This window comes from Panicum virgatum, chromosome 2K (assembly GCF_016808335.1).
Source record: "Panicum virgatum strain AP13 chromosome 2K, P.virgatum_v5, whole genome shotgun sequence".
Lineage (NCBI taxonomy): Eukaryota > Viridiplantae > Streptophyta > Magnoliopsida > Poales > Poaceae > Panicum > Panicum virgatum.
Window position 1 is genome coordinate 7,136,431 of NC_053137.1, and position 114,479 is coordinate 7,250,909.

Consider the following 114,479-nt stretch of genomic DNA (forward strand, 5'->3'; position numbering starts at 1 on the left):
GGAAGAGACGAGAAAGAGGAAGAAGACTCTCCGTGCTGCCGGTCAAGTTGGATGATTTTTTTAAAAAAAATTCAAGTTGGATGATTTTTCTGTACTTTATAATCGAGAGAAGAACTAGCGGTAACCAAAGGTGAGCGGAGGAATATACTGTCGAACCCGTCTTGTTGCTCTTTTTTTTTTTTGGCCTTGTCGTGGACTGGACTCGCGGCCAAAACTGAACAGCTGCAGCAAAGTGCAGCGCACCACGCCGGCCAGAACCCACCGGCCAAAAGGATGATGCCCTTCATCTGGACCCCGATCGAATCCCCATGCTGGGTCTGTTCACGGGGCACACCAGTAGTGCCCCTACACTACTGTGTTCCTTTCGCTCGGAAAGAAAGGTCAAGCAAATGCTCGTTATTCAAAAAAAAAAAGCAAATGCTCGTTGTTGTCTTCTTTTTTATTTTGAAGAAGAAGATGCTCGTTGTTGTTTCAGAACTAGGCACGGGAGTTGAAAGCATCCACCGCCGTCCGGCCACCCAGCAGGCGGCGGCAGATTCGGCGTCGCGGAAGAAGAACGCAGCCAGGGCAAGGCAAGGCGATGCGGGATCGCGGGCGCGTGGCCGCGGATGCTCGGATGGCGACGCGGCTCCTCCTGTTCCGCGATATTTGGGTGCGGAGAGGAGCCATAGGATGGGGACGTGCCTGCCTGCCTGCCTGCTTTTCGGAATTTTTAGGCGCCGGCCGCAGAGACCCGACGCGACCGGCTCAAGATACGCTCTTGTCTTGCGTGCGGTTCGCATCGCACCTGGGACTGGGCCTCTCCCTGCCTTCCCTTTGGCTTCGGTGAACAAAGAAGAAAGCAACACAGGGATCCGCAAGTGATTCGGCTCAAAGTGGTGATAGTGGCTGGTACGTGTTATAAAGAAATAATATTAGTGATCAATTTCTATAATTAACAATTAGTTAGTGATTTATAACATCACCAACTACGAAAAAGGCCAAACCGAAGGGGTGTATCCCTTCAGACTTTTGGCCCCTTAGGCATGTATGAAAGTTGTAATCTTCTCTGAGCAATCGATAGAATTATTCATTTCCTCAATTCTCTTGCTCTCTCAATTTTACTCTTCAACAGTATGGGTGTTTTTTTTTCTTTTTGTACATTCAAGAACTGGAATAACTATATCATATGGGTGTTTTTCCCCTTACTTGTTTCTTTCAACTAATTAGAACTAGAATTTGCATGCAAACAACATAAAGAAGCAGCATCTAGCTCCATTTGTTAGTAATTAACTTGCTAAAAAGATTATCGTGCGGCCCAGCAACAGAGGAGCACCGTCACGAACCGGTGCGATGCGACCACCCCGCACGCTGCCGCTGATCGCTCCGGCCTCCCTCTCTTTCCCTCGGTCCTCGCACGCGCGGCGCGGGGATTCTCCGCCGTCCAAGTTCACCCGCCCTAGAACAGTAGAACTAGAAATCTTTTCAAAAAAGAAAAAAAGTAGAACTAGAAGGAGGGGAGGAAAGGAAGGAAGCAACGTCGACAACGCCGGATGGGCTGCTGGGTGTCTCGGCGCCCGCGTGCCCTACACTCCGCTCGTCGTCAACGTCGAGTGGTGGAGCAGTGGTTTGGATTTCTTAGCACGACCCTTTTTTTTTTAAACCACGGTTCAATAATGTTACTGCTACCGAATCCCATAGTTGGGCCTTGTTAGATGCGTAAATTTTTAGGTATAAAATATTGTAAATTTTTAGGTATAAAATATTGTAGCATTTTCATTTGTATTTGGTAATTATTATTCCGTCATGGATTAATTAGGCTCAAAAAATTCGTCTCGCAAATTATAGACAAACTGTGTAATTAGTTATTTTATTTAGCTACATTTAATACTTCATGTATGCGTTGAAACATTCGATGTGATGAGAAATCTTATAAAGTTTTGAAATTTTAAAAGCAACTAAACAGAACCTCGGTGAAAATGAGAAGGAAAATGTCACGGGCGCCTGCCTGCCTGCCTGCCTGCCTAGTGTCTACGACGGCGGTCGTCGTCGGCAGCGAGCTTGCATCCATGGTCGATGGAGCTTGGGGCGTGGCCCCGACCGATGGGCGTTCAGCGACGGCTCCAACTCGTCTGCTTGGATGAGTGTCTATTGCGGTTCTCTTCAAAGCCTTCTGGCGATGGAGCTCCCTCTGACCTTGGGAGAGCGGTGACCGGAGGCGGCGGCGGTCTCCGGATGCGGCGGCCGGCGGCGGACTCTGGAGAGATCGGTTCACAGAGGTTCCAGGGCCTTCGTTGTAATTTCTTCTTTTCTTAGGGGCCTTTGTGAAAATAGGGTGGGACAGCTGTCCTCTGTATACTTTCCAGAATGTACATGTAGCTCTACGGGTCTTTGTACGGTTCCCTTAAGTTAAATACAGGTATGTTTGCTCAAAAAAAATTACTGTACAAAATACTACTCGTGTCCTTGTCCCTCACCCTGCCCCAGAAAATCAGGCCCGGCCGGCACCGGCGTCTGGCTCCACGGATATTTTCGTTCCCCCGTCCTAACACGCCGCACCGAGCCACCACGAGAAACGCGTTCGCTCCCAAACCAACAGGAGTCGAGGAGAGAGGTCTCTGTCTCCGTCAGTGCTCGCGCCGGCCGGGAGAAAACGTATGGCGGGACGGCGACGGCTCGCCGCCACTAGTTCCACGATCTCCGGGTGGGGACTGGGGCAGGCCACCACGCCGCCGACCCCCGACCCCGACCACGGTTTACAAAACCGGTGGGAAACGGTGCGATTTGATCGGTTATCGGTCAAACCGGTCTGGTCCGGTTCCGATTTGGGCCGGTATCAAACCAGTCTAAATTCAAAATTCAAATTTGAATTCAAAAAAATAAAAAATTTCTAAAAATATTTCAAGGTGGGACGTGTCAAATTTTCTCAAAAATTCATTCGTTTAACATATTTTTCGGACATTTAAAGTTAAACCAAAAAAGAAAGGGAAAAAAATGAGACGGTCCATTAAGGCTCACTTGGTAAACCAGTCAAACCGGCCGGTATACCGTTCCAAACCGGTTACACGCGATTTTAAATTTGGATTTGAATTCAAACCGCCGGCCAGTAAACCGGTACGAACCGATTAAACTGAGTTTTTTAAATTCAAATTTGAATTCCACCAATACCGACCGGTTTCCGGCCAAACCGGACCGGTACCGGACGCCGGCGGTTTGGCGGGTACTGTCGGTAAATGAAACCCTGCCCCCGACGCATCCTCGGCCTGCCTCTTGTTGCGCTTGCGCCCTTCCTTGTCTTCCTCCACCCGGGCGGCGCGACCTCGGAATCGGATCCAATCGCCCGCCGTTCATTCTGGGGCCGTTCCCAACCGGGGCAGAGCAGAGGGGGCTCTCTGGTTTCTCGAGCGACGCACAAACCCACCGAGCGACGCAACCTCGGATTCCGCTCGGCTCCGCGTCACGGCACGGGAGCAAGAGCAACCCCAGAAGCCACCTTTTTGAAATGAAATAGAATCAAATTCAGTTTCCTTTCTTGGAACAAATTCGAATTCGTTCCTGGCCTCTGCAAACGGGGGTCCGGCGATCTGGGAACACGGCTCGGACCTGGAATCGTTTGGAACCGGGACATCGCTGCCTCCCATTCTTTTCTTCTTGAAACAGAGAGAAGGGAGAAGAAAACGTTTGACGAATGTGTCACACAAGCAATTACTCCATTAGGACACCCCGAAAATGAACGAATAGAACTCATGGTGAATCAATCAATCAGTTGTCGGGCTTGCAGCTTTGCAAGTTTCTTCAGCTCATCGATCCAACACAAACGGAAAGGGGAAGAAAGAAAAAGAAAAAGAAAAGAGGATAGCATTACATCTCTCCGACTCTCCCTCTCATGATTCATGAAGCAACCACACGACCTCTTGTCGGGCCGGGGACAAATCTTGGCCTAGAAGACGGTGTAAAGGATGATCTCCGCGGGCTCGAGCCCCTGCTGCATCCTCGCAGCCGCCGCCGCCGCGGCCTCGCCCTTGCGGCCGCCGTCTCCGGCGCCGGCGGCGGGCGCGCCGGCGGGCGGGTGGTAGTAGAGGCGCGCGGTCTGCGGGCAGTGGGAGTGGAACCGCGCCGCGATGCGCACCCCCATGTCCAGCAGCTCCACGTACTTGCCCATCTCCTCCAAATCTCTCTCGACCCCTCCTGTCTCTTCTGTCTTCTCCTCCCTTCTTCTTGGAAAGAATCTCCGCGGCTCTCTAGCAAGAAGGTCGGGAGGGGAAGAAGCGCTTCAATGGCGGATTGGAGCCAGGTTAGGCGAGAGGCTAGAGCTGGTGGTGGTGCTTTTCGTGGAAGGAGGTGTCCCAGGAGCAGGGCGCGGCCATGGGAGGGCGGAGGACGGGGTTGCTCATGCCTGGGAGGAGGAACAAGGGGGGAGGAGCCTCTTTATACTACGTACCCTCCTAGTAGTACTAGGTGGGGGGGCGGAGGATTGACAGCTCGGGCTGGAGATTTGATTTGATTTGATTTTCCTTTTTTTTTTAAAAAGATATTTTTTTCCTTCTCCTACGCTGCTCGGCGCTGGGTGTGGGTTGGCGGCAGTTTGGTTTCTGCCTACGCGTGATGACGTGAACACCGCGTGGAGGTTCCACCGGGAGGAAGTCAGGCTTTGCTCGTTTTGTTTGGCATGTTTTCTTCTTCTTAATTTCTCCTTTTTTAAAAAAAACAAAAATAAATTATTGTATTTCTTCTTCTCTACTGGTTGGAGAACGTTTTCGTCAGGGGGATACGGTGCGGTTTGCCATGTTCTTGTAAGCATTTTCCTTTTATCGAATTATTTTGTCAAAGGAAAGAGCGAAAGGCAATGCTCGTTTATTTCGTTGTGTCCCGTGTACTACTTTTGTAACGTGGTGCAAGCCCTGGATGCAAAGAATGTGGCGGGCTTTGTGTCTCGAGATACTAGTACTATATATTTTTGTTGGCTTCTTGACTATGAGCCAAGCTTGCATGACATGGTTTATTGTCAGCTGTCTTGCCTCTCTTGACCGTAAGCCAACCAACCATGACATGGTATGGCTTTATTATTGAGCTTTGCTTGCCCTTTCTCCTCATGACCTACATCTCTTTTTACTCCTAGGTTTTAGTAGTACCCATGTTACAAATAAAAGCGAGGATAACCAACCCGTGTCACGGAGGCCGTGGAGTACCTGGAGTTACAGCGGACGCGCGCGCGAGCGGCGATCCGGTGGGAAACGATGACTTCTCTCCATGCCTCGCTCGTCGAGACTGTTTCTCTGGTCCAACGCTGCACATAGCACGCGGCGATCAGTCGCGAGAGCGACCGAGTGAGCAACGTACAGTACTTCTCGAGAGAGTTTTTTTAGGGGGCAAGCGACCAAGGCTGTGTTTAGTTACGAAATTCAAAATTCAAAAAAAAAAATTCGGCATCTGTATGGAGACTTAAATCTAGACGAAATAAAAAACGCATTGCGACTGCTGTCTGTAAATGGCGAGACGAATCTAATGAACCTAACTACACTGTAATTAGATGCTAAATTGCTACAGTAAATAACATCTAATGACGGATTAATTAGACTCATTAGATTCATCTCGCGATTTACATACGAGTTCTGTAATTATTTTTGTGAATAGTCTATATTTAGTATTTTAAATGTAAAAAAATGTCTTTTCAAAAACTTTACAGAGCGCAACCAAACACGACCCAAGCGTGTCCCTGCCCTCCCGTGCACCCCTCCCTTTTTGCCTGGAGGGTTCCTCCTGGCGGCTGGCGTGCAGCGTGGTCTCCTCTCCCGTACAAGGAAAGCCGCAGAACAGCAGGGTGCCCCGTCCTGTAGCCTCCTGGCCAGCTGCCGCCTCGCCCAGATGAAGCCTGCCTGCCTGCTGGGCCGGGCTCGCTGCTGGGTACAAGGCACTTTCGTGGCGCCCAGGACGACTGACTTGACCTTGCAATTTCTTTTTTTCTGAACGGAGCCCGGCCGCGTCCGCGTCCGCGTCGTTCCACCAGAAATACTAGTGGTGGTTGTACCACCAGAGATCGTATGCCAAATATCGCCGGGGTTCCGTTCACACCCGCGGCGCCGACGTGTCGCCCCCCGCGCCGTCCTCACCTGCCCCTGCGGCTGCGGCTGGTGGCGCCGGCGCCGGGCTTCGGGCTCCCCTCCTGGCCGCTCGCTGCCCCGCAAGTAGAGTAGGAGTAGTAGTGCAACCGGGGAGACGACCTGGCCGGCCCACCAGATTATACCACCACCAGGCAATAGGAAAAATAAAAAATATATCGCCGGGGTTCCGTGCGGCGCCGACGTGTCGCGCCGGGTTCCCTGCGGCCGCGATGCTGGATGGCCGCTCGCTCGTCTGGGGCGCTGTTGGCCGCTGCTTCTCCTCCGTCCAAGTCCAAGTCCAAGTCCACCCACCACGAATTGCCTGGTGCGCGGAAGCAGAATGCAGCGCACCGCCACTACTAGTACTCCTCTAGATCTTTTCCATCGTCAGCCCAGCCACTTGAGATTTTTTTTTTCCTTAAAACATCTTAAGTAAGAGCCGGCGACGAATTCTAACCGGTCGACGAGAGATTCTGGTGTTTTGGCGGTCGCCGGTGGAGACGCTGTCACGTCATTACCTAGAACGGACCGAAACAAGCTCGAGAAATACTCGAAGAGAAGGTTCCGGTTTTGCGGCTTTTGTTTACCCCTTCATTTCCGTCCCATTCCTCCTCCATCATCTGTCGGTTCCATCCGTCCGTCCATTATGTGAGTCATTGATTAGTTGATTACTCTCTCTCTCTCTCTCTCTCTCTCTCTCTCTCTCTCTCTCTCTCTCTCTCTCTCTCTCTCTCATCGGAATGCTAGGCTGCTAGCTACTTGTCCCGGCACATTTTCGGGTTTCCTAATTCTGAGTGCTATCCTTCCCCGTCTCCTGAAGAAGCCGAGAGGCAGTCCTTCCACGCGACGCTAGCTTTTTACAGGACAAGAATGCACAAGCAACCTGGTGCTGCCGTGCATACAGCTTCCATCCACCCACTGACCACTGGAGGCGTGGCGTGCCGCGTGCACCGACCCGACGGCCACACGCCACTCGCCAAGGATCCAATCCAATCGAACGAAACGCTCGCTCGCTGGTCTCGTTGCCGCCTGGCGCGTCACGCGGCCCGTTCGGTCCCGTTACGGGAACGTCCCCGTTCTGCCCATTAAGTTGATACGGTTCTGGGTCGGACTGGGCTCCCGACTCCTTCAGGCCCAGCTCAGCCTCCGACTCCTGTCCTCCCTTCCTTCCTCGATCCATCCATCATCCAGCGTTGCGGGGAGGGAGGAGGTGTTTGGTAACCACACAAGGATTTTTTTTATTTTTTCTTTGAAGAAACACACAAGGATTTTTTACATGGCCAACTTGTCAGTGATGCATCGTTTAACTTGCCAAAAAAAAATGGAAGCATTGAGACTCGACACAAAACTATAGGAGGAAATATATATAAATCACTGCTGACCATACAAAGGATCATGTGCATATGACCTGTAACCTGCTTATAATTTTCCTAAAATGAAATGGTTTTCTTATCATAAAAGAGTGGCAGGAAATAAATCCTTGCTACCTCCGGTCTGTTGTGGCTAGCCTGCCTTAGAAATAGCAACATATCATTTCGAATCCTGTAGTATACATATCTCCAAATTGATAATTATAGAAAAGTTTTACGCGTGAACAGCCTGTCAATAGTGTTTAAGTTTAGTATTTTGCTAAAAAAATGCAATAATTAAACACTGTCAAAAGTTTAGCAGGAAATAATAAATCACTACTAATTTTGGAGTGACCAGCCTGCTGCCTCAAAATAACCTGGATGCCATTGGGAATCTTGTCACATACATAGCTCAAAACTTAATAAGTACTAATATAACTATAGGACAGTTTTATATACCAGATTACCAGCCTGTCAGTGATGATATATAGATACACAAAATTTTGCTTAAAATGGAAGAATTGAAACGTGCCACAAAATTAGCAAGAAAGCAAATCACTACTAATTATGGAGCAGTATTTGTTTTATTTCTTCCACTAACAGAGATGCATGGAGCAGTATGCTGAGTTCTTTTCGCAAGTTGTTGCTGTTCAAAAGTATGAAATAATCTCTTATGAATGATTTGATGATTTTATTTGTTTAGATGAGTACCTGTTCATAATCTAGATATGCATGATTACAGTAAGCTTACAATCTGAAAATATTTCTTTCTTGACAAACTACCTTTGTTCGGATTCTTTAGATGAACCAATGGAGCATGCTTATATATTAGATTAATTGATAACTCGCCAGCATTAGGGGCTACTTTTTTTTGTGCTCTACCTGAACAATTTTTCTCATCTTAACAGTTGCAAAACATCCTAGAGAAATATCAGATCTAGTGACATCAGTCTTTACTGCTTGAAATTCTTTCACCCAAGACTCCGAGAGATACTGATCATGTTTGCGAATTCAAATTTGGTGCTAGATGCAGACCTGGTTTTGTTTTGTTGCGTCTTACTGCCTGATATTCATTCACCTGAAAGATACTGATCAGGTTTGCCAATAGAATTTTTATGCTAATTGCTGACCTAATTTGATTTGATTGCCTGATAAAAGTTAATGTACTTGGATCAATATACTTTGCATTCAAACTGTTCTGATTGCCTCGAGTACTGTCTACCATATAAATCTTTGATTACTGAAGTTGGGGATGATAGAATTGTATTATGTGGTGTAGAATTATAGCTACCACAGCTGGAGTTAGTCACACATCTCGGCATTGTTAATTCTTTTGGAGCGCTGCAGAGTAATCCTTAATCTTTGCCTATAAACGATCATCTTTGCAAGCTGTTCTATTCTTGTAATGTGTTTACAGTTTTAGTTTAGCAGATTACAGTCACTACGGGTTGGTTGTCTGCGTATTGTATACCAAGTTATTGTATTATTTGTTTTTCTAGGTAAGCCACCCTTTTTTCTCTTTGCAAAAATGCTTCATTATAGTGATCTAAAGTTGAGTACTTGGTTAATCACATGAACTCCGTGTGTTAGTACTCTATGATTCAATTTCATTTTCAGAATGTTGGTATGGTACATGCTTAACTAACAAAATGTTTTGTTACCATGGCAACAAGCATTTGTCCTTTGTGCCAAACAAGCAAAGAAAGTTTCATATTGCCCTTATTGAATTGTGTTGTTTCGGTCGATATTAATCTTTTGGTCGATTTATGAGTACTGGAAATAATCTTTTCATCTTAGACATGCATATAGCCCCTACAATACAATGGCGTGGACTCTTAGACACAACTTGAGATATAATTTCTAAATTTAAATGTAACTATCAAACATTCTGCACCTCTCTTGTTTTATTATCAAGGGATCAGGCAATGACTCCTATGTATCAAAGCCATTTGTCCATTTGTGTTTTGTTTCCTGAGAAGGATTCGTGTGTATAATGATTCTAAGCTTTGGTGTGCGCTTGGGAGTTCTATTGTACGCACACTACTATCCTAAGTATATCTGGGCTACATCTGCTATCTGGGCTGTTTCCTAATGATTCTAAGCTTTGGTGTGCGCTTGGGAGTTCTATTGTTCGCACACTACTACCCTAAGTATATCTGGGCTACATCTGCTATCTGGGCTGTTTCCACGGAATGAGGTCAGTTATGATCTTATTAGGTTACACTCAGAAAAAAATTAGAAATGTCTAAAACTTTAAGTCCGACCTTCTCTTTTTCCATTTGCTCATCAGATCTTATAAAATGTATATACTACTTTTAATTTCTCCCTGTACTTCAAAATATCTACTATACTATATCATGATAATTACCACTAAGATGACAAATGAATTATGCGCGCGCGCAACGCGCGCATGCGCGCAATCCACTAGTTCAAGTTAAAGCACACCTTCCATGCCCACCTGGAGGGTGCTGGTGCTGGTGCTGCTCCAAGCCCGGTACTGAGGAGAAATGTTTTGCGAATCAGGGTCTGTGCAGCAAGGCCTGCTTTCGCACAATGTAATAACATTGGGCAATGTCATCAAATGATGAGGGAACCGTGATCATCTGGACAAAACTTTTTTAGGAACGATATGAACAATTATATGTACCAAAGCCGAATAAGAAAAATTGGGCCATTGCAAATTGAAGGTGCACGCATATCCGGGGAAACCACATCGCAAATTGAACGGCCGCCGGATCGCTTGCAAGCATGGTTACCATGAACGCGACCTGTACCGGCCCAAATGTGGTTGGACTTGGGCCTTCGTTCATTTGGGCCTCGAGAAGGGCCTCTCTCTCTCTCTCCTTATTGGCTCCACCGGTGGCCCAAATAGTTTTTAGCTTTTTTGCGGATAACAAATATTTCTAAACTTGACCATTGATTGTATAATTGGATTTATAAAAAAGTTGTGTGGATCAACGTGAGGATTAGATTCATCTTGTTATTTTCGTCAGGCTAGAGAATTACGCTTTCTTGCAACAGGGTACACTGGCTACTGGGATGCTTATGCTTACGCTTTCTTGCAACAGGACTAGAGAACCAGATGCTTATGCTTTCCCAATGCTTTGCCTGAAGAGCAGATGGATGGAGCTACCTGCTGGTGACAGCAGGGATTGCGACCGACTGTAATCGGCACAAGGGGTTATCCAACTTTAGAATCACAGAATTGCCGGAGTTTGGTGCACGACCGCAGGAATATAGTCAGACAACCCATATTCAAACTTTCAGTCACAAAGCATCCATATCAACACAGGTATTCAGGACGATAACAGGTCCAGCACAGGAACCAAACATATCAGGACTCCAGATTTGAACATAGCTCACAATTCACCCAAACCAAACTGAAAATTACGACGCCTACTGCTACCACGCCGTGGGCTGGCCCTTATTGATAACTGGCGGCGCTATTGCCTTAGGCGGAGGCGGAAGCAGCAGTGGCGGAGGCGTGCTTCTCGATGCTGGTCTGGAGGTCCTCCTTCCTGGCACCAACAACAGTGTGGATCTTCTCACCGTTCTTGATGAAGAGGAAGGTCGGCATCGCCTGGATCTCGTACTCTGAGGCTACTTCCTGTTGAACAAGGAAACAGCATTAGCACACACACCACCCGAAGCCAAGTGGTTGTGATTTGATGAACTATAGGGGCACAATCCTCACCTTCAGCTCGTCAACATCGACCTTCAGGAAGAAAGCGTCAGTGAACTTCTTGGCTAATTCAGCAAACACCGGGGCGATGATGCGGCAAGGACCACACCAGGAGGCAGTGAAGTCAATGATCACCTGAGGAGTGAAAGTGTTAGAGGCAGTACAAATGACAAGAACAGGAATCCAATTATAGTTGAATAGGCAGCATCCATGTCTCATGTGAACAAGATCACATGCCTCGGAACAGAAGAAAACAAACCAGCTACATCAAGAAAGAAGTATAATGCCTGTCTATAGCCCTGAATTCTATCCAGTATCCACATGACTTCCCAGCAGATCTCATCTGAAATATTTGGATCCACACTGCGGATCGAAACGCATGTGCAGTAACTCGTTGCATCCAGCCGCAGCGTATTTCCCCCCAATTAACACGCGTTACCAATTTAGGCTCCACCAACAAAATCTGTGCGCGCCGTAGACATCAAACCGCCCCAGGCTACATCAATCAACGTCTTCCGGGTTCTACTCGCCGAAATCGGCAACGACCCACTACGAACCCCCAACACGGCAACAACATATTTTCCCCAATTAACGCGCGCCGCGCCCCAATCAGCCAAACCCGAGCGCCTCCGATGCAATTTAAAACGGATTGGATCACGGGGACCGACCGCGCGAGGCAACCCAGACGGATCCAGGAAGACCCAGCGCGATGAAGCCCGTTTCAACAGCTTCCCAAAATTACGCGGAAATCACGAGAGGGGGGGAGGGAGATGGGTGAGCAGGGGCGAGGAACGCGTACCAGCTTGCCGGCATCCTTGGCCTTGGTCATCTGGTTCTTGAACTCCTCCTTGGTGTGGCACGCGATCACGACTCCCTCCTCGGCCGCCATTGCTCGTCCTCCTCCCTCGGCGCGATCGAAAGCCTGGTGGCGGTTTTTAGGTCTCTTTCGGGGGCTGGATTGCAAGATTGCGTTGCGTGGCCTCATCCGCAGCGCGTGCGGGGGTATTTATAGTGGAGCGCGGCTAGGGGTGGCGAAATGACGGAAACGCCCTTGCGGGTCCAGCACGACCACGCGTTCCGGCCCCGGGGGGTCGACCGACCGAGGACGAACGGACGTCACCGCGCTCGTCGGCGGCGTCTCCCGCGGTTGGACCCACCGCGGTGCACTGGAGAAGGTTCGCGAAGGTGACCGTCGACGGGCCGCCGCCGGTGGCGAGCCTTGTAGGGCAAGTTTCAGTGTGAGTCAAAACAAAATACTCCTACTATTGTAGAGTAATAGCAAACTAAAAATTCGTTTATAAATACTCCTCCGTTCTAAAATATATGTGGTTTTGATTTTTTTAAATTTATATTATTTATTATGCATCTAGATATATGTCTTTATTCATAGTAAAAATATATGAATATAGAAAAGTCAAAACGATCTATATTTTGCAACGGAGGGAGTAGTATCTTGACGTAAGGGAGTATATTTAAGAAAAAAACTGAGGACAAATTATAGCGGTATAACTTGGTGGAGATAAAAATGGAGTGAAACATATTGTAAAGAGAAGTAAGTGGTGTAGCCAGAATTAATTAAATTCTACCTATGGCGTGTGGAACAGAGAGCTGAGCACGGATGGAGCTGCACCACACGGGCGCGCAGGGGGGAGAGTGTCCGCTAGCAACAAGTTCGCCGGCCACTATGGCTCGCCAGACTGCTGGCTACGCCACTGCGTGCGGTGGCATCTAAGGACTATTACCATTCAAAATTTGGTTCACCCATATTCCCTAGTCTCAACGTATACGTATACATTAGGTATACATATACGTATGCTAATGTAATAGGGTAGAAGCTTGTTGTTACATTTAATTGAACAAGTGTTCAACAACACACAATGTCGATCGAATTCTAAATTTGGAAGGAAAAGAAGAAAATACAAAAGGCAAAGGCACCGTGTATCAAAGTGCTAGGCAGAACAAGCCGCATTGGTCCGTTTACTTTTTTAGCGATTTTGTGTGGGCATATTTTTCATTAAGAGGAGAAGAGAGAAATTTGTTAGAACAAAAGGCGAAAGCAAACTGTTACATCGTTGCACGAAAAGACTTGTACACTAATTCATGCCATCATTTTTGCAACATCATATTCCGTTTTGAATCATGTATATATATGAAAAGGTGCTCCAGAAGTAGAAGAGTCAAGATGCTAATGTTTGGGTGGAAACCGGTTATAACGGTTTGGATTTGCATTGATTCTATTTCAATTTGGTGAAAAATGGTTGCTCTAACAATTAATCCGGTTTGGTTTGATTTCATAAGAGAAATGGTTTGACTTGGTTTCGGATACTAATAGTGCTGAGCGGCTGCTGTGCACGTCCTCCAACTTACTTGACTGATTTTGCTTATAGTCATAGCTATCAGTAGCGCGAAGAAATTAAAAGTACCACTACCAGCATGCTTCCACACTATCTGCGGGTTTCCACCTTTCTCTCTACTTCTCTATTAGTGTAGTTTAGTTTTACATGTTATAAGGTAGTCTAGAGTAATTTATGTGGGCGTGTTTAATAAAAACAGTTTGGTACGGGTTAGTCCCAGCGGTAGCTTGATAGAAGAGGGAATTTTCGATTGCAGCGGGTTACTCACGAGGGGATAGGCTCGAAACCGCAGAAGCATCTGTAACCGTTTAGTGCCATTTGTATCGTGCAATGGAAGGTTCAAGAAAAGCAAAAAAAGATTCTTTAGTGAACATGGGGCCATGTTTAGTTTGCACCATGAATTTTTTAAAAAAAAAGACAAATGCATGTATGGAGTACTAAATGAAGTTTATTTGCGAAATCTTTTTACGGATTGGTGTAACTTTTCGAGACGAATCTAATGAGTCAAGTTCCATCATAATTAGCTACAGTGATGCTACAGTAACCACGCTTAATCATCCCCTGACCGTACGGTCAAAGTCCTCATTAGCTAAAATAACTGCTACATTATCATAGTTGTGGAGATAATTTTGTAATTAAATTTTATTTAATATCTCCAATTAGTGGTCAAAACATCAAAAAAATTTCAGGACAAACCAAACAAGGCCATGGACACTTTTCAAGCCACGTCGGTAGACCGATAAGACGACACAGCCCAGTGTAGAGTAGATGGAATTTATTCACGTCTATCCAAGTTTGTCAAAAAGGTGTGCAAGGTTCTTTTTCCTCAAATATATGACGAAAAAACATGCGTATATTTCCCTACCCCCAAAAACTATACAAAGCTTCCTTCGCTTCTAAGAAAGGGAAATATGCATTTTCTTTCCTTTTGGAATAATAAAAAAAAGTGAAGTCAGCTTCGCACAAATTAAATTGAAGAATAAAAATCGAACATGATCCCACCTGTTCCCACCAGACGCATTTCTTTTTTTTTTCTGCAGCAAGTTGCCCCCAAAACTCTGTTGTTTTCTTGACCAGAAGCAGTTTCATGGCAATCTACACCGCAATACCGTACCACATTGGTGATGACGAAGACTCTGTTGTTTTCTTGACAAAAGACTTTGTTAGCCTCTATTATTGATGACTCGACTCAAACAGCTAGATCGGAATCTAGTTTGTTTTTCCATCTAACCTTGTATTAGTACATCCATTATTAGTTGGTCGTTTCTGAACGATGTACTCTAAATATTTTAATAAATTCTATTTTTATTTTTCCCTGTGATTATCCGTATTTTTCGCACGACATGTAACCTAATAGTACATCAGTTGACTCGAGTATAGAACTGCAATTAATATGCATCACTTTGTTGAAATATTTGCCGCGTACTGTATGAATTTATTTGGCGCCATTAATGTTTATCCAACGAGCACCGGCCGGGGCCATCACATGGGGCCAACCAGCACTCGGTGACGGTGCCGGCGGCTGGGCGGTGGAAGCAGGTCGCTGCGCCGTCCTTGTCGGCTCACGATGCCCGGTGAGTGCCAGCGGGCAGCGGCCGGGGCATTGGCGGCGAGGTGGGGGTAGAAAAAATCAAGAGAATTAAAACAGAGGAAGAATAATCAGCTTTTACCTCGATACACAGTAGATGGATGTGAAACTGAGAGGCTGCCGCTAACAGGGGAAAAAGCAGGGGAAGCAAAAGGACGAAGATGCGCTGGGACCGAGATAGAGAAATAGAGTAGGAGAATGAAACGGCCGTATAAATGAATAATCATTGTGTTCGGCAGCTCCACCAGCCTCCAGCTCAATAGTATTTTCCTCTCATATCGTTTTAGCACCAGCCACCAGCCAGCCAATAGTATTTTTTTTTCTCACACCACTCCAGCATCAGCCACCAGCTCTAGCCCAGCGAACAGAGTGAATGATTTCGCATGAACAAACTCTTGGGCTCCTGGTAGTTTCTTGCAGCAGTGGTATTAGAAGATGAATGGCCTTGTGTGAGTGAGTGAGATGGTAGATGTTGGATCATCGGACAAACGGGAACAGATAGGATGAAATCTAACCATTTAGTGTTAATTGATGATGTGGTTTTCATGTGGTTGCAGAAAAATCACAATTAATAATGTTTAGTGAGTTGTGTTTATCTAGAATATATAGATATAGACATCTGATTTTGTTGTTGGAGATAGAGGTTAAGTGCTCCGACTCTAATAGTCTAGAAATACCTGTTTTGCTACGTTCGAGACCTCATGTGGATGCAGTGACAGCGAAGAGGCACCTGCAGACGATCCCCATGGCATCGAGCTCCTGCACATAGCACTGCTAATGGATTGGAACCCGCACCATACCCAACTCCACCCAAAATTAATATATTTAGATATCCAACCCCACTCAACCTAATTAGTTAATTTCTCAACTCTAACCAACCCGCCCCATTATAAGCGGGTAACTCATAAAAACCCATGGGTTCTACTATGCAGAGGAATTTAGTAGTTCTACACTTAATGTGGGGATCACATATATGTCTAGCCACACTACTTTGCACAGAGTATCTGTCAGTCATATTGACTCATCTCTAAAAATTCAGTCAATTTCGATAAAATTTTATAGTGTGAACGCGAGGTTTTAATTCCAGGGTCCGAGTCTTGATGTGGAGCCCACGTGTAGTTCTAGCCACGCTACTTTGCACAGAGTAGCTGCCAGTCGTACTGAGTCATCTTCAACAAATTTCAGTCAATTTCGATAAAATTTTATAGTGTGAACGCGAGATTTTAATTCTAGGGTCCGGCTCTTGATGTGGAGTCCACGTGTAGTTCTAGCCACGCTGCTTTGCACAGAGTAGCTGCCAGTCGTACTGAGTCATCTCCAACAAATTTCAGTCAATTTCGATAAAATTTTATAGTGTGAACGCGAGGTTTTAATTCTAGGGTCCGGCTCTTGATGTGGAACCCACGTGTAGTTCTAGCCACGCTGCTTTGCACAGAGTAGCTGACAGTCGTACTGAGTCATCTACAACAAATTTCAGTCAATTTCGATAAAATTTTATAGTGTGAACGCGAGGTTTTAATTCCAGGGTCCGGCTCTTCATGTGGGGCCCATAGGTAGTTCTAGCCACACTGCTTTGCACAAAATAGCTGTCAGTCGTACTGAGTCATCTCCAACAAAATTCAGTCAATTTCGATAAAATTTTCTGATATAAACACGTGGTTTTAATTTCAGAGTCCAGCTCTCATGTGGGACCCACATTTATATATAGTTATACTATTTTGTAAAAAGTATACATTTCAACCCACCCCAACCCGCCTCAACCCGCATTTATATAGAACCCGCCCCGACCCACCCCATTAACTAATACAACCCATTTTAAATCATCCAAACACACTCCATTTCAAAACCCACCCCATAAAATTCATTTCAATCCAACCCATTAGCACGCCTACTGCACACGAGCTCCACCGGCTTGGTCCCGTACAATACTTCCACGACGAGCATAACTTCCGTACCCCAGCCATACCGGCTAGTAGGGATGTAAGTTTCATTTTTTTTGAGTTATTGGAATGATCCAAAACTTTAGAGCAACTCCAGCGGAGAGACTAAATTTGAGCCCCTATATTGGTTTTAGGAGCCAGCCTATAAAAATTTAGGGGCTTTAAACTCCAGCAGGGTGACTAAATTTAGAGGGCCTCCACTTCTAGGGACTCTGGACCAAAATTTAGTGGCCTCCCCAAAATGGGGGCTCGTATAGGGGCCCGGTTGGAGATGTTTTTTCTACTGGGAGACTAAAACAAGAGATAGAGTCCCATTTAAGGGCCCGGCTGGAGTTGCTCTTATAAATTGAACTTAGAATGGCATGCTACATAATTATTTTCGGAGAGAAAATAAACTAAAATAAAAAATCCAAAAACACCAATAAATACCCACATGCATCCCTACCGACTAGGCTTGTCACGCTCGAGGCTGAAAGCTGCAGCTGCCGGGTCGCGCCTGCGGCTGCTCGAAATGGCAACGGCGACCTTCTTCTCGCGTGGCCATATCCAAGCAAAGATTTGAATCGGCAGAGCTAGAGCTGGCTATCCATGAAATAAATTTGGGCGTCTGCATACATGAGCTCGATTCGAGGTCAGGGAATTCGATTTTGCTGCAGCTATGCCCATTCGATATCATTGGCCCTGTTTGTTTTACCTTTCTACTCGCACTAAAAAAAACTTGCATGCATGAAGTGATAAACAAAGTTTATTTACAAAAATTTTTCACAAACTAGTGCAATTTTACGCGATGAATCTAATGACGACAATTAATTTATAATTGGCTACAGTAATACTACAATAATCATCCTCTAATCGTACGATCAAAGACCTTATTAAATTCGTCTCGCGAAGTAGCGCAGGAGTTGTGGTGTTAGTTGTAAACTATCTTCGTTTAATATCCATAAGTAATGATTAAAGTTTACTACAGTAATTTGTGCTACTTAAACCAAACAGGACCATTTTTGCTACAGTTGGTTCAAATGCTACCTCGATTTCGCAGGAAGGGGAGGAGCAAAAAGCGCTTGTGCTTGCGTCGCGGCTTGGATTCAGAGACAATACTGCCAAAAGCAGGGGCTGTTCCTTGCTTGCGTTGCCTCGATTTCACAGGCAAGATGCTGATGTAATGCTTGGATTGGTGTTTTGGTTGCTGAATGTTTCAGGGGGTGTTTAGTTCCTCCCCTAATTTTTTTAAAGAAAATTATATTTTTTAGGAATATTAAATAAAATTTATTGCACAGATGGATTGTAAGTCGCTAGATGAATTTAATGAGTCTAATTAATTCATAATTAGCGGATGACTATTGCAACATCATTGTTGCAAATCATGGATTAAATAGACTCATTGGATTCATCTCACGATTTTACAACTTATATGTGTAAAAAAATTTGTGAACAGATTTTATTTAACACTTCTAAATAGCAAGATATTTTTGATGTGACAGGGTGTAAAATTTTTGAGGAGAAAATCGTCACATCGAATCTTTGAATGTCAATTCGTATATTTAGATGTCAATTTAATATAAAACTAATTGCATAAGTTGCAATTAGAGCTCTAAACGAATCTATTAAGTATAATTAATACACGATTAGTGAATGGTTACGGTAGCAATTAGTGGTCAAATTATGGACTAATTAAGATTAATAGATTCATCTCGTAATTAAGTCACGACTTATAAAATTAATTTTATAATAAATTTATATTTAGTACTTTTAATTGAGGTGTAAAGATACATATGATGGGATTTATAATTTGAAGTGAAAAAAACAAACGAGACCTAACGACCCCCGATGGAGGAATCAATGTAGGCATGAGGTGTCGTGGGGAATCGGCGACCACACACAGTCGGATCGGAGGTGACAGCTAAAACTCAACCTCATTCAGGGCCTGTTTAGTTGTTTTATCTGTGAACGCAAAAAAATTTTGCGTGAGAATCTTGCCAATTTGAAGTACTAAATGAAATCTATTTATAATTTTTTTTCACAGATGGGTTGTAAATCGCGGGACGAATCTAATGATGCTAATTAATCCATGATTAAGCAATAATTAGCGGATGGTTACTGTAGCGTCAATGTTGCAAATCAAGAATTAAGTAGGCTCATTAGATTCGTCTCGCGATTTACAGCCCAACCATGCAAAAAGTTTTGTAAATAGACATCATTTAGTACTTCAAATTAGTAAGATTCATTTTCACTTTAATTTGTTTACGGGGTGCGAACTAAACAGGGCCTCAGTACTAGGTGAACACAACTCAAATTCAGCCACCCAACCAAACAATATCAAACTAATGCATGATAGAGCTACTGCAGCATACCAAACAACTAGCAAAGCATTGCTACAACCAGGCTTAGGTTGGCCTGGCTTAGATCTTAGCCACGTTAGATATGAACCAAGCAACCAATTACTATCTATGCGTCTAAGTTCATAGGAAGCGTTAGAAGTAGAGACAGAGAAGGAGAACATATGAAAAGTTCATGGACACCATTTTGCTCTTCTGTTTGTAAGGCCAAACATCATGTGTTGATTCTTTTAAGAGTAAAATGCACTGGGGGTCCTTAAACTAATTGATCTGTTCTGTTTAGGTCCATAAACTTCGAAAATATATTTTTAGATCCACGATCTATTCAAGTGTGTCACTTGAGGTTCAAAACGCCTTTGACCAGTGTTGACCGCCTACGTGGACCGCCACGTCCAATCCAACGTGGCCGCTGGCCGCTGCTTGTGCCTCGCCGCCGACGCAGGAGCCGGCCACCACCGCCATGGCTCTACACGGATCCGGCCATCGCCGCCATGGCCACCGCGCACAGCAGCTCGCCGCCATGGCCCTTTGCACAGCAGCTCGCTGTTGACGCTCCTTAGCCCCAATTTGTATACCGCAAGCGCACGGATCGTGTAGCTTTTCTTTTAGAGTATTCCCCCAAAGTTTATCAATTCACGGAACCAAAAATACAAGAAACAATCTACTAACATTGAGAATCATTTGTGTTGAGATGGTGTAAAACGAATCTAATCTACTAAAAGCGGCAAACACCGAAGGTAGCAAGAGAAAATTAGAGATAACCAATCTAGATCACCTAGATCATGCACATGTTGTAGTTCAAAGCTAGATGTAGTGAAGCAAGATAGATGTGAATCTCAATGGAAAGCATCTTTAAACCAAAATCTCCAATCCAATCCTTCGATAACCCGTCTACTAAAGCAACGCCCTGTCACGACGCCCCCTTTTGGACTAAGCTACCCCGAAGCATGATAAACAAGTCGAACCCCCTTTGATAGTTCCGCCATGAACCTCTAGCCACCACGACTACAAGATCATGCTAAGCGATCTATCTCGATAATAGATCTAGGATGAAGCAAACCCAAAGAAAAGAACGAAATCGAAAAAGAGAATATGGTCCCTAAAGATTCGGAGTCACAAGTAACTTCACCATGAATGATTGTACATCACAAGATCACAACCGGGGCCCTACCTTGATCTTGATGATCCTAGCTCCAGAACTCCGACGTGGTCTTCCTTGCAAGGTTCCCACGTCGGCTAGGGAAGCCCCTAGACAACTAGCACAACCCTTGGCTCTCCAAAAAGTGTTTCTCTATCTTCTCTGCTCCTTGGCGTCGTCTCCCGAATGACTTGATGCATGAGCCTCGGGGAGGGGGCTTTAAATAGCCCCAAGAAACCCTAGGTCGAAGGGGAGGCCGAGGCGCCCTGGAAAGGCCCTAGGCCGGCCGGCTTAATGGGCCCAGGCCGGCCGGCCTGGCCCATTCCTTCGCCGCCTCGCGTTCTCCTTTCTCCCCAAGTCTTCTAGAGTCTTCTGGAGTTTATCCCTTTCACGATTGCACCCCATTGGACGTTGTTATCTTCGAGATATCTTCGAGGGAAAGGATAGGACGGAGAATCCTTCCTTAAATCTCTATTTGCTTTGCTTAGCCCCGAAGTATCTTGATCTCATCTCGTGGGCTTTGTCCTTTGGGCTTCATTGGAGGGTGGATGTGCATGAACGGACTTCTAGTCATCATGGCCTTTGGTCCTTTGTTTGGGCTTTGGCCTTCGTCTTTCTTCGTGTTACCGCGCGATCATGGGCCTCGTCATTTCATACTCCAAAATTGGCCAAAAACCTGTAAAAACAAAGTACCTCCAAAATATATGTGCAAATGTGAAAATGACCAATAATTGGGCCGAGGTTAGGATGGTTAGTGATTTTGATATTAAATTCATGCTATTATCAAAGTTAAACAGGGGATAAAATGGGTACTTAAGGAGTGTCAACACTCGCCGCCGCCGCTTGGCGCGACGCCACGGTCGCGCACGAGGGAAAGGGAAAAGGGGGAGGAAGCTGCCGCCCGACGAGTACTCCGTGCCGCCCAAGCATAGAGTCGCGGCCACCACCTGGGGTCTGCGCGGTGCCGCCAGACCTCTGGGAGCCACTCGGGTCCGCGTCGAGCCGCGCGCTGCCCATGCCGGGGCTGGAGCTCGCCCACTGCACCGACGATGCGGGCAGTGCGGGCCCGCGACGCGTGCGGCGGAGGGAGTAGGGGATGGCGGCGCAGCCCCGTGGCGCGCGTGGTCAGAGGAGGGTGCGCCGGAGAAGGGAGGGAGACGGAGGCCGGCGCAGCTCGCCGTCGCCGTCGCGGAGCTTGAGGGGCGCGGAGTCGAGGAGAGCTCATCCGGAGGCCCTGCTCCTCCGATACGCCGCCATCGGGGAGGGAGAAGGCGTGGGGAGGGAGGGCCGGTGCCGTCGGGGGGCCCTGCTCGTCCGCGACCACCTGTGCTCTCCCGGCGTGGCCACCTGTGCTGGGGCGTGGGAAATGTCGGCCGGCTCGGGCGAGCTCAGCCATGGCGCGGGACACCCGGAGCTTGAGCCCTCGCCGGCGCACAGAGGAGAGGGAGTGGCAGAGCTCGAGCCCTCCACCGTCGTCGCACGCTCCTCCGGCCGCCCCTGCTCTGCCGCCTCCGCGCCGCGCCGCACCGTGTGGCTCCTCCGCCTCCGCGCAGGCTGCCCCCGCCCTGGCCACCCGCAGCGCCGCGCCGGCCGGCCGCTGCCGCCCGCCCACCCCGCCGCGTGCGGATCCGGCCGGCGAGTTGGAGCATGAAGGGGAGATGAGGGTGAGCCAGCGGAGCACGCGGGGTGGCCAACGACCATGTTGGATCGAATGTGGCGGTCCACGTAGGTAGTCAACACTGGTCAGAGGCGTTTTGGACCTCAAGTGACACACTTGAATAGATCGTGGGCCTAAAAATGCATTTTCAAATTTCATGGACCGAAACAGAACATGTCAACTAGTTTAAGGACCCCCAGTGCATTTTACTCTTCTTTTAAATACAGGCTCTGCCTCCCACAGGGATTAGGGCGGTGTGTGTTTCGATCCTAGGCAAGCTTTCTTTGCATCAGATATATGTGGCAATCTTTTCAAAGTGACTCGACCTATCCGAAAAGTTATATGGTCTTTTTGCCTACAATGGGAAAAGGTGAAACAAGGCTTGCTTATGGATACTTGAATTCACAATTTGTTCAATTTAAGAGTTATTTTTTATAAATGGAGTACACATTTTGAAAGTCATAATGCATATTTTTAAATTTTAAAACAATTCATATTTTTGTACGCTTGTTTTTTTTGAATTACAAACTATCACACACAGAAGAGCATGTGCACTCTATTTCTATGAGCACTTCTGATAGACCGAGGTAACAACGTATTTGGAGATTGTGAAGTCACCATGAACGTGTTGTTGTCGACGACATGTCACCTATCATTGAAAGAACGGTTTAAAGAACATATAAATATGAACACTCACATATGTAAACGCGCACACCTCCTCCTACGATCACCTTGAGAAGTTGGACCGAAACATCTTGATATACAATACATGAAAAAAAGAGAATCCAAACTAAGTCGGTGTCTTAAACGTGAATGTACATAGTAGATCCCATCATGAGAACTAATGTAAAAATACGAGCATCCGTGTCACACTATATTTAATCTGCATAAATATTGCTAGTAATCCACCGATGCAGGGCATACTCCCTCCGTCCCAGTTTAACCGCATTTGTACCATTCAAAAAATATCCCATATTAACTGCACTCCTCCGTACTCAGCCTATGTTTGTTTTGGGCCGCGCGGCGGTGCATTTGTCAAATAAAAAATCTCGCGGCCGCAGCAGCAGGAGGGAGCCTCGCGGCCGATCTGGACCGTCCACTTCTCGGTCACCCCTCCGACCCTGCTGCCACGTCGCACGGGCCGCCGACTGCCTCCAGAGGTGGTAGAAAAAAACTATTGGGAAAAGGATACTCCGTAGATCGAGAGAGAGACTGGTTCTCACCAGGTCTGGCAGAGGCAGCAGAATACCTGCTGTACCCTAAGTTATACAGGGGTAGTAACGTCATTATCTATGAATACTAAGTTTTCTATTCAAATTCTACAATTGGGACAGATGGAGTACTCTGATTTGAAAAAGTAGCATCCTTAAATTCGCGTTCAAGGATTTTTTTTGACAAATTCAGAATACACGCACAAGATTTTTTTTTTGAAAAACACAGGCTCAAGATTTTATCATTAAAAAAAGATTCTATCATTAAAGCGCAATATTTGAACGTGCCAGGTGCCAACGTGCTGCCCACTCATTGAATGGCAGGCACTCGAGTGCCCAACTGTTCTATCGCTCCGCGCACCCACCGTTCCAGCCCCGTTCCGAACCATCCAGAAGCCCAATCGCCTCCCCGCCCAGCCGACGGCTGAGATCCACCACTTCCTCATGCCTCGTCACATCCGACGGCCCATCCGCCCCACGCCCTCCGCGGCCATTTCTCCGCCCTTCATTCACCGCGCCAGCTCGCCAACTTTTACTGCTCCCATCAAAGCCGCGCACACGAAAAGCGCGCGGCGGGGGTGGCGGTAAAAATAGAAAGAAAGAAAAAAAAACAGCACGCGAGCGAGCGCCTCCGCGTTTCGAGCGGAAAGGGGAAAGTAGAACAAGGAGAGATCGAGAGAAATTAAAAAAAAATCCACCGGCTTCTCGTGGTCTCCTTCCAAACCCTAGCGCCGCGCCGCACCGCCCCACCGCGCCGTCGCCGCCGCCGCCGCCGCCGCGCGCCCATGGCCAAGTCGCGGCCGCCCAAGCGGATCCTCGAGTCCTATACCATCAAGGGATCCGACAAAGTCATCAAGCGTGAGCCCCCTCTCTGCCCCTTCTGATCCGGAATTCGCGGGGGGTTTGGGGGGATTTTCCTGTGGAACAGCTTGTTTCGCGGGGTATGGGGATGGGGGGACTCGATTCCCGGGCCCTGGGATTCGCGGGGTGTTCGCTTCGGGGTGTGGATTGATGCCGCCGGAAATGGTCGCGTCCATTGGGCCATTTCGACCGCTGTGTGCTGGGTTGGGAATGGTATTTGGTTGTGCTTCTACCGTGGTTATTTCGGTTGTTTGGTGCTCTGCTCACTGCGCAGAACTCGATGCCTAATTGTGGTTTGAGATCAATTGGCACCGTGAAGGCGCAATCTTCGAGGGGGGTTAGCATCACAGTGCTAGTATAATAGAGCTCTGCTCTGATCGCTGCAAACTTCCATTTGCAATTCTTCTGTTAGCGGCGAATTCTGTTTGCGGGAAAGTTCAGACTTTCAGTATTTTTTTTAGAAGAAGACTTTCAGTATTTGTGGATGCGCTTGTTTCGGCTTGGCATGTATGCGTATAGAACAAGCTCTATTTTTTACTTAGGGTGGTTGATGAACAGTCTATTACGATTTAAGTGCTCTTAGATTAGATTATCCCCAGCTCACTAGTATATCCTCTTGCCTCAGCACTCGCATTGCAGCTTGAAAGCCGGCACGTGAACAGCGTATTTTGCTACAGTAGTTCCATCAAGCTGCCTTAGAACAGTAGGGGTGGTTTTGTTTATGTTAATATTTCTCAGTGCTTTGATGAACAATGCTCCTTTTGCATTTGATTGATTCTCTAATTTTGTTTCTTCCAGCTGGCGATTGTGTGCTAATGAGAGCATATGATGCACCAAAGCCACCCTATGTGGCAAGAGTTGAGGCAATTGAGGCAGCAGGATCTCGAGGCACAAATGTGAGAGTACGAGTCAGATGGTATTATAGGCCTGAGGAGTCCATTGGTGGGAGGCGTCCTTTTCACGGTTCCAAGGAGGTCTTCCTCTCTGACCACTATGATGTACAAAGCGCTGACACGATCGAAGGGAAGTGCAATGTCCACAGCTTCCGGACTTATACAAAGCTTGATTCTGTCAATGCTGAGGATTTCTTCTGCCGCTTTGAGTATAAATCAGCGACAGGCAGCTTCGTGCCCGACCGGATTGCTGTGTAAGAATTCAGCTTTTTTTTTTGCGATTACATCATTTTAAATTTGCAAGCTGTTGCAAGTTCCATATTATCAGGTCCATTGATTTGTGCAAGTGTTGATCTCTTACTACCGCTAGTCTGAAATAGATTATGCTTCAGATAGCTAGCTTTAGTTTTCCAAAGTAGCATTTCACCCTACACGCTCCTTTATGGGTTTGCTTATTGGTATTGGAGTTAGATCAATTACAAAATTACTAGGAGTAGAAACATTTATAAACCATATGTGTATTTCTTCCCTTATATTGTGTGGATAGGGGCACAAGGTCAAAATCATGAGTACCTTGAATTGCGGTATAGATGATACTTGCCCTTAGTTTAGTTCCATGTCCTTTGTCGATGATTTTCGCACGTTGCTCCAGCGATTCCACACATGCTTTTATTTTAGAAGTGGTAGTTGTTTTTTTAAGGCCATAATTTTGGTAAGTTCATATATGTTTGCATTGGCATGCACCTGTATGCCTTCAATACGATTTATTCATTTCTATGTTTTTCTTAAAGAGGTGCTATGAATATCAAATATGAAAATGACATGGAATGATGGAATCCAATCATCTCCTCCAATAGCTGGTATTGGTTACCATTACTATTGAGGAAAATAAAAGAGGCACTGAAAGGTTCATGCTGTCTAGAAATTTTTTTGTTTAGGCCTTCTATTGGGTATTGGTTCCTTCTTGACTATGGAAGCGATATTCCAAACAATGCCCCTGCAGTGTGTTGTTCCTTAAAATCGTACTCTTTGTTTGATTACAAAGGTGACCCATGGAGTTAGCTGCCGGCAATCATAGTCACAAAGTTCCTGGGTCGAGGAACGGGGTCGAGGGTCGTCCCTTTAAAAAATTATGGTACGAAGGGGTATACCTCTATGGAATGATAAATTATTATGTGGAACGTGACCCTAATTCATCTGGGTCGATATCTTCGGGTCGATGCGTCTTTAAAAAGACAAAAACTATATATATGTGCTACTAATGAAGAAACTAATCTGCACAAGCATATAAGAAATGTATAAAATAGTACATTTAGACCATACTACACATACTCAGCTCATTATCTAACAAAAACCACACCAATTCATTGTCCTTAATCTTCTTATCCCGATTAAATCTGCTAGCAATGGGACTGCGACCCCTCTCAAACCGGGACGCGATCCAACCTTGAATGGGACATTGAACCTCTTCGACCCCGACCCTCGAATCGGAACGGCGTTCCCGGGTCGTGGGACGAGGCATCGACCCCGAATTCTGTGACTATGCCAGCAATTAAAAAGGTGGTATTGGGGTAGATAGAGAAATTAGAGTTTGGGGATCACAGTTAGAAGCGAGGATATTTCTTGCTTGATTTTGAAATAGACACATGACCTCCTTGAATAGTGGATGCAGACCTCAACTTTTTGTAACAGGACCCAATTTCCTAATTGTCCTGTGACTCTATTTCCTAATTACCTACTATGAACCTAAGCTCATCAACTCCTGGACTCGCATGCGATCCTCCACCTCAAAGTTCTTAAGGTGTCGCCAGGCGGCAAATTCAGATACAACTTCAGCCCTATTACTAGTGCTAACCAAACTACATAATGACTCCAATCTTCCTCCTGTGCTACTCTGTACAGAATATGGACTGCTACTTGTCTGCCTTACCCTGTTATTCTTGGTGCTTCTTGGTTTTGAGCTGATGACACTACAGCTTATCTTATATTGGGTTGATTTTGACTTGAACTAACAACATTTATTTTACTCCCATTGTATTGTAAAACAAATCCCTGTTATTGCTAGTCTTAGGCTACCTTACCTATTTGCAGGTCTGATTTATGCATAGTTCTTGAATCTGAATGATCATTTTTGTTTGTTTCTCATCGCTTTTGAAATACATGTGCCAGGTTTTGCAAGTGTGAGATGCCATACAACCCTGATGATCTTATGATCCAATGTGAGGAATGTTCTGATTGGTGAGTATATTGATGAAGATCAAAGAGAAACTGATTTCTCAAAGTCTTGGCAAAATTTTTGTTGATACAAGATAATACTTATTTTCTTCTGGTGCATTTTTAAGTCAACAGATTGTTTTGTTGGCCTATGAATAGGTGGATTTGGTTTATATGTTTGCGATTAGGTAAAAGATACGAATTTGCTTGTTTATATGTTTGTGATTAGGTAAACGATACGAATTTGCTGGTAGGAAACCATTGCGTAATGCAAAAGTAACTAACCTGAACTGTACCAGATTGGCCAAAAATGAGTCACCTTTGTATGGTTTGTAATGCAGTATGATAATCGCTGCACTTCCTCCGCTGAGGATCAAGTATGACAAAACCAAATAAAAATAGGACATGTTCATTGCTAAGACGAAGTGTTTGTGATTAGGTAAACGGTACGAATTTGCTGGTAGGAAACCATTGCGTAATGCAAAAGTAACTAACCTGAACTGTACCAGATTGGCCAAAAATGAGTCACCTTTGTATGGTTTGTAATGCAGTATGATAATCGCTGCACTTCCTCCGCTGAGGATCAAGTATGACAAAACCAAATAAAAATAGGACATGTTCATTGCTAAGACGAAGTGTTTGTGATTAGGTAAACGGTACGAATTTGCTGGTAGGAAACCATTGCGTAATGCAAAAGTAACAAACCTGAACTGTACCAGATTGGCAAAAAATGAGTTACCTTTGTATGGTTTGTAATGCAGTATGATAATCGCTGCACTTCCTCCGCTGAGGATCAAGTATGACAAAACCAAATAAAAATAGGACATGTTCATTGCTAAGACGAAGTGCTATTCACCTACACTGAGTTCTGTTCTCAAATTCTTAGGCAGGTCGTCATTTTTGTTTTCATGCCTTTCACACACATATCTCAGTAGAAATTGTCCCCATTAAGACTTAAGGTCAACTTATAACTTTTTCTGGACACTGATCCATTCACATATCTGTCTGCGCGCCCGCGCTTGTGTGATTGACCAGCAATTTGTGATATGTAATTACACGTGCTGTAACTGTTGCTTCTGTTTTCCAGGTTTCACCCTGCTTGCATTGGGATGACTATCAAAGAAGCAAAGAAACTTGAACATTTTTTCTGCCAGACTTGTACAGCCGAAAATGGGAAGATGGCAGAGAATTCTCATGAAGCTACAGCACAATCAGAAGAAAAGGTAACTGTTGTGTGATGGGATTGCTGCTTATCATTGATGCAAATTTGTTTTTGTTATTTTAAAGTTACAATGCATATGGGAATTTTGTTGAATAATATAACTTGAAATGATCTCTTCAGCCAGTGGAGTCAAAAAGACGGAGAAGATGATGGCCCTGCTGATTAATCTATGAAAATTATGTGCGGTTGTACAAAAGCCATCTGAGGTCTGTAATGCTATTTGTTGTCGCAGTTTGTGGCTCTGGGACCCCCTAATGTCTGGCACACGCTGTACATAGTAGCTTGCAACCTGATCATATTGTTGTATTAGAGAGCATACTAGGATTTGCATGGTAGTGTTGGACTATCAGAGTATGTGTAGGTTATGGCAGCCCAATGCCAACATCAGGTGATCAAGCTTCTCTGGGCATTTTAGGACTCCTTCAGCATCCAGAAATAATACTGCCACACAGCTGGGCCTGGCCAGTCATCGTGTTCGTTCTTGGGAAAACTTTGTACTGTCATGTGAACTTTGAAATTGTCCATGTAATGCAAGCATCTCGGTGTGGTACCTGCAAAATTGTTGCTTGGAATAGGAAACTTGATTGTAAAAAGCCAGTAATAGAGAAGAAAATCTCCATCACTCTATCAAGTGTATTTATCTACACGTGTTTGCATTTTTATCTTTCAGAAAAAAAACAAAGATGCTTTTAGCATTTATCAGTTGTGAAACTGCCTGGATTGAAGGAAAAGCAATACCTGTTCAACCAGACATATAATTAATCCGAAGATACAGATTGTTTCAAGTGATTGCTCCAAATTAAAGTAAAAAAACATGAAACCACTTATCTAATCCAGTTGACCAGCAAAATCCCATCACCAAATAAGAAAGAGGATCACGAATCGAGAAGCATTTCAGCTAGCATTGGATAGCTGTAGGCAACAAATAAGTGTGTATTCAAAACATGGAGGTCTAGTCTCGATCAACTAAACTGAACAACTCAAGAGAGCAGCCGAAAAAGGCATTGTGGCCAGAAAGATTTTGTACCTTCTAGGGGCCACTTTTTTGGGACAAACCTTCACCCTTTTTTCCCAGATGCGGTAGCAGCCTGCTGCTGTCTTGTGGGATTCAGCATCACGTTTCTTCAAGATCAGAAAACTGCTTCTTAAATTGTTCAACAGCACTGTGTAACATAGCCAGCGAGTATTCCAATATCCCATGAGATAGTTGAAACGAAGGAATAAATGAGTAAATACATGCATGCAGAAAGCACCATAAATGTGCAAATACAGAAAAGCTAAAACCTTGGGTAGAGAAAGGTTGTCCTCTCTGTGCCGTTTATATAGCTATTCAGCAATTGCGGGTGATATTCCAGTTTCTCCGGAATATCAACTCCCTTATCTCTTCCTTTACATTCTTTTGTGCTCAAAGTCAAATTCCACTTTTTTGATTGACTGACAAGATGGCTCTCTTTCAACCCTGGCAAGACCTTTGAAGTATGGATCACGCAATGCCTGACACAAAAAAGTATTTAAAGAACCTCACAAACACTTAGGATTACCAAGTAAGGTTGCAAGCAACATCACACGCCCAATTTCATAGAGGAAAATGAACTGAGGCAGCAGAAAAAATTAATGTAGCAGAGCACCAAAGGATTACCTCTTCTGCAGTTGGACGTCCTTTGGGTCAAACACTAATAGCTTTTACAATAGTTTAAGTGCCAAAGGATCTGCATTTGGAATCTTGTGAGAAAATGGAACTGGGTCTTTCTTTCTCATGCTGCTCAAGTACTTTCTTGCTTTCTCATTCCGAACCTGAAAAGGAATTAAAAAAATGAAATATAGAACAACAAAGACAAGCATTTATATCTCCACCTAAATATATACAGAGTTTAACAAGACAATGGTGAAATGTAGTAACATGCCACGATAGAACTCATTGTCAAGAGGGGGGAGGGGGGGAGAATAATATGCTCAAAGAATCGTAATTACTAACTGAATTCCTTGTTGGAAATAAATTTCCGTTAAGATAATATGTGATCTTCACTGTTAAGGAAAGCGTTTAAACCGCCTAAATGTGATTAAGGAAATCTAATGAAAACCCTAATGGGCTGTGATCAGCAGGCCCATTAGGCCTGTTTCCAGAGGCTGGCCCCCAGCCCCACAGTGCCTATACAATAAAGTCGTGGTTAGCACCTTAAATCATTCAATCACGTCATTAGCTAAACCCTAGCCACCAAGACTGATCGCTAAGAGCACTGGAGGGGTTCAGAAGGCCAATCCCTCAAGGGCAGTGTCGCTGGCGTCCGGAAGGCCGCCGCTACCCCTGCGCACGGCGCATTAGGCAGCGGTGGTGGCCCGAGCTGCCAGCCCCTGCGCGGGCACGCGGCGCCCGCGGTGCGCAGCAGGCATTGCGGCGGCCAGGCCCGTGGCCCCGCGGGCACGCGGCACACGAGGCAGGCGCAAGGGGCATCAGGCGGCGGCCTCCTGGCCTGTGCTTGCGCAGCGCATGGTTAGGCATGGCCCGACGCGGCGCTGGCGAGCCATGCCCTAAGTGGCGGGGGCGCTGTCATGACGACGCGGCGCGGAGCAGAGGCTCCGGCCAGCGGCGGCGGCTGCTCACGGAGTGAGGAGAAAAAGAAAGAAAGAGGAGTGTGCTGAGTTTTAGGGTTCCGACCAGCCAATCTTTTTTTATACGGCACCAGATCATTTTGTGACCCTTGGATCGTAACGAACGACTGAGATTGCTCCGCATTAGGGTTTCGCGGGACAGGCCGAACTGGGCCGTTTGCGCGCTTTTGGGCCGCGCGCAAGGCAATATTTTGGGCCATCTTTGCGAGTTTGAGCCCAGTTTTAAGTTATAAAGCCTTTTTTAACCTTTTTTAATGTTTTAAGCTTAATTTAATTGCTGTTTCTATTTAAAGCTTTATTTAATTTCTGTTGCACTTATTAATTACCAGCATTATGTTTATTATTTTTCCATGAGTTACGTAAATGCCTTTATGATGTTTTAATTGCATTTATTCACTGAAAATTATGTTTATCCACCATGAGCAATTAAGATGCACTCTATTTAAATGGAACCATCGGGAAGTTTATTTAGAGCACTTATAATTAATTCTGACCATTATTGTTTTAATTACGAGTTTTAATGATAAATTTCATTTGTTTTCCCATCGGTGATGCAAATTGAAATTTATGTATGATTTTGATTAGACCATCGTAGGGTTAATTTCATACTTCTTATGAGCATCTTAATTGTGAATTTAATGATGTTATTGTTCTCATGATTTTCAGTGAACACTGTGACGGACTACCTAAAGTCCATTGAGCCCCTGAATGGCACCAACTACCCCAGCTGGTATAATGATATTCAGGTGGCCATTGCTGTGTGCGAGTATGATCTCGCCTTACGTGAGGATAAGCCAGCAGCGCCCACTGATCCCAATGGTGATCGGACTGCCAGTGAGAAGTGGAAGAGATGTAATAGGTTGGCAACCATGATCATTAAGCAAATGATCACGCCTGCCATCTGTGGTGCTATTCCTGATAAGGACCAGGATGGTAATGTTCTGACAGCCAAGGAATATCTCGCTAAGGTGGAAGAGAATTTCAAGAGCTCGTCCAAGACTTATGCTAGCACTCTCATTATGAAGATGCTGACTTCACAGTATGATGAGCTAAGTGGAATCAGGGAGCACATTATGAGCATGTATGACATGGACAATAAGCTGAAGACACTAGATATGTCTATCTCTGATGGGTTTCTGGTGCATCATTATGACTTCACTTCCTGCATAGTATAGTCCCTTCAAAATAAGTTACAACACTCAGAAGGTGACTTGGAGCATGGCTGAGCTTATTAGCTACTGTGTTGAGGAGGAAGAAAGGCAGAAAGCTGAAAGGATGAAGGATGCTATCAACATGGTCAGCGAGCGCTTTGGGCGTGTTAGCGTCAGCAACACTCCTAAGCATTAGGCTGAGTCTAGCAGCAGCAGGCAGCATAAGAAGAAGTTTAAGGGCCATAAGGGCAAGGATGTGCAGCATAAGAAGACTTCTGAGAAGAGGCTGTGCAAGTTCAGCAAGTCTCCTAACCATGAGCAGAAAGATTGCCATGGTTTTAAGGACTGGCTGAAGAGCAAAGGTACAATTATTGATTATGTATCTTTCATTGATGAATCATTCTTAGTAAATTTTTCTCCTAATACTTGGTGGATTGACTCAGGTGTCGCTGTGTATATTTCCAATTCATTACAGGTATTCAGTTCGATCCGAACTATAAGAGAGGTGGAGCGAAGCCTAAGAGTGGCTGATGGCAATGAGGTCAAGGTTGAAGGCATTGGGAGCTTCGACTTGGAGCTACCGGGCGGCTTCAACCTTCATTTAAATGTTCTTTATGTTCCCAGTTTGAAGAGAAATCTTATTTTAGTTTCACATTTAGATAAGTCGGGACATATTTGTGAGTTTGGCAACTCTAAGTGCAATATTAAGTTTCATAATATAAGTGTTGGCCTTGGTCATTTACAAGGCGATCTTTATTTGCTCTCTCTTGATGATTATTCTGTGATGAATGTGAATGATGTAATGCATAAGCGCAAGCGTGATGATGAGACTTCTTCGAAATTGTGGCACTGTCGTTTAGGCCACATTTCGAGGGGGGAGAATTGAGCGTCTCATTAGAGAAGAGATACTCCATTCGTTAGATCTTTCTGAGTTAGATCAACAATGCGTTGATTGTATTAAGGGGAAATTCACTAAGACGATTAAGAAAGGAGCTACTCGGAGTTTGGGCCTATTAGAAATAATTCATACTGATATTTGTGGCCCGTTCCCAGTAAAGTCTGTTGATGGTTTTGACTCGTTCATTACTTTCACAGATGACTTCTCTCGTTATGGCTATATTTACCCCATTCGTGATCGATCCGAGTCATTAGATAAATTTAAAATATTCAAGGCTGAAGTGGAAAATTAGCATAATGTCACTATTAAATTAGTGAGATCGGATCGAGGTGGTGAATATTATGGGAGACATGCTCCATTCGGCCAAGTACCTAGACCATTCGCTAAGTATCTTGAAGAGAATGGTATAAAGGCCCAGTACAATATGCCGGGCGAACCACAGCAAAATGGAGTAGCTGAGCGTCGCAATCGTACACTTATGGACATGGTACGTAGTATGCTTAGTTATTCTACCTTGCCTGTGGAACTGTGGATGGAAGCGCTAAAGACAGCCACGCACATACTTAATCGGGTTCCTTCCAAGTCTGTTCCTAAGACACCTTATGAATTGTGGTTTGGGAAGAAACCGATGCTTAATTATTTGCGTGTGTGGGGCTGCCTAGCCGAAGCTAAGTTATTTAATCCACAGCAAAAGAAATTAGATGATAAGACGGTAAGCTGCTATTTCATCGGATATCCTGATAAGTCGAAGGGATACCGATTCTACTGTCCTGATCGCTTCACTAAGTTTGTTGAGACCAGACAGGCTGTATTCCTTGAGGATTCAAGAATCAGTGGGAGCTTTCCGAGGAGGGAAATTAACCTTGAAGAAATACGAGCTGAGCTTCCCATCCTGATTATTCAAGAAACAGTAACACCTCAGTTAGTGCCGCTGTTTGTTCCTTCCGTTCAGAGTACACCATCTGTTCAGATTACGCCTCCTATTCAGAGTACTAGCACCGCTCCACCAGTTGTAGTACCTCCTGAGCCTGCGAGCGAATCACAAGCAGAGCAAGTGGCGCCTAATGCTGAAGTTGAAAACCCTGTCGAGGTGCCTCATGCTGCACCTCAACCAAAACCTCAGCCTATTCAGCCCTTAAGAAGATCACAGCGGGCTAGGAAACAGACAACTTTCCCTAATTATGAGACATACTTGAGTGAAGAAATGTATGACATTGGGAAAGTTGATGATCCTAACTCGTTCAGGGAGGCAGTATCATGTGAGAATTCTGCCAAATGGGTTGAGGCCATGGAAGAAGAGCTTAAGCCCATGAGTTCTAATGATGTTTGGGATCTGGTAGATATTCCTGATGGAGTCAAACTAGTAGGCTGTAAATGGGTCTACAAGACTAAACGTGACTCTAAAGGGAATGTCGAGCGATTCAAAGCAAAACTCGTAGCCAAGGGTTTTACACAAAAGGAAGGGGTTGATTATAATGAAACTTTCTCCCCTGTGTCTAAGAAAGATTCTTTCAGAATCGTCATGGCGCTAGTGGCTCATTATGATTTAGAGCTACATCAGGTGGATGTTAAAACTGCGTTCCTTAATGGTGACTTGGATGAGACTATCTTCATGGCACAGCCGGAAGGCTTTGTTGTGAAGGGCAAGGAACATATGGGATGCAAACTAAAGAAGTCCATCTATGGACTTAAGCAAGCGTCAAGACAATGGAACCTTAAATTCGATCAAGTGATTAAGAAATTCGGATTTAAGGAGAATGATGTGGATAATTGTATCTACACTAAGATTAAGGGTGGTAAATTCATAATTCTAGTGCTTTATGTGGATGATATCCTTTTAGCGAGTAGCGATAAGCGTATGCTGCATGAGACAAAGGAATTTCTTTCATCCAACTTTGATATGAAAGATCTTGGTGAGACCTCTTATGTTCTGGGCATTGAGATACACCGAGATAGGACCAAAGGAGTACTAGGATTATCTCAGAAAGCATATATTGAGAGAATGCTTAAGAGATTTAATATGGATAAGAGTAAGGCCACACCTATTCCATTAGCGAAGGGCGATAAATTTAGTGAAGCCCAATGTCCTAAGAACCAATTGGAATTAGATGAGATGAAGGACATACCTTATGCTTCAGCTGTCGGAAGCCTGATGTATGCACAAGTCTGTACGCGTCCTGACTTGGCATTTGCTACCGGAATGTTTGGAAGATATCAGAAAAATTCTGGAAAGGTCCACTGGGTAGGTGTCAAGAAGGCATTACGTTACTGCCAAGGCACTAAAGACTTCATGCTCACATATAGAAGATCAGATAACCTTGAAGTTGTTGGTTGTACTAATGCTGACTTTGCGGGCTGTGTGGATAGTAGGAAATCTACATCAGGATATATCTACACGTTAGCCGGTGGAGCAATATCATAGAAAAGCTCTAAGCAAAGTTTGGTTGCAGCGTCGACGATGCAAGCTGAATTTGTGGCATGCTATGAAGCAACAGGACAGGCTGTATGGCTTAAGAATTTTATTCCGGTCCTTAAGGTTATTGACAACATTACGGAACCTATAACGTTATACTGCAATAATCAGTCTGTAATATTCTTTTCGAGTAACAACAAGTCAAGTGGCGCTTCCAAACACATTGACCTTATATATCGTGTTGTGAAAGAAAGATGCCAGGATCGAACCATTAAGTTTGAGCACATAAGAACTAATGCTATGTTAGCGGATCCGCTCACTAAAGACTTACCACCGAACGTGTTTAAGCAGCACGTTACTAATATGGGTTTGGTGGATAGTCTTTAGGTCCTGGTTTAGGGCCATTATGATCTCCCTATTAATGAATAAGCATTCTACCGAGGTGTTTCAGTGAGACTGTGGGTAATGGGGTCCCAGTAGTGTATCAAGCTGCTGACGACGCATTGGTCCGGTACTTACTGTTATACTGAGGGTGAACTTTAAGTGTGATACGAACATTTAGCTTAACCGTTCGATCAAGTGGAAGAATGTTGGAAATAAATTTCTGTTAAGATAATATGTGATCTTCACTGTTAAGGAAAGCATTTAAACCATCTAAACGCGATTAAGGAAACCTAATGAAAACCCTAATGGGCTGTGATCAGCAGGCCCATTAGGCCTGTTTCCAGAGGCTGGCCTCCAGCCCCACAGTGCCTATAAATTAAGGTCGTGGTTAGCACCTTAAATCATTCAATCACGTCATTAGCTAAACCCTAGCCACCAAGACTGATCGCTAAGGGCACTGGAGGGGTTCGAAAGGCCAATCCCTCAAGGGCAGTGTCGCTGGCGTCCAGAAGGCCGCCGCTACCTTGCTCGCGCATCTACATCAATAAGAACGCCTACTTCCTCTACGGCTCGGGCATCATCAACTCAGGAGGCACACATGGCTGCTACTTCAACCGCTAATGCTGGTATAATGTCTACTATTTTCCGCATTAGATAGATCTGTCATGAACTAGGTTATGTTAAGATCTTGGGTTATTAGCCTCTAATGTTTAAGCCTGCCTAATTCTAACATTCCTCTGTCAATATAGTGAGCATTTGTATGATATAACTATAGGGCTCACCATGGAGGAGGAGGATCCAAAAAGCTCGGTATCTTTGTATCATCTTGTTGCAACATAATCCTACAGGGCATATGTATCAAATTTGATATCCATTATAATTCAATCCAATAAACAAAAGGACAGATTTCCCCCCCTTACATACCATCCCAGATACTGTTATTGGGGTATCTATGAATGCAACTCGTGCTAGTCCAAAGTCACATATTTTCAGTTTGTAGTTAGAGTTCGCTAAAATATTCTTGGGCTTCAGGTCACCATGATAAACATTAGCTGCAATTATTGAAGCTCAGTATCAGCTCAAATGATGGCTACGGATGTAAAATACAATATGCAGTCAACAGATATCCAAATCGACTAATCCAAAGCATAATAACAACATGAAACAGTTATTGATCTATGAAGCAACAGTAACAAAGAAATGCTCTGGATCGGAGATGATGCGGTGCAATGAACTATTGCCGGGGACTGTTGTGATTTTATACCATCTCCATCTGCGGGTGATCGGGTGATCGCCAGAGGCTCGCCGTCGATGCACAGGCGGTGAGGAACAGCTACAAGATGAGGGATCGTCTACGGGTTCGCCGCCTCAGGCTAGCTCCGACGGCTCGGCCGGAGAGTGACAAGACGGTGGAACCTTTGGCCATCTTAGAGGCGGACCATTTTCTGGCCATGGAGCAGCTGGAACGGGTCTCGGCGGTGGTGCAGGCGGCCACGACGAGACCTGGGCCGCACATCCATGGAAGGGAGGACCTCAAGGGATCCCGGTTCTGGGCATTGGAGACAGAATCGGAGTCCAGTGATGCTGAATCAGTGGTGTCGATTGATACGCCTGAATTTATTAGTCGAGCTCAAGAAGCGGGTTTCACACTTCCACAGATGCTGACTGCGGAGAAGGAGCTTGATGATTATCCAAGTGCTGAGCAACCAAAGGAAGGAACGATGGCCAAGAAGATCATCGATGCCATGGTTCGTCGCCAGACGGATCGACAGCCATGGCGAGGTCGGCTTCCGGCACCGAGAGTTTCTCCTCCAATTACTTTCGGGGATGTGTTAGCTTCAGCAAAGGTATGTCGCAATTCATCTTCTCCCTCTCTTCGTAACACAAGGAATAGTGTCTCTCCGTCCATGAGTTCTTCTCCGGCAAGGTCCTCACCGGCGCCGGGGAGGATGCAGCCGTCGAGATCTGCTTCGTGCGTTGATCTCGGGCGGGATACGGGGAGGGCGACAGTTTCCTTTTCTGAGCTCGTTTCAAAATCGAAACATGACACAACTTTGGGCCCCCGTCCATCGTTTGGCCCAAAACGAATGTGGCTCAGGCCGTCGGTGCCGTATCGGCCTACCGCTGGTCTTGCTGCATTTTTCTCACGTACAGGCACTTCGATTCACAACCCTAGAGCTCCTCATTCCGCCGCCCCACGCAAATACGCGACCTCGTACGCCGCAGTCGCACGTTTTGCCATGGAGAATAGCGGATCGTTCCCAGGAGCTCAGCGGGGAGGTGCTGTCAATCGGGGAAGGGGAAGGAGCTATGGCCAAGCCGGCATCATCGGCCGTGGTGGCTTTCAACACCCGACTTTCCACCCAGGTTATGGCGGCGATTCCGACGGTCGTGGAAGGGGTCGTTACAATAATGGTGGGCTTTGCAACTATGGCGGCCGGTCAGGTGGTCGAAGTTATGGAGGAAGGAATCGTGGTGCTTTTGCTGGCAGGAACGGTCGAGGTGGGTATGCTGGAAATGCTAGTGCCGAGATGGGGATGAACCAAGCAAGCGCTGGTGGCACGGCACCGGTGTCTGCCGAACAGACCGCACATGCGGCGGCCTTGTTGCAGCAGGCCTTCGTTGCGATGCAAGGTGTTGTGCCGACGCAAACACTTGGCCAACAGGCCACTGCTGCAGAGGTCAACACGTCCACACATCAAGCTGAGAAGGCTGATCCTTTGTCAAAGGCTACACCTATTGCAGATAAGCCTGAGTCTTCGGCACAGGGTGCTATGAAGGGTAGCGGCAAAGTTCCCTATTGTTATCGATGCTACACCACGGGCCACAAGATGGAGGATTGCACAGCAGAGCTTTACTGTGAAATTTGTGATTGCACTGAGCATGCCATGACTCGGTGTCCCATGCGGCTATGCAGTTGAAGGACTCGGCTTTTACTACATCAATTCGCCTAAAAATTTCAGGCATAAAGTGGAGTCCAAGATGGCGGTGATTAAAGTTACTGGAGGCCCACTCACTTCGGCCAATGTTCCTTCAGAGTTGGAGAGGCTGTTTCCAGGAGGTTGGCGCTGGAATGTGGAGGAGACTGCTGCAAATACTTTCAGAACTGTGTTTCCCTCAAGGGCTGAGCTGCAGCGCATGATGGAGTGGGGTATGTTACATACTAAATTCCCAGGTACAACATTGAGATTTGAAGAAGGCGGGGGTGGTGAGGAGATCAAGTACGCGATGCCCAAGGTTTGGGTGCAATTCACAGGGCTGCCAAAGGAGTTGCGGGAGTTTGTGATCATCTGGGTGGTAGGCTCAATCATTGGTGTGTCGAAGGCAGTAGATATGAAATTCACAAGAAAGCATGATATCTGTCGCCTCCAAGTGCTTGTTCTGGACCCTAACATTATACCCCAGTTCGTGGATGTGGTGATTGGGGATTATCTTTATGGACTCAAATTCAGAGTTGAGGAGAACATAGATGAAAATAATCCCGAGCCAATGGATATGGACTTTGGGTTCGACAACAACGGGAGAGAGACTGATGGAGGTAATGAGAATAATAAGGACAATGCACCGGCTGATGGTAACAAGGGCAAGGAGGTGAACAAGAACAGTGCGCAGCAAAGCAACACCAAAGGTATTGCACCGAAACAAAACTCGATTGGCCGTCAGACAACTGGTGGACTTGGTACAGCTGTTGAGTCGCTACCTGCGACGTCGGGCTGTGAGTCTCCTGAGCTGACCACGGTGTTGGACCTGGACGAGCACATGAGGGAAGATAGGATCGACAGTAACGATGCAGCCCTTGCAAGCCTGGCGGAGCTGGCGGCCATCCCGGAAGCGGCGGGTGCTGAGCTTCGCCGTAGCAAGCGCTTGGCGGACACCAGTGACGAGGTGGTGCTGCATCAGGCCTCAAAGTTGAGGGCTGGCAAGGACACTGAGTTTCAGTCTACCAGAGGTGACAATTGCAACTCCTCTTTGTTTTTACCTTTTCCTGTCGAGTATATTCATTCTAGCTTCAGTAGCATCGGTATTAATCTAGGCCCTGATGATACTAGAATTAGGAACTCGATTTCAAATATGAAACAGGTAGAGGAAAACAGGATGCATGAATCCCATGACATAGACTGGAAAACATCTATTTTAGATAAAGAGGAAAAACATTTGGCTGAGGAAGACGAAATAGACAGTTTTATTTTAAACCATCTGTGGGGAAATTATGGATGAGCTAATGGATGCTAGCAGTGATCTTAATGATTTTACTGTGCCACTATCCAAAACCAAACATCATAATTCTAAAGGCAAGAAAGTGCATGAGACAAATGTCTCTAAACAACCCAGGTTATCTAAATGAAGGGTGTGTTTTGGAACAGGGATGGGTTTCGAGACCCTAAGAAACATAGATTCATTTTTGAGTTAACAAAGGAACACAATTTAAGTTTTATTGCTATTTCAGAAACAGGAAGGAGAAGCTTTACTAATCCTTTCCTAAAAAATCTGTGTAGCGGTAAGAATTACCTATGGCATGTGAAAGAACCTAAAGGTCGGTCAGGTGGTATATTATTACTTGGTATTGATCTAGAGGTTTTTGACATTGGCACAATAGATGAAGGAGACTACTATGTGAAATTCCACTTGTGCAATAAAAATGATAGCTTCAAGTGGGCGCTGGTAGTAGTTTATCGTCCTGCGCAAACTGAATTTAAAGAGAATTTCTTAACTGAGTTAATTAATACACATGTGTAGCCATGAGAAACTTCCGCTTTTAATTGGTGGCGACTTTAATATTTTACGAAGTCCCACTGAAAAAAATAATGATAATTATGATCATCGTTGGCCTTTTCTTTTTAATGCTATAATTGATGGTCTTAATTTACGGGAGCTAGAGATGTCAGGTAGGCAATACACATGGGCTAATTCGTTACAAGCACAGACATATGAGAAGCTAGACCGAATTTTAATGGCAACGGAATGGGAAGAAAAATTTCCACTTTCGAATGTTATTGCACTCACTCGTGATATCTCAGACCATACCCCCTTATTGTTGAATACGGGAGACTCATCTTCGAATTTTAACCAACGCCAATTCAAGTTTGAATTGGGATGGTTGCTTCGTGATGGTTTCATGGACATGGTAAAGGAGGTTTGGGAGAGTGAGAATCTTGGTTCCACTCCATTGGAAAGATGGCAAGCTAAAATTAGGAAACTTCACCAACACTTACGAGGATGGGCTAAGAACACAAGTGGTGTACTAAAAAAGGAAAAGAAAAAAATTCTAGACATATTGGACAGTCTAGATAAAAAAGCAGAAACCTCTATTTTATCCCCACAAGAGGTTGATCAAAAACAGTACCTAAAAAACAGAGTAGCAGAGATGCTTAGAGAGGAAGAAATTAAGTGGTACCAGAGGGCAAAGGTTAAGGAGTTACTAGAAGGTGACTCAAACACCAAGTACTTCCAGCTGATTGCCAATGGAAAACATAGGAAAACAAGGATTTATCAGTTACAAGATGGGGAACATATGATAAGTGGCGATGAGGAATTAAAGAAATACATCACCACATATTATAAAGGTCTCTTCGGTCCACCAGATAATAATGATTTTAACCTGGATGAGACTCGCATAGATGATATTCCCTAAGTAACAGATATTGAAAATGAGATTCTAATTTCAGAGTTCACAGAAGCAGAGGTGAGAGAGGCTATTTTTCAAATGGAACATAATAAGATTAAGGGTGACCTTATGGCGATGTTCTCAGAATTCCATAAAGGAGAATTACCTCTCTACAGCCTAAACTTTGGAACAATTATCTTACTACCAAAGTGTAAAGAAGCTATCAAAATACAACAATACAGACAGATAGAATTCCATAAAGGAGAATTACCTCTCTACAGCCTAAACTTTGGAACAATTATCTTACTACCAAAGTGTAAAGAAGCTATCAAAATACAACAATACAGACCCATCTGTTTGCTTAATGTTAGCTTTAAAATCTTTACAAAAGTGGCTACTAATAGGATCTCAGTAGTGGCACAGAAGGTTATTAGTCCGACACAGACTGCATTTCTTCCTGGTAGGAATATCATGGAGGGGGTCGTCATTTTACACGAAACCATTCATGAACTACACAGGAAAAAACATAGTGGAGTCATTCTAAAAATTGATTTTACATAGTGGAGTCATTCTAAAAATTGATTTTGAGAAAGCTTATGACAAAGTAAAATGGAGTTTCGTCCAACAAACACTAAGAATGAAAGGTTTCTCACAAAAATGGTGTGAATGGATCGAAGCTTTCATTCAAGGGGGTCATGTGGGTATCAAAATCAATGATCGGATAGGACAAAACTTTCAAACTTTAAAAGGCCTAAGACAAGAGGACCCGCTATCACCCATTTTGTTTAATATTGTTGTCGATATGTTAGCTATCCTAATAAATAGAGCTAAGGATGAGAGTCAGGTAATGGGGATTGTTCCTCATCTTGTAGATGGCGGCTTGTCTATCTTGCAGTATGCTGATGACACCATTCTTTTCATGGGCCATGATATTGAAAAAGCTACTAACATGAAAATGTTATTATGCACTTTTGAGCAATTGTCAGGTCTTATGATCAACTTTCATAAGAGTGAAATATTTTATTTTGGACAAGCTAAAGAGATGGAACAACATTACTCACAATTATTTGGTTGTCAATCTGGGAAGTATCCTTTTAGATATCTTGGCATTCCAATGCACTTCAGAAAGCTTAGCAATGCAGACTGGAGGATCGTAGAGGAGAAGTTTGAGAAAAAACTAAGTAGTTGGAAAGGGAAGCACATGTCGATAGGAGGACGGTTGGTTCTAATAAACTCAGTCTTAACTAGCTTAGCTATGTTTATGTTATCTTTTTTTGAAGTCCCGAAAGGGGTACTTGAAAAATTGGACTACTATCGGTCAAGGTTTTTTTGGAAATCAGATGAACATAAGAAAAAGTATCGTTTAGCCAAATTGAGTATTCTATGCCAACCGCAAGGAATTGGGGGATTAGGCATTAAGAACCTTGACATACAAAATAGGTGCTTGTTAAGTAAATGGCTTTTTAAACTGATCAATGAAGAGGGTGTTTGGCAAAGTTTATTAAGGAACAAGTACTTGAAGAACCAAACTATTGCTCAAGTGGAAAAGAAAGCGGGGGATTCTCATTTTTGGGCGGGTCTCATGAAAGTTAAAGATACATTCCTGAGCTATGGCTCTTTTCATTTAAATGATGACAATCAGATAAGATTTTGGGAGGACAAGTGGTTGGGTAATAATACACTTAGAGAGCAATATCCAGCCCTGTTCAATATTGTACAGAAAAAGCATGCGACTGTAGCATCAGTATTTGATAGAGTACCTCTCAATGTGTCCTTTAGAAGAACTTTGACGGGTCATACACTTACTTTATGGCATGACTTGGTTGCTCGCATTAGTCATGTCCATTTAAACGATAATGCTGATGTCTTCCGATGCAATTTGAATCAATCTGGTATGTTTACCGTTAGCTCAATGTATAGTGCACTTATTAGCAATGGTAATGTACAGTTTGACAAACATTTGTGGAAACTAAAAATGCCCCTAAAGATTAAAATATTTATGTGGTACTTAAAGAGAGGTGTTATTCTTACTAAAGACAATCTAGCAAGACAGAATTGGAATGGTAACAAACAGTGTTGCTTTTGTTCTAATGATGAAACTATTCAACACCTCTTTATTGATTGTCATGTAGCCAAGTTCCTATGGAGAGCCGTACAGTTTGCCTTTGATTTAAATCTGCCTCGTAGCATTAGTCATCTGTTTAGTAATTGGCTTAGTGGGGTTGGTACTAAATTAAAAAGACAGCTGTTAGTAGGAGCATCTGCTTTGTGTTGGGCCATTTGGCTTAATAGGAATGATGTGGTTTTTGACAAATCTCCAACTAAAACTTATTTACAGGTACTATATCGAGGAACCCATTGGCTCAGATTCTGGGCATAGCTACAAAGGCGTGACGAAGACAAGAAGGCAGTACAGAAGGCATGCCAAACCATAGAGGTCTTGGTCATGCAGTTATTTGCCAATTATGGATGGAGGTTTAGTAATAGGATTGATCCTCAATAACCGTCTTCATCGAACTTTTGGGTTGGCTTTGTCGCCTTTTGCTTACTTCTGCCATTGTGTTCGTAGACGGATGAGCTGCAAGCTTTGTAATTAGTGGCCGTAGCCTCTTTTGAGGTCAAGGCCGGGTACTCTTTCCCATTATCTAAAAAAACAAAGAAATAATCAGCTTCAACAATCCATTTAGCGTCAGTAAGCTCATCGCAGGTGCTCCCAGCCTCGAAGCCCGAGCACCTCAGTTCCCCAGCAGGATCAATAGATTGACGAGAACCAGATCGAACCACCTGACAAATTAATAGATTGACGAGAACCCAGCACAGGTCGCAGGAGGCTAGAAGAGGCAGGGGCGGACAAACCGACGTAGTTGGTGTCAGGCGCGTCGCCGCCGATGCGGAGGAGCTCGATGAGGTCGTAGAACTAGCCGTGGATGTTACCTCAGACGGTGACATTGTGCCGGCGGTCGGGTTCGGCGGTCCTCCGACACAATGTGACGACGGGATGCCGGAACTGTGCGGCAGCGCGACGGCGCGACATGGCGGCGCGTCGTGGTGACGTCAGACAGTGGACAGAGCGCGCTCGACGGGAGGATGGGATGCCGGGAACTGCACGGCGGCGCGATGTGTTACGCGACGTCTGGATCGGAGGGCGGAGTAGGGTTCTAGCAATTCAAAAATCAAAACAGGTTAGCTGCAGCGCCCCCGCCGGGATTGATTTTGGCCGATGATCAGCAGATCAGGGTGTGGACGGGACAACGGTGCTTACAGACCGGAGTTCGATGAGCCGACTGGTGGTGCAGGCAGTCGGGTCCGGCGGCAGCGGTGGTCCAAGGAGGCGGACTCGACGTGGTGTTTGGGTTTCAGACAGTGACAGCGAGGGGGAAACGCGAATGGGCAAGGCCGCGCACAGGGGCGGGGAGGAGGACGCGCACGGTGGCGGGTGGAGGACGGCGCGCGCGGCGATGGCAGAGGTGGCGATGGACGGGATCGAGATCTTGTTTTTTTTTTTGAACGGAGGTCGCGGGATAGGTGGGTGGGGTGGGGCGGATGGATGAAAACCAAATGACGAAGGACGAAAGATCGAGGGCAGACCGACTGCTGAATTTTTTATCATCCTTAGCCTCTTTTTAGTAGTAGAGATATGTATGAAAAGAGCTATATGTCCTGAAGGTCTTTTTATAATCATAATGACTCTAGTAGCATTAATCATGTGTTGTCAATTATGTGGCGATCGAAATTGTAAAAATTTGACTTAGGATAAATAGCGATGTATAAATGCTATTCTGCACATTAGATGTAACCTAGCAGTAAACCAAACTGACCTAAAATTATTAAATTGAGTTATTGTATTACCAAATCACGTTTAGTAAAATAACATCAGTAATCGTGCGTTGTGGTTATTACTAAACTTCTGTCCAGTAATTAGCTAGATGTAGCTACGTCTAAGATGTAGAATAGCACGTGTGTGGAATGGTATTTTTTATTGTATTATATTAAAATGCGTTTAAATATGAATCTATTAACATAAAGGTATGATTCAATTCATATGAGATTTTAGGTGTTGATGATCAAAACCAAATTTGTCTTATGATATAAGGTAGTAGAGCATTAGAAGCTAGAATTAAAATTTTGTTTGTAAAGGTTATTAGGCACAAAATGTATCTCCTGTTTCAGTGAAACGCCAAAGTTTTGTTCTTGGATTATCTGATTTTCCTTTTTTCTTTATTTTTAATGTTTGTGCCATCGAAGTAGCTCCCAACTCCCAAAGTCAAAGTCAGAGCTAACGTCTACAGCCGCATTCTCCAACTCCAACAAGACCCTCCTCAGTTCCCACTTGCGAGTCCCTGTACCAGCATCTCCCTTTCTTCAGTCGCCGTGGCATGCGGAGCTGGGAGCTTGCGCAGCTGTTCAAGCAACCGAACTGCAGCCTGCAGGGAAAAGGTGTGTTCCCCCGTCATTCTTGTTCCCTGATGATCTTTCAGAAAGAAAAATTTCTTGTTCCCGCTTGCTCTTGTGCAATTTCTGCTTCGTTTCCCCTATCATTCTGGGAGAAACAGGCGTCAGATTTCGAGGGTACGTGTCCACCTGAAAAGGAAATTTAGGTCTTGCCTACTCCCTCTGTCCAGTAAAATTTGCAATTGTAGGGCTGAAGAGGATACCAATGAAACATGGCAAATTACCATAATATCCCTATAAATTGATTTGACATGTTCGTAATCATTGCACAGAACTATAATTTGGAGGAAGGTTGCCGATTAATAAGATAAACAGCAGTTGAGACAGCTTCTCCCCAAAAATGAGAAGGCACAAAAGATGCAATGAGAAGTATCCGAGCAGTCTCAATAAGATGGCGATGTTTACGGTCAGCAACACCATTCTGAGCATGAGCCCCTGCACATGAGAGCTGAGCAAGGGTGCCCTCGGATGTGAGAAATTGGCGAAAAGATGAAGACAAGTATTCTCCTCCAGAATCAGAACGAAAAACTCTAATAGCAGTAGAAAATTGAGTGTGCACCATGCAAGCAAAAGACTGGTAAATAGAGCACAGTTGAGATCGATGTTTCATAAAATAGATCCAAGTGTATCGAGAATAGTCATCAATGAAAATGACATAGTAACTGTGACCACCCTTAGAAGCAAAAGGTGAAGGACCCCAGACATCTGAGTGAATAAGATCAAAAGATCGAGTAGAATGAGAAGTACTACTAGAATATGGGAGTTGTACCTGTTTGCCAAGCCTGCAACCCTTGCAGTGGAAACTAGAATCAATAGGCATACGACCAAGACGACCCTCATGGATCAGCGTAGACAATCGAGACCCACATAAGTGGCCAAGACGATGATGCCACTTGGCGAAAGATGGAGCTGATGATGACATAGCTAGTGACACACGAGTGGTGGAAGAAGGAAGATGTAAAGTGTTCAGAACATAGAGGTTAGAAGAATCTCTACGGCGATGACCAGTCCCAATCACACTTCCGCTCTGACGATCTTGGATAAAACATGACGAATCATCAAATCCAACAAAGCAGTTCATATCAACTATTTGACCCACTGATAGAAGATTCATAGATAGCTGAGGTATACAGGAAACATCAGGTATATAAAAATGGGGAGAGTGAAGAGAACCCGGATGAGTACCATGACCATGATGTACCATCAGCAGTGTGGATAGAAGTAGCATTAGTGACTGGTTTACATGCTACCAACTTAGACTTGTTAGACGTCACATGAAAAGAAGCCCATGAATCCAGAATCCAAGACCGCGAAGCAATGTTCTAAGAGGCAGCAGCAATCGACACAGTTCCACAAGTATGAACCCAAGCATCAAGTTTGATATCACTAGCCATAACACTGGATTGCAACATGTTGAAGAAATGTTGATACTTGTATTCAAATCAGAGAATTTGGGCAGTGACTATTCTTGAAGAGAAGCGGCACCAATAAGCAATGATGGTGATGTCACGGATGCAGACCACCAGTATGCAGCGGCAATATAGAAGAACTGAGGAGCCAGTAGCAGAGAGCACCAGACCAAATAGACGTATGACTGCTACTCCACGACGGCCGATGCACAAGAACAATCACACCAGCAGATAGCAACAGCCAGCAGAAATAGGCCCAATTTGAATCACGGCACCAAATCCAATACTTCCCGAGCAAAACAAAAGTGGCAGCCGCAAGCAGAGCAGGGACGGACAGCTTGGAGGAGTCCAGCAGCACAGCCGCACCCCCCGGCACTGCAGAGGGGGCAAGGAAGGAGGCCTAGACAGACAGCCTCGACGGACGGCGCCAAGACGAACAGCAGGCAGCCCGCAACGCGCGGATCCGCGACGACGAAGGGCCGCGACGGGCGGCGGACGCGAGGCCGCCTTGGCGGACGCGAGGCCGCGATGGGAGGCGGACGGGAGGCTGCAGGCGGCGGGGGAAGGCCGCGACGGGCGGCGGACGGGAGGCTGCGATGGGCGGACGGCGGCAGCAACAGGCGGCGGATGAGACGGGCAGCCGGACAAGTCGCCGCCGCGACAGGCGGCCGGCAGCAGAAAAAAAAAAATCTCGGGCAGGGCTATCGAACCCACTCTGATTCCATGTTACAGATGAAGATAGAATGAACAGAGAGAGGAAGATTAGGGCCTTGTTTGGTTCCAGGACTTTTTTCAGAAGTCCCTATCACATCAAAAGGAATCTTACTATTTTATAGTATTAAATAAAATCTGTTTATAAATGTTTTTTGACAGCTGAGTGCTTTTTTGCGAGACGAATCTAATGAGCCTAATTAATTCATAATTGGCTACAATGATGCTACAGTAACCATTCACTAATCATAGATTAAGATACCTCATTAGATTCGTCTCGCAGTTTAGCCCCAGGGTTCTGCAGTTAGTTTTATAATTAATATTTATTTAATACTTCTAAATATTAAAAAGTCCCTAGGACTTTTTTGAAGTCCCTGAATCTAAACACCCCCTAGAAGAGTCGTAGCTCTGTTGTCTACATGAAGAAGATATGTACATGGGCCATATGGGCCTATAGTGTATGGGTCTTCATATTCCTAACAGATACCATGGACTGCGTGAATCTGGTTGAAATGCTTCAAAGATATCTGAAGGACAGGAGATATTTAATTGTGCTGGATGATGTATGGAGTAGGGACTCCTGGTCTTTACTAGATAGTTCATTTGTCAAGAATAGCAATGGGAGCCGGATAGTTATCACAACTCGAATACAAGCAGTGGCATCCCTAGCTGATGGAAACCGTGAAATAAAACTTAATTTATTACCAAAGGAGGAAGCATGGACCCTTTTTTGTCATAAGGCCTTCGCAAGATTAGATGGCAGAAGTTGCCCCCTCAGTCTTAAGGCCTGTGCAGAAAGAATTGTGGATAAGTGCCAAGGCTTGCCACTGGCTCTTGTTGCTTTAGGGAGTCTTCTATCCTACAAAGAAATGGATGAGCACGAGTGGGAGTTGTTCTATAGCCAACTTAGGTGGCAGCTGAGTAATAACCCAGAGCTGAGCTGGGTTGCTAGCGTTCTGAACCTCAGTTACAATGATCTCCCTAGTAACCTGAAGAACTGTTTTCTTTACTGTGGCATGTTTCCTGAAGACTATCATATAGAACGGAAACGGCTAATCAGACTCTGGATTGCTGAAGGATTCATCGAGGATAGAGGACCTGAGATAACTTTGTCAGACGTAGCTGCATGTTACCTGAAGGAGCTTGCTGATCGTTCATTGCTTCAAGTTGTCGACAAGAATGAATATGGAAGGCCAAAGAGGTTCCAGATGCATGACCTTGTGAGGGAGTTATCTCTAACAATATCCAAGAAGGAAAAGTTTGCTACTACATGGGACCATCCTAACTCAGACTGCAGTTCTGACAGATCTCGTCGACTTTCCTTGCACAAGGATAGTAATTTAATGCAAACAGTAACAAATTCAGCACAGCTCAGGTCTGTCATCGTGTTTGTGGAGGGAGTTTCATCATCTTGGTTCAAGAACTGTTACCCAAGCTTTAGGTTGTTGAGGGTCTTGTCCCTTAGGCACTGCTATATTCAGAAAATACCAGGCAACCTTTCTAATTTGTTTAACTTGCATTACCTTGACTTGGGATACACAAAACTGAAGGAGGTACCGAGATCTATTGGGAAGCTTAGCAATCTGCAAACTCTGTATCTCAAGGGTTCTGTAATGGAGTTGCCAAGTGCCGTGACTATATTAACAAAGCTTCAGCACCTAATTATAGATGTTGGAAGGTTTGGAAGTTCGGCAAGTAACAAAATATGTCACCTGGAACACCTGCAGGTTCTGAAGAACATAGCCAATAGCTGCATGGTTAGAAATCTTGGATGCTTGACTAGGATGAGAAGCCTTGGCATCAGGAAGGTGCTAGAATCCTATAACACAGATCTGTGGATCTCAGTCAGCAAGATGTCAGCTTTGACTTCCTTGTCTGTACTCGTAGCTGATCGCAACAGAGATGCTCTTGATATGTCAGACTTGAAACCTTTACCATACCTGGAGAAGCTTATGTTAAGTGGCAAGCTGGACAAAGGAGCAATTCCTCTTGTATTTGGCCACTTCCCCAAACTGAAAAGTTTAAGGCTTTGCTTCTCTGGGCTCCGTGAAGACCCACTCTCTTTGCTCTCCGCCATGTTTCAGAATCTAGGTCACCTCAATCTTTACCGCTGCTACGTTGGTACGAGATTTGCATTTCGTGCTGGGTGGTTCCCTATGCTCAAGCATCTGTACTTGAGCTCCATGGGTGAGCTAAAGGAGGTCGAGATTGAGGACGGCACCATGAGAAGCTTACATCGGCTAGAGCTGTGGGGCCTGAAAAGCTTGACGTCGGTGCCAGAGGGCCTTGTGCACCTTAAAGCACTCCAGCAGCTGTGCATCGGCTCCATGATGCCTGATGAGTTCAAAACAAGGTTAGCAGGACGCGATCGATGGATTGTTGAACACATCCCCTACATTTGAGATCCGTGATCAAGATTAAGCTATTCTGGTGTAAGCATCATGTCTTGTCAAACAGTAAAACATCATATGTCTTGTACCACTCAGTAAATCATAATTATATTGAGTGCACAGTTGCATCTGCTGATGCAGTACACGATTCCTGATAGTTGTGTGAATTTTTCTTGTTTCATTTTAAGAAACTTCTTGCTGTAATCTGTTGTATCTTGTCATTCCAAAGTGCCAGCTAATGTACGTGCTGTTTCATGCTTCAATATGCAAAACTCTTTTCCTTAAAAATGACAGTACTGTCGCAAAAGAAACACTTGATGCCCTGCTTTTCAGAAAATTTCCGTTGGAGGACAAAAAACTCTAAAATAAATTTGCTTTGGTTTCGGAAGATATCTAGCATAAACTTCACTCGAGAGCATGCCTGCCTAAGATGGCACTAGCAACTCGAGCAAAGAAACTATGAGTTTCTCTCTAAGAAAAACAAGAATGCACTGATACATCACATCAGTGCAGTAAAGCTCCATTCTTAAGAATGAAACGGAATAACATGATGTGTGAGAGTTTCGTTGGACTTTTTTTTTCCTGTGCTGAAACAGAATCAATCCTGCAGCCTGCAGGAACTAGTGGTCAAATTTGAGGTAAAAAAACCAAACGAATTATAATTTAAAACGGTTTATATATTTAACCCCCTAAATTGGATCGCGATCCAAATGTGAGTGTTATTGGTAGATATTCGCGATTTTTTTTCTTTTTTTGCAAACAGGCCCCTCATCGGGGCTCGACGCATGCCGGCGGAGGGGCCGAGGCAGAGACGAGGCTCCGGCGGGCGGCGACGGCAGCAGGACGACAGGGCCCGCCGCCGGAGGGGCTCCACAATCCACGGATAGCAGCAGAGCCCACGGGCACACCGCACACACGCGGACGCGGGGCCCACGGTCATCTTTTTTCGTCGCGACCCCCTCTGATAAGCCTGCCACGTCATGGCATCAGTTCATCCCAGGCGCGTGCGGCCAGCTAAGCAGTTGGTAGCAGCAGCACTCCACCGCGGTCACACGCGCCCCCTCCGCCCCCTTCCTCCCTCTCCATCCAGCACGGGGCAGCTCCGAGGCGGGTCCGGAGGAGGGCATGGCGCGGCGCGCGGCGGCGGCGGCGAGGCTTCTACGCCGCCCGGGACCGCTCGCCGCGGAGCCGCCGGTGCGAGGTGATTTGGTTTGGTTTGATATGGGGGCCGCGCCGTGTTCGTTGCTGGTTGGTTGGTTCGGGAGGTGTTCGTGTTTGTGCCTGACCGAGTGGTAGTTGCTTGCTTGGGGGCCTAGGCTTTGGTTCTGTGGTTCCCCAGCCGTCGTCGGTGGTGCGTAGGGAGAAATTAGCCGCGTTCGACAGTGGAATCAATTCGGAGAGCACAGTTCCGGCGCGATCGTGCGCTCGTGGTTTATTGCTTAAGTTTGGGGCATGGTCCCTAGCATGTGGGGACTTCATTTGTTGGAGAACCAAGCTACCAACTGCAGATGTTTTGTTACACTCGACTCTGTTAATTATTTTGCAATTCGATTTTTCGCCTTTTAGCAAAATGGTTAACCATACGATCCAGGTGTTGTGTGCGTTTGATGTTGGCTGTGTAACCGTGTTGCTATGGTGGTTAGCGATTCAGCAACAGATGTGGCAGTAGAATGCAGCTCGAAATAGAAATGGATTTTCTTTCTTCAATTTGGGGCAAGTTTGCACAACACATGGTTCCAGGGTGATCGAAGAGCTGGTAGTGGATGGTCTATGATAACTTTTTACATGGTTCTTTAATGTGTTTGAATAAGCTGTAATTGCTTGTTTGTTTGGGTTGAAAGATGAAGAATATATTAGGTTCACAAAATTGTTGGACTGGTTCAATAACCCAGTAAATAGGCCATGATCCATGTTGTCCATTAAAGCAGTAACCCAGTTCTGAGCTTCTGTTGTGCGATTTGCCAATACTTGCATACTGTTGTTTGTTTTATCTGCTGAAGTACACCAACTAATTGAAAGAGTCTAGAGTCTAGACAGAGAACTAGCTTCAAGCTTTACGACTTGAGCATAGTTTGATGTAAAGCATAGTGGTAGCAATGTTTTCTTTCAACGAGGATGGTGATAGCTTTAACAGTAGAACATCAACGATAATCCAAATGAGGCCTTTTGCCTACACAATGTTTTCTACAGTTTATATACTGGTCCCTGTAGAATTTTACAGGTTTTGATTAAAATCTGATGATAACTATGCTTTTCAGGCATGCCTCATACTGAATATGAATTTGCAAGCCGCACTGTGAATTCTTGTAGAAGATTCCACTGGATTCCCAGTCTACAGCGTCCACCATGTGGACCTAGAACTAATGTGGAAACATATGAAGGGCAACACAGTGCTAATAAGGCTTCTGAAGTTCAGAAGCGCACATTTGGTTCTGCGGCAACACACAATCAGAGGAATCCAGCCTATTCAGAGCTGAACTCTGATGATGTTTGTTACTTCAAGAGCATCTTGGGTGACAATGGTGTAGTTCAGGATGAAGACAGAATCGCAGTTGCAAACGTAGACTGGATGGGTAAATACAAGGGTGCAAGTCAGCTGCTACTTTTACCAAAAAGTACTAAAGAGGTATTTTCATTAGCCGATTTAGTGAAAGTTTAATTTGGTGAACAACATCTAGCTGCAATTCCATTTCTTGACAGTTTTTATAGAACTTGGCAAAGTAGCTACCGTCATTTCTAGTATAATTTACTGGTGCAGTGATTCGGTCTTCACATAATATAATATGAGCAATCGCCTCGTTGACCATTAGTTTTAATAAACATCTGAAATTGCACTCTTGGAAACATGAGGATGTTATCGAATCCATGCAATTGAGATATGCTGTGCTGGACCATTTTTTCCGTAATCCACATTTTCTGTACCATGGAGAGTTATCTATACAGTTAATTTTGTTTTATCTAGTCTTATTCAAACACCAGACGATTAGTGTACAGATTCTTTATTCAAATGTTCTCTTTCCAGGTTTCTAAGATTCTTTCATATTGCAACACCAGACGATTGGCTGTGGTTCCACAAGGTGGCAATACAGGCCTCGTAGGTGGAAGTGTGCCTGTTTATGATGAGGTAACCATATTTTTGATTTTTTAAAATCTTTGTATCTGGAATGAAATCTGAACTATTTCACTGCAAAAAGGTGAACTGTATGTACTGATCAGATCAATTATGCAATATAGGAGAAGATGACATAGACCTTGTTGTACTTCCACAATATGCCTAATGTTATCTTTAGTAGTGTTTTCTTTAGAAAAAATATATCTAGTTCATATGCCATATTTTTATGCTTAGTGATGTGCCAAATTGATTTTGTTTGTATGCAGTGACTCTGCATTTTGAAGGTTTTTTTTTACTGTTCGTAATGTTGAGGTCCAAGGTCAGTTATCACTTGTGTTTTACCCCCATTGTCTGCAGGTGATTGTCAGCCTCGCAGGCATGGACAAAATTATTTCCTTTGATAATGTAAGTCCAACATCTTTTGTCTGGATTCAGTACCTTGCATTTTGTAATATTCTCATCATTTGCTTCTTCAAACACATCCAAGGATCACGGGAAATCCTTGAATAATTTCAGATAGAAGGTGCCAAGTTCTAAGTCTGCTTGTTATGCTGTTGCTAGGTAAATGGTATTCTTACTAGTGAAGCTGGTTGTGTATTGGAGAATTTAAGTACCTTCGTGGAAAATGAAGGGTAAAGTTATATTTAGCACCTATTCTCCTAACTATTTTGTTTTGATTCCTATTCCATAAACTTGCACAGGGTATGCTACTACGCTTTCACAGATAGTGTGTTAGGCATTGAAGTTTATGGAACCTGAGGTGTTGCCAAGACCAAGCCACATCATAGTTGGTAGCTTAGCCAAATTTAGTCCAATGTATTGCACCATCTTGCACCTCACCATGGATTGAGATGAGGCCCACAAGTGCAGCTTTTCCACCCCTCTCTCTCCTCTAGCACTGGGTGCCCAAACAAGACACAGGCGCTAGAAATTGCTAAGCTAGCACCGGCACTCCAATGTATTGCACCTCTTCTGCTACTTTCTCTCTCCTCTTGGCACCTCCTTGGAACGCACGTTGGAGCTGCCCTATAGGTCTCAAACTCGTTTGTTCTTGCTTGTGGAATCACTGATGATTGTAACACGTCCCAGTGCATTGTCACTCCTTTTAGTTCAGTTCTTGTAAGATCCTTTTACTACCCAATAAGGCAACAAGAAGCCTGCAACTTACTGTGGTTCATGCATACAGAAACTGTTAACTAAATTTGTTATGTCCATTTTCTGACCAAAAGAATTTACAATCTGAGCTATCTTTTTAGAGCACCAGTTCTTGATGTCCATGCCAGACACCTATTGCCCTTGATCTGCTTCTCAGGTTTATTATGCCACTTGACTTGGGAGCGAAAGGAAGTTGCCACATTGGTGGAAACATTTCAACTAATGCTGGTGGCCTGCGTTTCATACGCTATGGTTCACTTCATGGAAATGTACTTGGTAGGCACAAGTATTGAGCTTATGAATTTAACTAACACAAAAAAGTATTGGTTTGAACTCTCATTGTATATGTTGTTTCCCTTTTTAAATTATCCTTCCTCCCATACAGGTCTTGAAGTTGTGCTTGCTGATGGGACAATCCTTGACATGCTTACTACCTTAAGGAAAGACAATACTGGGTACGATCTGAAGCACTTATTCATTGGTACGTATTGAGAATGCTAACTATTCCATGACCACTGTACAAACAATGTATTTTTTACAAAATCAGACAGTTAGTAAATACAACAACATAACGTTCAGGGAGTGAAGGTTCGCTAGGAGTGGTCACCAAAGTTGCAGTACTCACACCTGCAAAGCTACCTGCAACTAATGTTGCATTTCTTTCATGCAATGACTACACAAGCTGCCAGGTTCATTCTCCTTTTTTCTTTCTGAAATTAGTTAGACATTTGTGAAGTGTATGTAAAGTCCTCAAGATAGTGATTGCTGCTTACTGGCGGTGTTCCCAGAAATTACTGCTTGCAGCTAGGAGGAACTTGGGTGAGATTCTGTCTGCATTTGAGTTCATGGATCATCACTGTATTGATCTGGTATGTACATAAGAATTTCTTTTTGAATTTTACATTTAGAAAGAGTTAAGACCTACAAATATGTTATCATCTCCCTTCTCAAGTTCGTCCCCATCAGACCCAGATTTAGGCCACTAGCTGGCATTTATAGATCAGAGGACAAAATTTGAAATCCCTTGCCAGGTTGATCAGTTTGATTGGATGAAGCATGGCTTGATACTCTTATACGTTCAATAATCCCCTGAAAAGATCTTGATTTTCTAAGGTGTTACTAGTCCTATATATAATGCAACATTTCTTTATTTTGTCTGGTTTGCATATTTAGATTGGTTTTTGATTGATTATTTTGTTTTGGAGGCTATACGACATTTGGAAGGTGTTCAAAATCCTTTACCTGCATCGCAGTACAAGTTTTATGTTCTAATTGAGACAACAGGGAGTGATGAATCGTATGACAAGTAAGTTATTGTAGAAGCAGAATATGTTTTGGTTTGAACATAGCAAGTGTTATATGACCTGACAATTAACACATATTGAGATATACTTGAGAGAAATTTGACAATAGCTTTTTAAGACAAATTATCATGCCAGCTTGCATTTACTAAAAGTAGGATTATTGTTCATCTGCACATCTCGTGCTTAAAATAATTCTAGTTCCTCATCTTGCCTTTTGTTTTTGGCTTTCTATTTTAGAACAAAACTGGAAGCTTTTTTGTTGCGTTCAATGGAAGATGGTCTGGTTTCTGATGGAGTCATAGCGCAGGATATCAGCCAAGCATCAAACTTTTGGCGTATCCGTGAGGTTGCCATCCTGTAATCAATACTATGATTGTCCTTTATACCTTAATGATGATGGATGAGTGTTATGTCTGTGCTGAAACTCGGGATCCACGCACATTTTCATGGCGTCATCCACAGCAGACCGCCTGGGCATATCTCCAGAGCCCTTGAGCGGCGTCCACGTCAAAGTAGCCAACGGCGAGCGGCTGCAGTCATCCGGGGTTTGCCGTGCGGTCCGCGTCATCATCGGCGGCGAACCCTTCAACATTGACGTCTTCGTCATCCCATTGGAGGGCTACGAGCTGGTCTTGGGGTACCGTTGGCTGCGCTCCCTCGGCTCCTTCAACTGGGACTGCGCGCGCCAGCGCCTATCCTTCTAGAACGGCGGCCGACGGGTGCGCCTCGTGGGCAAGGGCGCTCCTTCTAGACCGCGCCTTGCTGCGGCCGTGGCGGCGATCGACTACCTCCAGCTCCTCCTTGACTCGTTTGCCGACCTCTTTGAGCCGCCGACAACTCTCCCACCGAGCCGCAGCTTCGACCACCACCGGACGGACGGCGCTCGCGCTTGCGCCCGCACTGCATGCACGTGCGCCGGCGCCTGCATCCGTCACTCTGCCCCGAGCACCCTGCCGCTGGAGGACTTTGCAGTCCTGCAGGAGCCCACCGCGTCGTCCTTGGGACGCTGGGAGCCTGGGACCACTATCAGCTCGACGGCACGAGGTACAAGGGCGTCGTGCTCCTATGCGGCGGCTGCGCCAGCGAGTCCGCCATCACCACCACCGACGCCGACGAGGCCATTCTGTTCCGCTACCTCGACACCGGCGACAAAGCTGCTTTCCCCTTCGCGCTGCCCACCATCCGCACCAAGCTAGAGAGACGGCTTGGTTTTGTTCCTTTGCTGCTACTACAGCCATGGCTACTACACCGTCGCCGTCTGCAAGAACACCATTGGGGAATTGCAGCCTGTTGTTCTCGCGGCTTCTCTTGCCTTTGTTGCTCAATTTCAACATTGCATGGCAACCACCTTGGGCAGCATCCATGGCCATTTCCATCTGACAGCTCGAGGACGAGCTGTCTTCAAGGGGTGGTGAAGTGTTATGGCAAGTGGAGCCAATCCAGGGCCCCACGCGGCACTGTAGTATGTGTACAGTACCGCGTGAATAATCCGATTTGATTAGATTGATTTGGTCTATTAGGAAAGAGATAAGATAGATTGATTCGGTTAGGATATTGCTTAGGGGTCAAGTCAGTCGTCTCTATAAAAGAGACTATCATGTATCTCTTTGAGGCAAGCAAGATTAGAACCAAATACTTCCCAGAGCCTCCAACGTGAGGGCGGGTAGCCTCTGATCCTGCTATCTACCATATCAGTTCATGTGGTTAGTGATAATTCTGCACTAGCATGAAATAACTTGCACCCAAGGCAGATGCTTATGCTTACAGGCTTTCAGTTACATCATGATTCAATGTCTGACTTGTAAAAATAAGATGAACTAAGGAGTTGTTATTATTCTGACAGGGTATATCAGAGGCGTCTGTCAAAGTTGGAGCTGTGTACAAATATGACTTGTCCATACCTGTAGAGAAGCTCTATGATATTGTTGAAGAAATGCGCTGTCGTCTTGGTAATTACTAAATTCGATCCATTAAGAATCTATGGGCCTTCAATTAACTTGGTATTCTGGTTTTCTAGGTGATAATGCAGAGGTGTTGGGCTATGGCCACCTTGGAGATGGGAATCTGCATTTAAACATCCTATCAAGCAAATACGACGACAGTGTATGCCAAACTATCAACTTGGAAGTAGATTGTTAACTAATATTATGCTTCAGTGTTTCGGGACAGTTTAAATAACTTTCTTATTTTGTTTCTCCAATGGAATTTTAGATTCTTACACAAATTGAACCATTTGTCTATGAGTGGACTTCAGCACAAAGAGGAAGCATCAGTGCAGAGCATGGTTTGGGCCTAATGAAAGCAGAGAAGATTCACTACAGCAAATCAACCGAAGCAGTAAGTATTTCCATATTATACAGTAAAGAGGCCATAGTGTTTCCATATGAGTTAAGGAAAATGACAATTATACGTAGTGGTAGACTTGATCCATCAGGTTGCTTTTTTGCACGTGCATTCAAGCTACCTGCTTGCTTGGCAAACCTTAATAGCTAGGCAAAGCTTGTATGCACTACCTTTTTTCTTGCACTATTTTGACTTGACATAAAACAAGTACAATGCACTCTCGTGAGAGATGCTTAGGTATTTTGGTACAGCCTAGGAAGTGGGAATCCTTCCTGCTTAGATTGTACACGTTGCATGGATCATAACTGTTTAACTGTGCAGGTATTTTAATAAGTAATGAGCTAACATAAAGTTTTATTTTAAGAACATTCTAGTTGTCTAGGATCATTCACGTTGCCTTGCCCAACAAATGTTTTGATTTTATCAGGTGCAACTAATGGCCTCCATCAAGAAGTTGCTGGACCCCAATTCAATCCTGAACCCCTACAAGGTTCTGCCACAGTCTGTACTGTAGCTAAAGGTACTCTGTTATCCTGTAGTTGAAAGAAACCTGATTACTTCCAAACTAATATTCTGTCCCCTAACTTATGAAACTAATTGGTTTATATCAAACCCTGCTGCTTCCGCCACCCACAGGTTAGGACCCGTAACTCACTGAGCTTGTAGCTGAGCAGAGCTGCTTGATACTTGACTGAGCTGAGCAGAGCTGCATGATGCTTGACTGAGCTGAGAGGAGGCAAAGTGAATAGTTGATGCGAACACGGTTATCATAATATCATGGGATTATGGGAAGCATGCTGTGGTTTCTACTCTGATGGTACCAGTAGGTTAACAGATCGCATGCCCTCAACTGCACCTCGTCGAAAGGCAGCTGAAATAAGTCTGGAGAACTTTTATCCAAAAAGAAAAAATGTCTGGCGAAGCACGGCATTGACATGTGCCAAGTCTTCTCCTTTTGTCAAAGTGACAAGTGGTTAAACAGATCAAAGATGTAAAGGACTGAATTTTTTTTTATGCCAGTTTTGAAGCGCGCCTTGCCATCGTGCCAGCTTCGCTCCTAAAGTCTGAATGCACTAATATGCGAACGGGACTATTTTTTAAGCCCCAATCTTGCAGGCTGCTCAATCATTTCATTAGACGAACTGAAATGACAAGTGGTTTAAGCTTAAGCAGGTTAAGATGCAAACCACAAACAATGCCATTCTTTCTTAAAACGCGCCACCATCGTGCCAGCTTTGCTTCTAAATGTGTCAAGATGCGAACGGCAAATAATACCATTTTAAGCCCTCTGTTCGTGGCAGCTGCTTGCTATAGATTTCCATCGTTTTTTTGGTCCCAGTGGACAAGTGGTTAAATGGATTATTATGACATAAACGGCAAATAGTACCATGTCCTTGGTGCAACAGCTTCACACTTGACCCATCACCAGCTAGTATCATTTGGTGCCTAATCGCCAAGGTATTTCCAGCTGTAACGATGCGCCTACGGATCAGCTGTATCTATGAGCCGGATGTATTCTATCAACGAAATCTGCATTGTTGATGCTCACTCTAAGGAACTTTGGGGTCCCGCACCACCGGCCTTTCTTGTGTCCATACAGTGCTCCTAGACATTGCTAGAATAAGTTTATAGATAATACACAAACTAAACTAGTTCCGTTGAACATTACTCTACATAGAGAACATATATAACATGGCGTGTGATTTGATGCCTGTTCCAATTTGCATTTTTCAAATTTAATAAAAATTTTGCTAAAAGGTATACACTATATAGTAACTCATCGCAAAAAAAAAAAAAGAGTATACACTGCGTATAAACGTTTTCACTTGAGCGATTGCTGTACTGCAAAAGGGCATCACATCTGCAATTTCTCTAGCTATATATATGTTCATCCTGTCACTTCCCCAAGTCATTCTTTTATTTTATTTGCAGCTAACTTAGTTATTTTATTCTACATAGTGCCGACCACGTTTTACCCTTTATGAAAACCCAGCAGCATTTTGAATCTAGCGCCAAAACCTGTCCATTGCACATAACTCCAATATTTTCAACCAATTCCAGACAACCGCCCCCCTCCCCCAAAATACTCCAACTGTGTTTAAGTGAAGATTGCAACAAAAAAAAGCCACATATAAAAATAAAGGAAAATTTCTAAATTACTCCCATCAACTATAGCCAAAGTCTGGATAACACCCTAAACTATCGTTTGGTTCATTTTACCCCCCAAACTGTACCATTTGGTTCAAATTATCCCCTAATATAATTTGTATTTCTTATTTCTCCATTTATAGGTGTAGTTTTAAGTTGAAATTTTACAATATAATAGTACACACCATAACACATGTTAGAAAAATAATCATATTTTTTATCATTATTTTGATAGGTTAGGATATTTAATAATAAATTAATAATTGGAATTCAAAATTATATGAAAACTAATGGCGAAAAATTATTAAACTTTTTTAAATATGCATTGTAATGTCTACTACTACCCTACAAAATTTGAAATTAAAATTCAACTTGTGTATGGAGAAATAAAAAGATAAATTCTATTATGGGGTAAAATAAACTAAATGTCGTAGTTTATGGGGATAAATTGAACCGAGTTATAGTTTAGGTGGTTACCCAAACTTTGGCTACAGTTGAGAGGGGGGGGTAAATTGAACTTTTTCCAATAACTATAAATATATCTAGGGTAGCTTTGTATGCTCTCTCTATACATTAATCAAGCAGATGCAAGCTTTAGTTCTGTCCAGGCCAGTTAGCTAGCACGCACGGTAGCAGCAAGAACAGCGCCATGACCCTGACCCAGCTGCTACACATCCTCCTCCTTGCATCAGGGGCTCCCGTGATCCAGGCTGCCGCCATTGCTGCGCAACATGATCCGCTGCCAATTACACGCCCAGGCTGTCCGGACAAGTGCGGCGACATCAGCATCCCCTTCCCGTTCGGCCTGAAGCGCGGCTGCTTCCTAGAGGGCTTCCAGGTCACCTGCGACCACTCCTTCAAGCCTCCTCGCGCCTTCCTTGAAGAAGTGGTCGGAGGATCAGCCCAGACCACGAACGTCTTCTCCTTCTCGGTCTCCAACACAGGTAATAATTACTCGATCGCCAACCAGAACAAGACGGCTGTCCTGCCGGTCGAGCTCATCGACATATCGATCGCCAAGAATGAGGCGCGGGCATACGGCGCCGTGGCGTCCGTCTGCAACACGAACGCCACCGCCGGCTTCATCCGGAGGATGTTCACCACCCTGGCGTACGGCGCCGACGGGCCCAGGCGCCCCTTCCTCGTCTCGGCAGCGCGCAACGTCCTCATCGGCGTCGGCGTTGATGTCCAGGCTGTGGCGTTGAGGCACAAGACCGCACCTGGTGCCCGAGGGGACGACTACCTCGTCGGCTGCCACTCATCCCTCTGGGAAAACCTGCAGCTCGCGTCCAACGGGTCGTGCTCCGGGCAGGGATGCTGCCGGGCCTCCCTGCCGCAGGCGATGCCGCTCACCGGTGTTTCGCTTTCGATGGCCCCCAAGACCCTGAACAACTCGTTGTGGGTAACAAATCCGTGCTCCTTCGCCATGGTGGTGGAGGACTCATGGTACAGTTTCTCCACGGAGGACCTGTACGGCAACACCAGCAACAAGTTCCCAAGGGGCGTGCCCTATGTGATTGATTTCGCCATCAGGAACGCTGCGTGTCCTCCGGAAGGCCAGGAGCCACCTCTTGGCTATGCGTGCCGCAGCGGCAATAGCTCTTGTGCCGATGTGACCAATGGCTATGTTTGCAAGTGGAGCATTATGAGGGCAACCCTTGCCTTCCTAATGGATGCCAAGGTAGTACTACTGTATAGACACTTCTGTTCTAAATCCACTCATGCAATTTTTTTACTCTAGGGAATATGCAACTCAAATTTTGGATTCTATGAGTTTATAACCTATGTTATGCTCTAATTGTGTTCAGACATCGATGAATGCAAGTTCCCGGATCTCTACCCTTGCTCGAGTGATGGGATATGCAAGAACAGGCTTTTAGGGTGGTTTCATTGTCATGGCGGTTCTATTATTTCTCATTCTTCTTCGCAAAGAGAAAATAGGATGAGGGAGTTATATGAAAAGAATGGTGGGCCTATATTGGAGGAAGCAAAAGCTATAAAGATTTTCAAAAAGGAAGAGCTTAAGGAAATTTTAAAGACTAAAAATTTAATTGGACAAGGTAACTTTGGTGAAGTTTACAAGGGCCTTCTTGATAATAAAATAGTTGCGGTAAAGAAGCCGAGAAGTGACGGTAAGCCAGATAATAACGAACAATTTGCAAATGAAGTCATCATACAATCTCAAGTCATCCACAGGAACATTGTTAGGCTGATAGGTTGTTGCCTCGAAGTTGATATCCCGATGCTTGTTTATGAGTTCATCCCAAATGGTAGCCTTGAAGATCTTCTTCACAGTAACAAGAATGTAGTGCCTCTCAGCATGGATGTGCGTTTGAGTATTGCTGCACAATCCGCAGATGGCCTATCTTATATGCACTCAAAAACAAGTAACAAAATCCTACATGGTGATGTTAAGCCAGCAAATATACTATTGGATGACAGCTTCATGCCAAAGATCTCAGACTTTGGCATATCCAGATTGATTGCAAGAGATAAGCAACACACAGATGAAATCATTGGTGATATGAGCTATATGGATCCAGTATATAGGCAAACAGGACTTCTAACAGAAAAAAGTGATGTCTACAGTTTTGGAGTTGTGATCTTGGAACTTATAAGTAGGAAAAAGCCACACATTCTGACAACAATAGCTTAGTAAGAAATTTTCTTGAAGCTCATAAAAATGAGAAGGGGGTAGCTGAGTTGTTTGACAATGAAATTGCACTGACAAGATCAAATTTGGAGCTCCTTTATAGTCTTGCAAGGATCGCTGTGGAATGTCTTAATAGCGATGTGGACGAAAGACCATTAATGACAGAGGTAGCAGAGCGCCTTCTCCTACTAAACCAGTCTCATAACCGTTAAGTTGCTTGTACATCTATGCAAACTGTAGAGAAGTTGTGTTTTCCAATAGTGGAATAAGATAGTCAACTATCATTGTCTCGTCTTTCGAAAAAAACTATCATTGTCTCCAATATTTGTTTTATGGTTTGCTGTTGTAAAGGAAAACCCTAGAGTCAAAAGAATGGGTTGTTTGTTTCCCTTTATTCGAACAACATTGCAATACTATGCTTAACTTGTTTTGTTATGTTTAAAGTGATAAAGCATATGTATTAATCAATAAAAAATTCTCCATTATTACTTGTCACCTGAAGTACAATTCATTTCTATAACTATATATAGTGTGTGACCCCATTCCAAGAACATGGCCCACACTCCTACCTCCTCCCATGCTCCCATACTCCTACTTCCAAAAATCCATCAAAATGTATGAAAAGCATCAACCAAAAATATAAATGGATTGATAATGTAGATGCTGCTCGAGTAAAAATATAATTGAGAAGGAACAAAATTTTGTACAAGAAGAAACAAAAAGAGAAAATCAGCATGTTTATTGGGTCGGGTGCACTGTTCATGCAGATCCACAACCTGCACCTATTCACATGCATCTTTACATCATCTACCTATTCATATTTTTGGTTTATTTTTCCATGCACATTATGATGTTTTTTTTTAAGTGGGAGTATGGGAGCATGGGAAGGTGTGGGAGCACAGGATATGTTCATTCTGGCAGGAATTTCCTTCAATCTTGCTTGCACGCCCAGCCCTTCCAGCCATATATAGTGATATAGCAAAAGAACTAGTACTCGTAGCAACTTTGTGAGTGAAGGCACCGAGTCCAGTCCACAACTTGCACTTTGTGGACACATGTACAGTTCTATGCCGAGTAATTATGTCATCAGTGCAACTACATAAACACTAGGCAATATGCAACACGTTTTTTTCTCGAACACACAGGAGATCTGTGTATCAATATATTAAGAAGAAGAAGATAAATATGCAAGACGTTATCTCAGAAGTTTTTTTATGAAAGAATTCCCATTGGGAGGATATGCATGGGGATACCTTTATCTCCCCGAAATCCCCGAATTCATCACGTTGAACTTATTGGCGCTAACTAATTGGAGGTAGCAGATGTTATCCTGACGAGTAAGGTTTATTTGCTGCAATTAATTCGTTCTCTGTTGCGGACACATGTTATATTGAATTATGCTAACTTCCAGCAAAATTCAGTTTATGCTAAAAGCAAGGAGCCATCTTTTCTACGCTGAACACCTTGTCTCTTATGTTTGTGTGAAATTCATCCTCAAATGAATAATTAGTGTCATAAATTAGATAATCTCCAACAAATAACAAGCATTCAATCCTCTCTATTAATACAGAGATGCGCAGCTCTCTTTTGTGTTCGAAAAAAAGCAGCATCCAAAAATGAATTAAAAAATACTAAGAAACCAGTGAAGCAAAAGAGATCTATTTCCAGGGACAATTCACAATTGCATTAGAGCCGGCATAAACTTTGATGTCATGTAGATTTTTCTTGGAATTTGAAACACAATTTAGCACCAACCACACATTGCCTAAAAACTTCTCACAGTAGTCTTGTAATTCATTTGACCACTGTTTTAATTATGAGTTTTGATGATGAATTTTGTTTGTTTTCCACATTGGTGATGCATATTGAAATTTATAAGTGTAATTTTAATAAGACCGTCGTAGGGATAATTTTATACTTTTTGAGCCCCTGAATGTGGCACCAACTACCCCAGTCAGTACAATCAGGTGCAGGTGGCCATTGCTATGTGCAAATATGATCTCATGTTTTGTGAGGACAAGCCAACAGAACCCACTAAAGCAAATGGTGACCGTTCAGCCATTGAGAAGTGGGAGAGATGTGACATGATGGTTAGTATGATCGTTAAACAGACAACATGATATTCCTGATAAGGACCAGGATGACAATGAGTTATGTGCCAAAGCCTACCTTGAGAAGGTGGAGGAGAACTTTAAAAGCTCCTCCAAGACTTATGCTAGCACCCTCATCATAAAGATGTTGACTTCACAGTATAATGGGCAAAGTGGAATCATGGAGCATACTATGAGCATGTTGACATGCAAATAAGCTCAAGGCACTGGATATGTCTATCTCTGATGATGTTCTAGTGCATTTTATTATGGCTTCAATGCGCTTACACAGTATAGTCCCTTCAAGATAAGTTATAACACTCAGAAGGTGACTTGGAGCATAGCTGAGCATTAGTTACCGTGTCGAGGAATAAGAAAGGCAGAAGGCTGAGAGGCCAAAGATGTTGTGAATGTTGTTAGTTAGCACCTTGAGCGAGTCAGTTTCAACTATCCTCCCAAGCATCAGGCTGAATCAGGAAATAGCCAGCAGTATAAGAAGAAGTTCAAGAAGCATAAGATAAGCCCTCAACTTCACCTCATTGAGAGGCAGCCGAAATAAATCTAGAGAATCACGGCATTGACAATACGCCAAGTCTTCTCAATTTATCAAAGTGATGACAAGTAATTTAGTAGATTGATTAGGACGCGAACGACAAACAAAAACAATGACATTATTGTTGAAGTGCGCCACCATCTTGCAGCGTGCCAGCCTTTTGCTTCTAAATATATCAAAGATGCGAAAGGAAAATAGTGCCATTTTTAAGCCTTCTATCGTGCCAGCAGCTTGCTTTAGACCTCCATCTTTTTTTCCCAGTGGACAAGTGGGCAAATGGATTTGGAGTAGGTCATAAACAGAAAGTAATGCCATATCTTTTGGGGCATCCTTCGTGCCATGGCTTCACACTTACATCCATCACTGTACCAGCTAATATTGTTTTGGGAACATATCTGGTGGAAACTAAATCTTCGTGAAAACTCGTGCAAACCACGACAAAAAGGTCATCTAAATTCACAAAAGAAATCACACATGTAGATGATATGATGATACACAATCTTGTAAAATATCTTGTCCAAACTCGACTTCGTTTGTGAGATATAAAAATAACAAAACGAAGTCGAGTTTGAACAAGATATTTTACAAGGTTGTGTATTATCATATCATCTACATGTGTGATTTTTTTCGTGAATTTAGATGACTTTTTTGCTGTGGTTTGCACCGATTTTCACGAAGGGTGTGGTTTTCACTAGATACGTTCCCTATTATTTTTGCCTAATAAAAAAACCTCGGCTGGGTGGGGAAAGACCGCCCCACCAGTATTAACTTAAGAAGAAGCCTCGGCTTCCACGACCGAGAAAATCCCCGAACCCTGGCCCCGCCCTGACACTGGGAGATGTAACCCCTGGGAACTGTGCCTGGGCCATGTAAAGGTCCTCAGGCCGACCTGGGCTATCTCACACCAGTGTTTTGGCACACGGGGCCAGCGAGGGGATTTTTTTACCCTCAGTCTGAAATTCGCTCCCACGGGGAGTCAAACTCAGGACCTGAGGGGTGCCGCCGGAGTGACTAACCAACTGGGCTAGCATCCTTTGGCAATCAATCAAGGTCTTACCAGCTATAACGATGCAGGTATGGATCAGCTATATTTCTTCTATAAACTGGACGTGTAGTCACACACACGTCTGTTGGGGATTGGACCTTCGGGTCAAGCCCTCACCCTCAGAAATGCTCCCTGACCTGTTTGCAGGGCCACAACGAAATGGAGCCAAGCATACCCGAAGGTATCGGATGAACACTAAGAAGCGCAAGCTCAGAAACCATGACCTTCGGTCCGAAGGATATCACCTTCTGAAGGCCGAAGGTAATGGATGGCTGCCCAGAAGCGCAAGCGCAAACACCAAGACCTTCGTTCCGAAGGGTACCGCTTCCGTCGTGCCGAAGGTGACAAACGGCCACCCGAAAGCATTAACTCGGAGATCAAGACCTTCGGGAAAAGTGCCCGCGACCAGGAACGAGGATGATGGCAGGTCGATCGTTGATGGAACCTTCATGGCCCAAACTCCCAGAGGTACCCGAAGGTTGTTGTAACCTTCGTCGGTTGAAGACATGTGAGTAAAACGTGAATATGTGATAAGGTCGGATTTGTACACCTCCCGAATACGTGAGAAGGTCGGATTTGTAAACCTCTCACCTTGTAATTTTACCTCGGAACCGGCTAAGAGTGAGCTGCAAAATGAGTTGGGAGGGGACAATTTAGGAAAACCTGGCCGAGGGCTAGGGGTATAAGTAGCCCCCTCTCTCCACAGTGTAAAGGGTTGAATTTTCTAATAATTATTGGAGAGTTCGACACCTACTTTCATTGTCACCTTTCTTACTGTTCATGCTCTCTGTCTGGGCATCTAAGAAGCAAAGATCCCAACAGCGGCGCCCACCGTGGGGGCACGTAAGACAACCCTCGATGGCCCCAGCGAAGAAGAAAGCCACCGCCGGCACCACAAGCACCTCCACTGAGCCTGGCCGCACCCTCGACGGCCCCCAACCGCAGCACGAAGGAGCCAACCCACAAATGGAAGACATCAACAACGAAGCTGCCCCTCATGGAGACCTGTTTGATAACACTGAAAACACCGAAGCTCATCAACTCACAGAAGCAGCACTCAAGCTCAAAGCCCTTGAAATGAAGAAAAAGAACATCGAAGCCCAGCTAGCAGAGATGGAGGTAGAAGTTGAGAGCTTGTAGAGGGCATACCAAGAAATGCCCGAAGGTTCCTCCCAGCAAGAAAACCGCGTCATCCTCCAGACAGCCTTCGCTCATAATGAGAACCAAAGGCCACCGCTGGTCAACCTCCCATTTGACCCGACCTCGCCACTCTCAGTCGCTCTGCAGCGAACTTCATGGCCGCTCGGCTACAAGCCAACTCAGCTCCCCAAGTACAACGCTACAACAGATCCAACTCAGTTCCTCATGGCCTACGAAGCAACCATCGCTTCGGCCGGAGGTGACGACTCCACCATGGCCAAGTCCTTCGTCATGGCCCGCGAAGGTTCTGTGGCTAATTGGTATTCGTACCTGCCTCTGCAATCAATCAACAACTGGTATCAGCTGAAAGGAAGGCTCCTCCAGGACTTCCAGGGCTTCAGAAGGCTCACTACCAACACTGTCAAAGATTTCAAGTGCCCCCAGCATGACCGCGAGCCTCTCTATGACTACTTCCGGAGGTTCGTCCAAAAGAAGGCTCAAATTCCAAACTTCCCAGAGAAAGATGCGATAGAAAATGCATCGAGTGACTCCTGCCTGGTCAGCTTGCTTCCCACCTCATAAGAGAGCCTCCGAGGACTCTGGAGGAGCTTTATTCAGAAGCAGAAAAGTACGCGAAGTCAGACGCCGACCACCGCAGAAGGGTCGAGCAAAGAAGAATCATGCGTCAGGCTGAAAAATACAACCAGTAAACATGGCAGCAAGAGAAGCAGCCAGCTCACCAGCTCATCTTACCTCTGGAAACTTCGCACGAAGATGAGGATCAGATAACCTTCGATCCCTTCATGACACCACCAAAGCCGGAGCCCCAACGCTCAAACGACAAGCAACCTTCTTCTGTCACTTCCATGGATCTGACTCCGACCACAGAACAAACCAGTGCCCGGAGAAGAAGAAGAACCTTGACAGAATGGAGGCCGAGAAAAAGGCCAAGCTAGTTGGGCACACTACATGGCCACAGACCCAACAACCTCAACAAATACAGTACACGCAGCCTTCGTTCGTTCCACCTCCACCATTTACACAAGCATACCGCCCACCCATGTTTAACTACAACTACAATCACAATTGGCAGCCGCAGCCAAACCCTCAAACGCAAGCCATTCAACCCACAACCCAAGCTCAACCCACTCAGGAGCAGCTCCCACCACCCCCAGCCCACCCACCAAAACAAGAAAACCAAACCACAAGTAGCCAACCCGCGGCACTACCATCATTCGGCATGATCATGCCCATCTCCGGAGGTTCCACCCTGGACTTCGAAAACAAGAGGCAGCGCAGGGACTACTTCAAGCAAGTCCATTGCATCGTCTCCGAAGGTCCAACCAAGAGAACCCAGTGGTCACACTCTCTGATCACCTTCTCCGAAGAAGATGTCAACGTCATCAGCTACCCACACACATATGCTCTTGTCATCGAGGCAAACATTCAGGGCTGGAGGATCGGCAAGATACTAGTCGACACTGGAAGTTCAACAGACATCATCTTCTCAGATACCTTCGATAAGATGGGTATCGACCGAAGCCTGCTTCAGCCTTCGGAAATCCCTTTAATGGGATTCGGAGGAAAGAGAGTGAACGCAATCGGCAAACTGTCACTCCCCGTATCCTTCGGAGACACGGCCAACGCAAGAATAGAGCACATCACATTTGATGTGGTAGAAATGCCGTACCCATACCACGCAATCCTAGGAAGAGGAACAATCAACAAGTTCGAAGCTATCGTCCATCAACTATACTTGTGCATGAAAATGCCAGCTCCCGTAGGGGTCATCATCGTTCACGGGGACCAGCAACTTGCGCGGGACATTGAGCGGGGATATACCCCAGGACAGAAAAATGCCCACAATCTTCGGACTGAGTCCAAGCCTGTTACCTTTAAAGAGCAGCAAAGGGACAGCGAGAAAGCAACCTTCGAAGAAGACTGTGAAGTCAAGAAGGTCCCCCTCGATGTACATCTACCCGACAAAATGGTGACCATCAATGCAACCCTAGAGCCCGAAGAGGAGAAAGAACTTCTCGAGTTCCTCTGCAAGAATCAAGATGTCTTTGCATGGTCAGCCAACGACCTTCGGGGAGTCAGCAGAGACATCATTGAGCATCGCCTAGACATCAACCCAAACATCAAGCCGAAGAAGCAGAAGCTACGCAAAATGGCAGATGAAAAAGTAGCAGCAGTCAAGGCCGAGGTCCAGAGACTGCTAGATGCAAATGTCATTAGAGAAGTCAAATACCCAACATGGCTGGCAAACATTGTGCCGGTCAAAAAGAAGAATGGCAAATGGCGCATGTGCATTGATTTCACTGACCTCAATAAAGCCTGTCCGAAGGATGATTTCCCATTGCCAAGAATCGACAGAGTCATCGATGATGCGGCAAATAGTCAACTGATGTCTCTACTGGATTGTTTCTCCGGATACCATCAAATTTGGATGAGGAAAGAGGACGAAGAAAAAACAAGTTTCATAACCCCCTTCGGCACCTACTGCTTCGTGAGGATGCCCGAAGGACTAAAGAATGCAGGACAGTCTTTTTCAAGAATGTCTTCTGTAGTCTTAGAGCATCAACTTAGAAGGAATGTCCTGTCTTACGTTGATGACATTGTTGTAACCAGTTCAATAAGAAGCAACCATGTGGCCGACCTGGCCGAAACCTTCGCAAGCTTAAGAAAAGCAGGACTGTCCTTGAACCCCAACAAGTGCATCTTTGGAGTTCACAAAGGAAAGGTGCTAGGATGCCTAGTGTCCACCAAAGGCATCGAAGCAAACCCTGACAAAGTAAAAGCTCTTTGGAACATGGAGGAGCCAAAGTCCATCAGGGACGTACAGAAACTCACAGGGCGAATTGCAGCCCTAAAAAGATTCATCCCCCACTCTGCAGACCGAAGCCTACCATTCTTCAAGGTCCTTCGCAACGCAAACAAATTTGAGTGGGGCCCTGAGCAAAGCGAAGCCCTCCAGGCGCTCAAAAACCACCTACAGAACATGGTCAAAATGACCTCACCTGACCCGAAGGATGTGTTGCTCCTATACATCGCAGCATCCTACTCTGCCGTCAGTGCAACGCTCGTGCTCGAGAGAGAGAGCGAAGGAAAAAAGAAGCAACTACCTATTTATTTCGTATCCGAAGCTCTCGCAGGCTCGAAGCTCCTGTACTCAGAGCTAGAAAAAATCGCATATGCAGTAGTCATGTCTGCCCGGAAGCTTCGACACTATTTCGAAGCTCACAAGATAATCGTGGTCACAGATCAACCCTTGCATGACTTGTTCAGCAACAGAGAGGCCTCAGTCAGAATTGCAAAATGGGTTTCGGAGCTCTCGGAGTTCTACATAGACTTCGAAAGAAGAACAGCCATTAAATCACAAGTACTAGTAGATTTCATTGCCGATTGGACATCCCCAACATTCAAGGAGGAACCTTTGACTGAAACTTGGATCGTGCACTGCGATGGGGCCTGGTGCAACGACGGAGCGGGCATTGCTGCAATCATAGAGTCTCCTTCGGGAGCAAAAACAAGATACGCAGCACGACTTACCTTCGGCAACCTAGAATCATCTACCAACAACACAACCGAGTACGAAGCCTTGCTCCTGGAACTTCGCAAAATGAAAGCCCTTGGCCACCAAAACTTCATAGTCAAAACAGACTCGAAGGTTGTCAGAGATCACATCGAAAAGGACTCAGAGGCAAGAAAACCCGAGCTCATCGAGTACCTTGATGCAGTTAGATCCATGGAGAAATATTTCAAAGGCTTCGATATCGTTCATATCCCGAGGCACATGAACGACGAATCAGACAAACTGGCAAAGGCAGCATCAAGAAAGGAGCAGTTACCATCAGACGTATTTTTCGAAGAAATCACAGAACCTTCGGTCAAGCCGAAGAGAGAAAAACAAGTCTCAGTCATCTCAGCCGAAGATTGGAGAACACCTATAATGAAGTACCTTCGGGGAAACATCGAGCTGTCAAATGAGAAAGTGGAGAAGAAAATGTTCCAAAGAGCGAGGGGCTACGTTACCTCCAAGGGAGAACTGTTCAAGTCAGGTGTCACCAGCCCATGGTTAAAGTGCATCTCGACAACTGAAGGAATCGAGCTCCTCAAGGAAATTCACTCCGGGTTTTGCGGATCCCACATTGGCTTCAGACAACTTGTCTCCAAAGCCTTCAGCCAAGGATTCTTCTAGCCAACAGCCCTGAAGGACGCCCAGCACATAGTGAAAACATGCCAAGCATGCCAAATGATGGGCCCGAAGCCCTCAAATCCTTCGGAGCCAATTCAGCTGATACCCCCGACCTGGCCTCTTCAAAGATGGGGAATTGATCTAGTGGGCCCCCTACCCACAGCTCAGGGCAATTACAAGTACGCAGCAGTTGTTGTTGAGTACTTTACAAAATGGATCAAAGCCAAGCCACTCATCAACATCACATCAGAAACAATCAGAAAATTCTTTTGGCAGAACATCGTTTGCAGGTTCGGGGTCCCAAGGGAGATCACCGTCGATAACGGAAAATAGTTTGATTCACAGCTCTTCAGAGAATTCTGTTACAGTCTGGGCACGAAGGTAATCTTTGCTTCGGTGTACAACCCACATTCCAACGGGGCTGTCGAAAGGGCCAATGGCATCATCTTCGGCAGCATCAAGAAGTGCATGTTTGATCAGAAAAAGGGAAAATGGGCAGATGAACTCCCGAAGGTCATCTGGTCCCACAACACCTCAGAATCAAGAACCACCAAGTTCACCCCATTCAGGCTACTATATGGTGCCGAAGCAATGACACCATAAGAGCTTAAGAATCGAAGCCTAAGGGTGACTCATCAAATCGAGGGCACACCCTCGGAGGAGAAAGACCTCATAGAGCTAGACATCCTACAAGCTTCGGAAAATCTAGAAAAGTATCAACAAGAAACAACGAAGTGGAGAGACAAGAAAATAGTGAAAAAGGACATCGCAGTCGGAGACTGGGTCCTAAAAAGGAAGCCAAATGCCGAAACCTCCGGCAAACTTCAACCCAAGTTGGAAGGACCATTCCTAGTAATCAAAAGCAATAGGCCAGGGTCGTATCACTTGTCCGACGCCGAAGGCAATGAGCTGCAGCATCCTTGGAATGCCGACATCCTCAAAAAGTACTACATTTAAGTTTGTAAAAAGGATGCATCGCGAAGCTATAAGCGATCGCGGACCTTCGCATCTATTTTCAGTTACTTCTTACATTGTAAATGGGCCGTACTCTTTTCATCACAAGGGGAAACTTCGCACAGGAGGTGAGGTTTTTTACGAGGCGGACTCAGTGTAAACAATCTCAATACAATGAATTTTCCCCAAACAGTGTCACTCTCGCCTAAGCAACCAAAATGGCAAGCTTCGGCAAGCATCTCCATACTAAACAAAACAGTAAGTTAGCAAAGTATGCAGAATCCGCAAATTTTGCATACTTATCAAAACAAAGGCACAACAAGTGCAAAAACGCCAAGGGGCTTCGACCTTTCAAAAAGTCCGAACCAAAAAACCTTCGGCACAAACGCACAACAAGTGCAAAAACACCAAGGGGCTTCGACCTTTCAAAAGGTCCGAACCAAAAAATCTTCGGCACAAACGCACAGCAAGTGCAAAAACGCCAAGGGGCTTCGACCTTTCAAAAGGTCCAAACTAAAAAACCTTCGGCACAAACGCACAACAACTGCAAAAACGCCAAGGGGCTTCGACCTTTCAAAAGGTCCGAACCAAAAAACCTTCGGCACAAACGCACAACAAGTGCAAAAACGCCAAGGGGCTTCGAGCTTTCAAAAGGTCCGAACCAAAAAACCTTCGGCACAAACGCACAACAAGTGCAAAACGCCAAGGGGCTTCGACCTTTCAAAAGGTCCGAACCAAAAAACCTTCGGCACAAACGCACAACAAGTGCAAAAACGCCAAGGGGCTTCGACCTTTCAAAAGGTCCGAACAAAAAAAAAAACTTCGGCACAAATGCAAAACAAGTGCAAAAACAACGCCGAGGATTCGAACTTTCAAAAGGTCCGAACCAAAAAACCTTCAACACAAATGCACGACAAGTGCAAAAACGCCAAGGGGCTCCGACCTTTCAAAAGGTCCGAACCAAAAAACATTCGGCACAAGTGCAAAAACGCCAAGGGGCTTCGACCTTTCAAAAGATACGAACCAAAAACCAACGACAAAAAGGGCACAATAAGTGCAAAGCGAAGGCCAATAGGCTACCTCGGAAAAATCGAAAGATGGATGCCAGAAGGGGGGGACGTTTTTTCCACAAGAACCTTCGGCACACATCATTCGATTTACCCAAAAAGAGCTAAGCCTTTCGAGGACAACAGCGCGCAAAAAAGGGGGGAGACGTTTTTTCACAAAAAACAAAGATTTCGCGCATTGCCTCATTGGCAAACAGATCATATATCGAAATAACAAACACTTCTTCTTCACAAAATACCTCCGGGCAATGACTCATTAGGAAGGGGGGAGACGTTTTTTGAAGAACCACCCTAACAAGCGTCGCCCCGGACAAAAAGTTACATCCAAAAAGGTCCTTCGACAAGAAAAAGCGAAGGCTGGGGGGAGACCTTTTTCTCCAAGAGCCGCATGATAGTACTACTCTGCAAACTTCGGGTGAAAATATATCAAGCACATCACAAGGCACCTCGAAGGATGCGCAACACAAGGCACCTCGAAGGATGCACAAAAACAGCACCTCGAAGGATACACAACGCAAGGCACCACGAAGAATGCACATCACAAGGCACCTCGAAGGATGCAAATCACAGCACCACGAAGAATGCACACATAAAGGAGACCCGAAGGATACGCAATAAAAGCCATTACAAAGGCAATCGCGAAAGTCACATTCAGACGAAGGGGAAAAACATGTTACAATGAATTTCTACCGGACCAGATTAAATATTCCACAACGCTGCATCCAGGACAAGCAAAGCTAAAAGCCTCCCAGCTCATCAATACCATAGCATTGTTCACATCCTGCACCATGGCAATATTTACAGACCAAAGTCCTAGAAAGCTACCAAAGTAAACTACAAACCAATCTCTACACCTGAGCCCTCGAAGGAAACCTCCGATCTTCGGACGTTCGATTGTCCTCCGAAGGCTGATCAGGAGTCGCCTCCTACACCAAATAGACGAAATCAATTAAAAACAAACAAAAGAAAAAACGAAAAGTTGCTAGAACCAAACCTACCTTAGCAGCTGCGGCCGCCAGAGTCCGAACAGCAACTTTGCCAGAAGTTTCCCAGAAACGCTCAAAAAATGCAGCCTTCACATCTTGAATTCTTCCCACCTCCGCTGCCAAGCCTTCGTAGGGTACATACTGAAAACCATCGAGTCGGGCAAGGTAAACTGCGCTGGCACGAAGAAGATTTCCAACAAGCCCCTCGAAGGAGACAGAGGCCGCGTTGTCATTTGCAATACTCATCACCTCACCGAGGCCCTCGAACTCGGACAGCAACCAGTCCAAAAGCAGGAAGAAAACTTGGGGACCTTCGACCGGCTCAGGCAAGGGCAAAGGCTCCGCTCCAAGGGCAGAAAGAGCCTTCTTGTACTCTTGGTACACCCCATCGGCTCGTCTGGCAACCTCGGGTAAGACCCGCTTGAGTTCAGTCATTTTAGCCTGAACCCACTCCAGCTCGGTGATCCTACTCTTAAGGTCAGCCTTCTCGTTCGCATCCCCCTCCACGGTCCTCCGAAGGCTCTCCAGAACCTTCTCGTTATCCGAAGCAACAGACCTTCAGTTGCTGGTTCTCGTCCTTCAAAACGAGAATTTCAGCCTCAGCCTGCCGGACCTTGTCAGCCAAACCCAGTCTCTCGGTGGCACTCGCCACCCGAAGGTCCGCGTCCGCTTTGGCCTTCTGCATCAAAGCTCGACTGGCGTGGGCAAGCTTCTTGCTCAGCTTAGCAACAATGAAAGCAGCGTCGGAGGTAGACGCCTCTGCCACGGCTGCATTAAATCCTGAATCAAAAACAAAATCACCTCCGGGAAAACCAAAAATCAAAGGAAGGCCAAACGTAATCAGACGCCACCCTACCCCTTTCAGGAGGGAGAATCCCAGTCATGCCAGGCCCCTGCATCGCGGCCAAGAGCTGCTGCATCGACACCGACATAGCTGCAAAAAGTAACATAAATAAAAACCCCTTCGAGAGCGACGAACAAGTTAGGTAATCAGGAAAAGCCAAGTAGGTGAAAATTACCAGACTCGTCGAAGGCCATCCCCTCCAACGCCTCCACCTCTTTATCCGAAGGTGGAGCAGAAGAACCACCGGGAATCTCCCCACCTCTGAGCGCCATCGTCTCACCAACCAAGATTTCTCCCTCTTCGATGTTCACCGCAAGAACAGGCTGTGCAGCGGTCGGTGCCTGAGCTGGACCTTTCGGGGCGTCAGCCGTCGAGTCGGTCACCCTCGGCACGGGTGGCTTCGGGATGTCCACAGGCTTGGCCCCAGTTTTGACGAGGCTTTGAATCCTCCGGCGCTTCGTCGTACCTTCGGAGGAACAATGAAGATTAATCAGCGCTTTCGCCACCTCAACCCGATGGCCGGAACCGAAAAGCATGGTCCCGTACTCATCACTAAGATCATAACGGGATCTAAAAAGCCTCCCCTCGGGAACTACGATCTCCCCGCCCACCGTCCCCATGAACTCTTCCATGAATGAGGGTGTACCGCTGTCGCCCGAAGACACCTCCTCATCTCGCGCCTTCCTCTTGGCGCTCTCAGCCCTCGCAATAGAAACCTTCGTGCTCGAAGGTTTCTGACCACGCCCGCGTCCCCGCGTGCCAGTAGCCCCGGAGCCCCCCGCCTCCTCCACCTTAGCCTTGCCCCTAGATTTTGACTCAGGAACCTCCGAACCAACGTTCCCCGGCGGCGTCATTCTTGGAATGGCGTTCGCCGGAACCGACCGAGGCTCGTAAGCAACACCCATCTCAGCCAAGCAACGGTTCAATCGAAGGTTCCCTCCGCACACCTCCACCAAAGAAAGATACTCCTTTTTGTTCCAAGGGCCCAGTATCTCCGCAGCCTGCCGCTTCAGCTCATCCACAATAACTTCGTCACTGGAACCCTCGGGCCTCCGAAGCCCAAAAACCGGAGAAGTCACATCATACTTCAAACCAACAAAGCGCTTACGCTCGAACCTTGATGGAGACCAGCCAGCAGCAAGCGGCCAAACCTTCGCAGCCAGAAATTCCTCGACAGCATCCCTGCCACCACAAACTTGGCAAGCCGTCATGAAGGCCTCCAGACACGATTTGAAACCTGGCCCGCGCTTGCTGAAGGCAGGCTGATAGAAGTGATCAAACATCTCAATGTCCGAAGCCAGCAGATACTTCTCCTCACCAGAGCCTTCGGGGTCAGGGAAGCCAATCTTGGTGTAAAACCAATATCCTAACCAGTTCCCCTCCCACTTGTTCTTGTAAGCTGTCGAGAGCATAACCTTTAACAGACCGGTCCTTTTGTTCGGCTTACGAGGTACGAAGGTGCAGCAGCCGTTCTGAACCTCGCTAAGCTCCGAATCATCATCTACGTAGACCTTACGAGGCTGGCAGTGCAGCTGGAAAAGCCTACAAAAGGCATCCACAGACACTTCCCCTCCGAAGCTGCGCACCACCCACAGAAATTTGGCCAGTGCAACAATCCCGTTCGGGGTAAAGTGGTGTAGCTTCACGTTGAATGGCTCCAAAAGCTTCGGCACAATTGGATCCATCGGAAGTCTAAGCCCAGCTGTAAAAAAATCCTTAAAGACCACAACCTCGCCGGTCTCTGGTACAGGAATCAATTCTGCCCCCGGAGGTTGACAAACACCCTCGGCGAAATAGCCCTTCGTAACATAGAAGTCTATCATGCTCTGAGATACGACAGATGGCTCGAAAAGCAAAGTCTTACGTTTCTCCGGAGCCATCAGTTCCGACACATCCGCGGACACCGCCGAAAGACTCTCGCTGGATTGCTGCTGCTGCTGAGATGGCTGCGAACCACCAACCTCTCCTTCGGGAGCTTGACCTGAGTCTGCACGAAGAACCGCCCTCTTAATGAATGCCATATCTACAAAAACAAAGTCAAATTAGAAACAAAGGCCCAAACGAACCTTCGATCAGCCTCGCTGTTTGTTTAGTGCGAGCCATGAGCCGCAAAGCTACTTACACCGAAGAAAACAAGCAGCCTGATTCGCACGAAAGAAAAACCTTCGGAAAAAGCGCTTTATAGCCGAAAGCGTCGAAGGTAAACCAAGCTCGAGAGGGCACATGCTTTACCCCCCACCTCCGCTTTTATAGGCGGTGAAAAGCAACAGTACCAATGGAAAAACCGAGGAGACGGCCAACCAAGCGGCGCAATCAGAGCCCGACACGTACACAACAAAAACCGACCGTTGCAGCCGACGGTTCGGGAGACGTTTTTCCTCGGGAGCTTACCGAAGGTTACGCGCAATCTTCTTCATTAACGAGGGTTCGGACCGTCAGCTTCGGACCTCGCCCTCGAGGGGCTACTGTTGGGGATTGGACCTTCGGGTCAAGCCCTCACCCTCAGAAATGCTCCCTAACCTGTTTGCAGGGCCACAACAAAATGGAGCCAAGCATACCCGAAGATATCAGATGAACACTAAGAAGCGCAAGCTCAGAAACCATGACCTTCGGTCCGAAGGATATCACCTTATGAAGACCGAAGGTAACGGATGGCTGCCCAGGAGCGTAAGCGCAAACACCAAGACCTTCGTTCCGAAGGGTACCGCTTCCGTCGTGCCGAAGGTGACAAACGGCCACCCGGAAGCATTAACTCGAAGATCAAGACCTTCGGGAAAAGAGCCCGCGACCGGGAACGAGGATGACGGCTGGTCGATCGTTGATGGAACCTTCATGGCCCAAACTCCCGGAGGTACCCGAAGGTTGTTGTAACCTTCGTCGGTTGAAGACATGTGAGTAAAACGTGAATATGTGATAAGGTCGGATTTGTACACCTCCCGAATATGTGAGAAGGTCGGATTTGTAAACCTCTCACCTTGTAATTTTACCCCGGAACCGGCTAAGAGTGAGTTGTAAATGAGTTGGGAGGGGGCAATTTAGGAAAACCTGGCCGAGGGCTAGGGGTATAAATAGCTCCCTCTCTCCACAGTGTAAATGGTTGAATTTTCTAATCATTATTGGAGAGTTCGACACCTACTTTCATTGTCACCTTTCTTACTATTCATGCTCTCTGTCTGGGCATCTAAGAAGCAAAGATCCCAACAACGTCTAAGAGCTTCAGAAACAAAAAATATTTCATCTTGGATTTTATGGCGTTTTAGTTTTTAAACTTCTCTAACTTTAAACAAGTTTATAGAAGAAATTTAATGTTAATATATTTCTATAAATCTGATCAAAACTAAATTTTGAAATGGATGGACTACTATTATCTAAACCTTCTGCATGGTTTTTTTGTTTTTAGCAAATTATCTAAGTCATTTTAAACCTTATGATATCAATCCAACTTTTTTGTCCTTCTGTAATATATATATATATATATATATATATATATATATATATATATATATATATATATACGGTTTACCTTTTTCTTCATGAGTTATTTTAAATGTATTACAGTATATCGTGTCTGGCAAATATTGATATGCCTCTTGGAAAGACTATTGTACTGCTATGTGATGCAGCTTTTAAATAGTGTCAGAACTCAGAAGTCGTCGATATTAGTCGGGCCGGGTGAGGAGCCAACGATACAGAAGAAGTATGGGTCGTGTTAGGCTGTTAGCAGTCTAAAAACAACTCGTGACAGCAGCTGTGATCCAGACTACGCCGCTGGAGACTTGCAGTAGCCCGGCCGCCCTGGCGAGATGAGACGATGAGTTACGTTTTAGCTAGCCTGGCGACATTTTGAAGCTATAACTTCTACACGGTGTAGTCCAGCGACATTTTGAATCTTACATTACTAACACCTGCTCATTATTGCACACAATTAACCCCTAAATTTGCAAAGAATTCCAGTCAACCCTGTCTCCAGAAATACCTACTTCTACTGGCATGGATTTAAGTGAAAAACCGCAACGAATTGAAGCTAAACATATATATGGAGGTTGTGAAACGCATTTACTAATAATAAATATATCTAGGCAAGGTGCAATTAGCTGTTGATGCTCTATATTAACGATGTAATGCAGGCTTAATTTCCATCCAGTCACCTAGCGGTGCAGCAAGAACAGCGCCATGACCACGCCCTCGCAATCTCAGCTGCTGCTGCAAATCCTAGTCCTCCTTGCAGCCGCTGGTGCTCAGCATGAGCCACTGCCAATCACACGCCCGGGCTGTCCGGACAAGTGCGGCAACATCAGCATCCCCTTCCCGTTCGGCATGGAGCCCGGCTGCTTCCTCGCGGGCTTCCAGGTCACCTGCAACCACTCCTTCCAGCCTCCTCGCGCCTTCCTTCCTGTAGCCGTTGGAGGGTCAGCCCAGATGACGACCGTCTCCTCCTACTCGGTCTCCAACACAACAGGCAATCTTTCGGTCGTCGACCAGCGCATCAATTCGGACATCTTGCCGGTCGAGCTCGTCGACATCTCAGTCGCCAAGAACGAGGCACGGGCGTACGGCGCGGTGGCGTCCGTCTGCAACACGAACGCCACCGGCGGGTTCATGCGGGCGGCGTTCACCACCCTGGCGCTCCTCATCGACGGGCCCAACGGCCCGTTCCTGTGTCGCCGGCGCGCAACGTCCTCGTCGGCGTCGGCGTCAAGGTCCAGCCCTTTGCGTTCAGGTACAGATCGATCTTTGCCGAGTGACAGAGACACTCGGCAAAGGCAGAAAAACACTCGGCAAAGAATTCGCCGAGTGTAGCACTCGGCGAAGCGCACACGGCCTTTCTTCTACCGGCGAAAACGGCAATGCTGAGTGCCTTTTTCTCGAGCACTCGGCAAATATTTGCCGTGTGCCACGCCGCACTCGGCAAAAAAAAAAAATGAAACGGGACGGCCGAACCAGCGAACGGAACGGATGGGACGGGATGGGAGCTGAACTTCGCCGAGTGCTGGACTCGTGGCACTCGGCGAAGTTTGGATCTTCGCCGAGTGACAGACGTGTGGCACTCGGCGAAGTTTCAAACTTCGCCGAGTGCCTAGGTAATTAGGCTCGGCAAATATGTTTTCCAGGAAACAGAAAAATGACTTGATCCTATAGCTACAGCAAAGATCCTGTGAATCAGAGTTTACCTTTTGTTGCAACCAATAAATGAAATCGGGCTGAGAATTTCCGGGGCCATTTTTTAGAAGAGACTCCGAATCGTTCTGGGTCGGAGACCTTGAGCGACGCCAGAATTGACGAAGAAATTGCCTGTGTGAAATATGATCAAGGGGTTGGATGCTGCTTAGTGCAAACGCAAGAAGATGTTAAATGAGATGCTGAATCGTGGAATGAGAACTTACCCTATGTACGGCTCCACCTCAGAAAGGTTGGTCAACAGATAAAGCATGATACGGCGCCACTCTTCATGGTTCAGGGTCTTGTACCTCGCATCACTTGCACTTCCAAGTTGCCCTCGGAAAATGCTGAGACTCGATTCATTATCGCCAGCATTGTAACGAGGAGGTGGATTATGCACGCTGGGAAGCTTCTCACCATAGTATTTAGTCGTGAAGTTTGACACCTCCTCCAAAATATATGCCTCAGCAATCGAAGCCTCAATTTTACATTTATTCTTACATTTCGTTCGAAGAACCTTCTGGCATCTTTCAACTGGATAGCACCAACGGAACTACACAGGCCCTCCCATTCTTGTCTCATAAGGCAGATGCAGAAGCAAATGCTGCATTGGATTGAAGAAGGCTGGTGGAAAGATCTTCTCCAACTTACAGAGCAACACGGGAGCCATTTTTTCCATGTCCACAATAACAGCCCGAGATAACTCCTTAGCACAAAGCTGACGGAAAAAATTGCTCAACTCTGCTAGCACGAGCCATACATTATCAGGTAAGTAGCCTCGAACCATCACCGGAAGAAGTCGCTCAATCCATCTATGGTAGTCATGACTCTTTAGCCCGTTGATTCGCATAGTAGTCAAGTTCACACCCCTCCTAAGATTTGCTGCATATCCATCGGGAAATTGTAACTTTTGGATCCACTCTAGTGCTTCTTTCTTCTGGGCCCTCGTGAGGACGAAGTCGGCCTGTGTCTTCTTCCATTTCCTCCCGGGTCCAGGAGTCCTCATTTCGTATCTTGGTCTATCGCACAACATTGCCAGATCCACTCTTCCCTTTACGTTGTCCTTTGTCTTATCAGAAATGTCCATGACTGTTCCAAAAAGTGCCTCCCCCCAATTCTTTTCAGTATGCATCACATCAATGTTGTGTGGAAGCAGAATATCATCAATATAAGGGAGCCTCCACAGCCCAGACTTCTGAGTCCAAGCATGTTCCTCACCGTACCCAACAAAACCACCGCCATCGTTGACTCGGAGAGCGTCTATCTGAGCATGAATCGCAGCACCCGTCATGATCGACGGTGCAATTTCTGTAACTTTTACACCTTTCGTGAAGTTCTTAACATCTTGTCTAAAAGGATGGTTAGCGGGGAGGAATTGTCGATGTTTGTCAAACGACGAATACTTACCCCCCTTCCTCAACCAGATGAACTGCAGAGCTGCCTTGCATGTTGGACATGGGAACTTCCCGTGAGTACACCAGCCGCAGAATATGCCATATGCGGGTAAGTCATGCAGGGAGAATTGGTACCAAACATACATTCTAAAATTTGTCTTTGTTGCTCGATCATAGGTCCACACCCCTTCGTCCCATGCCTCGACCAAATCATCAATCAGAGGCTCCATGTAAACACTCATTTTATTCCCCGGGTGCTCTGGAATAATCAATGACACGAATATGGACTGTCGTTGAAATAGGACCCCTGGAGGGAGATTCAGAGGGATAACAAACACATGCCAGCATGAGTACGAGGCGGCCACCATCCCATAAGGATTGAACCCATCAGTTGCTAGCGCAATACGTACATTACGAGCTTCATTAGCCTTGTCATGATGAATCCTATCAAAATTCTTCCATGACTCACCATCGGATGGATGCACCATCTTGTCAGGGTTGTATCGAACACCTTTCTTGTGCCAGGTCATCTGTTGCGCGGATTCCTCGGTCATGAATAGTCGTTGGATCCTCAGAATGAAAGGAAGGTAGTGTAGGATTTTCACGGGAATCGTGAGCTGCTTCTTAGGCTTACCATCACCAGAGTCCACTTCGAGGAACCTAGAGGCTTTACATTTTGGACAGTAAGCATCTTTCTCATGCTCCTTCCTAAATAAGATACACCCATTTGGACAAGAATGTATCTGCTCATATGGCATCTTAAGTGCACCGAGAATTTTCTGTGCCTGATACATTGACTTTGGCATAATGTGATTTTCTGGAAGCATGCTTCCAAACACGGTCAACAGACTGTCGAAGGCATCTCGGCTCAGGCTAAACTGAGACTTCAAGGCCATTAGCCGTCCGAAGCCGTCCAGCTGAGAAACCTTTGTATGACCGTGAAGTGGTTTCTGTGCAGCCTCCAACATCTCGAAATACGCCTTTGCGGATGCCTCTGGCTCCTCCTCCTGCGGTCCTTCACCGAAATGTGCTTCATGATGGTCATGTAACATGTCTCCAACCCCACCATTAGCATCACAATCATCGATGCGTTGCCTCACGACCTCGTCCCTCATACGGTGGCCTTCACCATGAAAGATCCACCGTGTATAGTCCGGCGTAAATCCATACTTGCAAAGATGTTGGTCCATAACCTTCTTCGTTTTCCGTTTCTTATTTCCACATCTGTTGCACGGACACCACAAGAAACTCGATCCTTCAGCCTGACTCCACGCGGCTTCCAAAAAATCATTGGTCTTTCGAATCCATTCATCGGTCATGGTAGCCTGACTTGGACGGCCCGTGTACATCCAATGACGGTCATCCATCCTCTAGACCGGAGTGAGAATAAAAATCAAATGCAACTACGTGTTGTCCCTACATTCTAATAGGTGAAGGTAGGTCCTAATCCCACCCGAGGATGCGTACATACGGTCAGTTTTCATGGTCCACTACCATCCGAGACAAAATTTCGGCAGCACCTCCCCGCTGTTCTCCAGATACACGTCCCGAAAGGGAGATTGTGTATCCGGAGAACAACGGGGAGGTGATGCCGAGACTCTATCTCAGATGGGAGTTAATCATGGTAACTATCCGTATCTACGCATCCTCGGGCTGTCCAAATAATGTGGACAATTCGAAAGAGATACAATTATAGATATGCAAAGATCCGCATATCTCAATTTTATCTCTTCCGAACGGGAGACGCCTAACTAGGTTACATGAACTACGAGGCGGTGGCGGTGCAAAGACGGTGGCGGTGCTAGATATGCAAAGGCGGTGGCGGTGCTTACAATGGGTCGGCGGTGTAGGCGTGGTCGGCTTGGCGTGGACTCGCAGTTCAAGCTTCTCGTCGAGCACGTCGCAGGCGGACGCCGCTACCAGCCTATATTTTGTGCAGTCAGAACAAATAAAAGGTTAAGCATCATGACTAGCAAGAAAGCAAAATCATCAGCGGAAACTACTAATGCATTGAGGGCCCATTGAACATGACTTTCTCTGTTGACATAATATCCACCTCTTAAGGCTCATGCATGCATGTGAGGGCTAATAAGTGTTACAAATTATTTGGAAATCAGTCTCATCATACTGCACTTTCTGTTTTCAAGGATTTTAGTGAGTCAATATTCATACTGCACAGAGATATGGCAATGATTTATTGATCATGTTAACAAAACAAATATCATTTTATTTGAAGAAGACACATGCCTACAGCTGATCTCTCACTATTTAATTATGACAAAAAAAGTTCTTTTTTTATACAAAAAACACAAATTTATTATGTACATTTTGGCCATATTTCCATCCCTAGTTCTACCATTTGAGCACTGCCTTCCCAGGACACAAATCCTAAGGTGAAAGATATATAAAAAAAATGCAATTAACAGTCACATACACAAATCCAGGGGCGGTGAGGCGGCGCTGGTGGCGCCCGAGGTGTGGAGGCGGTGCCGGGGCTGGTAGACGGCGTCGGGGACGAGCCAGGCCCCTGGGACGCCGCTGTTGGGGCGGGGAGCCGGCGTCCGGGGACGGCCGGGCGTCGGCGTCGGGAGCCCGCGTGGCTTCCGTGGCGAGGACGTGGACGCGGCGTCGTCGCCAGGCGCGGCCTCCGGGGCGGGGGCGGGGATGCGACGCGAGCGCGGCAGCGGGGGCGGGATGTGGCGGGGGCGGGGTGCGGCGGCAGGGACGGGGGCGCGGTGCGGCGGCCATAGAGGGGGCGCGGTGCGGCAGCGGGGGCGGGGGCGCGGTGTGGTGGCGGGGGGGGGGGCAGCGCGGGCGGCGGGGGCAGGATGCGGCGGCCGTGCGTGTGTTGTGTGTGTGTGCGCACGCGTGTGCGGGCGCCGCGCAAAACTAATGGTCGCTGACTTTGCCGAGTGCCCCGATCTGGCACTCGGCAAACAGAAATTTCGCCGAGTGCAAGATCGGGGCACTCGGCAAAGTCAGCTTTTGCCGAGTGCCCTGACTGGACACTCGGCAAAGTGGCCATTCTGAATTTGTTTTCAGAAATTTATTTGAATACAATTTCAAATTTCACAAATTTCTTCAAATAATGGAAAATTTCATTGCCCATTTCAAACAAGAAATCTTACTCATGCTTTAACGAAACTATTTTTCATTATTTCAATCACTATTATTAGCTATATTTCAATTTATATGAACTAATTCTTTTCATCTCAAAAAAAATAAAAATTACAAAACAAATTTGAAAAATAACCGAAATTTAACATGAAACAATTTATGCAGTCTATTGCATATAAAAAAATTAGCATGCTACAACAAAAAAATGTCATTATTTCATGCACTTTTAGTTCAAATTCAATTGTAATACTATAGTTCGGAAAAAAAATTAAAAATTGTCAAATTAATTCAAAAAATCGCCAAAATTTAACATTACACAATTCTTCATATCTTATGACTACAAAAAAAAATTACAAGTAAAACTCCAACTCGAACATCACTCTGACTCGATATCTCAAAGAATCCTTCTGAGTTCTATGAAACTTCTTCGGAGATGCCTCGTTTCGTAAACTACATACATGACAACTTTTCCAAAACCATTTCAAATTTTTACCATAGACTCCCTGTATGAAGCCATGATGTCATGACAAATTTCAAGAATTTATTATTACTTTTGAATTTTATAAATTAAAAACCAATTTGTCCATAGCACACTTGGTCTCGTTTCAGGATCAAGATGTTCAACTTCCCCATTCAATTGTTTGAAAATGTCTCAAATTTGACTAAATAACATAAAAAACATTTTTCCATTCATTATAGTACATTTATACTATATTTTGCAGTTCCAAATTGTATTATCCCCAAAATATCCTGCAATCAAATAAATTAACTAAATATAGTAAACATAACAAAAAATGTACCAAATTCTAATATGCTGTGTTTTGTATAGTATAGTAGCTAAGAAAAAAGTTTGGGCTGTGTTGGAGAAATTTTTTTTGTTATTTCGCCGAGAGCTAAAGAGGACACTCGGCAAAGAGTCTGAATGCCGAGTGCCACGATAATTGCACTCGGCATTATCAAATCTTTGCCGAGTGCCGCAACCTGGCACTCGGCAAACTATAACGGTAACGGTCTTCGCAAAGGCGCACGTGATCGTCTTTGCCGAGTGCCCTATGCGTGGCACTCGGCAAAGAGGTGTTTGCCGAGTGTCCCCTTGCGGGCACTCGGCAAACAATAACGGCCGTGGCGGGTAACGGCCGCGGCGGGAGTTTGCGGCGCACACGTGAGGCTGTGTGCCGAGTGCTGCCCGCGTGGCACTCGGCAAAGCCAATATTTGCCGAGTGTTGAATTTTTGCCGAGTGGCTTTTGGTAAGCACTTGGCAAATTGTAACTTTGCCGAGTGCTGATATCTTGCACTCGGCAAAGCCTTCAGCTCTCGGCGAACATCGGGTTTCCGGTAGAACTGCACTTGGTGCCCGAGGGACCGACTACCTCGTCGACTGCCACTCGTCCCTCATGGAAAACCTGCAGCTCGCGTCCAGCTCCAACGGGTCGTGCTCCGGGGCCGGCTGCTGCCGGGCCTCCCTGCCGGAGACGATGCCGCTCACCGGAGTTTCGGTCGAGATGATGCCCCCCAAGACGACCCTGAACAACTCGCTGTGGGTGACCAACCCGTGCTCCTTCGCCATGGTGGTCGAGGATTCATGGTACAACTTCTCGACAGCGGACCTGTACGGCAACACCAGCAACAAGTTCCCCCGGGGCGTGCCCTAAGTGATCGATTTCGCCATCAGGAACGCCAAATGCCCGGCGAAAGGCCAGCAGCCACCTCCCGACTACGCGTGCGTTAGCGGCAACAGCTCTTGTGCCGACGTGACCAATGGTTACGTTTGCAAGTGCCTGGAACACTACGAGGGCAACCCCTACATCCCTAATGGATGCCAAGGTAATAGCGTATCAGTTTGTTGACTCCAGCAGGGAATCCATGGGTATGTACACTTATCCTGTTCTAATTCCACTACATTTTTGCGTCCAGACATAGATGAATATGCAAGAACAGGCTTTTAGGGTATGACTGTCCATGCAAACCCGGAATGAAAGGCGACGGCAAAATAGGAACATGCAAAGACGCATTCCCCCTGGTAGCAAAGATGGTTGTAGGTAAGCACTAAGCTGAGCCTAATTAACAAGACTATTTAATTATATTGCAGCTATTTGCTTCGTTATATATGTATACAATGTATTTAAGGTTTTATTTCTTTAGCACACATGGCAGGACTCTAAGCTAGTCTGATAGACGAATTAAATACACTCCCACCTTTTCTGAATATATGGTGTTTATAGTTAGCTTAAAATGAATTAAAACTTAAGACGCTCTTTCCCAAGTATTTAGAATAAAACTAAAAATTTAATGATTGCAGGATGATGTTTAATAGGATGTTTTGTAGAAGGATATTTTTGGATTAGCAAAGGCAATTGTACGAAATGTGTTGAAGGTGGTCTAGATAAAAAAATATAGTTCTATTTTACTACCTAGCTCAACAATATAAATTTCCCCCATGCAGGTGTAATTGGTGGTTTCTTTGTCTTGGCGGCTCTGTTATTCCCCATTCTTCTTCGCAAAGAGAAAAAGAAGATGAGGGAGTTCTATGAAAACAATGGTGGGCCTATATTGGAGAAAACAAAAATTATAAAGCTTTTCAAAAAGAAAGAGCTTAAGAAAATTTTAAAGAGGAAAAATTTAATAACTGAAAAAGGTTGCCATGGTGAAGTTTACAAGGGCCTTCTTGATAACAAACAAGTTGTAGTTAAAAAGCCAAAAAGTAGTGGCGCACAAGAGAATAAAGAACAATTTGTAAATGAAGTCATCATCCAATCTCAAGTCATCCACAAGAACATCGTTAGGCTGATAGGTTGTTGCCTCGAAGTTGATATCCCGATGCTTGTTTATGAGTTCGTTCCCAGAGGTAGCCTTGAAGATATTCTTCACGGAAACAACAAGGTAGTGCCTCTCAACATTGATGCGCGTTTGAGCATTGCTGCACAATCAGCAGACGGTCTAGCTTATATGCACTCAAAAACCAACAATAAAATCATACATGGTGATATTAAGCCAGCAAATATACTCTTGGATGACAACTTTATGCCAAAGATCTCAAACTTGGGCGTATTGAGATTGAATGCAAGAGTTAAAGAAGGCCCAGAAAATGCCATTGATGATTGGAGTTACATGGATCCAAAATATATGCAAACAGGACATCTAACGGAAAAAAATGATGTCTACAGTTTTGGAGTTGTGATCTTGGAACTTATAAGCAGGAAAAAAGCCACATATTCAAAAGATAATAGCTTAGCAAGGAGTTTTCTTGATGCTGACAAAGGGAAGAGGGTGGCCGACTTGTTTGACAATGAAATTGCACAGACGAACAATTTAGAGCTTCTTCGAAGTCTGGCAAAGATCGCTATGGAGTGTTTTAGCCTCGATATGGATCAAAGACCATCAATGATAGATGTAGCAGAGCGCCTTCTCAAACTAAATCAGTATCATAACACTTAAGTCAATTGCCAGTAAGTTCATGCACAATGAAAAAGATATGCAACTATCAATGTGGCATTTTTTTAGCAGTGTGGCAATATTATTCTTTTTTCAATTCCTGTTATGAACAAATCCCTGAAGTTAGAAGCCGGGGGCTGCAGTCTCCCTTGATTTGAACAACTTTATTGTACGGCATCAGACTTGTTATGTAATGTTATGTTTAAAGTGATTAAATGCATATATTATCATTGTTTTTTTTCTCTCCATTATTTGGCATTTGAAGTACAATTCATTTGTGAACTATAGTGTTTTCCATCCTGGCAAGAACTTCCTTCAATCCTAGAGAAGAAAAAAAAACTGTACCAGCAAAAACCCAGTACCAGCAGCAACTTTGCACTTAGCTAGCGAGCAAGGAAGGCACGATGCCCAGTCCCCAGCTTGCCCTTTGTGGGCACATACACTTCTTATGCTGCAGTTTGTGGCCACATAAACTTCTCCTAGTGCTCCAGTAGTTGGTTAACTCATCAGCGCAGCCACGCACACAGTACACCAAACTACATACAATTCATTTTGCTGGAATTAATAGCTTCCATATGCGTTTAGTTTCAGATAAAAACAAGATTCATTTTGCTACAATTAATAAATTTCAGCTGCGTTCAGTTTCAGATTATAGCAAGATTCAGCAAAGTTCAGTTTCAGACAAGAGCGAGAGAATTCCTTATTTGCCATCAAAATTTACATTGCTTCCCTATTTGCCATTGAGAAAGTTTTCTTTTCCTATTTGCCATTGAGCTAAACTTCATTTCCCTTCCTGCCACTTCCGTCCGTCTGTAAGGATGACGGTGTTAGAGAGCAGATGAAAGGACTATTTTACCCTCGGTACAAACTCTATTGTAAAATTTGGTGTTTCCTTTCTTGCCATTAGAATTTGGCTATCATTTCCTTGCTTGCCATCAGCCTGTGTATCGCTTCTTGATGTAATTAAAAGTGGACATGGAGCTGTTAAGATATGCACAATTATATTTTTTCACACATGAATAATCACCAATAATTCATCCATAACACATCAGATTCAAGACACATCCATAACACATCAGGTTCAAGAGACATGACCCAGACCGTGACATTACCTTATGGCCATTAAACAATGTACAGATCACATTATATCATGTGTTCATTGTGGCCAAGCAAAAGGATTATACTACTAGGTGAGAGATCTCACTGGTGATGAAATGCTAAGTTGTTCATGCATACATAAGGCCAGAATCACATTACATCATAGTTGCTCATGCAAAGCACCACCAAAACAAAATAAATAAGCATCCATTCACAGACTGAGCCTTCTTTTACTTCTTGTTGACATTGCTGGGCTACTTGGATATGTTGTTTTGCTTCTAGTGCCCATTGCAGGGCTGTCAAGTTTGAGCTTCTTTACCTTTTCTGTCTTCTCCTTGACTGCAGCCCTTTTCTTGCCTCTAGTTTTGGTTGGTGCCTTCTCAGTTTGTTGTCCGGAATTAGACAAAACCACAGGATATTCAATGGAGAGGGCCTCAGGCTGATTGGATCCACTTAATCTCCTTGACCTGACATGCATACATTTGAGTAAGACAAAAAAAAAAGTGTGAAGATAGCACACAATATGTTAAATCAACTACCTGACATATTTTCCTTTTCCAGAACTTGAGGTGCGACCTTTTCTTTTTTTCTTAGCTGAAAGTTCACTGTTTTGGCTATGGAAAAAGATAGAATAAATAAGTGATTGTTACTTGTTTTTTTGTTGGTACTAGTGTTTCAACAGTATGAGGCCTAACCTTGGTGGAAAACTCATGCAGGGTGCTGCTGCATCATCCAATGGGACAATGCTTAACTCAGTGGCTGCCATGGTAGTTTTCTTTGTCTTCTTCTTTGGTGGCCTGCATAGGAATCATAGAAACATAGGAATAACATCAAATTATTTTATAAATTCTTGTAAGAATGTAAACACACATAAGCTGTACCTTTCAGCCAACAGGGCTGCAATGTCCTCCGGGTCACCTTCCCTGCATTTGTACCAGCGATGACCATAGCCCTTGCAAACCTTACATTGGTGCTGCCCCTTTTTCTTCTCTGCACATCCTTTGAACCTCTCAGTTCTTCTCCTACCACCTGCTACAGCCTTTAAAAGTGGTGGATTCATGAAGAATCCATGTTCAGATTTTGGCCACTGAGACTTGTCCACCAATGCAGGGAGTTGCTGAGCATAGGCTGTTCTAAATCTCTCTACAGAGTAGAAGGGGTCCACATAATTCTCTAGGGATGCATTGCTAAGTGAAGTAATGAATGCTAAAGCATGTACACAGGGAATGCCTGAAACTTGCCATTGTCTACATGTACATGTTTTGTCATGTAGGTTGACCACACACCTAAAGCCACTGCCAGACAATACAGAAACTTCAGCAAGCCCATTTCCACATTCTATCACATCCAAGTCCAAGTCCCTGCTCCTTTCATTCAACCTTTTCAATATGTGGGGCAGAATTAACCCTTCCAAAATGTTTGAGATTTTCCTCCTTCGGTTCCACTTTTGCATAAGCAATTGTCTAATTCTGTCCATGAGATCATCCAAGTTCAAGGACTTGTAGTCTTTAATCTAGTTGTTGAAGCTCTCTGCTAAATTGTTAGTCACATAGTCAACCTTACTGGCCGTTGAGAATTGGCTTCTTGTCCATAATCTAGTGTGCCACTGCCTTAGATATTGTGTTGCAGCTGGGTTTGCTTGTTCTATTTCAGCCCAGTGCTTCTCAAAGATGTATGGATTCCATGCATATGCAGCCTGCCATAGATGTTCATCAAACACCTTTCCACGATACCTCTTCTTAAAGTTTGTTACCAAGTGGTACATACACTCCCTGTGTTCTGCTTCTAGAAACACATCTTTCACTCCTGTCATCACTGCTTGCCCAGCATCAGTGCATATGGCTAAGCCTCTTGGTGATCCTATTACCTTCTTAAGCATTTGCATGAACCAAGTCCAGTTCTCATTGGTTTCAGAATCCATCACTCCAAAAACAACAGGATACATCCAGTTATGACCATCAACAGCACAAGCAGTAGCCAATTGCCCCTTATACTTTCCTGTCAAGAAAGTGCTATCTATTGCTAGATATGGCCTACAGCCACTAAGAAACCCCTCTATGCATGGTTTAAAAGCAACAAACAGTCTACTAAATCTGATCTTGTCATTTATTTTGTGATGTTCAATGTCAACTAAACTACCAGGACAGACCATCTCAACTTGTGCCTTAAACTTATAAAGATTGTCAAAGCTAGTATCCCAATCACCATAAATCTGTTTTAGTGCTAGCTCCTTACCCATATATACTCTCTTATAGTGAACCTTTATCTTGTAGTGCTCTCTGATCTTTTGTTGTAATGCTTTTGGTCCCAACTTTGGATCCTCAAGTAACCAGCCCTTCACCTTGTCACATACCCAATGCTTGGATGCATTCTTCGCTTTCTCTTTCCTTCTAGTGCTTGAACAGATATGACCAAAAGGGTTACGTGTTACCTGAACAAGTGAAATAATGAGAGGTCAAAAATTGTACAGCAAGCAAATTTTACAACAATGAACATTCAGCAATTACCTTTATAGTTTGCTTGTCATCCATTGTAGAAGCATGTAACCTCCAGGGGCAGTTATCTTCTTGCTTCCTTGTACAATAGGCTCTGAATCTGCCCTTATCGCTCTTTTCTGTGTTGTATTCAAACTCATGTTTGATAGCATGTTGAGCTAATGCCAACTTAAATACTTGAATATTTGGATATGTCATCCCAACATGCATTGGAGGGTCATTTTTATCATAATCTGCATCTATAGGCTCCATCCCTTCTACCTCATTTTCATCATCCATCTCAGAGTCTGAACCTGAATCAGAATCTTCTTCTACCACATAGTCTGCGTCCTTGTCCTCGCCCTTGCTTGGAACATCATCCGCAGGCTCCTTGCCCAAGTACGTGCTCTCCTCATCAATATCTACGTACTCATTCTCTAGTAATGGATTTGGACAATTTTCGTCCTCAGATTCAGGCTTTCCTTTGTTCATAGGCTACTTTCCTTTGTTCATAGGCTGCTTTTGCTTTGGATCACAAGTAAAATCAGAATCAACATCACTAGCACCAGGCCACTTAGTGATTGGTATATATGGTTCCAAAGGATCATTGTATGTAATGGCCATGTCAACAACCTTGTTCTCGGTGTGTTTCTAAAACATTGACAGCAACTCTTGGTCTGTTTTAACTTCAGGAAAAGCTGCCAAATAACTATCATAATAGTGCACATGAACAACTTCCTGGTAACCTGGGGGATACTGGTTTACGATGGACTCAATGAAATCCTTAAAATTTGTCGTGTCTGAATCAACAGCCTTCTCGAACAGAAAACAAGTGACATCTTTCCTAACCTTTTTTGGGTTGCCAATAATTCTAATTTTCAGTAAGTAACTTGAACTAGCATCCATCCTATCAACCAAAATAATAAAACTAACTCAAATTTTGTTGGATCTCTTCTATTTCTACTGAACTAGCAACATCTTGAAACAAAGAAAAAAAATATTGTGCTGGAAAACCAAGCCATTCGCGAGTACTCACCCTTCCAATAGCCATTTGCTTGCTCCAGCGAGGCTCCCGCAGAGGGCAAGCTCCGCACCTGGGCTGCTCCCGCGGGGGATAGCGGCCGCTACCGCCCGCCGCTCCTCTAGCGCCGGCGGCTGCAACGGATTGCCCCTGGGCAGCGCGGGAGCTGGGGCGCACATGCCGTCCGCGCTGCCCGTGTGGGGGGCCGCGACCCCTGCCGCCCACAGCTCCTCCAGCGCCAACGGTCGCATGGAGTCACTGGGCTCCCTGGACGCCTCGGGAAGGGGACCGCCAGGCTCCCTGGGCGCCTCGGGAGGGGGACCGCCGGGCTCCCTGCCGCTCCTGTGGGGGGGGGGGGGGGCGGCCACGCCCGCCCACCCTTCCTCCAGCGCCGGCGAGCTCATGCACGCGTGAGCGGGGGTGCGGCTAGTGCGGCCCCTCAGCGCAGGAGCAGCCAGGCGGGGAGAGAGCGTGGTGAGGAGAGCGTTAGATCTAGGGTTTGGTGAGGACAGCGTGGGGAGAGAGGAAATGAGAAAGGGAGCACGGGGGAGAGAAATAGAAAAGGAAGGGAAAGGGAGCAAGGGGCAGTTTAGCCAATACGAAAAAAATTGTATGTCTCTGCGTAACAGACCATGACGGAATAGACAGAAGTGGCAAGAAGGGAAACGAAGTTTAGCTCAATGGCAAATAAGGAAAAAAAACTTTCTCAATGGCAATTAGGGAAGCACTGTAAATTTTGATGGCAAATAAAAAAATTTCTCGACAAGAGCACAGGGTCTCATTGCTCGTATGCTGAACTCGCTCTCTCGTGCGTGCAACTAGTTCATACTCGGTGAATAATCAGTGGCATCCAATTAAATTAGCGTCATGCATGCTGTTGTGATCTCCAGCAAAAAAGAACCAGCGAAGTAAAAGAATAATATTTCCAGAGCAATTTGCAACTGCAATGGAAACACCATAAACTTGAATTTGCTGCAGATTTATCGTGGAATCTGAAACACAATTCTGAATCGACAAACGATGATTACAACTTCCAACAGTTACCAAACTACAGCAGGAACTTCAGCCAGAACCAGCCGAACTCTTCCAACAAGATGCAGATGAAACCCAGAAAACTAAGTAAAAAATTTCCAGATGCATCTGCCCGAGTCATTGCTAGTAAACTTGCACAGATCAAATGCAAAATCTGCAGCAGGAAAAACATCACAACAAACCACCAGCTGACTGCATGAAACCACATCTTTATCAGCCTGACATTCTCAGCTTACTCCAAAAAACCAAGACTGCATTACGCAGTTCTGATTTCCAATTGACAACCCCGCAGATGCAAGAACTGAACAAATTGAATGACTGCCAGCAAAAGTACAAGGGTAAATATCCAATCTGGACCTGAAAATTGCCTCGCTGTACAGCTCTGAGCATCAATGATGCAGAAATCAGCCATGATGGAAAATCTGGCACAGCAGTGTTGACGAGCAAGCAGGACAGCAGACATTCAAAGATCACATACTGCAAATGAGTTCAACAGAACTACACAATTATGCAGTGCAAACTGCAAAGTAATTACAAAGCATGACGAAGGAACCAGGATCACACTGCCTACAGATTATTGTACCAACAAACTAATAATTCAAGTACTGAAATGATTGTCTTCAGACTAATAAGACAAACTGCACTGCCGAATAACACAGGGTTGAAGCATCAATATAGCGAAATATAAATACTGACTCATAACAGAAACACACTAGATGCCTCTGTTCTGCTGCAAGGTAACCTTCTTCAGTAGCGATCATCATAAGCACGAGCTCCAGCACCCCTGCTAGGACGGTCATAGGGTGCGGGTCTATCACGGTAACTCCCACCAAAGCGAGCAGGCCCACCAGCACCACCCCCAACACGTGAACCACCTCTGCCATATCCACCAGTACCCCTAGGTTCATCACGGTAGTAACCTCCGCTGGACCGTCCTCCATCTCTTTCGTAGCTCCTTTCCCTAGCAAAGCCACCTGATGCATTACGATCTGCACCACTATACCTGTCACCAGAATAGCGATCTGCTGCTGGTGCATAGCGATCACTAGCATAGCGATCGCGCCCAGCACCATAATATGTATCCCTGCTGTCCATGTAGCGCCCACCATCATATCGATCATCATCATAGCGAGCAAAACGTTCTGTTCCTCCAAAACGTTCACCACGTCCCCCAGTGCCACCACCATACCTTGAAGCTGGAGAGTACCTTCCAGTTCTACCACCTCCATCTGAATAAGGGCATTCACGAGCCCAATGTCCAGGGCGGCCACATTTGAAGCAATCATCACTGGCAGCTGGAACTACATCACCTCCACTGCGATATCCACCTCTAGCACCAGATGAGTAACCACCACCACCACCACCACCATAGCCATAGCCATCATCAGAGTTCCTAGGTTGAGCTTTGTTCACAGAGATATTTCGACCATCCAGTTCTCCATTATGCATTCCCCGAATGGCAGCATCCACAGCCCGAGGTTCTGAAAATGTGACAAATCCAAATCCCCTGGAGCGGCCTGTGTCCCTTTCCACTACAACCTATACATATAATGAAAATAAACTGATGGAAGATAGAAACTAAATATAATAGGAGCAGCCAAAAATTCTATTACTAGCAATGACATGCAAATACAACTTGGGTGATATGAAAATGACAACAGCTGATGCATATTATGCAAACCAGTGATACCATCTCACACAACTGTAGAACAGTAACAGCCAATCCTTATACCACAGCTCAAACATTGTATGCGAATCAAAATCTGCTTTAACTGGCCACTGGTACAGGACACTAATGGTTAACTATAAACCAATGTTCCAGAACTGGAAGCATCAAGCATGTGACCACAAATGATGTTGATGATTCTGAACACTTCTGTGTCAGGTCAATGTGCTGCAGTAACCAGTAAACTCCAATCCAACTGAACTGAGACCAATTACTTTTGGCCAGCAGTATAAGCGGACTACACTAATTTAATGAGCAAACTTCTAGCATGAACAGGTCAGATTTTAGTTACCCTGCCAGAAACTTCAGGAAAACATAATCAGAAAGTATAAATGCAATTTTCTAATCTTCGATATTCCATTGCATGCAGGACTAATTATTTTCCATTGCAACAGGAAGGACGCTATGGTCACTGAGAAAATGCTCGTCCAAGCAGATGTAAGCACAGATGAGCATACAGCCCTCTTCAGCATCACCTATACTGCCTCACTACTGAAAGGACACAGTTCCTCTGCCTCTTATCAAACTGATCAGGAAGAATGATGCGGCCAAAGTTTGCTGTATGTTCATACCCAGCACTGGCAATCATGTTCTGTGGAATTCATTAGCCATGCCGGTACAAACCATTTTCTGTGGTCTAAAGCTGATAACAGTTATCTTATGTGCTAGCATGACAAAGACAGGTGTCTGGTTCTGCCCACAAAACAGAGCACATCTATCAAACTGAATCTAACTGTGAAGGTGCCTCCAATTGATTCACTGAACCCATAACCCCAAAATGCTAACCAGCGAGCTCAATTGATTAATGAGTTTCTTTTTTCCTGCAACTTTGCTAACATCCTAACATATGGAAACGGAAGTGACCGCAGCCTCTGCGAATCAGTAATTGCTTGATTGAAATTGGAGAAGTGAAGTTCAAAAGAACCCTAACATGTACAAAAAAGAAACACCACATGCTCCAGTTAATGATTCAAAAAAATTCCAGTTACATTTATAACCAAATCTATTAAACTGGCAAAAGACTATTTTTTAACAACCACCCCAAGACAAATACAAGGTATGCTTTTATTATATGTGATTGTCTCAAACTTAAGATGCATGTGATTTACCAGTATAACTTATTCATGGAAAACAGGTCCAAATAGTTGTTAAGAAAAAGGAACCAGAATGATGGCAACTGAATAAAATTCGACAGCTCTTAACTAAACTGATATGTTACAGTCGTCAGGCAGTTTCACTATCTGGTTCTACCCCACGTCTTTTTATTTGTGTTTCCTGTATCTTAATTGAAATTGCTGGGTTAATAAACCATAGTATCCAAAAAAAATTATTTCTGCAACTAATGCAGGACTATATTATGCAAAAGGGGAGAAAGAAACAGATCCATATACCACGGGAACAATCTCAACAATTATCTTTAAGAATCGAAAGCTGGGTTCAAACCGTGCAAAATTATTGAGCCACGTCACCTCCAAATGTCAACCATTGGATCTCCTGCCAGATTGAATCGACCGTCGGATAGGGACATCCGCTTAAGCACTCTCCCGACGTTTCACGAGCATGCACAGACAGGGGCACGGGTGTCGTTGTCCCCTACCGGCTCGGCGGCCCTCCTCTGACCTCTCTCGAGTGAGGCGACCGTCCTCCCACCTCAGTTTCAGTCTCTCCAATTCGCAGCCCCCTCCTCCCGCTCGACTGCCCGAGTCGCACAGCAGCGGTTGCAAGGAGGAAGAGGACATACGGCAGTCGGCAGGGGCACCATGAGGTGGCAAGAGAAGCAGCGGACTCTTCCCGTGTCTATGTATATTGCGATGGCACCGTGAAGTAAGGTGCGGAGCAGCCACGGCAGTCGGCAGCAGTTTAGCGCGCCGACGGAGACCCGGCGCCATTTGGGGCTGGAGGCGAGGCCGTTGTTGATCTCCATGCGCGGACGCAACTCCCATCCCCATCCTGGCGTGTGGACTGATGCTGCCGGCCAACGCGTCGCTGAGAGCTGCTGCGATTGATGTGGGTGTCCTCCGCATGATAATGTGGCCACTGCAGGCCGTAAGGTCGGCTTCCCTGATTCCTTCCTCTGCTCTGCTCGCCCTCTATCAGCTGCTGCACAACAAGTGCTCGATCAAATGTCTGTGAGACAGATCTTTCATCTTGAGCTGCTGGGTTGGATGCTGCTCTGGGAAACATGGCCTAAGCAACTGTCTAAGCCTCTTTTCGCTGCGACATGAGCTTGCGTCAAGAAGATGAAACAAGCTAGCTAGTTGATGCATGCTAACACTTCTGCATACAACTGATTTCCAAATCCATAGAAAAATAATGGTGGATCATAAAATTCTGAATCTTGTCATGAAGCCTTACTATGTGCTACTCTCCAATCCGAAATTACCAACCATAACATATTTAAGCATAATTATTTCTAATGCTGGAACAAGTTATAGAGAAAATTAAAATGCTAAAAGCACATATATTGGCCACTGTTCTACCCATTTCTTCCAAGTTATGTGGAATAGCTATATGTGTCCCTTGTGCCTGATTCAAAGAACCTTATCTATTATTCATGTTGTAACTCTGATTGATTGAAGTTCTGGAGATGAGAGTGCCAACAGCTGACAGTATCATCAGGCACGGAGGGCAGGCGAATCCAATCTACCAACACTTGGACCAGCAGTAATCGGCTGGCGCTGCACATATAGATAGATTGTACCATGGTTCCGCTAGGCGCTAGGCGGATTCTAGGCGCTGACCCTCAGCCTAGAGCCTAGGCGGGATTAATCGCACCTAGGCGTTGCTAGGCGTTTTGCTAGGCGTTCTATATCCATTCATATTTTACCTACAAAAGTCTATTAGAAAAGAAAAAACAAAACACATATGGGCCAAATATTACATAAAAAGCCCATAAAACAGCCCAAGCCCAATTTGTAGCAAACTTATCTACCTCATCAACCCTATCCCTTCCATCCCGACCCCAACCCTATCCCTTCCATCCCGACCGCGGCGCCGGTCAGGGACCCCGTCCCAGCCTCCTCCGCGCCGCCCCCGTCCCCGCCTCCTCCGCGCCGTTCGCCACCTCCGCCGACCCGTCCCCGCCGCCTCCGCTCCGGTCGCCACCTCCGCCGCCCCCTTCCCCGCCTCCTCCGCGCCGGTCGCCACCTCCGCCGCCCCCGTCCCCGCCTCCTCCGCGCCGGTCGCCACCTCCGCCGCCCCTGTCCCTGCTTCTCTGCGCCAGTCGCCACCTCCGCCCGCCTAGATGGGCGACTACCCCCATAGGCGAGGCGACGGGCTTCGCCCAGCGCGTAGTCGCGCCTAATCGCCGGCTAATCGACGCCTAGCGGAACAGGGGATTGTACTTTTGTGCACAATCTTCTTTTCTTTCACTTACCCGAATTGTAAATACCTGGCTTCCTACTATAATGAAAGAGCAGAGCGCCTGCTATTTTCCTAAAAAAACTTCTGATGAAGAGGTTGCTACTGCCTGTTATATGGTTTTGAAATTATACCTTTGTCCTGTTTATCCTAACATTTTGTTTTCTTGGAACATTCTTTAGGTTAATGTTAGGTAATTTGCTCATCATATATCCTTACATGCTTTCCAAAATCAAATATAAATACCTTATTTAATTGGACAGTTCCTCACTTTTGCAATTGTAGATGGTATAAAGTTTTATGTCATCTATAATCTCAGTTGCATGCAAGGGATGTTTCATGTTTCTTCTTATACATGTGATGCATTATTACAAGAGGTTGGTGATTACACAACTTCTTCCACAGCTGCTCACAGTATGAGCTAATCGCTTGATCCTTTGTCATGATGTTGCCCCTCTTATCCATTAATCTACAATATAACTGGATTACTTTTTTTGAAATTAACAATTGGATTACTTCAACTATGGAAATTCATTATCCAAAGGTTAAGATGGCTTGTTTACGTGCATCAATAGTGAAAGAATAACATTCACGCGCTCATTACCTTGCATACCCATATTCTAATCGAAATTTCCGCGGCACATTACTTTTCAGAACTTTTATACATTTATAGTGAAATTGAATTATATTCATGCAATGCAAGAATTATTAAATGTGCGGGAGCATCAGTATTTCCGTCATACAAAAAATATATACTGATAAACCCATTTTGTCAATAATTAATCATAAGTTTTCTACAAATGGCCAGGTCCAGCTGGCGCGGCAACGCCGCGCCCCGGGTTTTCTAGTTCTAATTCTAGGGCCGGCCTTATTCGTTCAACTACAGCTACAGCCTAACAATTTATCCATCAAACGACACCGAACCGAAACAGGGGGATCCCGACAAAACAGCCTCCAATCCCTGTAAATCGCAAGCATCACGGCAGGGCAGAGCCATCGCTATACCTGCGAGTCGATGACCTTGCCGTACTGGCTGAAGGTGCGCGTGAGCGTGCTCTCCGTGGTGTCCCACGACAGCCCGCCCACGAAGATCCGTCCGACCTTATTTTCCTCCGCCATCCCGGGTCAAATCAAATCGAAATCCCCTCGCCGCCCGCCGCCGCCACCACCTGCACGGGGAACCCGGCAACCAAATCCCATCAGAATAACAGAAATCTCGCACCAACCTGCGCCAAACGAGACCCGCTGAGACGAGGCGGGAAGGGGAGGGGGCGGCGGCGGCTCACCTCGCGCGGAGACCTAGGGATTGCTCAGGTCGAGGCGTTAGGGTTTAGAGAGAGAAGGGGGATGTGACTTGTGACGAAGACGCGGAGAGAGAGGAGGAATCCGGAGCGTCCTATATATCTCGGGAACGGGCTGCACGGGACAGGCACGTGTCGTCCGTTGGATGAGATTTTTTCTGCGGTCCCTTTTTATTTTCCTTTTTCTGGAAACTAGAGTATATATCTAATTATAAAAGAGGACTCTTTTTTTTTGGAACATAATAAAAGAGGACTCGGAAAAGGAATTTTGCTACGGCCAGGGGCCGAGGCTTTGTTTGTCGGCCTGACGGCCTCGTTTTCTTTTTCAGCGGCGCTGTCGGATACGGTGACACTCGCCGGCGGCGATGGGCCAGGTTAGTTTCAGCCTTTCAGGTGTAAACCTTTCGAGAAAAAATAATTTCATGATTCTTAAATCTTAACTGTAGGCTGGATTAACTTTTTAACTTTCAACTAAAAACACTTTTAAACCTAAAAGGAAAAGTTCAGTTTTCAACTTTTGCTCGAGTTAGAATAAGAGTGCTTTATTATGGTTTTGACGTGGCAAGGTGGCTCACGGCTAACAATATTTGAACTTTAAGAATTCATGGATTTAGAAATTTAAAGTATCCTGGCTTAGAGTAAAGAGTATTTATAATCTAAATAGCTTGCATAATAAGTGAAATAAAAGTACAGTCGACCCAAATCTAAACCCAAATTAACTTCATACCAATTGTTTTAGGTTCAGAATAAATTCTAAACTTTTTCTAAAATGCTTAGAATCATTTGTAACTTACCAAATTGACGAAACAACACCCCGCTTTAGAAAATTACTATACACTTTAAATGCTTAGTAAGCAGAATAAAATGCATATTAGTATTAAAAAGAGAAATTGGTGTTCATATCCCTACTTTGCAGTGCAATTATGTTTATACCCTTATTTTCCTTAACTTTGTGATTTTGCTCTTACTATTCAAAAGTCAAAATCCATGCTGGGAGGGAGCTAAAGCTTAATTAGCCCACGAGAAATTAGGCAAAGTACACTTTGTTTGAAGTATAACAAATAAGATGTAGATACCCGAGCACAAGGGAAAATAACTAACATTTTTTAATCATTCTACGGACTTCTAAAATAAAAAATAAATTTTAGACCTTTTCAATTTTTTAGAAAAGGTACATGGTCCCCCAGCCAGTCTCCTCTTTATAGAAAGTTCCTAAAAATTTTCTTTTAAAACAAATGTTTCTAGAATTCCTAATAATTTTTCTTTTAAAACAAATGCAAACCATCTCAGGGCAGATGTGGCCGAAAAGTTTAGAAGAAAAAGGAAATGAAGGGAAACATCTTGGCCAAAATGCTCATCAAAGGAAATACTCAAAACAAGAACAAATAGCTCAACAATTGACATTTAGAGTTGGACATGATCAAATCGAACATAAAAAATAGTTCAGTTCCTACAGGGATCACAAAAGGACTTCCTAGCAAAATCCATTCTAAAATTAATTAACATGGGGTTATTTCGTGTGCTACTGAGTGCAGTTGGGATCATTTGTTCATAGTACAGAGATGACAATTAAGTCCTCAAATCATGGGTCGGTTTATCGGAACAGAACTGCCCCTATAGATTAGATGAAATTGGAAAACAACGAACATAGATCCACATGGGATTTGAACTCTTTTCTTTTCCACAATAATCCTGGAGCTTTGGTTTTCAATCTCCCTTTAGTGTATCCATCAGACTATCCATACCCCCAACTAGATCCAGACTTCAAAGGTATCTACTTGCCTTCCATGTCCTTCTTACTTGATGTTAGACCTGTTTTGCTTAGAGAAGATAGAAAAACACAAAGCAATGAATCATTCTGAAACCTTTACACCTAAAATGCCTGAATTCTCCACATAAAGGAGTGCAATCTTCAATGTCTCAATAAAATGAAATGAAATAACTGTAAAGCTTACTTTTTTGTGAACAATAGATGATGGGGAGAAATAAAGCCTATACACTTCACATGAATCAAAGACAACGTTCATAACTCATAGGAGATTGTTGATGTCATATTCCTCTGATCTTGCTCTCTTTAATATTTCTGTCTACATGGTGCAATAAAGAAGATTTCATGAATCATAAATTTAGGGCACAGGTTTGGAAACAGAGGAAAATTATGTTCGCATGAGCCAGCTAGTCATAGTTTATGAAATTTACAATCATGTAAGACAAACTAACCTGAATCTGTGTAGTAATGCATCCAGGACCCTAGTTTTGAATTTTGAAAATGTTATTAGCAGGATATAATAATATCACAAAAATAAATAAATAAATATGAAAATAAGTATGCCATACCTGAAATTGTTTCACCGCCCAAGAGACATCGCTCCAGGTTTTTGATTGTACGTCCTCCCACAATAAAGGTACTTGAACTGACTCCACATGCTGGATAAGCCTTAAGCTACCTGTTACAGGTATACAGTATATGATACAGCAGCAGGGGATGCTCAAAACAAGGTCATAACGTACTAGCAGTTGCTTCTGTGATCTTATCTGAGAGAGAATATTCTTACTTGTAACAAAAGCTTCTTGCCAGAGTTCATGCTTGGACCATGATGGAGAGATCTCACGTACTGGGATTCCTATATCATGGCACACCCTGTTTGAAACAAATAGAACTTCTGTTACAAGGCGTCAGCATTTGTTATACCTCTAACTCATAGTAGCTCAGTCAGGATCCCAGCACAATAATTTGCAAGCCCCATTTAGGCAACCCCTTTAGTATGCCATTATTGGGCCTAGTAGCTAGTATATGCCCACTGGACCTAGTGCAGGAGAGCAGAATGCAAAAATTGTAAGATGAAGAAGGTAATCTCAAAACTAGACATTAGACTAATTCCTGCTAGTTTTTTGAGCATCCTGAAATTTGTTTTACCATCTGCTGATTCATTTAAGAACAAGAAGATAAAGGCAATGGACATGGAATTTAAAGTAGTTAAAGAATATTTACTCTATCACTATCTGACGTATAATTCCAGGGAGAATTCCATCACTTATTGGAGCTGTTTGCACTTCGAACTTGTTTGCCAATGTTTGAACAGAGAAAGGCTCTCTGCTCTTATTTTCCTCCTATACACATGTTAAAATAGTTATACAAAGCAACTACTGCTATAACCCAAGATGATAATGCATTTGTTTGGGCTCAGAAAAGATGTGTAGAAAGATAATGAATATTGCAATCTAAATGCAAGCGATATCTATGTTGCAGGTGCTATTAAGACATATCAAAGTTAATACTAAGTAACATGGTAACAAAATTAATGCAAAGGTAGACACCAAGGATTATCCTTTTAGCCTAAACTCCAATCAGTGCATTTATATGATGATAGCCCAACAGCAGAGGCATAAACTCCACATATAAAGAGTACAGTTGGAATCTCTGTTTTCAAGGCGTCGCCTAGGCGACAAGGCGGTGGCGGCTCGCCTTGCTTAAGGTCTCGCCTTAGCCCGCCTAGGCGTCGCCTAGGCGATAAGGCAGTGGTGGATCGCCTCGCCTCGCCTTACCGCTTTAAAAACATAGGTTGGAATAGCCACAGATGATAAAAAAAAAGTGAAATGCATATGGCTTTCACTTTGCATTGCAAGTTTGCACTGCAGAGATGGTTTAATATACTTCATTCCTGCTCTGGTGGTGGTGGACAATAGCATGATAGTAGTGAACTGATGAGTACCAAGAACTCTATATCTTTGCCATTCAGTACAAGTATTTATGTGTCAGTGCACAAGGATTGTTCTTTGGCTAATTCGTAAATATCACAAACTTTCATTGATGGACAATGCGTAGGACTCACCTTTTGGCAGACAACAAAGAAGTTTGTGACAGAGCCTTCAAGAATGTGATCCCCATCATTAGTCAACAGAAGCTCTGTGACCCCAGGAGGCCTCATCCTTTCCATGCTCTTCCGCATCCTGCATCCAAGGTAACAAATACTAGCTCAGTTTTGTTTCAACCACCAACCAAAACTTTGGAGAAAAATTGCAGCTCTGCAGCGCACGCGAGGTGAAAAGGGAAGACAGCACCCACCTGGCCCAGGGCGCGTACTTGGCGGCGGCGGCGGCCCTCCCCGTGCCGGCCACGGCAACCCTGCCCCCCGAATCTCCAAACACCGGCGGGGAATGCGTCCCCACGTGGACGAAGACGTCGACGCCATCCCTGGAGACCGAATCACCTCCTCTGATCAGGGCCGTGAGCGCCAGATCGTCCTCCTCGACCATGGGCAGCCTGCCGCGCATCTCGCGGATGGCGAGCCACACGGAGGGGTTGACGAGAGCATGTATGGGCGTCTCAGAGAAGAACGAGTCGAGGGAGCGCGGCCGAGGGAGGCCGAGGAGGTGAGGGTGGGAGCGAGCGAGGAGGGCGGCGGATTCGGCGAGGCGGCGGAGGTGGCGGGGCCACCAGAGGAGGCTACCGCGGGCGGTGGTGTAGGCCCCCGGGGTGGCCTCGAGGAAGGAGGCGGCGGAAGGGGGAGCGCGGGGCGAAACGGCGCCGTTGCTGACGAGCACGGCCGCCGCCGGCGACGACATGCTGACTGAAGAGCGAAGGGAGCTGAACCGGGCCCAGACCAACCAAATCCCACAGAAATATGGGCTTTTGTTGGGCTCCTAACTGATGGACTTTGCTACTAAGATTCCAGAGGCCGCTGAATGCCTGAATCAAACAGCAAGCTTTTGAAAAAAATGGCAGCTGGAAGAAAACTACCATTTTTTTAAGGTGCACCTGGGTAGGCAGATCAATGACCATCCTCATTCGACAGCTGAAAAAAGGGCAAATTTCACCAAAAAATCAGATAACAGAAGTTTAATGTTGAAGCATCAAACCAGCAGTATAGTGGCAGCGCAAATGAAAGATGGATGGAACCGAAGCTGTTTGGACAGCTTTATAAAGATCAAGGGTATGTTCATGAAACACAAATACGCTTACATTTTGCAGTCTTCGTTGCATGACAGATTTTGGTCACTGGAAACATAAGGCTTGACGAAATTAAAGGTTTGCATGGTCCATGAGCTCCCGATTGTTTTTTGTTTCACTACGGAAAAATGAAGGCAATTACAATTATAAATGTTGCTCTTCGGTTCGTGAAGGGATCCCCACTTCGTGTCCGAAGGCTAACCTCGTCTCACTGAATGTAGTATTTCTGAACCAACTAGGGAAAGTGGTTCCCTCTTGAGAAGGGATTGCCACAATCTATTCATAATTGGTAGCGACAATTATTGAAGAGGTAAAGATGGCACCATGAATGCCTGTAGCAATGTGAAGCTCCAGAAGGACTGAAAATATATATGATAGCAGCCTGGAAAGAAAGAGAATTCTTGCTCACTGCTGCAGGGCTTACAAATTCAGCTTCTAAGCACGACCGAAGAAGCAGAGATCAAATTTCAGGACTCACAATGCAAGAAAACCCTTGGAAACACCAAGGCCACAAAGTAACTAAGATGATGCTAGTTCAGGTGATGCGCCAGTGAATAGTATTGTATCCAGTACAAAATTATTCAGGATTACTACTGCAACATGTAAAATGGTATGCTGATTCATAAGGTGCTGACAAGTTTGGCAAGAACAGCAACGAGTTTTCAACTTGCTATGGACTCAGAAAATTGACACTTCAGACTTCGATATCATCAGGGCAACACATGAAAATGCTCGTCTTCCTTTTTCCTCTTTATTCTAATTTTTGTCTCTTTATTTTTAAGAGTAAATGCAACAAGTTGAGCTAATAAAAATAACAGATTTACTCCGTGTCAGCTGATTGAAATTTTGCTATTCATCAATCGACGACATGGCTCGTTGGATCAGAAACGGACGTCAATATTCCAATGCGTGTTATTTTCACTTTTGGGTCCGCAGCAAAATTTCGTCACGCCCGTTACTTGTTATCGGATTTGAAATTGAGGTTGGTGAGACCCGTTTTGGTTTTACAGATCACATTAATTTGGCTAGACACGTCAACATTTCCCCTCCACCGCTCCCCCACCCAGACCCTCCACTTGCTCCATCGTGTGTGAGGAGGCGAGCAGGCGGCGATGGCTCCCAGGCTGCGTCCATGGTGATTTTGCGGCGGAAACCTAGACAGCCAGCCGGAGGCCCCATCGGCGACGGTAACTACTGCAATGAGGAGGTGGCGTGGTTTCTCCGGTATGTTTTTTTCTCATCCATGCGAAGGCCCTCTATGATTTTGTTAGGGTTTCCTGCAGATCCTTTGTGCTTGTGTAGGGGGGTTGATCTGTACACCATTTTCATGGCTAGGTGGAGGGATGTGGAGTAAGAGAACGTGGGGGTGATTCCGCAAGGTGGTTGTTATGTCATCAATTTTTTTTCACTTGCTGAACTTTGGGGTTTGCTGTAGATCCCCCGTGCCTCATGCTTGTTGTTTTTGTTTTTGTTTGGGGTTGGGCCAAGGATTCTCATCGCCCCAACGAACGGAGGTGAAGCAGCAACATCGGCGATGGCGAATCCGTGTCCTCGTGCACCTGGGCGGCACCCTGCTTTGTCCAATACAAGCAATTTGATGCTCATGGGGATTTTATATGGATCAATTTTGGGTGCCTGACCTCTGGGCGATGAAGTTGGTCTCCTGAGATGTTGCCCAGGTGGCTTGTACCAATCTTGATCGATAGGGGATTTTGATGTTGGTGAATTTTTCATCCATGCTCACATGTTAAGCAAGTGAAGGTTTGTTTAGGTCATTTTTGGAAGCTCCATTTTGCACCTCACCTCTGTTCTGCATCTCATTTTGCAGATAGAAAGTGAGTTGGCATCAGATCTTCTATTTATATGCGAAACTAGACCTTCTGAAAGCAAAAGGGTTGAGTTTGGTTCATGCATATGTAGTCCTACAAGTACCAAGTAATAATACACTCTTTATATGTGATGCTAAACTATGAGCTCATAGGCTGCAATATATATTTATATGTAGTGAACCTTTTTGCACTTTAGAATTATTAAAGTATTACAAAATTGGGGGAATGTCAAGAAAACACTAGCTGATTTGTACAGTATGTGATAAAGTTTTAGATCATGATATTAATCAATTACACATAAAAGGGACAAATAATACTATGAATAATTGTTAACTTTGAGTACATGTACTATGTTTTTGTAGTCTGATGACAAGCTTTTTCAGTATCAGAGGTAATCTCATATTTTTCAAAGAAGCAAAAACTTTAATTTTTGTGCTATGGTTTAGTTGCTTAGAGGTGTCTTTTATTCCATACCTCAGCAGCTTTTGCCATGGCAAAATGAGCCCAGTATGTGGCATCTTATCACATTCTATTGGGCACATTCGCCACATGATAATATATCTTTTTTAACACACAAATTTCATTATACTCCTGTGTAATTTTTCTTTACATAGTAGATTATATGTCTAACTTATTCGGTCTAGTGAAATTACATGGTAGTATTATGGGCTTGCTTGTTTGTGATGACCAAGTAGTTAAATATAACTTTTACGACATTTCATATTGGTATGAGATGGCATATCATTTTTTAAGGAGTTCTGTAACTAAGATAATTTATAGTATATTGTTAGAGGAATTTTTTATGTATTATTTACAACATTTTCATCATTATTTGCAGTGTTAATTTTTTTCACTGTGATAATCTAATCAAATAGGATAAATGTAAGAGGCCTATAATAGCTAAGTCCCTTTCTCTTTCATCATTAGATGATTCCTGTTTTTCAAAACTGGAAGATACCTGTTTTTTTTAATGGCTAATAGTATGCTAACCAAGGGATCTCTAAACAGGTAGCAATCAGTTAGGCACTTTTGTGATATGAAAAACTTGCAATGGTCAGTAAACAAATTGATAGCTAGAGAAAATCTTAATTTCAATATTGTTCTTATGTAATTTTTCTACATTTAATTTGTACTTATGTATATTTTATAATAAACTAATGCTGGTAGCATATTTTCTTATTTCCTCCTTTACCTATGCACAGATTTGCAATTGGTGGAGGTTTTTTTTCAGTCTTTCAAATTTGATCTAGTGAATAATTATCTGAACTCATATCTTATCTTGTGTACTGGACATATCTCTTGGCCTTTTCAACTCGAGTGTATGCTAGTTTTTGTGATTGTATCTACTGCATTCATAATGGCTGAATCACAAGCAACACTTAATTTCTGTCTTGATGTCCCGGTGGTTTTGGATAAGCAGTGGTGCATATACTTTTGTTATTCGGTAGTCTATTGAAATATACAGAGATTTAGCTCTTTTTTGCCACGCCAAGAGATTTTTTACTCTATAATTTTTTGAAGTTTGTGGAAATTTCATATTCCAGTTAATGTTTTTTTTTCATATTTCAAGAAAAGGGTTATGCTCATTGCGCTTTCCACTTCTTCCACTTGTTGTGATGGGTGATAGCTAGCTGTCTTTGCTTTGCAATTTGGCTGATTGAGGTGCTGGATGTATGTCTGGTTGGATACAATGTGATTTTTTTGGAGGTGTAACTTGCTAGCATTCAATTTTATGCTACGAGTACGTTGTACGTATCATGTTTTTGAAGGTGTAGTACACTGGTATTGTGGCAATTTTTTGTTTAAACATTTTATCTAATGGATGTGATTTCTTTCTATCTGCTCATCCTGTTCATCATATGGTGTTACAGTGCCGTGAAGGTCTTAGAAATTATTATTTCAATTCAATCTAGCATTTTTGTAGAGATGTGTGTTTAGATTAACTTATAATTTTTTGGGTCCTTCACTTAAATTTTGCCTGCAATCTGCCATATGCTCACTTGCCACCTGAAAAAAATATAGGTAGTATATATCAATATTTCCCTATCAGTCCAGTGTAATTTTTCTACACATATATGACTCTGAATTATTTGGTCCATTGAAGTTACATATTAGTATTATGAGCTTGCTTTGCTTAAGAAGATCAACTAGTTAAATATAATTGTTACGACTATTCTTTAACTAATTCATCTGGCCTTTATCAACTTGTTTTTAAATGGTGGATGAGGCCAACCTTTTATCAATGATCTGGTTAGCCTTCGGCTTTTCTAGTTCCGGATACGCGTGGCCTTTCATACTTTAAGGCACTTACTATCTTCACACTCATATTTGTCTTGCTTATAAATAATCTTTGTATATTGATATAATTTTTATATTTTGTTCACCTATTTTTGTATACCTTTTTTTCTTTTGTAGGACATATGTGTCTCTGATATTGGGGTCTTGGTTGCCCACCTGTTTGTATTTCTAGTTACAGTCCAACTATACAAATGTGACACCAGTGAGTAGTGATATAATTTTACTAATTTTATTGCGTCAATTAATTTTATTCAATTCTTGCCCTCCCATTTTTTTGGGTTTTTTTGTGTTTAGTTTGCACTCAGTATGTGCCATCTGCAGGTCAAGGTGGTTCTCCACTCTGGTGTTGAGGTTGGGAGATCACTAGTATCTTCATGACTTAATGTGATATAGTAAGTTTCTGCTACCAGACTGTATGCTTCTCATTTTTTTTAGATGAACCTATTAGCGGTCACATTCTAAATCTAGAATTTATTTTCCTCAACCAAAGTTCTTATGCTGAGTAATAGGTTTTCTTTGTGCACTTGTTACCTACAGAACATTCTTATTCAGTTTGCATCTCTTTTTTCTTCAGTCATATTTGCAATATAGTTGGGAAGGCATGCTGATACAAGTGGCTTCATAGACTTATCATTATGTTGTTTAATGTGGCTAGAACAGGTTGTACACATGGCTAGTTGGGTCATTTACATTTTTTTTTCAGTTCCTTGCTCTCAGGTATGTCCTTTAATGCAAAGTTTTTTTTACAGTATTTTAAACATGTGTAATTTTAGGTCTTGCTTGGTACAATTTTTCCCTAAATAAGTCAGGGAATTGTAGAATCATCAAATATAATGTGTGACATTATAGGTTGTATCTTATTCCAATTTGTGGGATTCAACTTGATACAGCTTTGAATTTTCTAATAGTTTTTGCAATGTCACCTTGATGTCATCATCTAGAGTTGCCTGAGCACTCGATTTTCTTTCCAATATTGGAAGTGTGAAAAAGTTGTCTATATTTAGTGTACTGTTTTGGGAGTGCAAATCATCCACTAGATTTTGTAGATATGTATTGTCTTTTCTCTTTGTAGAATGTCTTCATTAAACTGACAAGTCTTGTTTTTCAGATATGTCTGCCATTGATTAAATATCTGACCCTTGTTCATTGTGAACCTACGTCGACAGATAACTCAGGTACACTGAAAAAAGATTATTCCTTTTACTTATTACTCATGGTCTCATTCAAGGAATGCTGCTTCTCGTAGTTTCATCGGTTATCTATTTGTGATTCCATATTTAATTTTTAGACCATTTGAGTTGATTTTATAATGTCAAGAATACAATGTGCGTTTTTGGACTACATTTAATATCACATCTTGTTGAGTAGTAAAATTCTTTTGGTCTCGTGATCTGTTGTGCATACAAAATTAATGGTTTAGACAACATGGTGCATTTATTAGAATTTCTTGACAAAGAGAGAGTAGTGAAACATGAAAGAATGTCTCATGCGACCTATCTAGGTGTGTAGTATCTGATATTTGTATTGATCCATATTTTGTGTAATCCTGATCATGTATAGCTAGCTGCAAACACTTAAACTGTCACCTTTTTTTTTTGCAGGCTTGTTCATGGCATTTGCACCTGCGGATCATTGTCTTGTGTAGTTATGGGAACAAACTGGCTGTATTTTTCTGTGGCCATCAGGTTCCTCTTGGGCCGCTGTATGCATTGTATATGTTGTATGTGTGAAATGGGTGTAAAAATTGAACACATGCACCTTTGAACTGACAAAAACTAATTTGTTCCACAGTTCTGGTTTGAAAATTTTAAGAATTTTGAACATTATACTATCCAAACAACAAAGTGTACAGACAAAACTTGGACCGTTATCAGGCTCAAAATGCAGCCGAGCTGTACAAATCAATCAGAAAAGTCCAAACATGCTTATCTGGTCCGCAACAGACAAAGCGGATCTGTTAGCATGCCCTTTAACATACATGTAACATCAACAAACGAAACAGTAACAACAACGGTTGGATGAAAATGAAATCCAACGGTCTAAATACGTCTAAACAGGTGATTGATGGATAGCTAAATTTCAGTCGATTGACGGGCAGACAGACCCTAAAAATAATATGCAAGTCCTCAAGGCGCTGGAGTTTCAGCTGAACTGAAACAAACAGACAATACAGCACGTCTTTGTTTTCCTCTAGGAAAAAAAAAATCCATTTTGACCCCTCAACTCTTCGCAAAGTCCAACTTTAACCCCCAATTACGAAACCAGACACAACAGACACCCCAACTTCTAATACCGTGCAACTTTGGCACCTGAGCTCGTTTTCGGTGGTTTGGCGCTGACGTGGAGTGGTTTTGATTCGCCACGCTGGCCACGACCGCCAGCTTGGACGCAGTTCTCCCGTTCTCTCTCTCCCGTCACTTTCCCGTCACTGCTCCGCCCCGCCCGCGCATGCTGCTCCGCCGCTCCGTGGCCCGCGCGTGCCGCTCCGCGGCCCGCGCGTGCCGCTCCGCCAGTTCACCCCTACTGCTGCACCACGCCGCCACCACTGCTGCAGCACTACGCCGCCGTCGCTTTGCCCCGCCGCGCCACCGCCGGTGCTCCGCTCGCCCGCCATAGCCCCGCGCCGGCCGAGCTCGAGCTCGAGGCGGCGGATCTGGAGGAGGCAGCGGATCGCGAGGAGGCGTAGGTGCTCGGGGAGGCGGCGGAGCTCGAGGAGGCGGAGGTGCTTGAGGAGGCAGCGGAGGTCGAGCTCGAGGAGCCGCCATTGCTGCTGGCATGTGCGCGCGCCGCCGCCGCTGGCCTGCGTGCCGCCACCGCTGCCGCTGGCCTGCGCACGCGCCGCCGGCGAGCGCGGAGCGGAGAGCACGGGGAGGGTGGCGGTCTGAGTTCTCCAAGCTGCATCCGAGCTCTCCAGGCTGCGTCCGAGCTCTCCAGGCGGCGGTCCGAGCTCTCCAGGTTGCGTCCTGTTCCCCTCCGCCGCGCTCTCCAGGCTCTCCGCGCTCGCCTCCCTCTCCCTCGTCCCCGGGCCCGTCACGGGGGGCTTGCCCCCCGCCGTCGCCGCGCTCCCCGCGCTTCAGTTCCTCGTGCTCTCTGGGGACTTCCTCTCGGGGCCCCTCCCGCGCGCGTTTGCGCCCGGCCTCCGCGTCGTCGACCTCAGCAAGAACGCCTTCGGTCCCGCCGGCACTGCTCCAGCTCCGGGACCTCCGCGTGCTCGTGCTCTCGCACAACGCGCTCGTCGGCCGGATCCCGAGCCCGTGCGTGCGCCACTCGTCCACCTCGACCTCCAGAGCAATTGCCTGTCTGGCGTCGTCTCACCGCTGCCGACCACGCTCGTGTACCTCTCACTCGCGGGGAACCGGCTCTTCGGCTGGCGGCGTCCCGGCCAGCGCCGCCGTGTGCGCGCACTGGAACTGCGTCGCGCCGCCGCCAACTACAGGCGCAATGCGGCGGCCGAAGGGGGTGAGTTGCGTTCTTGCCATGGGTTTGGTGGAACTGGGGAAGAAAAGGAAAGTGACGGGAGAGAGAAGGGGAGAACTGCGTCCGAGCTGGCGGTTGTGGCCAGCGTGACGAGTCAAAACCACTCCACGCCAGCGCCAAACCACTGAAAACGAGCTTAGGTGCCAAAGTTGCACGGTATTAGAAGTTGGGGTGTCTGTTGTGTCCGGTTTCGTAGTTGAGGGTTAAAGTTGGATTTTGCAAAGAGTTGAGGGGTCAAAAATAGACTTTTTCCAAAAAAAAAACATAGTGCTGGTCCAGCATAAACTACTCTAGAAGAAAATTACCTTCAAACTCACTACCTGAAGTCAACATACAAGTCATCCATGCAAATGCAAACATGGCTTAATTTCATTTGTCACTTGTGCTTGGATGATTGGTGGAAGCACCAATGCTATTGAAGTTGAACTATACATGAGTGTTACTTCAACATAGATAGCAATATAGCATGTGCCATGTTCTGTCAAACCTTTTGCCATCAGAGCTGTAGGCTTGGGCACTGACACTGTATGTATTACTCTATGAAGCTTCAAACTTCTGTTAAACACAGTTTAGTTTTTTATATGAAATGAAAGCCGGGCATCTTTTTTATGTACTATTAGTCAAAATCTAAACAATATACATATACAATACAATCACTAGTCTTCCAC

At 44.9% G+C, this 114,479-nt stretch overlaps 7 protein-coding genes, 2 long non-coding RNA genes and 2 pseudogenes across 29 annotated transcripts; 6 read left to right on the forward strand and 5 right to left on the reverse strand.

Annotated features, from left to right (window-relative positions):
• Window positions 1-10,664: 10,664 nt before the first annotated feature.
• On the reverse strand, window positions 10,665-12,118 carry LOC120664305 (thioredoxin H-type-like). The gene is made up of 3 exons (XM_039943464.1): window positions 11,911-12,118; window positions 11,124-11,246; window positions 10,665-11,036 (listed from the first exon to the last, which is right to left on the reverse strand). The coding sequence occupies exons 1-3, from the start codon at window positions 12,094-12,096 to the stop codon at window positions 10,881-10,883; spliced, it is 465 nt and encodes a 154-aa protein (XP_039799398.1). The 5' UTR covers window positions 12,097-12,118; the 3' UTR covers window positions 10,665-10,880.
• An 11,801-nt stretch (window positions 12,119-23,919) lies between these two features.
• Window positions 23,920-29,169, forward strand: LOC120664315 (chromatin remodeling protein EBS-like). Its single transcript, XM_039943474.1, has 5 exons — window positions 23,920-24,193; window positions 24,995-25,343; window positions 27,259-27,327; window positions 28,391-28,526; window positions 28,646-29,169. The coding sequence occupies exons 1-5, from the start codon at window positions 24,121-24,123 to the stop codon at window positions 28,673-28,675; spliced, it is 657 nt and encodes a 218-aa protein (XP_039799408.1). The 5' UTR covers window positions 23,920-24,120; the 3' UTR covers window positions 28,676-29,169.
• On the reverse strand, window positions 28,532-37,044 carry LOC120664324. 2 transcript variants are annotated; one of them, XR_005670837.1, is made up of 6 exons: window positions 36,906-37,044; window positions 36,764-36,823; window positions 30,165-30,319; window positions 29,810-30,019; window positions 29,553-29,688; window positions 28,532-29,437 (listed from the first exon to the last, which is right to left on the reverse strand). It is a non-coding gene; the product is annotated as an uncharacterized LOC120664324 (long non-coding RNA). The 2 variants fall into 2 exon arrangements; XR_005670841.1 differs by lacking the exons at window positions 36,764-36,823; window positions 36,906-37,044 and adding an exon at window positions 30,701-30,864.
• An 8,903-nt stretch (window positions 37,045-45,947) lies between these two features.
• Window positions 45,948-59,524, forward strand: LOC120664339 (probable D-2-hydroxyglutarate dehydrogenase, mitochondrial). Of its 9 annotated transcripts, none has more exons than XM_039943531.1 (16): window positions 45,948-46,023; window positions 52,807-53,174; window positions 53,571-53,672; window positions 54,018-54,065; window positions 54,222-54,292; window positions 54,973-55,091; window positions 55,201-55,296; window positions 55,395-55,504; window positions 55,604-55,684; window positions 56,021-56,121; window positions 56,357-56,465; window positions 57,963-58,068; window positions 58,137-58,222; window positions 58,331-58,456; window positions 58,890-58,982; window positions 59,099-59,524. In XM_039943531.1, exons 1-15 carry the CDS (start codon window positions 45,963-45,965, stop codon window positions 58,974-58,976), a joined length of 1,671 nt encoding a protein of 556 aa, XP_039799465.1. In that variant the 5' UTR covers window positions 45,948-45,962; the 3' UTR covers window positions 58,977-58,982; window positions 59,099-59,524. The 9 variants fall into 9 exon arrangements, 6 of the variants coding, with proteins under 6 accessions (XP_039799465.1, XP_039799440.1, XP_039799447.1 ...); XR_005670846.1 differs by lacking the exon at window positions 45,948-46,023 and adding an exon at window positions 51,514-51,742 and having other exon boundaries at window positions 58,374-58,456; XM_039943506.1 differs by lacking the exon at window positions 45,948-46,023 and adding an exon at window positions 51,514-51,742.
• Window positions 48,576-50,811, forward strand: LOC120664330 (disease resistance protein RPM1-like). The gene has a single exon (XM_039943494.1). It carries the CDS (start codon window positions 48,578-48,580, stop codon window positions 50,558-50,560), a length of 1,983 nt encoding a protein of 660 aa, XP_039799428.1. The 5' UTR covers window positions 48,576-48,577; the 3' UTR covers window positions 50,561-50,811.
• Window positions 59,525-61,196: 1,672 nt separating the features above from the next.
• On the forward strand, window positions 61,197-63,541 carry LOC120664376 (annotated as a pseudogene).
• A 16,772-nt stretch (window positions 63,542-80,313) lies between these two features.
• Window positions 80,314-89,408, forward strand: LOC120695014 (annotated as a pseudogene).
• Window positions 89,409-90,312: 904 nt separating this feature from the next.
• Window positions 90,313-93,308, reverse strand: LOC120695015. The gene is made up of 5 exons (XM_039978342.1): window positions 92,924-93,308; window positions 91,224-91,593; window positions 91,038-91,139; window positions 90,882-90,956; window positions 90,313-90,809 (listed from the first exon to the last, which is right to left on the reverse strand). Exons 1-5 carry the CDS (start codon window positions 93,306-93,308, stop codon window positions 90,554-90,556), a joined length of 1,188 nt encoding a protein of 395 aa, XP_039834276.1. The 3' UTR covers window positions 90,313-90,553.
• A 1,489-nt stretch (window positions 93,309-94,797) lies between these two features.
• On the reverse strand, window positions 94,798-101,381 carry LOC120664382 (glycine-rich RNA-binding protein GRP1A-like). Its single transcript, XM_039943579.1, has 3 exons — window positions 101,242-101,381; window positions 100,961-101,124; window positions 94,798-96,408 (listed from the first exon to the last, which is right to left on the reverse strand). Exons 2-3 carry the CDS (start codon window positions 101,072-101,074, stop codon window positions 95,617-95,619), a joined length of 906 nt encoding a protein of 301 aa, XP_039799513.1. The 5' UTR covers window positions 101,075-101,124; window positions 101,242-101,381; the 3' UTR covers window positions 94,798-95,616.
• A 1,242-nt stretch (window positions 101,382-102,623) lies between these two features.
• LOC120664386 lies at window positions 102,624-105,860 on the reverse strand. Of its 4 annotated transcripts, none has more exons than XM_039943615.1 (8): window positions 105,323-105,860; window positions 105,090-105,207; window positions 104,249-104,367; window positions 103,812-103,897; window positions 103,594-103,703; window positions 103,477-103,506; window positions 103,212-103,339; window positions 102,624-103,068 (listed from the first exon to the last, which is right to left on the reverse strand). In XM_039943615.1, the coding sequence occupies exons 1-7, from the start codon at window positions 105,820-105,822 to the stop codon at window positions 103,331-103,333; spliced, it is 972 nt and encodes a 323-aa protein (XP_039799549.1). In that variant the 5' UTR covers window positions 105,823-105,860; the 3' UTR covers window positions 102,624-103,068; window positions 103,212-103,330. The 4 variants fall into 4 exon arrangements, with proteins under 4 accessions (XP_039799549.1, XP_039799541.1, XP_039799532.1 ...); XM_039943607.1 differs by having other exon boundaries at window positions 102,624-103,076; XM_039943598.1 differs by having other exon boundaries at window positions 102,627-103,068; window positions 103,212-103,343; window positions 105,323-105,853.
• A 1,382-nt stretch (window positions 105,861-107,242) lies between these two features.
• Window positions 107,243-112,148, forward strand: LOC120664410. 9 transcript variants are annotated; one of them, XR_005670872.1, is made up of 6 exons: window positions 107,243-107,431; window positions 107,510-110,536; window positions 110,656-110,726; window positions 110,990-111,051; window positions 111,443-111,509; window positions 111,936-112,148. It is a non-coding gene; the product is annotated as an uncharacterized LOC120664410 (long non-coding RNA). The 9 variants fall into 9 exon arrangements; XR_005670869.1 differs by having other exon boundaries at window positions 110,995-111,051; XR_005670875.1 differs by having other exon boundaries at window positions 107,510-108,142; window positions 110,452-110,536; window positions 110,995-111,509.
• The last annotated feature ends 2,331 nt before the right edge of the window (window positions 112,149-114,479 follow it).

Bases quoted from the DNA above. Each gene is read 5' to 3' on its own strand.
- LOC120664382 (XM_039943579.1), bottom strand. From the start codon at position 101,074: ATGGCGGAGGAAAATAAGGTCGGACGGATCTTCGTGGGCGGGCTGTCG. The intron at 96,409-100,960 runs GTATAGCGATGG...TTATATGTATAG, and splicing joins GCAAGGTCATCGACTCGCAG to GTTGTAGTGGAAAGGGACAC.
- LOC120664305 (XM_039943464.1), bottom strand. From the start codon at position 12,096: ATGAGGCCACGCAACGCAATCTTGCAATCCAGCCCCCGAAAGAGACCT. The intron at 11,247-11,910 runs GTACGCGTTCCT...TTCACTCCTCAG, and splicing joins CCAAGGATGCCGGCAAGCTG to GTGATCATTGACTTCACTGC. The intron at 11,037-11,123 runs GTGAGGATTGTG...CTTGTTCAACAG, and splicing joins TCGATGTTGACGAGCTGAAG to GAAGTAGCCTCAGAGTACGA.
- LOC120695015 (XM_039978342.1), bottom strand. From the start codon at position 93,308: ATGAACAAAGGAAAGCCTGAATCTGAGGACGAAAATTGTCCAAATCCA. The intron at 91,594-92,923 runs GTACAAGGAAGC...AAACATGTACAT, and splicing joins GGGCAGATTCAGAGCCTATT to GTAGACAATGGCAAGTTTCA. The intron at 91,140-91,223 runs GTACAGCTTATG...ATTCCTATGCAG, and splicing joins GCAGCCCTGTTGGCTGAAAG to GCCACCAAAGAAGAAGACAA.
- LOC120664330 (XM_039943494.1), top strand. From the start codon at position 48,578: ATGAAGAAGATATGTACATGGGCCATATGGGCCTATAGTGTATGGGTC.
- LOC120664315 (XM_039943474.1), top strand. From the start codon at position 24,121: ATGGCCAAGTCGCGGCCGCCCAAGCGGATCCTCGAGTCCTATACCATC. The intron at 25,344-27,258 runs GTAAGAATTCAG...TACATGTGCCAG, and splicing joins GTGCCCGACCGGATTGCTGT to GTTTTGCAAGTGTGAGATGC. The intron at 27,328-28,390 runs GTGAGTATATTG...TCTGTTTTCCAG, and splicing joins TGTGAGGAATGTTCTGATTG to GTTTCACCCTGCTTGCATTG.
- LOC120664386 (XM_039943598.1), bottom strand. From the start codon at position 105,822: ATGTCGTCGCCGGCGGCGGCCGTGCTCGTCAGCAACGGCGCCGTTTCG. The intron at 105,208-105,322 runs GTGGGTGCTGTC...CCTTGGATGCAG, and splicing joins AAGTACGCGCCCTGGGCCAG to GATGCGGAAGAGCATGGAAA. The intron at 103,507-103,593 runs GTATGGCATACT...ATTCAAAACTAG, and splicing joins GGGCGGTGAAACAATTTCAG to GGTCCTGGATGCATTACTAC.
- LOC120664339 (XM_039943506.1), top strand. From the start codon at position 51,529: ATGGCATCAGTTCATCCCAGGCGCGTGCGGCCAGCTAAGCAGTTGGTA. The intron at 55,297-55,394 runs GTACGTATTGAG...CATAACGTTCAG, and splicing joins TCTGAAGCACTTATTCATTG to GGAGTGAAGGTTCGCTAGGA. The intron at 58,069-58,136 runs GTAATTACTAAA...CTGGTTTTCTAG, and splicing joins AGAAATGCGCTGTCGTCTTG to GTGATAATGCAGAGGTGTTG.